General features: G+C 42.9%; 3 protein-coding genes and 1 pseudogene across 4 annotated transcripts in view; 1 reads left to right on the top strand and 3 right to left on the bottom strand.

Annotated features, from left to right (window-relative positions):
- Positions 1-13,901: 13,901 nt before the first annotated feature.
- LOC139380125 (rab3 GTPase-activating protein catalytic subunit-like) lies at positions 13,902-81,787 on the bottom strand (annotated as a pseudogene).
- A 17,017-nt stretch (positions 81,788-98,804) lies between these two features.
- On the bottom strand, positions 98,805-107,322 carry LOC139380904 (cyclin-T2-like). Its single transcript, XM_071124059.1, has 10 exons — positions 107,029-107,322; positions 106,304-106,385; positions 106,088-106,216; positions 105,696-105,756; positions 103,789-103,851; positions 103,087-103,132; positions 100,802-100,965; positions 100,551-100,621; positions 99,243-100,398; positions 98,805-99,136 (listed from the first exon to the last, which is right to left on the bottom strand). Exons 1-10 carry the CDS (start codon positions 107,184-107,186, stop codon positions 99,069-99,071), a joined length of 1,998 nt encoding a protein of 665 aa, XP_070980160.1. The 5' UTR covers positions 107,187-107,322; the 3' UTR covers positions 98,805-99,068.
- Positions 107,323-115,143: 7,821 nt separating this feature from the next.
- LOC139380903 (aminocarboxymuconate semialdehyde decarboxylase) lies at positions 115,144-127,891 on the bottom strand. Its single transcript, XM_071124058.1, has 10 exons — positions 127,740-127,891; positions 125,613-125,657; positions 118,963-119,059; positions 118,752-118,801; positions 116,708-116,944; positions 116,357-116,450; positions 116,142-116,237; positions 115,849-116,021; positions 115,576-115,674; positions 115,144-115,457 (listed from the first exon to the last, which is right to left on the bottom strand). Exons 1-10 carry the CDS (start codon positions 127,827-127,829, stop codon positions 115,395-115,397), a joined length of 1,044 nt encoding a protein of 347 aa, XP_070980159.1. The 5' UTR covers positions 127,830-127,891; the 3' UTR covers positions 115,144-115,394.
- A 1,932-nt stretch (positions 127,892-129,823) lies between these two features.
- LOC139380417 (transmembrane protein 163a) overlaps positions 129,824-133,903 on the top strand; it is a 94,114-nt gene continuing 90,034 nt past the window's right edge. Inside the window, exon 1 of one of the 2 annotated variants that reach the window (XM_071123077.1) lies at positions 129,824-130,112. In XM_071123077.1, coding sequence (XP_070979178.1) covers positions 129,929-130,112 — 184 coding nt within the window. In that variant the 5' untranslated portion in view covers positions 129,824-129,928. Of the gene's footprint in view, positions 130,116-133,903 lie in introns of both variants that reach the window. The other variant, XM_071123076.1, reaches the window with a different exon arrangement.

Genomic DNA, 133,903 nt, shown 5'->3' with positions numbered 1-133,903 from the left:
CCCACGGACCTCCCGGTCGCGGCCGGTTACGACAGAGCGAACCCAGAGTCTCTGGTGGCACTGCTGGCGCTGCAGTACAGCGCCCTTAACCACTACGCCACCATGGAGGCTTTGTTTAGGTTTTCTACTGCCAAGTTTACACCTTCACCAGGGTTTCTACACTACTTTCCTTCCATCTATAGCATTTCTTAATAATATGCAGTTTGTTTGGCTTTGATGCCTCATGATTGAGTATTGCTCTGTTCAAGTAGACTGTGATTTTGCTGTGATCTGATAGAGGTGTCAGTGGGCGGACTGGGAACGCTCTGAGAGACTCTGGGTTGAGGTCAGTGATAAAGTAATCCACAGTACCACTGCCAAGAGATGAGCTGTAGGCGTACCGTAAGAGTCCCCTCGAAGCCTACCATTGACTATGTACAGAACAAACCCCGCGTGTGACAGAGCTGCAGGAGTTGTGGACCTTGTTTGTTGGTTGTTTTGTCATAGTTGTGTCTAGAGGGGCACATTTGGGAGGGAATGCTGTCACCTCCAGGTAGGTGTTTGTCCCCCTGTGTGGTAAGAGTGTCAGGTGCTTGTCCAGTTCTGGCATTTAGATCGCCACAGACATGTTCCTGTTTTGACTAATTTAATAGAGTGGGTTAGGTCTGCTTGATACCAAATTAGCATACCCCCTGAGTCTCTTCCCTGTTTCACACCTTTGTTGGATGGGATTACCAGCTCTCTGTAACCTAGAGGCAACCAGTGGGTCCACTCCTATATACCATGTTTTTGAAGGATGACAATGTCTATATTTCCAATTTCTATGATGAAGTCTGGGTTCCTGCTCTTTAGGCCAAAGGCAGATGACCTCAGACCTTGTATATTCCAGGACAGAAACAGCTGAAGTAGAGCAGTCGAAGTTTACATACACCTTAGCCAAATACATTTAAACTCAGTTTTTCACAATTTACATTTAATCCTAGTAAAAAATTCCCTGTTTTAGGTCAGTTAGGATCACCACTTTATTTTAAGAATGTGAAATGTCAGAATAACAGTAGAGAGAATGATTTATTTCAGCTTTTATTTCTTTCATCACATTCCCAGTGGGTCAGAAGTTCACATACACTCAATTAGTATTTGGTAGCATTGCCTTTAAATTGTTTAACTTGGGTCAAAAGTTTCAGGTAGCCTTCCACAAGCTTCCCACAATAAATTGGGTGCATTTTTGGCCCATTCCTCCTGACAGAGCTGGTGTAATTGACTCAGGTTTGTAGGCCTCCTTGCTCACACACACTTTTTCAGTTCTGCCCACACATCTTCTATAGGATTGAGGTCAGAGCTTTGTGAAGGCCACTCAATACCTTGACTTTGATGTCCTTAAGCCATTTTGACACAACTTTGGAAGTATGCTTGGGGTCATTGTCCATTTGGAAGACCCATTTGCGACCAAGCTTTAACTTCCTGACTGATGTCTTGAGATGTTGCTTCAATATATCCACAGAATGTTCCTCCCTCATGATGCCATCTATTATGTGAAATAAACCAGACCCTTCTGCAGCAATGCACCCCCACAACATGATGCTGCCACCCACGTGCTTCACAGTTGGGATGGTGTTCTTCAGCTTGCAAGCCTCTCCTTTTTCTTCCAAACATAACGAGGGTCATTATGACCAAACAGGTCTATTTTTGTTTAATCAGACAAGAGGACATTCTCCAAAAAGTACAATATTTGTCCCCATGTGCAGTTGCAAACTGTAGTCTGGCTTTTTTATGGCGGTTTTGGAGCAGTGGCTTCTTCCTTGCTGAGCGGACTTTCAGGTTATGTCAATATAGGACTCGTTTTACTGTAGATATATATACTTTTGTACCTGTTTCCTCCAGCATCTTCACAAGGTCCTTTGCTGTTGTTCTGGGATTGATTTGCACATTTCGTACCAAAGTACGTTCATCTCTAGGAGACAGAACACGTCTCCTTCCGGAGCGGTATGACGGCTGCGTGGTCCCATGGTGTTTATACTTGCGTACTATTGTTTGTACAGATGAACGTGGTACCTTCAGGCGTTTGGAAATTGCTCCCAAGGATGAACCAGACTTGCAGATGTCAACAATTTTTTTTCTGAGGTCTTGGCAGATTTATTTCGTTTTTCCCATGATGTCAAGCAAAGAGGCACTGAGTTTGAAGGTAGGCCTTGAAATACATCCACAGGTACACCTCCAATTGACTCAAATGATGTCAATTAGCCTATCAGAAGCTTCTAAAGCCATGACATCATTTTTTGGAATTGTTTGTTTAAAGCTGTTTAAAGGCACAGTCAACTTAGTGTAAACTTCTGACCCACTGGAATTGTGATACAGTGAATTATAAGTGAAATAATCTGTCTGTAAACAATTGTTGGAAAAATGACTTGTGTCATGGACAAAGTAGATGTCATAACCGACTTGCCAAAACTATAGTTTGTTCTCAAGAAATTTGTGGAGTGGTTAAAAAATGAGTTTTAATGACTCCAACCTAAGGGTATGTAAACGTCCGACTTCAACTGTATATACACACACACAACAGACACCTCTGGGGAGGGCTGTAGGTAGGAAGGAACGGACCCTAGGGGATAATCGAGCTGCTACCCAGCTAAGTAAAGTCCACCTACTGTCCAATGTCCGCCCACTTGCTTCAAGATACACATCTCACAGGGTTTGACTCTGTAAACGGGTGGACGTATCAGTGTCTCTGCAGCATTCGGGAAGATTGTAATTATAAATCGGTGACGTACACTGACGTTAACTCATCATCAACAACAGGAAAGATGTGTTGCGCGTCTGTCTACTGTGGGCTTTCATGCCAACAAAATAACTTTTATGTATCTGCATTTCGCAAATCAAATCACAGATCTTAACATGCAATCACTGAGGTAGACTGCTTAAACAAGACTGACGGGAAACAACAATTGTGAGTGAAGGGTTCAGTAATTGTTTAACCAGGCTATCATTTAGGTGGAGCACAGAGAACATCTAACCAGCCGAGATATTAACTCACAATATATGCAAGCTGTGTTATCAACATAACATGAACTACGGAGGCCACCAAGGATCAACATTAATCAAATAACATATCTTTACAGAGACCAATCATCTAAGACAACAAACCACGTACCTACAATACCAGAGCCCAAGTTTATATCCTGTGGCGCTCAATCTACTCTCTAATGGAAGGTAAATGCTGGTGGTCATAGTGACCATGGTTACAGAGCACTAAGAATAGACCTGATAAATAGAGAGATGACCCCATCTGCAATCTGCAGATAGAGAGCGTCTCTGCTGTCAAATCAAAACAATATCACCACCAGAGAATAGATATATTGTAATAATAATGAAATGTGAAACCAATGCTCCCTTCTCCAATATCATAGTGTTTGCTGAAGCAATTCCCCCTCCTCTCTCCCTGGCTCCCTCTCTCTGGGGGTTGTTCAGCTGGGTCTCCATATGGGTTTAGGACTCAAAGCAGAGGATACGATATCGCCTACAGACTGTTTGCTCTCCTGAGCCTTGCGGCGTTTAAAAAAACAATGTCGGGCGGGCAGCTCAGCTCCTGGAAGAAGAGTGGGTGAATGTTTGGCTCTGTGGGGGATGAGGACTTAATCCACTGTCCGAGAGCTGAGGCAGGTGGAGCTGGAACCTCATTGGCTGGTTGGTGTGGACGTTGCCTTGGGAACAGCGGTGGGCTTTGCATTGAGCGAAGAAGGTCCCGGTGAAGAGCAGCTGGGGCTTCTGGGTAGAGCAGGATCCCTTGGCAGGCGAAGCACGGGTCAACAGGCTCTCACTGGTGCACCATGTGATATGTCCTCCCCTCCACATAGAAACAAGGCAGAGAGAGCCATGCAGATAGAGCTACTTGATGCCAGCTTAAGCGTCAACTTCTGTGAGTGTGTGCGGTGTGTTAGTCGGCATTCCAATTCATCCCAAAGGTGTTTGATGGGGTTGATGTCAGGTCTCTGTAAAGGCCATTCAAGTTCTTCCACACCGATCTCAACAAACCATTTCAGTATGAACCTTGCTTTGTGCCCTGGGGCATTGTCATGCTGAAACAGGAAAGGGCCTTCCCCAAACTGTTGTCAGGAAGTTGGAAGCACAGAATCTACTAGAATGTCATTGTATGCTGTAGCGTTAAGATTTCCCTTTACTGGAACTAAGGGAACTAGCCAGAACCATGAAAAACAGCCCCAGACCATAATTCCTGCTCTACCAAACTTTACAGTTAGCACTATGCATTGGGGCAGGTAATGTTCTCCTGGCATCTGCCAAAATCAGATTAGTCTGTCGGACTGCCAGATGGTGAAGCGCGATTCATCACTCCAGAGAACGCGTTTCCACTGCTCCAGAGTCCAATGATCGACGAGCTTTACAGCACTCCAGGCTTAGCATTGCGCATTTTAGGCTTGTGTGAGGCTGCTCGGCCATGGAAACCCATTTCATGAAGCTCCCGAAGAACAGTTTTTTTGCTGACATTGCTTCCAGAGGCAGTTTGGAACTCAATAGTGAGTGTTGCAACCGAGTACAGACACATTTTACGCACTACAACACTTGGCAGTCCTGTTCTGTGAGCTTGTGTGGCCTACCACTTTGCGGCTGAGCTGTTGTTGCTCCTAGATGTTTCTACTTCACAATAACAGCACTTTCATTTGACCGGGGCAGCACTAGCAGGGCAGAAATTTGACGAACTGACTTGCTGTGTGGTCGAGTTTATACACCAGTCAGCAACGGGTGTGGCTGAAATAGCCGGATCTAATCATTTGAAGAAGGGTGTTCACATATTTGGGATTTTGATACTGTTCACCTCCTTATCATATTGAACTCTGTCAATGTAATCTTCACGTTAACATAGAAATTACAATGATTATTTTTTAAAGCTGTGTAACAAAACTAAAAAAACTTTGGGTTGTACAACCGTTGAAACGCAGATTTACATAAGTATTACTCAAACCAACCAAGTAACTGAAAATAACAAGACTAAAACATGTCCATCACCACTCCAATGCTGTGGATGTTATGGAACAGCTAGTATGACTCATAGTTGAGACTAGGGTTAGCCTACATGTATTCTCTGCAATATCTGATGTCAAGAGTGAACTTCATAAAGCTACAGCTCTGTTCTACAGTTCTACTAAGCCTTTACAATACCCTACAAGCACCTGGGTGAAAAGGAAAGAACATATTCCAACCCCTCAGTTCCGCTGTAGCTTCTCTGTCCGCGGCAAGCGTTACCTCATAAAGCGCCAGGAGAAAGACAAGGGCCGTCTCTGAAGCTGTCAAACAGTGCCATGGGGAGGGAGGGGGATGCGACACCAACACAGCCTGTCTCTCTCTCTCTCTCTCTCTTCCCCTGCGATCTGTGGCTTTGTGCTGGGAGAAGATAAACGATTTGGAGCAGCGTGGGATACATTCACCCTGGAAGAGAGCAACAATGCCAAGATGCCGGCGGAGAGATGGCGGTGGTGGGGGTGCGATGGAGGGAGGGAGCGAAGGAGGGAGGTAGAGAGGGTGAGAGGAGGGTGGAGGAGGGGGGGTGGTGAGGGAGGGTTGGTGTCTAAGGGATGTGCAGATGCCTGTGGGCCTGTGAGATGCTTAGAGTATATAGAATCCAGTCGCCGGGCGGAACTGGCATTGATTTCCCCCCGCAGCTCAGTGCCTGCCATCAGCCACCACCCCAGCCCAATGGCCCTCTAATACTGTTTGCCATTTTCCCACAAGAGCCCCTAGAGACCGCTTCTCACAAATCAATGGCTGGCTTTTTGGCTGGCTAGACCTTCACCGTGACACAGAGGAAATAGCCAGGATAATAAATACTATCAGCAGCAAACATGATAAGTCCAATACAGTGGAGGTTCAGACCTCTTCTCCCTATAGAGTGGTGTACAGGGAGGGGACTGTCCAGATGTGGTAGTATTGGTCCCTGTTTAGGGGTAGGGTGTGTGTCTGTGTGTGTGTGTGTGTGTATGTGTTTTCAGGTTGTTTGTCACTCATTTAACCAGTTAAATGTAATTCAATGTAAACTAAAATGTAATCTACATAATCCCAAAAAGTAATTATTTATCATGAGAGGGCCATAAACAATAACTAGTAGTGCTGCATACTCCAACAAAGGTTATAATCTCATCTTCCTGGTAAAATAGTTATAAATGAATGATGTATTTTCTATTCAACAAAACTGTATGAATAAGGATTGAAATGACTTGTATGCTTTCTAAATATAGTTTAGCAAAAAATGACAAACTATAAGATTTCACCCTCCTTATAACTGTAAAATACTTATTTGTATGTTTAGTGAAAATGTGCATATTTTCTTAAGGTCTCTCTTGCCCCCATCACGGTGAACGTCTAATAGTTTCATGAACTCGTTAGAATCTCGCCTTTCATCTCATATTAATAATGTCCGTCTATGACAACCTGAAAGTGTTTTTTTGTTCAAAATCTATTAATTATTTTAGATTAATGGCTATAAATTGATCCCTGAATGTGCTACCGTGATGAAACCACTCTCTCCCACTGTGCTACGTTTTAATGATTGCAGGCATTGTGCTTTGTCAGGAGTTGGTGGACATTCAGAAGAGCAAAATAAATGGTAGGAGGGACATCCCAGCTTCAAGTGGTTTCAGATTTCACTACTTCACACAGGCTCAAAAAATATTCAACTGTGTACATCGTAACCAGGTCTATCGCTCAATGCAAGCCATCTCGATCTACGGTGTCCACAGATAGATTTCTAAGTGGAAATGTCGGTCGGAACCGGTACCTGAACCACGCAGGTCCCCTAAATGTATTTACTTTGCCACCATGGCCTTTTTTTGCCTTTACCTCCCTTATCTCACCTCCCTTATCTCACCTCATTTGCTCACATCGTATATAGACTTGTTTATACTGTATTATTGACTGTATGTTTGTTTTACTCCATGTGTAACTCTGTATCAATGTAAGTGTTGACCTGCTTTGCTTTATCTTGGCCAGGTCGCAATTGTAAATGAGAACTTGTTCTCAACTTGCCTACCTGGTTAAATACAGGTGTTCTCAACTAGCCTACCTGGTTAAATAAAGGTGAAATAAAAAATACAATAAAAAAATAGGGGACTTTACATTAAGAGTCCTCTGGTTGTTCTCCAGTGCTGCTCAGCCCAGATTATTACTGTAGATACACACTGAAATGGAGATGGATGTTCGTGGCCAGACTCCCCCATGGGTGTCTCCGCCTAAAGAGTCCAGAGGGCCCTCCAGGACTAGTCTGTGATTTTAAATACCAACATTTAACCTCATAAGCCACTTTGGGATTCTCTCTCTTTTTCTCTCCTGCTCAATCTCTCCCTAGAGTCCCTTGCTGTTTCTTTTTACTCAATATGCAACTGTTGTTTCATTTCGTGCCCTCCCTCTCTGAAATGTGGTATCTATTGAATCAATTATTACTATGCTGGGGGAACATTATTTGTTAAGCCAAGTCAATGCTGCCCTTCAGAAAGAAAGAGATTAGATCCTAACTTCAGACCAGACAGCATCTGCAATACATCATCAACAATCAAGGCAGTCATCACTAGCTAAAGGGTTAGCCCTCCGGAATAGAATGTCGGAATAGAATGTCGGAATAGAATATCGGAATAGAGCGCTGTCTCAAACAGAGAGGAGGAAGACAGCTTATCTGAGGCCACTAAAGTTCTATGTACGCAGAGACAGAGAGAGGAAAGCTCCTTGCATGGTTTTCTTCTGTGAAATAATAGAGATTACAAAGACAGACTGGCAATCCTCTGCACCAGACCTGAGACTTTATCCACATGACTCACTGAAATGGTCGCTCTGACTGGTGGACAGCATGTCAATAGAATGTTAGAAATAACTAACAAAGAGGAAGGGCAGCACTTGTCAAAAACGAGTGGCAACAAGAACCATGTGGGCTGAGTGAGTAAATAAAGAAGAAATAAATGCTATCCAAGTTCCCAATGACTTGACACAGAATTTATAGCAAGCTTCACAGTGAACTACAAGCAGATTCCATTAAAGTGGCCTTAAACGGAATAAACAAGAGAACGTATTTAAATCACACATTAGGATTTTCTACACATAGAAACTGTTTTGATGGATCGATCAGCAAACTTTGGCAAAACAAATCGCACCAGTATTTTAGGAGCACAGCACACAATCCTTTCATAGAAGGGTTGTATAATAGTTTCATTTTTACAGCGGTTGTATAACGGAGAGCATTTTGCTCCTCAGTTCAACACACTCCTATTTCACTGGAGGTGTTGTAACAAAATCCATAGCATTGCTTGCTTTCCCTGTTTAGAAGGAGCATCTATCCACCACCCACTCTGTCCTATCTCTCCCCATTCAGAAATCACTTTAATCCAGATCAGCCAGCCACACCGCACAGAGACACTAATCTGACTGTCTGCTTTTCACCACGACCGGCAGGAAAGCAAGCTCAAGCTGCAGAATCTCTTAAACACAGTCAATCTAAATATCTAAACAAGAGCGTCAGGTAGAGGTAGTTACAGGATACCAGCAAGGCCCTTTGCACCAAACACAACCTTCTCATCCTCATTCGTCAAGAGAGAAAAGTCTATTATTACCATTCTGTTGCCAAGCAAACATCGCCATCAGTGTAACTGTCAGAGTGCACCGTGTTGATTAGCCTGTCATCTCCCATTCACACAGAAGAATCTGGTGGAAAGGTGAGGAGAGCTACTTGAGACAGGAGAGCAGAAGAGCTACGACCCCAAAACGAACACCTCAACCTTGATTGATGCATTAATTAATATATCTTTCTGTTTTAAAGCTACTTTATACAGCTAATCTGAACCTTGGGGTGACAGCTATTTCAAGAGGTAGCTTGCTACATGCCCTCTGCCTTAGAGAGGTAATATGAAGAAAGAGAAGCAAGTTCCCCTAAAGTACTGAAACATGGATGTGGATAATCCACAGTTATCCGCCCTGTATTTAATTTCTACTCCCAGAACTGCAGCCTATGTAGCATAGTCGAGTCAGATTTGATTTATGACAAGATTATCTGGCTCAAGGAGGGAGAGAGGGGAGGGGTGGTGTTGGGGGGTAGGAGGGAAGGAGTGAGTGAAGGATGGGAGGGAGACAGGTGGGAGGGGGGAGGGGACGTTTAAAAGTGCCACAGCTATTTTAAGTGGTGCGAAACTTTGTGAAAAATGCCAGATGCGATGTCTTCTCGCTGCATATTCAAGTGTGCTCTCAAGTTTCACAAGAAAGTTCTCCTAACATCTCGTCTGTTTGGCTTTGTCACATTTGCGTGGAGGGAAAGGAAGCAGCCTTCACTATTAACACACCAAAAAGTCCCTCGTCTTCTCTTCTGGGCTCCAGCCGACTCTTTTATCTGTGCCATTTGAGCTTGTGAACTTCACAACATACAGTATTCATACCAAGGTATGTGCTCCATTGGGCTGCCATTGAAACAGAACAAAGGGGCATCAGAATTCTCAGGTGTGTGTGAAATATATTGTTCCCGTCTCAAAGATTAATACAGAAGTGTGTGTGAGTGTGTTTGCGTATCGCTGCTCACATAACAACCCATCCAACTGTACTATTGTGTTTGTGGCTGTATTACAGGCAGAGTCCGTCGAGGTTGGGGGCAGGGGCTGGAACCAAAGTGCTGCGCGTCGCCATGGAAACAGCGCCTGAGTGATAAGCTGCACTGCACTTGGAGTGTGAAAACGCTTCACAGCCATATTTCTGTTTATGGAAACGCTACGGAACCAGCTAGCAGCCACCGATCAAGCTGTGAACAGATCTCCCACTGAACAGATCTCATTGTGCCATATCTCAAGCTGTCTCGCACGCTCACACATTTAGCCGAGCAAGAATGAGACGAAGGAAAGAAATACCAGCAACTTGATAGAAAAACGTCTGAGAAAGAAAGTTGTGGCTTTCCTTTCAGTCAGTCAGCGATGAGGCGTTTGAACAAGTTACAAGCTAAAAACGCATAGAAAGGAGGCGTCATTATCCTGTTCGTGTTGGAGAAAACTCCCTAAAACACTGCGTATCATTATGTGGCTTAGTTATAATGTCCTTTGTGGTTGCTCATTGTAATATATTTTAGAACAGTGACTTGATCTAGTCAAGTTATCCCATTAATCTCTACTCCACAAGAAAGAATCCTACAGCTCTTTTTTTCTTTCATCAAAGAGATTCTTCATAGCCCAGAATTTCTTCAAAGTAAAAGCCTCTTTTCAGTGTAACAGATCAAATTAGAGCAAGGACTGTCATTAATGTAGAGGAAGTCATGTTGCCCGGAATAATAACATGTTAATGGGGAAACACTTCAGTTGGCTAAAGGACATTAGGCGTACTAAAGAGACAGAAAGGAAGCCATCACAGCGAGGCTAGAGTAGTTACATCCCTCTTCTGAATGAGGCACCAGCAGTGCATTGATGTGATAATGATTTTCACAGTCTGCTATTTACCTGCTGTTTACTTAGAAACATCATTGTAAAATTGTTACCTAATATCTTACTTAATAACTGCAGTTTAGTATCTTTGAGATTCAGTGGGAAAAAAGCACCTTTAGTACCAGAATCGTAAGGTGTGAGTTGATCACAACATATCAACACACCAATTAAATTATACATTTTTATTTTGTGTTGAATTAAAACTTTGTTTATATATATATATATATATATAAAAAAATTTTTTTACCAAAGTAACAGTACTAAACTTTGAGACATTTAGAACCGACACTGATTTGATTTGTACAGACTTTGGCTAGCTCCACATGTTGAATCATTCAAGTACTGACAAAGTAGAAAAATATGTCCGCATTACTGAACAAGTCAAAGTTACTCAGTAATTTAACAGCGAATAGCACCTGACATCATTCTTCATAGAAACAGCACTAACACCATCAGCTAAGACACTGGTCTTTCTGCTGCTATATGAAAGGCTGCGTCTTTACAATATACAATATACACGATCTGTCAAAAGTTTTAGAACGCCTACTCATTCAAGAGTTTTTCTTTTTCTACATTGTAGAATAATAGTGAAGACATCAAAACTATGAAACAACACATATGGAATCATGTAGTAACCAAAAAAGTGTTAAACAAATCAAAATATATTTTATATTTGAGATTCTTCAAAGTAGAATTGCCTTGATGACAGTTTTGCACACTCTTGTAATTCTCTCAACCAGCTTCACCTGGATTAATTTTCCAACAGTCTTGAAGGAGTCCCCACATATGCTGAGCACTTGTTGGCTGCTTTTCCTCTGGACTCTGCGGTCCGACTCATCCCAAACCATCTCAATTTGGTTGAGTTCAAGGGACTGTGGAGGCCAGGTCAACTGATGCAGCACTCCATCACTCTCCTTCTTGGTAAAATAGCCCTTACACAGCCTGGAGGTTAGTTGGGTTATTGTCCTGTTGAAAAACAGATGATAGTCCCACTAAGCTCAAACGAGATCAGATGGCGTATTGCTGCAGAATGTTGTGGTAGCCATGCTGGTTAAGTGTGCCTTGAATTCTAAATATATATCACAGACAGTGTCACCAGCAAAGCACCCCCACACCATTACACATTCTCCTCCATGCTTAAAGGTGGGAAATACACATGCAGAGATCATCCGTTTACCCAGACTTTGGCTAATGTTCACCTCCATCTCACAAACACATGCTGTTGGAACCAAAAATCTCCAATTTGGACTCCAGACCAAAGGACAGATATCCACTAGTCTCATGTGCATTGCTCATGTTTCTTGGCCCAAGCATTATTATTGGTGTCATTTAGTATTGGTTTCTTTGCAGCAAAATTGACCATGAAGGCCTTTCACACAGTCTCCTCTGAACAGTTGATGTTAAGATGTGTCTGTTACTTGAACTCTGTGAAGCATTTATTTGGGCTGCAACTTCTGAGGCTAGTAACTCTAATGAACTTATCCTCTGCATCAGGTAACTCTGGGTCTTCCTTTCCTGTGGTGGTCCTCATGAGAACCAGTTTCATCATAGCGCTTGACAGTTTTTGCGACTGCACTTTAAGAAACATTTAAAGTTCTTAAAATGTTCTGTATTGACTGACCTTCATGTCTTAAAGTAACAATGACTGTCTTTTCTCTTTGCTTATTTGAACTGTTCTTGCCATAATATGAACTTGGTTTTTTACCAAATAGGGCAATACTCTGTAAACCCACCCTACCTTGTCACAACACAACTGATTGGCTCAAATGCATTAAGAAGGAAAGAAATTCAACAAATTAACAGGTGTGCCTTGTTAAAAGTTAATTGAAGTGCATTCCAGGTGACTACCTCATGAAGCTGGTTGAGAGATTGCCTTGATGACAGCTTTGCACACTCTTGGCAAAGGGTGGCTAATCGAAGAATATATTTTGATTTGTTAACACTTTTTTGGTTACTACATGATTCCATGTGATATTTCATCGTTTTGATGTCTTCACTATTATTCTACAATGGCGAAAATAGTCACACACTTACAAAAAAAAAACTTTGAATGTGTAGGTGCTCTAAAACTTTTGCCCGGTAGTGTATAATTGCACTTTCCACCAGGATTCAATACATTTAAGTGACAAGGGAAAACCTACAGTAATTGCATGTATATCAATAAGCATTGATATGGTGAGAAATTCTTTAAAGGGGCAATCAGCAGTTGAAACAATGAAGGTGTTTTCCCCGCCACTGTTTTGGTAAAAAGCTGAGGGATGGTGCTGGAGAAATGGAACCACTCTCAAATTCATACACAGAGCTATGGATGCAAGGACTGACCATCCATGATATTAAAATGATAGTTTTAATCACGGTTTGTTCAAATGTACATGTTTACAAGCATTGGAGTAAAACAAGCTTATATTTTGGGTTCTGATGGGGTACGACAGTTGAACTAAGCTCACGAGGCAATTATGCATTATATTCTTCAAGAATCAATGGGTACATATCAAAAATGTAAAAGTCAAACAAATTGATGTAGGAATGGGAGATTGGCCCTTTAAGACGAGGTAAACAAATTAACTGCATATTGTAAAGTGCCGATGGGCAGTGTGAGTGTCTGGGCTTACAGAGCACCTCCTTCCAACTGCCCACTTACAGACAGAGAGCGTTGTGAGTACCTAAGAGATGACAGCTTTCAACCAATGACTGATTGGGCAACACTGGTAAGCCACAAATGACCCCAATCAAGTGGAAGGGAAAAAAAATGAATGATATGCTAATTAGCATAGTACGACTCAGAGAGATGGGTCAAGAGAAATATCCTGCCACATTATCACACCAAGAGGGTACAGTTATTTTCCCCTGGTATGTTTTTTTTTCAGAGCTATGCAACATAAAAGCATGAGATTTATTTTACTACACAACAGTTACAGTAAGTTCAAGTCCCAGGTGAGTGCTCTATTTTGCACTTAAACCCCAATCAACTGAAAAGTCAAATTAATAAAATTGGCAAAATCAACAATGATAATACAAAAAAGTAAACAGATACAATTCAAGGGATTCCAAATAAGTGAAAATGTTCACAACACAGATATCAGACCAAAACTTTCCTCTCGCTCACCAAACTGAACTACAATTAACTCAATTGGGGGAGAGACTTAAACCAGCATAGACAGTAGCCCTCTGGGAACCAACCAACAGTCTGATATGAGTCGTCGAACAGAGTGATAATGTCATGAGTATGGGCCACTCGCCGGCCTCCGTTCTGTTACTCTGATGTTCCCAGGAGACCACTGAGATGGTGCGAGAGCCCTGAGATGGGTGGAGCTTTCAGTTTTGAACCAATCAAACCACATATTATCCCATAGCTCCACCCATAATGCAATGCAGCACACACAGCCTTACTTCAGTCACTGACCACAGAGCCCAAATGCACATCCGACCTACCAACAAAACTCCCTGGTTCATCTTCCAGACCAGTCCCTATCCCTCTCAGAAAAAGGAGGTGTCGGATGAGAAGGCCCCAACCAGCCTGAATTCGTCTCTCATCAGGACACAGATGAGGCGTTGAAGGAGGGCCTTGGAGTAGGGCGCGGGCCGCGGGACACATGTACGCAGCAGGATCTCACGCCCTGCAGGGGGAGGGATATCTGGCACACTGGCACCTCCCAATGGCTTTCTGTGCCACCCCCACGTCCTGTGTCTTCTTCCAATGGAGCCAATAAAGCAGCCTGTGGGGATGGGGCAAACAGAAGTCAAGGTGGCTAACATTCAGGTCGACACAAAATGGAGAATGCAGAGACACAGTAGACTTTCCATAGAAAAAGCCAAATAAAAATGAAACTGGGCCACAATATATTTTTAGGCAGCCTAAGCATGACCTTAGTCACATACTACACTCCACCAATGAGAGTATGACACCTGAGACTAAGGAAAACATACAACTCATTCTATTGCTCCATATTCTAAGTCATGGGGGAATGAAACAACCTTGACAGCGATCAGAGCTGGCGCAAGAGAAAGCGACTGTACTGGAAAACGACAGCGGCAAATTAACACAATCTATTTTTACTGAGCAGCAACAAATTACATAAATTAACAAGCTGATTACAAATTAACAAATGCCTGCTCACATCTCCCAAAATCTCATCTAAGGCGAGGAAAGGTAAGGAGACATTTAGTGGGCTGGAGCGATGCAGTGCTTGCTTCCAGATCAATGTTTGCATTTTTTTCGGTGGGGCACAGCATAACTCTGGAGGGATGCAAACACAACAAAGCCACACTATGCTAATATCTAAAGCCAACTGGTATCAAACACAACAAAGCCCCACTATGCTAATATCTAAAGCCAACTGGTATCAAACACAACAAAGCCACACTATGCTAATATCTAAAGCCAACTGGTATCAAACACAACAAAGCCACACTATGCTAATATCTAAAGCCAACTGGTATAAAATACAACAAAGCCACACTATGCTAATATCTAAAGCCAACTGGTATCAAACACAACAAAGCCACACTATGCTAATATCTAAAGCCAACTGGTATCAAACACAACAAAGCCACACTATGCTAATATCTAAAGCCAACTGGTATCAAACACAACAAAGCCACACTATTCTAATATCTAAAACCAACTGGTATCAAACACAACAAAGCCACACTATGCTAATATCTAAAGCCAACTGGTATAAAATACAACAAAGCCACACTATGCTAATATCTAAAGCCAACTGGTATCAAACACAACAAAGCCACACTATGCTAATTGCTAAAGCCAACTGGTATAAAATACAACAAAGCCACACTATGCTAATTGCTAAAGCCAACTGGTATCAAACACAACAAAGCCACACTATGCTAATATCTAAAGCCAACTGGTATCAAACACAACAATCTACCAAAACACTTAACTATAAAACCAGCAGGCTAAAACTAGTATATACAGTGCATTTGGAAAGAATTCATACCCCTAGACTTTTTTCCACATTTTTGCACTTATTCTAAAATGGATTACATTATTATTTTCCCCCTCATCAATCTACACACAATACCCCATAATGACAAAGCAAAAACATTTTTATTAAATCAACCCCAAAAATAAATAAATAAAATGAAATATCACATTCACATAAGAATTCAGACCCTTTACTCAGTACTTTGTTGAAGCACCTTCAACAGTGATTACAGCCTTGATTCTTCCTGGGAATGACGATACAAGCTTGGCACACCTGTATTTGGGGAGCTTCTCCCATTCTTCTCTGCTTATCCTCTCAAGCTCTGTCAGGTTGGATGACAAGCGTCGATACACAGCTATTTTCAGGTCTCTCAGGAAATGTTAGACGCTTGGCATTCAGGCCAAAGAGTTCAATCTTGGTTTTATCAGACCGGAGAATCTTGTTTCTCATAGTCTGAGAGTCCTTTAGGTGGCTTTTGGCAAACTCCAAGTGGGCTGTCATGTGCCTTTTACTGAAGAGTGGCTTCCCTCTGGCCACTCTACCATAAAGGCCTGATTGGTGGAGTGCCGCAGAGATAGTTGTCCTTCTGGAAGGTTCTCCAATCTCCACAGAGGAACTCTAGAGCTCTGTCAGAGTTACTATCAGGTTCTTGGTCACCTTCCTGACCAATGCTATTCTCCCCCGATTGCTCAGTTTGGCCGGGCGGCCAGCTCTAGGAAGAGTCTTGGTGGTTCCAAACTTCTTCCATTTCAGAATGATGGATGCCACTGTGTTCTTGGGGACCTTCAATGCTGCAGAAATGTTTTGGTACCCTTCCCCAAACCTGTCTCAGAGCTCTACTGACAATTCCTTCGACCTCATGGCTTGGTTTTTGCTCTGAAATGTACTGTCAACTGTGGGACCTTATATAGACAGGTGTATGCATTTCCAGAATTGGCTTCCTATTTCGCAACAAAGCATCCTTCACTCATGCTGCCAAACATACGCTCGTAAAACTGACCATCCTACCGATCCTTGACTTCGGCGATGTAATTTACAAAATAGCTCCCAACACTCTACTCAACCAATTGTATGCAGTCTATCACAGTGCCATTAGTTTTGTCACCAAAGCCCCATATACTACCCACCACTGCAACCTGTACTCTCCCGTTGGCTGGCCCTCGCTTCATACTTGTCGCCAAACCCACTGGCTTCAGGTCATCTACAAGTCTCTGATAGGTAAGGCCCCGCCTTATCTCAGCTCACTGGTCACCATAGCAGAACCCACCCGTAGCACGCGCTCCAACAGGTATCTCTCTAGTCACCCCCAAAGCTAATTCTTCCTTTGGCCGCCTTTCCTTCCAGTTCTCTGCTGCCAATGACTGGAATAAATTGCAAAAATCACTGAAGCTGGAGACTCTTACCTCCCTCACTAGCTTTAAGCACCAGCTGTCTGAGCAGCTCACAGATCACTGCACCTGTACATAGCCCATCTGTAAATAGCCCATTCAACTACCTCATCCCCATACTGTATTTATTTATCTTGCTCCTTTGCACCCCTGTATCTCTACTTGCACATTCATCTTCTGCACATCAATCACTCTAGTGTCTAATTGGTATATTGTAATTACTTCGCCACCATGGCATATTTATTGCCTTACCTCCCTTTTCTTACCTCATTTGCACACACTGTATATAGATTTTCTTCAACTGTATTATTGACTGTATTGTTTTGTTTATTCCATGTGTAACTCTGTGTTGTTGTCTGTGTTGAACTGCTTTGCATTAATCTTGGCCAGGTCGCAGTTGTAAATGAGAACTTGTTCTCAACTTGCCTACCTGGCTAAATAAAAGGTGAAATATATATATATTTTTAAGTTGATCAATGGAAACAGGATGCACTTGAGCTCATAGAAAAGGGTCTGAATTCTTATGTAAATAGGTTACTTCTGATTTATATATTTTTATACATTTGCACAATTTTATATATTTTTTTACTGTCATTATGGAGTATTGTGTGTAGATTGAGGAGGTAAAATATATTGAATACATTTTGGAATAACGCTGTAACGTAACAAAATGTGTAAATACTGAAAACTTTCTAAATGCACTGTACCTGACCAGACAGAACACAACAACCTACCAATACTTAAATAGAAAACCAGCAGGCTAAAACTAGCATATACCTAACCAGCAACCTGCCACTACTTTAGTGTACATACTAAACAGCAGGATACACCTAGCCTACTGTATATACAGAAACATACAGTCATGGCCAAAAGTATTGAGAATGACACGAATATTAATTTTCACAAAGTCTGCTGCCTCAGTTTGTATGATGGCAATTTGCATATACTCCAGAATGTTATGAAGAGTGATCAGATGAATTGCAATTAATTGCAAAGTCCCTCTTTGCCATGCAAATGAACTGAATCCCCAAAAAACATTTCCACTGCATTTCAGCCCTGCCACAAAAGGACCAGCTGACATCATGTCAGTGATTCTCTCGTTAACACAGGTGTGAGTGTTGACGAGGACAAGGCTGGAGATCACTCTGTCATGCTGATTGAGTTCGAATAACAGACTGGAAGCTTCAAAAGGAGGGTGGTGCTTGGAATCATTGTTCTTCCTCTGTCAACCATGGTTACCTGCAAGGAAACACGTGCCATCATCATTGCTTTGCACAAAAAGGGATATTGCTGCCAGTAAGATTGCACCTAAATCAACCATTTATCAGATCATCAAAAACTTCAAGGAGAGCGGTTCAATTGTTGTGAAGGCGGCTTCAGGGCGCCCAAGAAAGTCCAGCAAGCGACAGGACCGTCTCCTAAAGTTGATTCAGCTGCGGGATCGGGGCACCACCAGTAGAGAGCTTGCTCAGGAATGGCATCAGGCAGGTGTGAGTGCATCTGCATGCACAGTGAGGCAAAGACCATGGAAGATGGCCTGGTGTAAAGAAGGGCAGCAAACAAGCCACTTCTCTCCAGGAAAAACATCAGGGACAGACTGATATTCTGCAAAAGGTTCAGGGATTGGACTGCTGAGGACTGGGGTAAAGTAATTTTCTCTGATGAATCCCCTTTCCGATTGTTTCGGGCATCCGGAAAAAACTAAAGGTGAGCACTACCATTAGTCCTGTGTCATGCCAATAGTAAAGCATCCTGAGACCATTCATGTGTTGGGTTGCTTCTCAGCCAAGAGAGTGGGCTGACTCACAATTTTGTCTAAGAACACAGCCATGAATAAAGAATGTTACCAACACATCCTCCGAGAGCAACTTCTCCCAACCATCCAGGAACAGTTTGGTGACGAACAATGCCCTTTCCAGCATGATGGAGCACCTTGACATAAGGCAAAAGTGGCTCGGGGAACAAAACATAGATATTTTGGGTCCATGGCCAGGAAACTCCCCAGACCTTAATCCCATAGAGAACTTGTGGTCAATCCTCAAGAGGCGGGTGGACAAACAAAAACTCACAAGTTCTGACAAACTCCAAGCATTGATTATGCAAGAATGGGCTGCCATCAGTCAGGATGTGGCCCAGAAGTTCATTGACAGCATGCCAGGGCGGATTACAGAGGTCTTGAAAAAGAAGGGTCAACACTACAAATATTGACTCTTTGCATCAACTTCATGTAATTGTCAATAAAAGCCTTTGACACTTATGAAATGCTTGTAATTATACTTCAGTATTCCATAGTGACATCTGACAAAAATATCTAAAGAAGCAGCAGACTTCTTGAAAATGTATATTTGTGTCATTCTGAAAACTTTTGGCCATGACTGTACTACTCCCTAGTATACAGCATGGGTCTTCAACCTTATCTTGCCCAAGGACCCCCTCCCAGGCAAACCGGAGACCCAGGGACCCCCATCAAAAGTGACCAAAAACATTTGTTTTCCTACTGTATATGTCTTGTCCTATCATCAGGTGAATGATTTTTATTTTTTATTTCACCTTTATTTAACCAGGTAGGCTAGTTGAGAACAAGTTCTCATTTGCAACTGCGACCTGGCCAAGGTTAAAGCAAAGCAGTTTGACACATACAACAACACAGAGTTACGCATAAATAAACGTACAGTCAATAACACAATATAAAAATCTATGTACAGTGTGTGCAAATGTAGGAGAGTATGGAGGTAAGGCAATAAATAGGCCATAGAGGCGAAATAATTACAATTTAGCATAAACACTGTAGTGATAGATGTGCAGATGATGATGTGCAAGTAGAGATACTGGGGTGCAAAAGAGCAAGAGGATAAGTTCAAATATGGGGATGAGGTAGTTGGGTGTGCTATCTACAGATTGGCTGTGTACAGGTACAGTGATTGGTAAGCTGCTCTGACAGCTGATGCTTAAAGTTAGAGAGGGAGATATAAGACTCCAGCTTCAGTGATTTTTGCCATTCGTTCCAGTCATTGGCAGCAGAGAACTGGAAGGAAACACAGCCAAAGGAAGTGTTGGCTTTAGGGATGACCAGTGAAATAAACCTGCTGGAGCGCATGCTACGGGTGTTGCTATGGTGAAGTAATCAACTTTTTTAAAATTAATAGATTTGGCAAACAGTTTTTAATTTTGTTGACCTCCCCACATTATAATTGAAAGAGGAAGTGTAAAAATTCTAACATAGCCTATTAGCTAGAACGGTAACTCCAAACACATTTTCGCTAAGAGCAGCAGTTTAAACAAAGGTTAGCCATGTCTTGGCAAAAATGAATGTCCAAGTCAAGAAAGCTTACCAGCAGCACTTGCCGCACTGGTAGCCTATTTACGCGAGCTTTTTCAAAGCCTATGTCAGATACTCCAGTGAGTGTAATTAGTTCCTATGAGTGTAATTTCATCAATATTGAGAGTAGAGAAATAACATTGACATCATTATAAATAAGACGTTCTCCTCTTTTCTACTGTAGGTTCAGTGCCTTCAGAAAGTATTCATACCCCTTGACATTTTCCACATTTCGTTGTGTTACGGCCTGAATTTAAAATGTTTTAAAATGAGATATTCTGTCACTGGCCTACGCAGAATACCTCATAAATTAAAAGTGGAATTATGTTTTTAGAAATTTGTACAAATTAATTTAAACGAAAAGCTAAAATGTATTGAGTCTATAAGTATTCAACCCCTTTGTTATGGCAAGCCTAAATAAGTAAAAACAAGTCACATAATAAGTTGCATGGACTCACTCTGTGTGCAATAACTAACATGACTACCTCATCTCTGTACCCCACACATACAATTATCTGTAAGGTCCCTCAGTCGAGCAGTGAATTTCAAACACAGATTCAACCACAAAGACCAGGGAGGTTTTCCAATGCCTCGCAAAGAAGGGCACCTATTGGTAGACGGGTAAAAAGCAGTGTGAAGTTACTAATTACACTTTGGATTGGGTATCAATACACCCAGTCACTTCAAAGATACAGGAGTCCCTCCTAACTCAGATGCCGGAGAGGAAGGAAACCGCTCAGGGATTGAGGCCAATTATGAGTTGAAAACAATTACAGAGTTTAATGGTTGTGATAGGAGAAAACTGAGGATGAATCAACAACATTGTAGTTAAAACAATACTAACCTAAATGACAGAGTGAAAAGAAGGAAGCCTGTACAGAATACAAATATTTCAAAACATGCATCCTGTTTGAAATAAGGCACTAAATTAAAACTGGAAAATGTTGGCAAAGAAATGAACTTTTTGTCCTGAATACACAGCACTCATATTTTCAAGCATGGTGGGTGCATCATGTTATAGGTATGCTTGTCATCGGCAAGGACTAGGGAGTTTTTTTTTTCTTCAGATAAAAAGAAACCGAATAGAGCTAAGCACAGGCAAAATCCTAGAGGAAAACCTGGTTCAGTCTGCTTTCCAACAGACACTGGGAGATGAGTTCACCTTTTAGCAGGACAATAACCTAAAACACAAGGCCAAATCTAAACTGGAGTTGCTTACCAAGAAGACATTGAATGTTCCCAAGGCCTCGTTACAGTTTTGACTTAAATCGGCTTGAAAAATGTCTGTCTTGCAATTGATCAACAACCAACTTGACAAAGTTTGAAGAATTTTTTAAAAGAATAACGCTCAAATATTGTACAATCCAGGTGTGCAAAGCTCTTAGAGACTTAGTCAGAAAGTTGCACAGCTGTAATTGCTGCCAAATGTGATTCTAACATGTTTTGACTCAGGGGTGTGAATACTTGTGTGAATCAGATATTTCTTTATTTCATTTTCAATACATTAGCTAAAATTTCTAAAAACATGTTTTCACTTTGCCATTATGGGTTATTGTGTGTAGATGAGTGAGATAATAAAAAAAGATATATATTTATTCTGTTGTTGCTAGTGATATTAATAAATATATTTTTAAATGCACTTTAAAAATATATATATTTCTGAGGACCCCTGCTTGAATACCCCCGGTGTGCATACTAAACCAACATGCTAAAACTAGTATCTAATATACCAATCTCCACATCCACCTAGAATATCCATGTTTATCAATACAGACCCACCAACAGAGAATGAGAGCAAATAGAGATCCAACAAAAAATACTGATTGGCGCTAAAATAACAGGCAGGTGGTTAGAAGAATAGATGGATGGGAGGAGGAGAGAGGGGAGGTAGTTAGGTAAAAGGTCAGGGGGAGGTTAAAAACATGGTAAGTGGCATTGTTTTAAGAACCCTGTGTTTCTCCTTTGTATTATGGAGGTCTGGAAATTGCAGCGGTTCACTGTTACAGACCATAACCGTCCGTATCCCTCCCTGGCTGCCTCAGGTAGCCTGAACCTCAGGGTCAGAGCTGCTTGACAGGGAGATGGAGGGAGAAGACAAGGAGGTGGGTATGGAGGGGGTGGATGGAAGGATGAATGGACTGGGGGGTTGGAGGGATGAACTAGGGGCATGGGGGGGGGGGGGATACTACTAGTGGTTACTTCCTCACTGGTGTAATCAGCCAGCTTGACATGAGTGGTAAAAGAGACCAAAATATATATAATAACATAATAGAGAACGAACAAACAGGAAAACAACCAAATAAACAGAAGAAGACAAAATGACAAAGTCAGGGAATTAGAAATAGGATTAGGTTCTGCTTGAGAATACATGCCATTCCTCCCAGCGAATGCATCAAATTCTATACATACAGTGGCAAGAAAAAGTATGTGAACTCTTTGGAATTACCTGGATTTCTGCATAAATTGGTCATAACATTTGATCTGATCTTCATCTACAGTTGAATTCGGAACTTAACATACACTAAGGTTGGAGTTATTAAAACTAGTTTTTCAACCACTCCACAAATTTCTTGTTAACAAACCATAGTTTTGGCAAGTCAGTTAGGACATCTACTTTCTGCATGACACAAGTAATTTTTCCAATAATTGTTTACAGACAGATTATTTCACTTATAATTCACTGTATCACAATTCCAGTGGGTCAGAAGTTTACATACACTAATTTGACTGTGCCTTTAAACAGCTTGGAAAATTCCCAAAAATGTCATGGCTCAAGAAGCTTCTGATAGGCTATAGACCTCCGAAAAAAAATGTAGACCTCCACAACTCTGGTTCATCGTTGGGAGCAATTTCCAAATGCCTGAAGGTACCATCTTCATCTGTACAAACAATACAATACAAGTATAAACACCATGGGACCATGCAGCCATCATACCGCTCAGGAAGGAGACGCGTTCTCTCCTAGAGATGAATGTACTTTGGTGTGAAAAGTGCAAATCAATCCCAGAACAACAGCAAAGGACCTTGTGAAGATGCTGGAGGAAACAGGTACAAAAGTGTCTATATCCACAGTAAAACGAGTCCTATATCAACATAACCTGAAAGGCCGCTCAGCAAGGAAGAAGCCACTGCTCCAAAACCGCCATAAAAAAGCCAGACTACGGTTTGCAACTGCACATGGGGATAAAGATCATCATTTTTGGAGAAATGTCCTCTGGTCTGATGAAACAAAAATAGAACTGTTTGGCCATAATGACCATCGTCATGTTTGGAGGAAAAAGGGGGAGGCTTGCAAGCCGAAGAACAACATCTCAACTGTGAAGCACGGGGGTGGCAGCATCATGTTGTGGGGGTGCTTTGCTGCTGGAGGGACTGGTGCACTTCACAAAATAGATGGCATCATCAGGTAGGGAACTTATCTGGATATATTGAAGCAACGTCTCAAGACATCAATTAGGGAGTTACAGCTTTGTCACAAATTGGTCTTCCAAATGGACAATGACCCCAAGCATATTTCCAAAGTTGTGGCAAAATTGCTTAAGGACATCAAAGTCAAGGTATTGGAGTGGCCATCACAAAGCCCTGACCTCAATCCTATAGAAAATGTGTGGGCAGAACTGAAAAAGCGTGTGTGAGCAAGGAGGTCTACAAACCTGACTCAGTTACACCAGCTCTGTCAGGAGGAATGGGCCAACATTCACCCAACTTATTGTGGGAAGCTTGTGGAAGGCTACCCGAAATATTTGACCCAAGTTAAACAATTTAAAGGCAATGCTACCAAATACTAATTGAGTGTATGTAAACTTCTGACTCACTGGGAATGTGATGAAAGAAATAAAAGCTCATATAAATCATTATCTCTGCTATTATTCTGACATTTCACATTCTTAAAATGAAGTGGTGATCCTAACTGACCTGAGACAGGGAATTTTTACTAGGATTAAATGTCAGGAATTGTGAAAAACTGACTTCAACTGTATGTCACAACAATAGACAAACACAGTCTGCTTATGCTAATAACACACAAACGATTATACGTTTTCTGGCAGCAATAAACTCGTTTTCTGTAGTTGCGGATCAGACCTGCACGGCCAGGAGGAATTTTGGACCATTCATCTTTACAAAACTGTTTCAGTTCAGTAATATTCTTAGGATGTCTGGGGTGAACCACACTCGAGGTCATGCCACAGCACTTTAAATCAGGTTGAGGTCAGGACTCTAACTGGGCCACTCCAGAAGGCGTATTTTCTTCTGTTGAACCCATTCTTTGTTGATTTACTTCTGTGTTTTGGGTTGTAGTCCAGTTGCATTACCCAACTTCTTTTGAGCTTCAATTGGCAGCCAGATAGCCTTACATTCTCCTGCAAAATGTCTTGATAAAGTTGGGAATTCATTTTCTGTCGATGATAGCAAGCTCTCCAGGCCCTGAGGCAGCAAAGCAGCCCCAAACCATGACGCTCCCTCCACCATACTTTACAGTTGGATGAGGTTTTGATGTTGGTGTGCTGTGCCTTTTTTTCTCTCCACACATAGTGTTGTCTGTTCCTTCTGTCATGACGTTGTCCTCTTTGGGTACAGCGACCACCCCTCCCTCTGTACCGGCCTTTTCTATGCACCACCCCCCTACCCCCCTGTCTCCTACACCCAGGCTGCTGTGTTCAGAGAGAGTCTCCTAATGGCCACAGAATATAGAGGGAGTGAAGTTTCATAGAGAACAAAGGAATTTCTTCTACCTCACAGAACTTGAGGTCCGAACAACATTTTTGTTCTGGAGAAGGTATAAAAGATCGATGAAGAATCCAGCTACGAACTGGTCTGTTTGGTACAATTTTGTGAAACTCATGGGAGACAATACCATAACGCTGTTTATATAATAGCCTCAGATATGAGGTTTACATCTAATTGTTGTATAAGATGAACTCCAATTCCCTTTTGAGTTGAACTAAATCAGAGGACCGCCCATGAGCACAGTTAGGGTCGGGCATCCTGGGACAGGCCCTTTTCTGCAATTCCGAATAAAACCCCCACCTTGAGAATTTTTCAACAGACCATGTTGCTCTCAATTACGAGAGGACAAAAGGTTGCAGACCAGACTGCTGAATCTTTTAACCATCCCATGTGGTTAAACTCTTAAGACTATCGATACCGACAGAATAAGAACAAGTCTTTGATATTAATTACTAGTCTGCAGCTAGGAATTCGGTATCATTGAATGCGAAGACCGACAACCGCCGAAACATCTATCCATAACGACATTAATGAATGTCACTCTGAACTATCCATTCTAACCACGACAGAGAGGGCGGACAAATTCACCAACAGAAACAAACTTTCAACAGAGACCCCAAAAACACACTGAGCGTAAATATATATATTGATTGCAATTGTTCCCGAATGATTGAGCGTTCATGTGCAAAGGATTAGCATTTCAATTGTTATAATTATCAACTGTGTGTTGTCTTATCTCAGTCGACCCCCACTTCCCTTTAGTACAACAAGCCACCATGTTGGTTTAGCCCACTAGGGCACATTCCCCTATCATTTCTTGTAACCATATTTACTTTGTTTGTTTGTGTGTGCACTTCTGTGATTGTTTAGTTAGTTAATAAATCAATTATTTAAGAAAATTTATGCATGGATGACTCATAGTGAAGACTGGGTTTGTGCAGATAACCAACAATTTACGACTAATGTGAGGTAAAGAAGAATTCATAAATCAGAAGACTATTGATCAGATATGAAAATATCAGAAAAGTTATATTAGGAAAATTATAATTTTGTAATTTGAATATTTTCCTTGGTGCCCTGACTTCCTAGTTAATTACAGTTACATGATTAATTAGTTAATCACGAAATGCTAATTACAGAGAATCTTTGATAAAAAATAAAAGTCTTAATTTAATGATAGTAAAGACACGACACTTCCAAACAACTCAACTTCAGTTTAATCTGTCCACAGAATATTTTGCTAGATGTGCTGTGGAACATCCAGGTGCTCTTTTGTGAACTTCAGACATGCAGCAATGTTTTTTTTAGAATGCAGTGGCTTCTTCAGTGATGTCTTCCCATGAACACCATTCTTGTTTAGTGTTTGACATATCGTAGACTCGTCAACAGAGATGTTACCATGTTTCATAGATTTCTGTACGTTTTTAGCTGACACTCTGGGATTCTTCTTAACCTCATTGAGTATTCTGCACTGAGCTCTTACAGTCATCTTTGCAGGACGGACACTCCTAGGGAGAGGAGCAACAGTGCTGAACTTTCTCCATTTATAGACAATTTGTCTTACCGTGGACTGACGAACATCAAGGTAGAGATACTTTTGTAACCCTTTCTAGCTTTTTGCAAGTCAACAATTCTTAATCTTAGGTCTTCTAAGATCTCTTTTGTTTGAGGCATGGTTCACATTAGGCAATGCTTCTTGTGAATTGTAAACTCAAATTTTGTGAGCGTTTTTGTTTGGCAGGGCTTCTCTAACCAACACCTCCAATCTCTCCTCCAGGTTAGCTGACTCCTGATTAGCTTTTGGAAATGTCATTAGCCTCGGGGTTCACATACTTTTGCCAACCTACACTGTGAATGTTTAAATTATGTATTCAATATAGACAAGAAAAATACAATAATTTGTGTGTTATTAGTTTAAAACCTCTTAAGTCTACCCCCTCCTTTTTCGAACATTCTGTTAAAAATCGCGCAACTTTTCAGCGTCCTGCTACTCATGCCAGGAATATAGTATATGCATATGATTAGTATGTGTGGATAGAAAACACTCTGAAGTTTCTAAAACTGGTTAAATCACGGCTGTGACTATAACAGATCGTGTGTTTCATCGAAAAGCGCAAGAAAAACTGCTCTCTGAAAGCTAAAAATAATTTCCATGCGTCACTTTCATGGGTTGTTAAAAGGGCACAAAATTAATTATGGACCTGCATGCAATTCCTACAGATTCCACACGATGTCGCCATTGTCGTCATTTTCCAGGGACTTTTTTGTTGGTAAATCCAACTAACTGGATTCAATTTCTTCCGGTCTCCGCCAGGATGTTGTGAGGTGCACATTTTCAGCCATTGATTTGAAGACGAGGAGCTATTGAATACACATCGCCCTGTAATCATTTTGATAGATTATAAATGTTTACTAATACCTAAAGTTGGATTACAAAAGTATTTCGAAGTGTTTTGTGAAAGTTTATCGTCGACTTTTTTAATTTTAAAAAATGACGCTGCGTTTTAAAACAATGTTTTTTTCTGAATTACACAGCTTCCATAGAAAGCTATTTTGGGTATATATGGACCGATTTAAACGAAAAAAAGACCCAATAGTGATGTTTATGGGGCATATAGGAGTGCCAAGAAAGAAGCTCGTCAAAGGTAATGAATGTTTTATATTTTATTTCTGCGTTTTGTGTAGCGCCGGCTACGCTAAATCTTTGTTTACGTCGCATTCAGGCATTTTGGGATGTTGCATGCTATCAGATAATAGCTTCTCATGCTTTCGCCGAAAAGCATTTTAAAAATCTGACTTGTTGGCTAGGTTCACAACGAGTGTAGCTTTAATTCAATACCCTGCATGTGCATTTTGATGAACGTTTGAGTTTTAACGAGTACATTTAGCATTTAGCGTAGCGCATTTGCATTTCCAGGTGTCTACTTGAGACATCTGCGTCTCAAGTAGGAGCAAGAAGTTAATTAAGCACACTATGTTTGTCTATTGTTGTAAGATGAAGATCAGATCAAATTTTATGACACATTTTTGCAGAAATCCAGGTAATTCCAAAGGGTTCACATACTTTTTCTTGCCACTGTACATAGCAAATCAGACAACAATCAAACCAGCAGTCTAGTGTTGTACTGTCAACATGGGTCAGATCATTCAAGGGGATGTGGGGAAGGACATTTCTCCTCCCTTCTGTCTCCCTCTCCCTCTTTTCCTATAAACTCACCTCATTTGATTGGCTGATGATTTTAACTGATTTACATATGCTGGGGATAATTACTAGCTTTCTATTTAGAGCTTGGCAACACACAGGCTATAATTTAACACTCAGACATCTTGACGGAATAAAAAAAAGTGATGTGGGGGGTTGGGAGAGTTTCCTGAAATCCAACTCTTTTTCACACAGTTTTTTCTTCCAACACACGGCACAGGGAAAGGAGCCAAGACAAACATTCATTCCCTGTTTGAGTTTCAATTATTCTAAGAATCAGATCTGGGTCTGGGGCCAAGGACTGAATCTGTTGATGAACTCTCAGCTCTCATCTCCGGAAGAAAACACATTTATTGGCTTTAAACGAACTTGAATGTTGAACAAAAAAAGAAATGTGTGGTTGGATGTGCCAAGGCCAAAGCAGGCAGTATATTTCAATGTGTTACAGCCAAGCATACACTTACTTTCAGAACCAAGACAGGTGCAATTATACAGCATAATGCATGCAAGGGGTAATCTATCATCGCAAGTGCCTTTTAACTGATCATCTCAGACTATTCAGAACGGCATGAAGCACAGAATAGACAGACAGTAATTTAGTCCAGGTGTCCCTTTCCTTCCGTCATATCAAATCAGACTGAATAAAACAAAGACAACTGTTTTATTGTCTTTCTGCTTCTCATAACAGAGAGGACAGAAAACAGATTTCCATGTCTCCGTCTGGTGAATCCAGTTTTTTTTTATCTTTAAAACTACAGTGACTGGACCTTTGTCTGTCAAAGCCATTCTTTGACAGAAGTTTTTCTTATACTCGGTATGAGTTCCATTATGTGATGGGCAAAAATATGGACTTAAACCCTTTAACTCTGTGAGGAAGAAGCAAGAAGAAAGTAGTGATAAGTAAACACACTAGAAGACAGACTAGCAGCAGCATGTTTCTTCTTACTCAGCCAGGCAGGATGTCCAGGAGCCTCTCAGGGCCTGGAACAAGGGTGGAGGAGGGGATCAGTAGGGGGGAACATAACATCTCCTGCCTGGGCTGTTAGGCTCTCCTTAGTGAGGATCAAAAGGACCCATCAGCTGCCAAAAGACCCATCAGCTAGCCAAATGTTTGAGGATGACCAGACTCTCTCTCCCACAGGAGAGGAGAGGGGGAGTTTAGCCTGTTTTATAAATAAATACCTTGGAGAAACTCTCCCCCACTCTGCAGAAATGGAAGGCCGAAAATCCTATAGAGAGACTTTGCCGTAGAGAGACTTTGCCGTCAAAACTCCAACATCCAAAAGTGGATAATGAAACAATATTTCTAACATAAAGAATGTCTGAAATGGTCGGTGGGGATTTAAGGAGAAGTCTATCTTTAATTCTGTGAATAACACTACGGCCTGCTCCTCAGTATAACAGAACTGATATTGCAGGCGAAACCCTGAGGAAAAGTGGCTTCTATTTTGAAAACTCCATGTTCCATAGCCTCCCTTTGCTCCATTTTTAAAGGGATATCAACCAGATTCCTTTTCCTAGCGCTTCCTCGAGGTGTCAACAGTCTTTAGACATAGTTTCAGGCTTTTATTTAAAAAAATTAGCGAGAAAGATAACATTGCGTCATTGTATGGCTGGGTGCCAGCAGCGTTTTGTATGGGCAACAGAGTTTGGGCAGCCATTGCCTTTCCCTCTCTTACTTAAAAAGACAGTTGTGGTTGGTGTATTATCTATTATATATTTTAAAAACAACCTGAGGATTGATTATAAAAAACGTTTGACATGTTTCTGTGGACATTACGGATACTATTTGGAATTTGTCTGCGTTGTCGTGACCGCTCTTTCCTGTGGATTTCTGAACCTAACGCGCTAAACAAACTGAGGTATTTAAAAATAATCTGAGGTAAACTATATGTATATAAAAATAATCTTTATGGAACAAAAGGAACATTTATTGTGTAACTAGGAGTCCCGTGAGTGAAAACATCCGAAGATCATCAAAGGTAAACGATTTATTTGATTGCTTTTCTGATTTTCGTGACCAAGCTACTTTGATGCTAAGTGTTCATAATATTTTGTTGAGCGATCGATAAACTTCAACAAACGCTTGGATTGCTTTCGCTGTAAAGTATATTTTCAAAATCTGAAACGACAGGTGGATTAACAAAAGGCTAAGCTGTGTTTTGCTATATTGCACTTGTGATTTCATGAATATAAATATTTGTAGTAATATTATTTGAATGTGGCGCTATGCAATTCAGCGGTTGTTGATGAAAATTATCCCGTTAACGGGATTGCAGCCATAAGAAGTTAATGTGTGAAAGTTACATATTTCTAAAGAATATTTTTGAAATTCACGCGTTGCTCTTTCAGCGGAATGTTGTCAAGGGGTTCCGCCAGCGGAACGCCTGCCCTAGAAAGGTTAAAGAACAATCCTGTCAGAAGTGTTTTATTTTGTGATATCATTAAGGATGGTATAACTAAATAACTGTATCTCTGAGGGTGTACACATTCTGGTTGTCAGGTTTGCATCTAAATGTTGAATAAAATATATGATGAAGTATGACAATATTTTTTTTTTTAAATAGAAATTTGATTTTAGCCTTCTAAATGAGATAATGGCTGTTCATATAAACCTGGGCCCAGTCAGTAACCACGCCCACGTGTCGGCGTGTTGGAATGCCCCTAAGACCAGAGTGCTTAAATGGACTTGCTAACGAAATTTACATCAGACCAAAACATGCCGGGTTGCTGTCGCAATGTAAAGTGGTCTTAGCTGTACTCTGAATAATCAACCATTGAGACCAGAGAATGTGAGGATGTGGTCCACATGTTGAAATGGTTAAAACTACAAGCCCAGAAAATGGTAAGACCCTCTGAAACTCTCAACGAGTAAAGAAGGTGAAGACTAGACCAAATATTCACAGTCTGCAGCTGGGTATGTGAAGTAGTCTAGGACAATTGACCAAAGACGTGAGGGAAGAACAGATCCCTCTCACCACTGTGGGGTACACCTGGAGGTATCCATTCTAAGAACACTCCAAGACAAAGAAGCCTGCAACTAAGAAGGACATTGTGACCTCTGGTGGATAACTAGAGACTTACATCGAACTACTCCCCATAGACGGATCGAGTGGTTTCAACAGAGAGACGACAGAGAAAGATATCTACGCGTAAATATATGTTGCATTTCTAATTCGAATGAGCGGTTGTTAGGGTGCTAAATATTAATATTTAGGGTGAGCGTAGTTTCCAAATATATGTACAATAAGTCCACTCTATTTGCCTCTCCCAAGCTTTATCTTTCCCCACCCCCCCATCCAATGTGTAACAAGCCGTCATATCGTGTCAGTCCACTAGGGACCTGTTTTCATCGCATTTCGTTAGTAATCAATAACCTATACCGTGTGTGTTTTTATGTATTTCTGTGTGATTATTTAGTTAGTTAGTAAATAAATAATTTTGCCAATTTGTGTATCGCTGATTCATCACAGATTTATGAAGTCAACGACATTCAGAATGAGACTGATATGAGGATATAATTAATAGTTGACTGTTATTGATGTAAGAGATATTCAGATACACTCTAAATATTAAGTCGGGAGATAGTATGTCGCTTAACAACTTTTCCCATTGTGCCCCAAATTCCTAATGAGTTAATTGTTACATGATTAATTTAATTGAGTAATACTTAAACGTAGCAGGTAATTAATCGAGAAATAGCAGTCATCAGATTAATGATAGTCATGACACAGGTGAGCTGATAGTGGCATGACAGCGTTTAGGACAGGCCCTTGTGGGAGACGGTGTGAGTTTGTCTGTTTCCCTGGGTGGTGGTGACAGTGTGTTTTACCCTCTGAGCGCTGACAAACAGCTTGTGAATGATGCTGCTGGCTGGACCGCACCCTGCTCTGATCACAGACACCTCAGGTTCCTCCAGCAAAGATCTCACGAACCTGAGAGAGAGAAAAGAGAGAGAAAGAGAGGGACAGAGAGAGAAATGCACAGAGATGAGGGAAGTGAGGGTCATTTCAGGGGAACATTGTCAGAAAACATGCACGCAGGTCAAACACATTCTATTGAAAACATTATACATTTACCTTGGGAACAACAAGATGTTGGAAAACTAACTGCACAGTAAAGGTCTTCACAGGTTCAACAGACCCGGAATTCTGAGATGCGACCTGGGACCCGAACGGGTCTCAGGTACTGTATGTGCAATTAAAATGAATTTACCTACTGGATCTGTCCTCTGTTAATTTACTGTTTGTGTGATGAGAACTGTGCAAACGTGTTATGTGTGTCAGCCAAATGCAACAAAATAAAACACATAGCTTATGTCCAGCTGAAACTGGATCCAGCTGCTCACCTCACGTGCCCCTGCTGCTGAGGAGGAGCCTTGGCCTAGGCTACTGTTGATTGCGAAGGATGAAGTTATTTTTAATTGAAGTAAAGCAAAGGTTAGAGGAGAAAGGGTATAGTGAAAAGAAGTCAACAAATGGGATGTCCTAGGGGACAAGTTTTAATATTGTAGTGGACAAAGAGGAGAAGAACGTTGGCGCATCAGGTTTGATGCAATTTTCTACCTTTCATTTATTTTTGATTTTTATTTGTTATCAATTGTTTAGCCATTAATAATAATATTTATTATTATTATAGGCATGCTGTAAAATAAATAGCATTAGCCTATTGCTGTCACAATACGGTAGGCAATCACACTTGTTGGTAATAGCTGCATAGGCTCAGCCTTCTGTTGAGCCATTTTCATTGGCCAAATTAAGTTCCAGCTGCCGCAATATAATAGAATTACCGTAGGCCTACTATGCTCAAACAATGAAAAGGAAACCCCAAAGAGGGCAAGATGCAAATATGTACTTATTTTTTTTATTTCGTTTTGTACAGTTACATCCTTTTTCATGATATCCAATTGGTACTTACATTGTCCCATTGCTGCAGCTCCTGTATGGCTCGGGAGAATCTTAGGTCGGGAGCCAGTCGTCCTCTGAAACACGACCCTGCCAAGCCACACTGTTCGCTTAACCTCGGAAGCCAGCCGCACCGATGTGTCGTACAGCTGGCGACCAAAGTCAGCGGCCCGACACAAGAATTCGCTAGAGAGTGATGGGACAAGGAAATCCCGGCCGGCCAAACTCTCCCCTAACCCGGACGATGCTGGGCCAATTGTGCGCCGCATCATGGGTCTCCCAGTCACAGCCGGCTGTGACACAGCCTGGGATTGAACCCGGGGCTGTTTATTTATTTTTTATTTTACCTTTATTTAACTAGGCAAGTCAGTTAAGAACAAATTCTTATTTTCAATGACGGCCTAGGAACAGTGGGTTAACTGCCTGTTCAGGGGCAGAACGACAGATTTGTACCTTGTCAGTTCAGGGATTTGAACTTGCAACCTTCCGGTTCCTAGTCCAACACTCTAACCACTAGGCTACCCTGCCGTAGTGACACCTCAAGCAGTGCAAAGCAGTGCCTTTGCCACTCGGGAGGTCCCACAAACATTAATTTCATGCCAAAATAACCTGTTCGTATTATCCCTATAAACAAGGACTTGACTTACTTTTGATGTTACCCTAATAAAGTTAAGGAACTTTTGTGAAGGTTTGGTGTGGTATGGCTATTATTAGGATTAGCCAAGCCTACCGCAGGCCTATGAAGGCAGCGCACACTGACTCCAACAGTTGAACTTGAGGTGAGGAAGAATGTTTAAGGCCTACCGGAGTTACTCCTTTAATATAACGCTTATCTTTGAAGACCTCTACTGCACAGTACAGTACACAAAATGTGAAGAGTGAAGACAACAGCCCTCTCCCCTGACTCAGCATCTCCGATACAAGACAGGACAAGCCGTTGGTTGTTAGACAGAGAAAGGACAGTTAGTGGCTGGTGGCTGCATGGTGCTTCAGGCCAGCCCTGGGTGTCCTCTTAATGAGGCTTGCTCTCCTGCCTGACTGGCTCTCTAGCCTGGCTGCCCAGAACCTCAGAGGCCCCTAGAACTAATGAAGACTGGGGTCCTCCCTGACATAACCCCCGTCTGTCTGTATCGCTGTTTCTCTCTTCATGCACCTGAGCCTATAACACTGTATGCCAAAACCTTTACACATCTACACACACTGACTCCCTCAAATCACTCACAAACACACGTGGTCCATTCAAAACATGTCCCTTCCCAATGTTCGCACACGCGTGTGTGTTTGCCTTACCTTTATTACCTTACAAAAAAGTATATGTTGTGGCAAATTTGCTGCAAACTAAATAGTGTGCCACAAAAAAATGTTTGCCATTAGTTATGAATCTGCGGCAACCATTGGCAACAATAATATTTATTGCCACTGGTGGCAAACAGTTCGTAAGTTATTTTTAAATAAATGGATCAGTTGTATTTTAATTTAAATACTGTTACTACTATTTACTACTATTTATTTTAATAAATGGATCAGTAGTCACCTTAATAATGCCACTTTAATCATGTTTACATATCTTAAATACTAATCTCATGTGTATATACTGTATTTTATACTATCTATTGCATCTTGCCTATGCCACGCTCAGTTATCGCTCATCCATATATTTATTTATATGTACATATTAATTTTCCATCCCTTTAGATTTGTGTGTATTAGGTAGTTGTTGTGGAATTGTAAGATTACTTGTTAGATATTACTGCACTGTCGGAACTAGAAGCACAAGCATTTCGCTACACTCACAATAACATCTGCTAACCATGTGTATGTGACCAATACAATTTGATTTGATTTGATTAGGCAAAAGGAATGGCAAATAAGTCTGGCTGCACAACCAATTGGCAAACGTACTGCAAATTTAGAAATCATGTGACTAAATGAAATAAAAAGAAAAGGAAACGACACTATTAAACAAAAGGTAAATGACAATGGACGAGAGTAAAAAGCTTTGGAGCACCTTCAATGACATTTTGGGAAAAAAGGCAAACTCAGCTCCATCATTCATTGAATCAGATGGCTCATTCATAACAAAAGTGACTGATATTGCCAACTACTTTAATGATTTTTTCATTGGCAAGATTAGCAAATTTAGGGATGACATGCCAGCAACAAATGCTGACACTACACATCCAAGTATATCTGACCAAATCATGAAAGACAATCATTTTAATTTGGAACTCCGTAAAGTGAGTGTGGAAGAGATGAAAAAAATGTTGTTGTCTACCAATAATGACAAGTCACCAAAGTCTGACAACTTGGATGGAAAATTACTGAGGATAGTAGCGGACGATATTGCCACTCCTATTTTCTATATCTTCAATTTAAGCCTACTAGAAAGTGTGTGCCCTCAGGCCTGGAGGGAAGAAAAAGTAATTCTGCTACCTAAGAATAGTAAAGCCCCCTTTACTGGCTCAAATAATCAACGAATCAGCTTGTTACCAACCCTTAGTAAAGTTTTAGAAAAAATTGTATTTGACCAGATACGAAAGTATTCACGCCCTTGGCATTTTTCCTATTTTGTTGCCTTACAACCTCTTTTTTTTAATCATTTGATTTACACAACATGCCTACCACTTTGAAGATGCAAAATATTTTTGGGTGTGAAACAGACAAGAAATAAGACAAAAAAAACAGAAAACTTGAGCGTGCATAACAGCTATTCACTCCCCCAAAGTCAATACTTTGTAGAATAACCTTTTACAGCAATTACAGCTGCAAGTCTCTTGGGGTATGTCTCTATAAGCTTAGCACATCTAGCCACTGGGATTTTTGCCCATTCTTCAAGGCAAAACTGCTCCAGCTCCTTCAAGTTGGATGGGTTCCGCTGGTGTACAGCAAATCTTTAAGTCATACCACAGATTCTCAATTGGATTGAGGTCTGGGCTTTGACTAGGCCATTCCAAGACATTTAAAATGTTTCACCTTAAACCACTCGAGTGTTGTTGTAGCAGTATGTTTAGGGTCATTGTCCTGCTGGAAGGTGAACTTCCGTCCCAGTCTCAAATCTCTGGAAGACAAACAGGTTTCCCTCACACAATTGGCCTAGCGTCGTCCGGGTTAGGGAGAGTTTGGCCGGTAGGGATATCCTTGTCTCATCATGCACTAGCGACTCCTGTGGCGGACCAGGCGCAGTGCACGCTAACTAGGTCGCCAGGTGCACAGTGTTTCCTCCGACATATTGGTGCAGCTGGCTTCCGGGTTGGATGCGCGCTGTGTTAAGAAGCAGTGCGGCTTGGTTGGGTTGTGTTTTCGGAGGACACATGGCTTTCAACCTTCGTCTCTCCCGAACCCGTACGGGAGTTGTAGCGATGGGACAAGATAGTAACTACTAACAATTGGATACCACGAAAAGGGGGAGAAAAAGGGGGGTAAAAAAGAAAGAACAGGGCAGCACAGCTGACCCTTGGATGTACAATAACATTAATAATATGCATGTTAATCTCTCCTGGCTCAAAGTAGAAATGGACTTGTTGAAAGCACAGAGCTGTCTGTTTAAATGACTAGCACACATCTCAGACACCCATGCATACCCCACAAGACATGCCACCTGGGGTCTCTCCACAGAACAGACTATGGGAGGCGCACAGTACTACATAGAGCCATGACTACATGGAACTCTATTCCACATCAGGTAACTGATGCAAGCAGTGGAATCAGATAAAAAAAACAGATAAAAATACACCTTATGGAACAGCGGGGTCTGTGAAGCAACACAAACATAGGTGCAATTTTAACATTTAATCCTAGTAAAAATGATGTCTTAGGTCAGTTAGGATCACCACTTTATTTAAGAATGTGAAATGTCAGAATAATAGAAGAGAGAATGATTTATTTAGCTTTTATTTCTTTCATCACATTCCCAGTGGGCCAGAAGTTTACATACACTTAATTAGTATTTGGTAGCATTGCCTTTAAATTGTTTCATTTGGTCAAACATTTTGGGTAGCCTTCCAAAAGCTCCCACAATAAGTTGGATGAATTTTGGCTCATTCCTCCTGACAGAGCTGGTGTAACTGAGTCAGGTTTGTAGACCTCCTTGCTCACACACGCTTTTTCAGTTCTGCCAACACATTTTCTATGGGATTGAGGTCAGGGCTTTGTGATGGCCACTCCAATACCTTGACTTTGATGTCCTTAAGCAATTTTGCCACAACTTTGGCAGTATGCTTAGGGCCATTGTTCATTTGGAAGACCCATTTGCGACCAAGCTTTAACTTCCTGACTGATGTCTTGAGATGTTGCATCAATATATCCACATCATTTTCCTACCTCATGATGCCATCTATTTTGTGATGTGCATCAGTCCTTCCTGCAGCAAAGCACCCCCACAACATGATGCTGCCACCCCCGTGCTTCACGGTTGCGATGGGGTTCTTTGGCTTGCAAGCCTCCCCCTTTTTCTTCCAAACATAACGATGGTCATTATGACCAAACAGTCATATTTTTGTTTCATCAGAGCAGAGGACATTTCTCCAAAAAGTACGATCTTTGTCCCCATGTGCAGTTGTAAACCGTAGTCTGGATTTTTTTATGGCGGTTTTGCAGCAGTGGCTTCTTCCTTGTCAATATAGGACTCATTTTACTGTGGATATAGATACTTTTGTACCCGTTTCCTCCATTATCTTCACAGGGTCCTTTGCTATTGTTCTGGGATTGATTTGCACTTTTCGCACTAAAGTACGTTCATCTCCATGAGACAGAACGTGTCTCCTTCATGAGTGGTATGACGCTGTGTGGTCCCATGGTGTTCGTACTTGCATACTATTGTTTGTACAGATGAACATGGTACCTTCCAAGCATTTGGAAATTTCTCCCAAGGATGAAGCAGAGTTGTAGAGGTCTACAATTTTTTTCGGAGGTCTTGCCTGATTTCTTTTTGATTTTCCCATGATGTCAAGCAAAGGCGAACTGAGTTTGAAGTTAGGCCTTGAAATACATCCACAGGTACACCTCCAATTGACTCAAATTATATCAATTAGCCTATCAGAAGCTTCTAAAGCCATGACATCATTATCTGGAATTTTCCAAGCTGTTTAAAAGGCACAGTAAACTTAGTGTATGTAAACTTCTGAACCACTGGAATTGTGATACAGTGAATTATAAGTGAAATAATCTGTCTGTAAATAATTTTTGGAAAAATTACTTGTGTCATGCACAATTTGCCAAAACTATAGTTTGTTAACAAGAAATTTGTGGAGTGGTTGAAAAACTAGTTTTGATGACTCCAACCTAAGTGTAGGTAAACCTCCGACTTCAACTGTACATCAAAATGTTGTTAATACACAAAGTAAGCAAAAAACATATCTAATTTTCATATTCATAATGAGTTTGCGGCAAAATTGGCACAACAAAACAAAATTTTATGTGAAAATATGAGATTGTTCAGCAAATTGGCCAAAGAATTGCCACAACTGTCTGACAGAAGCCTGTTTTTTTTTCGGTAAGGGTTAGCATTCCTACACATGCCCCTCCGAGCAGGGTGTATGATGAAATGAGAGCAGGCGTGTGATAGTTTGTGATAATTTTATTCCATTTAAATGTTTATTCTTAATTTTTGTAACTTATTTGTATTCTTATTGTTGTCACATAGTTGAGAGGTGTACCTGCAAGTAAGCATTTCATTGCACCGGGTACACCATGTGTATATGAAAAAAAAAATTGATTCTATTTTGGATCCTATTTTCATATTAATGAAGAGAGAATGACGGAAGGTACACATGGGAGGACACAACCGAGGATTGGTGCCATGGAGGGATGGTTAAAATATGTTGGCTGGTTCTATGGGCTGTAGAGAAACTACAGGGGAGTTCTCTTACCAATACCTTAAGAGCACTGTCTGCATACCTGTCAATAACACTTAAGCAATTCATGTTTTTGATAGGTCTAACTTGCTAAAAAGATATCTCAAATGGGCTAACCTGAATAGAAATTGATAGGTTTGAAGCAGTTGGATAGATTTACTTAAAATCTACAGGTATTTTTGTATCTCTGCAGAGGTCTCTGGCCATACTGGTTAACATTACATTATTTCTCTCAGGGCATGCTGTTGTATCCTACTGTACCTCTCCAGATCCTCTGCGTCTTTGCCCTGTTCTGCCTTCCCGATACCAAACTTAGACTTCAGAGAGCGGGAGCGGGCAATGACCATCTCCACCGCAATCAGCTGGCTGATCACATCCTGTTGGAGACAAATACAGTCACTTAGCACTGGGGTGGGTGGTAGGGGTTTGGGGTGCAGGATTGGAAAGGCATATCAACTTGCCACTCACCTCCAGTTTCTTGTAGTCTGGGCTGGGGTGGCGCAGCAGCTTACCGGCATGAGAGGTGGCCTGTTGGATGGCCTTTCTTGCAGATAGGATGTCCTCTTCGGACTCTGGACAGGATGGAGAGAATGAGTGAATGAGAGAGAGCGAGAGAGTGACCGAAAAAGAGAGAGGAAGATGGACATGGGGAAAGAGGGAGAGAGATATTCAGCAGCTGTCACCCACCCTCCTCCTTTTCCTTGAGGATTGCAGCGTGGAGGATGCAAGGCAGGGGATGGCAGGTCAGGTCTGCTGGCTTCTGTACTGCCAAGTAGTGCAGCACCTAGGGGAGAGGAGGAATATAGAAAACAAACACTCACTCGCTTACAGCCATTATGATGGCAGAGGTTGTCAGGGCAAGGTACTTGACATTTCAAAAGGCATTGCTCTTTAATGTAACTGGTTCATCCGCTTCTTTTGACTTATAGAGGCTGCCTGCCATATAAATGCAACTGACCCATCGCTAAGCCCCGCTCCATAATTACGGACAACTAATCGCAGCTCTTGAATGGATAGCAACTGTCATCGAGTCCAACACCTCGGACAAGCTCACGTTTGAAACACATCAAAGGCATTACAAAAATTAAGAGTTTTCATCCAAAAACAAATGGCTAAATAATTGAACAGTGCCACAGGGGTACTTCCTGCTGTGGTTGTTTAAAATGCAGAGCCTATACTTTTGTTATATTGTTTGCTAGCTCTTGACCACCCAACGTTGCTAATGCTAGCTAGCCAGTTAATATAACTAGCTTTTTCAAAATGTTAGCTAGCTAGCAATTTTGTCATGTTATGAATACAACTCTAGTCTGCTGTCGACATCAGAATGCGATTTCAGAGCACTAGTTAGATCCAAAAGTGGTTAGTAACTTTGGCTGAATGCTGACAGTGCATTCAGAGCCATCCAGTGGCTAGCCACACTTTAACCTTCATTTTACCAGGTTCCCGTGAAGCAATTGTAATGACAATGTCGTGTCTTTGGCTATGCCGGATTAAGTGATATGACATGCTATTCTATAAAATAATTTCTCTGTAATTAATATTACCTGATTGAGCTAATCATGTAAATGTAATTAAATAGAAAGTCGGGGCACCACAAAATAATATTTATAGAGCAGTTATCTTCCGAATAAACTCTTAAAGACCTAGTAATATTTTACATAAATAGCAGTCCATATTAATCGTCACCTTATTATTTTAGTCTCATCTGAAAGTTGTAAATTCTTGGATATCTTCACAAACCCTGGCTAACAAGTTGAATCAGCAATACAAAATTGGGTTTAATTATTTATTTACTAAATACCTAACTAATCACACAGAATTACATATACACAGAATGAATCATACCTTGATTACAAATGAAGTCATAAAGGAAAACATCCCTAGCGGGCGGAACAGATATGACAAAGAAAAAGGGGCTGGGTTTGAGTGAAAGAGCGGGAAGACTTGAGGAACAAAGGGAGAAGCGATGTCTCCATCGTAAATACAGTATCTTATGCATTCTAAATTACTGCCCATTTGGAAAAGGAAAATGCAATAAATATTTACTCTGAGCTGCGTTTCAGTAGGTTGGTGGTAGATGGAAGGCCTTTGAAGAATGTATCTGCTGGTAAATTGGATACGTTGTAGTAACGTCGTTGTTTGGTAGACGGGATACTCTGTCTGTTCTTTCCTAGCCCACGTTTTATAACCCATGTCTCTACACAGGGGCGGGCCATTGATTGAGCAGAGCCCTATCCTTATGAAAACCCAAATCTCTCATTTGGAAGCTAAAATTACATTTACTCTTTTCACCAATAATTTTATATTCAAACATTTAAATTGAACAACAATTCCATGTGAATCCGATAACTACAATGTGCAGATTTTCCACTGTAGAGTTTATGGGGGGGAGAGGTATTTATGACTGTCATAAACCTACCCCCAGGCCAACATCATGACAACAGTCCATTATAACATACCAGAGCATCTCCTGATAAGCAATCCCTTTTTTTACCTAAATCTCATTTAAATTATACAATTTAACTACGACGTTGTCTTGTCCCCAGTCTGAAGTTTAGCCGTATCTGATGTCGTACATTTATAATTAGGAGGTTTTATTATCTGTTTTAACAAACCTTATTTATTTTTGTATACTTAAGAATTGTATATCGTTTTTTCTTGGTGTGGTTTTCATATGAGCCCTTGTGCTTCCAGCATGCATACCGTTTACATATTTATTTGTTTTGCGGTTTATCAATTGTTTTTCTTTCGCGCAAATAAATTAAACAACAATTTTTATTAAAACAAAAAGTAGTCTGTATTTAATTTCATTATGTATTAAAACCACAGGATTTCGTCAGTGGTTAGAAGGGAGAATTGGGCTTCCCGGGAAAATGTTGTCTGAGGTTGCAACAGTAAAAAAGGGAGGCGGGGCTTGACCAAGGGTCAAATGTGTTGGTTAGAGGCAACTCTGCATTTTAAGGATACTGCTCTTAATCCAACGCAGGGTCATTCGTTATTTTTTGTGTGAGTCGGTAATGAGATTCCAGAAATGCAATCTGATTTGGTATACCCTAATGACACACAACCATTCAGGCTCTGTTGCACTGGGATAGAACAAACGGCACAGTGTCGCACTCTTAAGATGTCGCAGAGTGACTTCCTTGTGGTGATGAACTTGACTGCAATCAGAGGAGTGTGGAATACAGAAGCCCTCCTGTCGTCTACCTGCCTAAGAGGACAACTTAGTGGAGCAGCAAAAAAGTGTCAATCAGAAAATGAATTCCAAACTAAATCGGTGCACCTGGACCCAAAAGAGCCGGCTGGCTGGCGGCAGGCGGATGAAGGACGCAGTGCTATAGGCTAGATGATGACCGACCTTCCAAGGCCCAGCAAGGTTCCCCTGAACTCAGTTTAAACTCTCAGCGAGGGTACCCGTGGCAGGGAGGGGAGGGACACCTGTGTGTGTGTGTGTGTGTGTGTCTCATAGCAGGGACACCTTGTGTTCTGACCTACTTCTACCAGCGCTGCGTGGTGATTGGCTGAAACAGGGACAAACAGGCAGAGTGTGTAGTGAACCTGGGAGGGGTCAGTTCTCTGAGCTGGCAGCCCTGAGCTTCAGGACAGGCGAGGCTGACATTCACTGAGTCTCAGTCGAGCAGCTCAAAATGGAAAAGTATTACCTGTCACAGTCAGAAGCCTTTTTCACCTAGTGACATAAAAAGATGATTGCCCCTAAAAAACAACAAATCCCTTTGAAAAAACGGCCTGTGGCATCAATATGAGTCAGAAACATTTATTCTAATGTAAAAATGTACTACAAAGTCAGTCAGTTTTGTCTAAAATGGAATTTGTAACCTGAGTGCATCACAATGAGTACATGAAAAAGGTTGTGTTTGGATTACAGTTATGTCAGCAATTCATGCCCCTTTTTGCCTATTAACACGTGGTGGCACCGAGCTTTCTGGGAAAAGACTGGGTGAGTTCGCTTTGCATGGCCCAGTGATAGTTTAGTATCATAGCAGCATAGCCAATGATACTGTGACGTAACTAGTTAAATACATAGCCTCTACGTAACACGTTATGTGAGAAGAAGATTTGCATAGCTAACGTTGCACCTGAAGACAAGTTTGATTCCTGATGTTAGCTAACTAGCTTATAATCAATCAAACCCGATGACATGCTTGATGCACGCTACCAGCTTTCATTCAATAATGTTTCAACACGAACTGGCTGACTATGGTCCTTGTTTGTTGTGATTGAATGGCAAAGACACACCCAAGAAACACCCACATCAAACCACACCCCCAAGACAAACCTTGTTTGCCTTCTGTCATGGCCGCTAGCATTTCTTAATGAGCTTTGATGGAAAAACAAGGCCAAATCAGGAAGTGCAGTTGACGTTTAAATGATAGTCAGTGATTGACAATGCACAATGGCTTTGGATAGAAGCTGCCCTTAGGCACAGCTCATCCTACCCAAACCCTAACCTTGGGGGGGAAAAATCCAAACTGAACTTATCCTACCCAAACCCTAACCTTGGGGGGGAAAAATCCAAACTGAACTTATCCTACCCAAATTCTACTGCCTGACAACTCAAAGTGAATTCATCTGCTGCTCTAAGTTCACTACATACTTCCGTCTGAGACTGCAATCGTTGAAGTCATTTGTGGTGATGTCAAAATTAGGGGTGTGGTACAAAACAAATTCATCAGCGATTGGATCATCTCTAACCAATCAAAGTATCAAAACCAATGACAAATGTCAAAACGCCGCTTTACCCACGTGTGTTCTGGCTCTGGTCCAACCCATCGGTTTCTGGGACCAATCAAAACGGTTAGAATGTGTTTGTATTCTAGAAATCGTCAGGGAGGTACTCAAATCCAGACTCATTGCAGAGAAAACTAACATCAGTGGGCATGGCATAGCGTTTGGCTGGAGCAAGGAGTTTGGAGCTTTTCCTCCCCAAACACAGCTTATCTTCCCCAAATCCTAAACTTTGTTGGAAAAATCGCAAACTCAGTTTATCCTCCCCAAATCCTTGGTGGGAAAAACACCAAACTGAACTCAAGTCAATATTGAGGGGCAACTTCATCCAAATCAAATCAAATTAATTTATATAGCCCTTCGTACATCAGCTGATATCTCAAAGTGCTGTACAGAAACTCAGCCTAAAACCCCAAACAGTAAGCAATGCAGGTGTAGAAGCACGGTGGCTAGGAAAAACTCCCTAGAAAGGCCAAAACCTAGGAAGAAACATAGAGAGGAACCAGGCTATGAGGGGTGGCCAGTCCTCTTCTGGCTGTGCCGGGTGGAGATTATAACAGAACATGGCCAAGATGTTCAAATGTTCATAAATGACCAGCATGGTCAAATAATAATAATCACAGTAGTTGTTGAGGGTGCAGCAAGTCAGCACCTCAGGAGTAAATGTCAGTTGGCTTTTCATAGCCGATCATTAAGAGTATCTCTACCACTCCTGCTGTCTCTAGAGAGTTGAAAACAGCAGGTCTGGGACAGGTATCACATCCGGTGAACATTCCATAGCCGCAGGCAGAACAGTTGAAACTGGAGCAGCAGCACGGCCAGGTGGACTGGGGACAGCAAGGAGTCATCATGCCAGGTAGTCCTGAGGCATGGTACTAGGGCTCAGGTCCTCCGAGAGAGAGAGAAAGAAAGAAAGAGAGAGCATACTTAAATTCACACAGGACACCGGATAAGACAGGAGAAGTACTCCAGATATAACAAACTGACCCTAGCCCCTCGACACATAAACTACTGCAGCATAAATACTGGAGGCTGAGACAAGAGGGGTCAGGAGACACTGTGGCCCATCCGATGATACCCCCGGACAGGGCCAAACAGGAAGGATATAACCCCACCCACTTTTCCAAAGCACAGCCCCCACACCACTAGAGGGATATCTTCAACCACCAACTTACCATCCTGAGACAAGGCCGAGTATAGCCCACAAAGATCTCCGCCACGGCACAACCCAAGGGGGGGCGTCAACCCAGACAGGAAGAACACATCAGTGACTCAACCCACTCAAGTGACCCCTCCTAGGGACGGCATGAAAGAGCACCAGTAAGCCAGTGACTCAGCCCCTGTAATAGGGTTAGCGGCAGAGAATCCCAGTGGAAAGAGTGGAAGCGGCCAGGCAGAGACAGGAAGGGAGGTTCGTTGCTCCAGAGCCTTTACGTTCACCTTCACACTCCTGGGCCAGACTATACTCAATCAATCATACTGTATGACCCACTGAAGAGATGAGTCAGACTTAAAGGTTGAGACCGAGTCTTTATTTATTTATTTATATTTATTTTACCTTTATTTAACTAGGCAAGTCAGTTAAGAACAAATTCTTATTTTCAATGACGGCCTAGGAACAGTGGGTTAACTGCCTGTTCATTATGTTTTCGAATGACATCCCCAAGAGGTAAAATATATAGTGAATCCTACTTCTGATCGGTGCTCATCGATGCCTACCTTCTCAGCCTACTAGACAATGCTTTCTCTGTTCATTAAGTTACAATGGACAGTACTATTCTAAATGCTCCTATGTCCATACCTTCTCAGCTTCCTTGGTGTCGTCAAACAGGCGTCCCTGTCTGCGAGCAGGGGTGGTCTTGGCTGTGGCCCACGCCTCCATCCACATGTTTCCCGGGATCTTCATCCTGGCACTCAGATCGCCCCTGACCACCGTGTCCCCGCTCTCGTCCACCACCTCCTCCTCAAAGTAGTCCCTGGGGGAGTACCACCGCACAAAGTCCTCCAGGGTACAGCCCGGATTCGCTGCCTGACACAGAATCAGACACAGGCAGGCATGTCAATGTTTCATTATGTTTCTGAGCTCTACACAGTCAATACAGTGCCTTCAGAAAGTATTCATACCCCTAGATGTATTCCATATTTTTGTTGGGTTACAGCCTGAATTCAAAATTGATTAAATATTTGTTTTCTTCTTACCCATCGACACACAATAACCATAATGACAAAGTGAAAAGATGTTTTTTGAAATGTAATGCACATTTACTGAAAATGAAATCCAGAAACATCTCATTTATATAAGTTTTCACACCCCAGAGTCAATACTTTGTAGAAGAACCTTTGGCAGCGATTACAGCTGTCAGTCTTACTGGGTAAGTCTCTAAGAGCTTTGGATTGTGCAACATTTGCCCATTATATTCTTCACAATTCTTCAAGCTCTGTCAAATTGGTGGTTGATCATTGCTAGACAATCAATTCTTAGGTCTTGCCTTAGATTTTTAAGTAGATTTAAGTCAAAACTGTAACTTGGCCACTCAGTAACATTCACTGTGTTCTTGGTAAGCAACTACAGTGTAGATTTGGACTTGTGTTTTAGGTTATTGTCCTGCTGAAAGGTTCATTAATCTCTGTGTCTGATGAAAAAGCAGACAACCAGGTTTTTATCCTGAAAAACGATCTAGTCCTTAATGATTACAAGCATACCCATAACATGATGCAGCCACCACTATGCTTGAAAATATGGAAAGTGGTACTCCGTAATGTGTTTTAATGCCCATGCAACTTATTTGACTTTTTAGGATACTTATTGAGTCAAGACATTTCAGGTTTTTATTTTGTATTAGTTTGTAAAAAATTCTAAAAACATAATTCCACTTTGGCATTATGGGGAATGAATTGTGTGTAGGCCAGTGACACAAAATCTCAACTTAATACATTTTAAAATAAGGCTGTAACACAACAAAATGTGGAACAAGTCAAGCGGTGTGAATACTTTCTGAAGTCACTATAAGTTTGGTACAGAGGAGACCACTCAATTTAAGTGAAGCAACAGTAGATGGATTGATGACAATGAGGTTAAAACATGAATAACTGAGACAGGAGCTCTCCTCAGTAGCCTGGGGGGCCAGGACAGGACAAACAGAGACACAGACAGACAGGAGGCTTCTCCTCTGCTGCTGTCCCCCTGCGGAAGAAGTATGTGTCTGTGTTTGTGTGGGCATGTGACGCGTGTGTGTTTGTATACATACACATTGAGTTGAGGAGGGGGCTGGTATGTGCTGCATGGCTGTCATATTACCCACCATTCATCAGCGGTCCATCCTCCCTGCTCTGCCCCGGCAGGGACTGGGATAATTAAAGCTAAAATGCCAGATTATGCTTGGCTAAGCACAATTGCACACAGAGCCGGTTGGCCCCGGCCCCGAGACAGCTCACACTAAATTTAGAGGCCATTCTAACTCAACTAATCGCCATACCTGAGTACACAACATTCTTCTTCCTCTAGTTTATAACCTCCCTCCCTTCCTCCCTCTCTTGTCAGCTGTTGTTGGAGCTCAGAGAGGACAGAAGAAGAAGAGGTTGAGCAGAACATACTCCAAAGTAGAGCATTTAGTGGGCCAGTTAAAAACAGACCGGGGTAATGCGACAAAAAGTTGACTGTGCCCCTCCAACGGAATAACTATTTGTCAGCGTTTGTTACCGTTGGGAACAAAGGGGGTGGAGCCGGAAGTCCCATCAGAGACGTTTAAAGATGGTGACCTGATGTTTCGAACCTCTTGGGTCCAACAGCAAGTTAGCAGGTGAGGCTGAATGCTACTCAGCAGAAAAATGTGGTATGGTGACAACAGAGATTAATTCAGCTTTTGTTGGCCTGTTTCTATAACTTTAAGGGAGCTATTAAATGTAACTTGGCTAAATTCATTCAAGATGCATACATAGTGGGATTGTAAAGAGCTGTTTTGTAGATTTGTCCTCATGACAAAGGAAGGACATTGACTTTAATCTTCAAAAGCATTTTCAGTACCAGTCAAAAGTTTGGACACACCTACTCATTCAAGGGTTTTGTAGGATAATAGTGAAGACATCAAAACTATGAAATAACACATATGGAATCATGTAGTAACCAAAAAAAGTGTTAAACAAATCAAAAATTATTTTATGAGTAGGCACCCTTTGCCTTGATGATAGATTTGCACACTCTTGGCATTCTCTCAACAAGCTTCATGAGGAATGCTTTCCCAACCATCTTGAAGGAGTTCCCACATATACTGAGAACTTGTTGGCTGCTTTTCCTTCACTATGCGGTCCAACTAATCCCAAACAATCTCAATTGGGTTGAGGTTTGCTGATTATGGAGGCCAGGTTATCTGATGCAGCACTCCATCACTTTTCTTCTTGATCAAATAGCCTTTACATAGCCTAGAGGTGTGTTTTGGGTGATTGTCCTGTTGAAAAACAAATTATAGTCTCACTAAGCATTTATAGTCTCACTAATCACAAACCAGATGGGATGGTGTATCGCTGCAGAATGCTGTGGTAGCCATGCTGGTTAAGTGTCACCAGCAAAGCACCCCCACACCATCACACCTCCTCCTCCATGCTTTACGTGGGAACCACACATGCGTAGATAATTTGTTCACCTACTCTGCGTCTCACAAAGACACAGCGGTTGGAACCAAAAATCTAAAATTCGGGCTCATCAGACCAAAGGACAGATTTCCAACAGTCTAATGTCCATAGCTTGTATTTCTTGGCCCAAGCAAGTCTCTTCTTCTTATTGGTGTCCTTTAGTAGTGGTTTCTTTGCAGCAATTTGACCATGAATGCCTGATTCACACAGTCTCCTCTGAACAGTTGATGTTGAGATGTGTCTGTTACTTGAATACTGTGAAGCATTTATTTTGGCTGCAATTTCTGAGGCTGGTAACTCTAATGAACTAATCCTCTGCAGCAGAGGTAACTCTGGGTCTTCCTTTCCTGTGGCGGTCCTCATGAGAGCCAGTTTCATCATAGCGCTTGATGGTTTTTGAGACTGCACATGAAGAAACGTTCAACGTTCTTAATTTTACGCATCGACTGACCTTCATGTCTTAAAGTAATGATGGACTGTCATTTCTCTTTGCTTATTTGATATGTTCTTGACATAATATATGGACTTGGTCTTTTACCAAATAGGGCAATACTCTGTATAACACCTCTACCTTGTCACAACATAACTGATTGGCTCAAATGCATGAAGGAAAGAAATTCCACAAATTCACTTTTAACAAGGCACACCTGAAATGCATTCCAAGTGACTACCTCATGAAACTGGTTGAGAAAATGCCAAGAATGTGCAAACCTGTCATCAACGCAAAGCGTGGCTACTTTGAAGAATCTCAAATATATTTGGATTTGTTTTACACTTTTTTGGTTACTACATGATTCCATATGTGTCATTTTATAGTTTTGATGTCTTCACTATTATGCTACAATGTAGAAAATAGTAAAAATAAAGAAAAACCCTTGAATGAGTAGGTGTTTACATTTTTTACTGGTACGGTATGTGTTGAGTTTTCTAGGTCCCGTGTGGCTCAGTTGATAGAGCATGGTGCTTGCAATGCCTTCGATTCCCACGGGGTACCAGTATGAAAAAGTACCTAAATGCATACACTCACTAATGCAAGTCGCTCTGGATAAGAGTGTCTAGTAAATTGTAAGATATATTAATCCTAATACTGTTACTGACATAACATCAACCACTATTATTCAACACTATGGAGGCTTCACATAGAGATACTTCCAAAATGAAATTATTTTAAGTGCATTTAGTACTAAAACAGACATCGCTACAGTACATCAGCTAAATAAGACCTCAATTAAATTTTCAATTGCACACCCAACATAATATCTAATACGAAGCATTTCATTGATATTGATAACACAATTAGCATGCCCTCCACTGTGCCACTGTGAGAGATGAGGGAGATTGTGAGAATCTAATCAAACGCCCCCCCAGTCTGACACACTGACTGACCGAGAGGCCTGAGACCACTAATAGGCTCCTGTGCCACTCACCCAGTCTGGGTGGCAGTGAGTGTGTGTGTTTGTGTGCCTCTGTGTGTGTGTGTGTGTGTGTGTGTGTGTGTGTGTGTGTGTGTGTGTGTGTGTGTGTGTGTGTGTGTGTGTGTGTGTGTGTGTGTGTGTGTGCCAGCGTTAATGTCAGGGTGTGTGTACTGTATTGTCGGTCTAGTTGTCAGTGTGGGTGTGTGAGGAGTTGTCTAGTTGTCAGGGTGTGGGTGTGTGAGTGTCCTCACCTTAAAGGACTCCATGTCTGAGAGCAGACAGGCACTCTGCATGCGAGCGCGGAGGTGGGCACCCTCGGCTGACGTGCCCAGTTTGGCCAACACCTCCGACTGCTCCTCCAGCAGGTCCTCTGTCATGGGCGCCACTATGGAGTGGGAAAGAGAACATTCAGAGTTTCAGTGTGTTTTAGGGGATAAGTGTATGTATGAAGTAGCATGGGTGTGTGTGTGTGTTGCTTTTCAAGACACGGAAGCCGGAAACCAACCCTAAACATTTAACTATATGTGCCAGGAGATACAACACAGTACTTATTAGTGTGTGAGTGTGACACTAGGTTTGGCCCTGTCAGTTACTCTGAGCAGGACCGAGGACAGACTGACAGCTTGTCAGATTCATTAGGGCCCTGTGGAACACTGGAACACCTGAGGCACCTACAACCCCCTACCAAACCCCCATCAGCCCTGGCTAATGAACACTGCTTCTGTCTGGTAGAGCCATGTCCACAGTCCACAGTCCTGTCTAGTCTCCATGTTCCTAAAGGGCAACTGAACACTGCACAATGTTCGCTAAAGTCTGTCGCGGTTCCACAACTGGTAAGGCAAGTCATGATCACAGCCACTCAGGTTCATAAATCAAATGGTTGTTTGAATTAACACAAAATACTGAATGTAGAGGGGGGTCGGCCGAACTTGCTTGATGAATTCCCTTGCTTGATGAGTTCCCTTGCTCTTGTGAGTCACACAGAAAACACAGGTTCAATCCCCAGAGAGTTATGTACAAGAGTCACTAGTTCAGATAAAGCTGCTAAAATAAAAGTCCCTCATTTCATAGAGAATAAAAAGGTATTCTGATTCTGCACCCTGGCCAGGTCCTACTAATCACCCCAGACAGGCACCCAAAACAATGATTCTGCACCCTGGCCAGGTCCTACTAATCACCCCAGACAGGCACCCAAAACAATGATTCTGCACCCTGGCCAGGTCCTACTAATCACCCCAAACAGGCACCCAAAACAATGATTCTGCACCCTGGCCAGGTCCTACTAATCACCCCAGACAAGCACCCAAAACAATGATTCTGCACCCTGGCCAGGTCCTACTAATCACCCCAGACAGGCACCCAAAACAATGATTCTGCACCCTGGCCAGGTCCTACTAATCACCCCAGACAGGCACCCAAAACAATGATTCTGCACCCTGGCCAGGTCCTACTAATCACCCCAGACAGGCACCCAAAATAATGATTCTGCACCCTGGCCAGGTCCTACTAATCACCCCAAACAGGCACCCAAAACAATGACAAACAAAAAAAATCAAAGTACCCAAAACAACCACAAACAGGTACCCCAAACAACAAAGCATCTAAAACAGTGGCCAAAAACAACCAGACCGCAGATTTTTCACACAGTCGACCCGGGGATTTGAACCAGCAACCTTTAATTTACTGGCCCAACCGCTAGGCTACTGGGCACCCCACTATTATCACATTGTGATTCTTTGTGGTTGTTTTGGGTACTTTTGGGTATCCGTTTATGGTTGGTTATGGTTGTTTTGGGGTACTTTGGGGTTGTTTCGGGTACCTGTTCGTGGTTGTTTCAGGTACCTGTTTGTGGTTGTTTTGGGTACCTGTTCGTGGTTGTTTTGGGGTACTTTTGGGTTGTTTTGGGTACCTGTTTGTGGTTGTTTTGGGTACTTTTGGGTTGTTTTGCATACCTGTTCGTTGTTGTTTTGGGTACCTGTTCATGGTTGTTTTGGGTACCTGTTCGTGGTTGTTTTGGGTACCTGTTCATGGTTGTTTTGGGTACCTGTTCGTGGTTGTTTTGGGTACCTGTTCGTGGTTGTTTTGGGTACCTATTTGTGGTTGTTTTGGGGACCTGTTTGTGGTTGTTTTGCGTACCTGTTCGTTGTTGTTTTGGGTACCTGTTCGTGGTTGTTTTGAAAATTACAGGCCTCTCATCTTTTTAAGTGGGAGAACTTGAACAATTGGTGGCTGACTAAATACTTTTTTGCCCCACTGTACATACAGTGCCTTGCGAAAGTATTCGGCCCCCTTGAACTTTGCGACCTTTTGCCACATTTCAGGCTTCAAACATAAAGATATAAAACTGTATTTTTTGTGAAGAATCAACAACAAGTGGGACACAATCATGAAGTGGAACGACATTTATTGGATATTTCAAACTTTTTTAACAAATCAAAAACTTAAAAATTGGGCGTGCAAAATTATTCAGCCCCCTTAAGTTAATACTGTGTAGCGCCACCTTTTGCTGTGATTACAGCTGTAAGTCGCTTGGGGTATGTCTCTATCAGTTTTGCACATCGAGAGACTGACATTTTTTCCCATTCCTCCTTGCAAAACAGCTCGAGCTCAGTGAGGTTGGATGGAGTGCATTTGTGAACAGCAGTTTTCAGTTCTTTCCACAGATTCTCGATTGGATTCAGGTCTGGACTTTGACTTGGCCATTCTAACACCTGGAAATGTTTATTTTTGAACCATTCCATTGTAGATTTTGCTTTATGTTTTGGATCATTGTCTTGTTGGAAGACAAATCTCCGTCCCAGTCTCAGGTCTTTTGCAGACTCCATCAGGTTTTCTTCCAGAATGGTCCTGTATTTGGCTCCATCCATCTTCCCATCAATTTTAACCATCTTCCCTGTCCCTGCTGAAGAAAAGCAGGCCCAAACCATGATGCTGCCACCACCATGTTTGACAGTGGGGATGGTGTGTTCAGCTGTGTTGCTTTTATGCCAAACATAACGTTTTGCATTGTTGCCAAAAAGTTCAATTTTGGTTTCATCTGACCAGAGCACCTTCTTCCACATGTTTGGTGTGTCTCCCAGGTGGCTTGTGGCAAACTTTAAACGACACTTTTTATGGATATCTTTAAGAAATGGCTTTCTTCTTGCCACTCTTCCATAAAGGCCAGATTTGTGCAATATAAGACTGATTGTTGTCCTATGGACAGAGTCTCCCACCTCAGCTGTAGATCTCTGCAGTTCATCCAGAGTGATCATGGGCCTCTTGGCTGCATCTCTGATCAGTCTTCTCCTTGTATGAGCTGAAAGTTTAGAGGGACGGCCAGGTCTTGGTAGATTTGCAGTGGTCTGATACTCCTTCCATTTCAATATTATCGCTTGCACAGTGCTCCTTGGGATGTTTAAAGCTTGGGAAATCTTTTTGTATCCAAATCCGGCTTTAAACTTCTTCACAACAGTATCTCGGACCTGCCTGGTGTGTACCTTGTTCTTCATGATGCTCTCTGCGCTTTTAACGGACCTCTGAGACTATCACAGTGCAGGTGCATTTATACGGAGACTTGATTACACACAGGTGGATTGTATTTATCATCATTAGTCATTTAGGTCAACATTGGATCATTCAGAGATCCTCACTGAACTTCTGGAGAGAGTTTGCTGCACTGAAAGTAAAGGGGCTGAATAATTTTGCACGCCCAATTTTTCAGTTTTTGATTTGTTAAAAAAGTTTGAAATATCGTTCCACTTCATGATTGTGTCCCACTTGTTGCTGATTCTTCACAAAAAAATACAGTTTTATATCTTTATGTTTGAAGCCTGAAATGTGGCAAAAGGTCGCAAAGTTCAAGGGGGCCGAATACTTTCGCAAGGCACTGTACATACAGTACCAGTCAAACATTTGGACACACCTACTCATTACAAGGTTTATTTATTTGTACTACTTTCTACATTGTAGAATAACAGTGAAGACACAAAAACTATTAAATAACACACATGGAATCATGTGGTAAAGCTTTTTCATTATTTTGTCTTCTCTTGCTCTCATATACACTAGACTGTTTTTCAGGACTTCGAGCTTGGCTTAGTTTGATGAAATCATTCATATTATACCTGTGTTTTGAAGGGATAGTTCACCCAACAACCGTATTCCCTATTTAGTGCACTACTTTTGACCAGAGCCCTATGGGCCGTGGTCAAATGTTTGCACTGTATAAGGTATAGGGTGCTATTTAGTACGCAGAAGAGTTTGGAGGTATAAATAGTGGAGAGGCGGCCAAACACTTTACCCACTGAAGACTAATTCAACCCAGGGAAGGAAGGTGAGACTGCCGAGCAGAGCAAGTGTGTGTGAGCAGTGTGGAGCAGAGCCAATCCGCCTCATTACAAATGAAGTGGCATCGCCATGAATCTAAAACACCTATCTCTGCCTGCCCCCTCTCTTCCCCTACCCTATCCCTGCTGTTTAAAAGACAGAGAGAGGGAGGAGGAGTGTGAGAGGAGAGAGGAAGATGGATAGGGAGAAAGAGAAAAGGTGTTAGAGAAGGAGAGAGAGCGAGGAAATGTCTGAAAGGGACTAGAAGAAAAAGCAGAGATGGAGACAGATTCAGACAGAGACATACAGACATAGCACAGACATACAGACATAGCACAGACATACAGACATAGCACAGACATACAGACATAGCACAGACATACAGACATAGCACAGACATACAGACATAGCACAGACATACAGACATAGCACAGACATACAGACATAGCACAGACATACAGACATAGCACAGACATACAGACATAGCACAGACATACAGACATAGCACAGACATACAGACATAGCACAGACATACAGACATAGCACAGACATACAGACATAGCACAGACATACAGACATAGCACAGACATACAGACATAGCACAGACATACAGACATAGCACAGACATACAGACATAGCACAGACATACAGACATAGCACAGACATACAGACATAGCACAGACATACAGATAATCGATAGATGGATGTAGGAAGAGAGAGAGAGACAGAAGAGGAGAGAAAGTGTCATGGAGAGGACAGACAGCAAGAGAAAGACAAAAGAGAGGAAACAGACGTATTAAGGGATAGTGGGTGTGATATATGACTGATAGAGACACGTTTGGAGAAAGGTGTATGGAGGAGAAGGAGAGAGACAGATGAAGAAAAGACAAGTACAAAAATCTCCACATGATACACCAGCGTGTGTGTCTGTCTGTGTGTGTGTGTGTTTGTGTCTGGAGACGCCCATGCCCAGCCCACCAGAGGATCAGTCTTCTTGCCCTCTACTTCCCTGTGTTTGAGGGGTGCAAAATCCACTTAAACATCACTGGATTGATTGCTTTCATTTTACTCCTGCTTGTGCCCGTCTTGCTCGTGCCTGTAGTTTTTCCCCCGATAACATTACTACCGCGGAAGTGACCTGCCAAACACACCCCGGTAACGGCTGAAATGGGCTCAATGGAATACATTGTCTTTCCGTTGCATCTATAAGAACGCTAAAGCTTCGTCAGTGAATAAACGCATCGTCCCGACACTTACATCACAAGGAGAAGAAAAATGACAATTTTATTTGTATTTTTTTGTGGAATAGAACAAATTGAATTTAATACAGTTAAAATACTTAATAAATTAGATGAGCTGAACTGAAAGTAACTTCCGAAAATGAACACTCAGATTATAGTGATATATCTGACCTTCCAAACATTGTAAAGTATAGGTGTAATCTAGAGCCAATCGCGTTGATTTTTAACCCGAAGGTAATCTGCCATTGACACATTTGTCGAATTACGCAACAGAACGTGACAACAGTAATTAATGCGGCAGTCTAGACAGATCAGGTTAGCGCAGGTAGGCATGGACAGAGCACATTTTTGGTGGTTAACAGCCCTTTTCCACCCCTTTATGTTAATCTATCCCTATATATAGTCTACTATTATATTTATGCAAATGAGGCACATCTAACTTTCATTATTTTAATACAAAATATTTTTTACGAATACCTCATATCATTACAAAATGTATATATAATCTAAGAATTTTTTTAAAAATCTGATAATAAATTGAATACCCAAACTGTTATTATTTGTCTGTGCCATTAAAATGTTTTATGTGTCATAATTCAGTCAATATCTGATTCATTTTAGTTTGGAGTATCTTCATCCATTGTCCAACTGTGTGTGTGTGTGTGTGTGTGTGTGTGTGATGGAGATTGTGCACGGTCCAGACAGCCACCGCAGCAGCAGCCTCAGAGCCTGTGTGAAGCCGTCGGGCCGTTCTAGAAGAAGTGCTGACACTCGTTTATTTTACACTCACACTTTTCATCCATCTCTAACTCACCGCTCCACACAGCACATGATCGTTCCGCTCTCTTAACTAGGCAAGGCATCCATCCTCGCCTCGCCTTTTTCCAACATCTGCTATGTGTGTCTGTGTGTGTCCGGGGTCGTCTTTGTGTGTGTGGATAGAAACTGACTTCAGACAGCCTGGGCCACACTCTCCCCTCCTCAGTGACCGCCTATCGCCTCGTGTTAATCATTGACGAGGGTCAGCCTCAACCCATTGCATTAATTAGCTCTACTTTTCAGCCCCATCTATAATTGATGAGGAGGAGAGGAGCTACAAATCACTCCAGGAGCTGGGCTCTGGGTTCACTCAAACAGCAGGGAGAGAGGGAGGGACGGAGGGGGGGGGGGGGCACGGAGGGAGGGAGGGAGACACGGAGGGAGGGAGGAGGGACAAAGGGAGGGAGTACACAGAAGGGAAGGACGCAGGTTGGGAGGGAGGAGACACACTCACAGCATAGAGGCTAAATCAGTGGTGGTCACCACATTTGAGAAGACATTGCCTTTATAATAAGATGTATTATAGTAGCTATCTGCCCCCAAAAGCCTTTGACAATTAGAGGCTGAGCACTAATGCTTTTTGTGGAGTTGATTCTGTCAGTCTCGGTGTCACGTCATGCTTCTCATTACCATACTTATTAAGATCAACCCTTTATCTGTGACTTTTAAAGATAATTAGGGGTTTTATATTACAACTGTGATTTATTACAAGTCTGTGAAAAATGAAATATGCACTGTGTGCATGTACTGAATTCGTCAGGTACTGCGTTAAAGTGATTTATGGTACCACAGTAACAATGAGTTACTGGATCGTTACAATATAGTAATGAATAGATCAATGTGTTAGACTGGTGCAGATTGTACAGTAATCTACAATGGCTGGCTGTGTGTCTAAACAGTGCCATTGATAACGATATGGTAGGTATTTGAACATACACTATATATACAAAAGTATGTGGACACCCCTTCAAATTAGTGGATTCAGCTATTTCAGACGCACCCGTTGCTGACAGGTGTATAAAAATCGAGCACACAGCCATGCATTCTCCATAGACAAACATTGGAAGTAGAATGGCCTTACTGAAGAGCTCAGTGCCTTTCAACGTGGCACCGTCATAGGATTCCTTTCCAACAAGTCAGTTTGTCAAATTTCTGCCCTGCTAGAGCTGTCCAGTCAATTGTAAGTGTTGTTATTGTGAAGTGGAAACGTCTAGGAGTAACAACGGCTCAGCCACAAAGTGGTAGGCCACACAAGCTCACAGAACGGGACCGCTAAGTGCTGAAGCGCATGGCACATAACATTGTCTGTCCTCAGTTACAACACTCACTACCGAGTTCCAAACTACCTCGGGAACCAACGTCAGCACAATAACTGTTCGTTGGGAGCTTCATGAAATGGGTTTCCATGACTGAGCAGCTGCACACAAGATCGCCATGTACAATGCCAAGAGTCGGCTGGAGTGCTGTAAAGCTCACCACCATTGGACTCTGGAGCAGTGGAAACGCGTTCTCTGGAGTGATGAATTACACTTCACCATCTGGCAGTCCCACGGACAAATCTGGGTTTGGCGGATGCCAGGAGAACGCTACCTGCCCCAATGCGTAGTGCCAACTGTAAAGTTTGATGGAGGAGGAATAATGGTCTTGGGCTGTTTTTCATGGTTCGGGCCACGCCCCTTAGTTCCAGTGAAGGGGAATATTAACCCTACAGCATACCAGACATTCTAGATGTTTCTGTGTTTCCAACTTTCTGGCAACAGGTTTTTCATGACAACAGTTTTTTTTTATTTAACCTTTAATTAACTAGGCAAGTCAGCTAAGAACAAATTCTTACTTACAATGACGGCCTAGGAACAGTGGATTAACTGCCTTGTTCAGAGGCAGACGACGGAGTTTTACCTTGCCAGCTCGGGGATTCGATCTAGCAACCTTTCGGGTTACTGGCCCAACGCTCTAACCACTAGGCTACCTGTGCACATGTCCCCGTGCACAAATATCGAGGTCCATATAAAAATGGTTTGTTGCGATCGGTGTGGAAGAACTTGACTGGCCTGCACAGAGCCCTGACCTCAACCCCATCGAACACCTTTGGGATGAATTGGAACACGCCCAACATCAGTGCCCAACCTCCCTAATGCTCTTGTGGCTGAATGGAAGCAAGTCCCCGCAGCAATGTTCCAACATCTAGTAGAAAGCCTTCCCAGAAGAGTGGAAGCTGTTATAGCAGCAAAGGGGGGACCAACTCCAATTTGCTTACCGCCCCAATAGGTCCATAGACAACGCAATCGCAACCACACTGCCCTAACCCATCTGGACAAGAGGAATACCTATGTGAGAATGCTGTTCATCGACTACAGCTCAGTATTTAACACCATAGTACCCTCCAAACTCGCCATCAAGCTCGAAACCCTGGGTCTCAACCCCGCCCTGTGCAACTGGGTACTGGACTTCCTGAAGGGCCGCCCCCAGGTGGTGAGGGTAGGTAACAACATCTCCACCCCGCTGGTCCTCAACACTGGGGCCCCACAAGGGTGCGTTCTGAGCCCTCTCCTGTACTCCCTGTTCACCCACGACTGAATGGCCATGCACGCCTCCAACTCAATCATCAAGTTGCAGAAGACACTACAGTGGTAGGCTTGATTACCAACAACGACGAGACGGCCTACAGGGAGGAGGTGAGGGCCCTCGGAGTGTGGTGTCAGGAAAATAACCTCACACTCAACGTCAACAAAACTAAGGAGATGATTGTGGACTTCAGGAAACAGCAGAGGGTGCACCCCCCTATCCACATCGAGGGGACAGTAGTGGAGAGGGTAGTAAGTTTTAAGTTCCTCTGCGTACACATCACGGACAAACTGAATTGGTCCACCCACACAGACAGTGTGGTGAAGAAGGCGCAGCAGCGCCTCTTCAACCTCAGGAGACTGAAGAAATTTGGCTTGTCACCAAAAGCACTCAAACTTTTACAGATGCACAATCGAGAGCATCCTGTCGGGCTGTATCACCGCATGGTACGGCACCTGCTCCACCCACAACCGTAAGGCTCTCCAGAGGGTAGTGAGGTCTAAACAACGCATCACTGGGGGCAAACTACCTGCCCTCCAGGACACCTACACCACCCGATGTCACAGGAATGCCAAAAAGATCATCAAGGACATCCAGAAGGCGAGGTCAGTACAGGTGCATCAAAGCAGGGGCCGAGAGACTGAAAAACAGCTTCTATCTCAAGGTCATCAGACTGTTAAACAGCCATCACCAACATTGAGTGGCTGCTGCCAACATACTGACTCAACTCCAGCCACTTTAATATTGGAAAAATTGATGTAAAAAATGTATCACTAGTCACTTTAAACAATGCCACTTAATATAATGTTTACATACCCTACATTATTAATCTCATATGTATATACTGGACTCCATACCATCTACTGCATCTTGCCTATGCCGTTCTGTACCATCACAAATTCATATATCTTTTTGTACATATTCTTCATCCCTTTACACTGTAGAAAGAACTTTTGACTGGTACTGTACGCAATATACCCAAGTGACATGGGTGTACAGGGGTGTGGTGCTTGTATTACAGTATATACGGTAATATACCTGAACGAAAGAGATATATAGGGGTGTGCACTACATTATATAGAGTATTATAAACTGGGTGGTTCAAGCCCTGAATGCTGATTGGCTGATAAGCTGTGGAATATCAGACCGTATACCACGGGTATGACAAAACATATATTTTTACTGCTTTAACTACGTTGGTTTATAATAGCAATAAGGCACCTCAGGGGGTGTGGTATATGGCCAATATACCACGGCTATGGGCTGTATCCAGGCACTCTGCGTTGCGTCGTGGTATATTGGCCATATACCACACCCCCCTCTGGCCTTATTGCTTAAATATACCTGAGTGACAGGGATGTACAGGGGTTCCGTGGAGTTGAGCAGGGTCAACTTCCCGTGTGGGTGGAGCCGACCCTCCGGCTTGCCCACCTTGGCCCCGTCCTCTTTAGCCCCGCCCTTCTTGTCGTCTGTAGAGGGACCGTCCTTCACCACCTCTGTGTCCCTCAGACACTCAAAGAACTCGTCTTCGCTCTCGCTGTAGCTCCACGTGTCCCGTGACTTCCCAGGAGACACCTCTATCGCGCCCACCACCGTTGCCGCACTCTCCGTTCCCAGGCACCCATTCTCGACCCTGACACTTTTCTCTCCCTCTTTCTCCCTCCTTTTGCCATTTTCCTCCCGTCATCCCTCGCTCTTTTCCTCTCGGTGCAGCAGTTGAGCATTTTGGAGAAAGACACAAGCAGCAGAGGGCAAGCTTTTGGGAGGTATGTGTGTTTTGCGCGCGTGTGTGTAATTCTACCCGGTACAACCTTATCCCTTTGGCCCTTATCGAGCCATTTCTCCTCAACATGTCCCTGTGTCCCCATAATTCTCCTTATGGGCACACGGGGACAGAGAGAGAAAGGCGAGAGAGAGGGAGGGAGCAGCGACGAGAGAGGGAGAGAGAGGGACTCAACAGCGACGAAAGCGAATGAGCGAGAGAGAGAGAGAGAGAGAGAGAGAGAGAGAGAGAGAGAAGGAGGGCAGCGACGAGAGAGAGAGAGAGAGAGAGAGGGAGCAGCGAGAGAGAGAGCAGCGAGAGAGAGATAGCAGTGAGAGAGAGAGAGAGAGAGAGAGAGAGAGAGAGAGAGAGAGAGAGAGAGCAGCGAGAGAGAGGTAGAGAGGGAGCAGAGAGAGTGAGAGAAGAGAGAGAGCAGAGAGGGAGCAGAGAGAGAGCAGAGAGAGAAAAGAGGAAGAAGCGGAGAGAGAGAGCAGAGAGAGAGAGGTCGGGAGAGAGAGAGAGCAGCGAGAGAGAGAGCAGCGAGAGCAGCGAGAGAGAGAGCAGCGAGAGCAGCGAGAGCAGCAAGAGAGAGGTCGGGAGAGAGAGAGAGCAGCGAGAGAGAGAGCAGCGAGAGAAAAGTGGAAGAAGCGGAGAGTGGGAAAGCAGAGAGAGAGAGAGAGCAGAGAGAGCAGAGAGAGAGAGAGAGAGAGAGATAGAGATTGGCTGATAAGCCGTGGTATATCAGACCGTATACCACGGGTATGACAAGAGCAGCGAGAGAGAGAAGGAGCAGCGAGAGAGAGAGAGAGAGAGAGAGGGGGAGCAGCGAGAGAGAGAAAGAGAGGGAGCAGCGAGAGAGAGAGAGAGAGAGGGAGCAGCGAGAGAGAGAGAGAGAGAGAGAGAGAGAGGGTGAGGGAGCAGCGAGAGAGAGAGAGGGAGCAGTGAGAGAGAGAGAGAGAGAAAGAGAGAGAAAGAGAGAGAGAGAGAGAGAGAGGGAGCAGAGAGAGAGAGAAGCGAGAGAGAAATAGAGAGAGGGAGAGCGGAGCAAGAGAGAGAGAGCAGCAAGACAAAGAGGGAGCAGCCAGAGAGAGAGAGAGCAGCAAGAGAGAGAGGGAGCAGCCAGAGAGAGAGAGAGAGAGCAGCAAGAGAGAGAGAGGGAGAGGGAGCAGTGAGAGAGAGAGAGAGAGAGAGAGAGAGGGAGCTGTGAGAGAGAGCCCATAAGGAGAACTAGAGGAAGAGAGCGAGGGATGACGGGAGGAAAATGGCAAAAGGAGGGAGAAAGAGGGAGAGAAAAAAGTCAGGGTTGACCGAGAATGCCTGGTGCCTGGGACAGGAGAGTGCGGCAACGGTGGTGGGCGCAATAGAGGTGTCTCCTGGGAAGTCACGGGACACGTGGAGCTACAGCGAGAGCGAAGACGAGTTCTTTGAGTGTCTGAGCGGCACAGAGGTGGTGAAGGACGGTCCCTCTACAGACGTCAAGAAGGGCGGGGCTAAAGAGGACAGGGCCAAGGCGGGCAAGCCGGAGGGTCGGCTCCACCTACACGGGAAGTTGACCCTGCTCAACTCCACGGAACCCCTGTACATCCCTGTCCCTCAGGTATATTTAAGTAATAAGGCCAGAGGGGGGTGTGGTATATGGCCAATATACCACGACGCAACGCAGAGTGCCTGGATACAGCCCTTAGCCGTGGTATATTGGCCATATACCACACCCCCTGAGGTGACTTATTGCTATTATAAACCAACGTAGTTAAAGCAGTAAAAATATATGTTTTGTCATACCCGTGGTATACGGTCTGATATTCCACGGCTTATCAGCCAATCAGCATTCAGGGCTTGAACCACCCAGTTTATAATACTCTATATAATGTAGTGCACACCCCTATATATCTCTTTCGTTCAGGTATATTACCGTATATACTGTAATACAAGCACCACACCCTTGTACACCCATGTCACTTGGGTATATTGCGTACAGTACCAGTCAAAAGTTTGGGGACACCTACTCATTCAAGGGTTTTTCTTTATTTTTACTATTTTCTACATTGTAAAATAATAGTGAAGACATCACATGGTTAGCAGATGTTAATGCGAGTGTAGCGAAAGGCTTGTGCTTCTAGTTCCGACAATGCAGATATTAACCAACGAGTAATCTAACCTAACAATTTCACAACAACTACCTTATACACACAAGTGTAAAGGGATGAAGAATATGTACATAAAAATATATGAATGAGTGATGGTACAGAACGGCATAGGCAAGATGCAGTAGATGGTATAGAGTACAGTATATACATATGAGATGAATAATGTAGGGTATGTAAACATATAAAAGTGGCATTGTTTAAAGTGGCTAGTGATACATTTTTTACATCAATTTTTCCAATATTAAAGTGGCTGGAGTTGAGTCAGTATGTTGGCAGCAATCACTCAATATTAGTGGTGGCTGTTTAACAGTCTGATGGCCTTTTTTAGTCTCTCGGTCCCTGCTTTGATGCACCTGTACTGGTCTTCCTGTGACATTGGGTGGTGTAGGTGTCCTGGAGGGCAGGTAGTTTGCCCCCGGTGATGCGTTGAGAGAGAGAAAGGGAGCAGCGAGAGAGAGAGAGAGAGAGAAGCGAGAGAGAGAGAAGCGAGAGAGAGAGAGAGCAGCGAGAGAGAGAGAGAGAGAGAGAGAGCAGCGAGAGAGAGAGCAGAGAGAGAGAGAGAGAGAGAGAGAGAGAGAGCGAATCGAGAGAGAGAGAGAGAGAGAGAGAGAGAGAGAGAGAGAGAGAAGCGAGAGAGAGAGAGAGAGAGAGAGAGAGAAAGAGAGAGAGAGAGCAGCCAGAGAGAAAGAGAGAGAGAGAGAGAGCGAGAGAGAGAGAGAGAGAGGGAGCAGCGAGAGAAAGAGAGAGAGAGCAGCGAGAGAGAGAGAGAAAGAGAGAGAGAGAGAGAGAGAGAGAGAGAGAGAGAGAGGGTGAGGGAGCAGCGAGAGAGAGAGAGAGGGAGCAGCAATAAGAGAGAGAAGAGAGAGAGAGCAGAGAGAGCAGAGAGAGAGAGCAGGGAGAGAGAGAGCAGAGAAAGAGAGCAGCAAGAGAGAGAGCAGCGAGAGAGAGAGAGGGAGCAGCAATAAGAGAGAGCACAGTGAGAGAGAGAGAGAGAGCAGCGAGAGAGAGAGAAAAGAGAGAGAGAGCAGCGAGAGAGAGAGCAGAGAGAGAGAGCAGGGAGAGAGAGAGCAGAGAGAGAGAGCAGCGAGAGAGAGAGAGCAGAGAGAAAGAGAGAGGGTGAGGGAGCAGCGAGAGAGAGAGATAGAGAGAGAGAGAGAGAGAGGGAGCAGCAATGAGAGAGAAGAGAGGGACACAGTGCTGCCTGGAAGCCTCTTCCTCTTATTAAAGTGATTGCAGTTAAAGAGGCTCTCACTGCTCTCCGCCTCGACTTTCCAGAAAGATATTACCTCTCTTTCCCTCTCACCCTCCCACTCTCCCTGTCTCTCTGGGCATCTTTATTACCACCTCTCTCCCTCCTTCCCTCTTTCTATTCTTCTCTCTTTCTCTCTCCATCCTTTCCTCCCCCAGGTGAGGAGTGGGTGGCTGAATAAGAAAAGTGTTTATGGGTCTATCTGGGCTATCTGCAGACGTCTGGCAGGGCTGTGGGGCTAGGCAGTGCTCACTCTCTCCATCCTTCCATCTCTCCCTCTCAACTCACTCCATCTCTCCCTCTGCTCCCTGTCGACTCACTCTCTCGTCCCTCTCCATCTCTCCCTCCGCACCCTGTCGACTCACTCACTCCCTCATCATCATCATCATAAGACATTAGTATCCGTTGGCTGAAGCTCACCATTCTGTTCTGACGTTCTTAAATCATCCCCTCCAGGATCAATTTACACTAAATTCAGCAAACTCTCTGAGGAGAAATGTACCAATTCTGCACTACAAGTATCTCTGCCAGACTAATATGCAAAACAAAAAAAAGAAAGATCCTGGTGTACAGTCGTGGCCAAAATTTTTCAGAATGACACAAATATTAATTTTCACAAAGTTTTCTGCTCCAGTGTCTTTAGATATTTTTGTCAGATGTTACTATGGAATACTGAAGTATAATTACAAGCATTTCATAAATTTCAAAGACTTTTATTGACAATTACATGAAGTTGATGCAAAGAGTCAATATTTACAGTGTTGACCCTTCTTTTTCAAGACCTCTGTAATCCGCCCTGGCATGCTGTCAATGAACTTCTGGGCCACATCCTGACTGATGGCAGCCCATTCTAGCATAATCAATGCTTGGAGTTTGTCAGAATTTGTGGGTTTTTGTTTGTCCACTCGCCTCTTGAGGATTGACCACAAGTTCTCAATGGGATTAAGGTCTGGGGAGTTTCCTGGCCATGGACCCAAAATATCGATGTTTTGTTCCTAGAGCCACTTAGTTATCACTTTTGCCTTATGGCAAGGTGCTCCATCATGCTAGAAAATGCATTGTTCGTCACCGAACTGTTCCTGGATGGTTGGGAGAAGTTGCTCTCGGAGGATGTGTTGGTAACATTCTTTATTCATGGATGTGTTCTTAGGCAAAATTGTGAGTGAGCCCACTCCCTTGGCTGAGAAGCAACCCCACACATGAATGGTCTCAGGATGCTTTACTGTTGGCATGACACAGGACTGATGGTAGTACTCACCTTGTCTTCTCCGGACAAGCTTTTTTCCGGAATCCCCAAACAATCTGAAAGGGGATTCATCAGAGAAAATGACTTTACCCCAGTCATCAGCAGTCCGATCCCTGTACCTTTTGCAGAATATCAGTCTGTCCCTGATGTTTCTCCTGGAGAGAAGTGGCTTCTTTGCTGCCCTTCTTGACACCAGGCCATCCTCTCAAAGTCTTCGCCTCACTGTGCATGCAGATGCACTCACATCTGCCTGCTGCCATTCCTGAGCAAACTCTGTACTGGTGGTGCCCTCATCCCGCAGCAGAATCAACTTTAGGAGACGGTCCTGGAGCTTGCTGGACTTTCTTGGGCGACCTGAAGCCTCCTTTTGTGGCAGGGCTGAAATGCAGTGGAAATGTTTTTGGGGGATTCAGTTAATTTGCATGGCAAAGAGGGCTTTGCAATTAATTGCAATTCATCTGATCACTCTTCATAACATTCTGGAGTATATGCAAATTGCCATCATACAAACTGAGGCAGCAGACTTTGTGAAAATTAATATTTGTGTCATTCTCAAAACTTTTGGCCACGACTGTACAGGTAGCTTCTGCTATCATCATATTAATACATATTAATCCATTTTAATCCATTCTTCCTAAACAATTAATTTCGGCATTCAGATTGCTTTTGTGCTGGATTAATGCTTTCATGTAGCTATTGTTCATGTTGGTGTGTTGGGCTTTATCAAAGACTTTGCAGAGTACTTTGCTGTTGTTGCAGGCCTTCAAGGGGGAAGAGGACATCTCTGACAAAGCCTATTTGGACTAAGTGAACAGACTTAGTAATAATTATAGCGAGGTCTGTATCTATACAGTTGATAGACTGGACCCAACTGTGCACATATGGACCTCACTGCATTGATTACTGAGGTTGTTCACACAGTAAACTACAGACTATTAAAAATGTATGATCGGTTAGTTACCTGGAGTTTCTGGTGGAGGAGACAGCAGAGGAGGTCTGGGGAACCACCGGCCAGTCTGAATCAGAGGAGACAGCAGAGGAGGTGTGGGGGACCACCGACCAGTCTGAATCAGAGGAGACAGCAGAGGAGGTGTGGGGGACCACCGGCCAGTCTGAATCAGAGGAGACAGCAGAGGAGGTGTGGGGGACCACCGACCAGTCTGAATCAGAGGAGACAGCAGAGGAGGTCTGGGGAACCACCGGCCAGTCTGAATCAGAGGAGACAGCAGCGGAGGTCTGAGGGACCACCGACCAGTCTGAATCAGAGGAGACAGCAGAGGAGGTCTGGGGAACCACCGGCCAGTCTGAATCAGAGGAGACAGCAGCGGAGGTCTGGGGGACCACCGACCAGTCTGAATCAGAGGAGACAGCAGAGGAGGTGTGGGGGACCACCGACCAGTCTGAATCAGAGGAGACAGCAGAGGAGGTGTGGGGGACCACCGGCCAGTCTGAATCAGAGGAGACAGCAGAGGAGGTGTGGGGGACCACCGGCCAGTCTGAATCAGAGGAGACAGCAGAGGAGGTGTGGGGGACCACCGGCCAGTCTGAATCAGATGAGACAGCAGAGGAGGTCTGGGGGACCACCGACCAGTCTGAATCAGAGGAGACAGCAGAGGAGGTCTGGGGAACCACCGGCCAGTCTGAATCAGAGGAGACAGAAGCAGAGGAAGTGTGGGGGACCACCGACCAGTCTGAATCAGAGGAGACCTCAGAGGAGGTGTGGGGACCACCGGCCAGTCTGAATCAGAGGAGACAGCAGAGGAGGTCTGGGGGACCACTGTCCAGTCTGAATCAGAGGAAACAGGCATGATGATGATGATGATTCAGTGTACTGTCACAGTGTATATCCTCAACCTCATTATTGATGGGATTCCAGTTCAGGTTCAATCCAATGTTTTTCTATTACAGAACCCTTCAGGAATTGACTGGGTGGATGTCTGAGTAGATGTCTATTAAAATGGACAAATACCATATGAACTTAAATTGACAGGAATATAAATGGATTTGATCCCAATCGATGCTGTGCTTGTTACTGTGTCCCATTAGGTAGCAATCGAAGGTGTTATAATCTGGGGTCTTATTCATCGGGGCACACCGAAGCAAAAGGGAAAACAGAAAATATATAGTTTTTTACTGGACTAGTTCAGTCCATTTTCTTCTGTTTGTTGCGTAATGAATTGGACCATGTTCTCACCAGAAGACTAGGTAGTTTAGAATTGGTCCTAATGATAAATCTGTTGTTGTTTCCCCTATTGGGGAGTAATAGAAAGTGTAACAATCAATCAATCCAGCTAAAATCTGGTTCTTCTCACCCATAGACGAGGTCGTTGTTCTCCCAACAGTATCTCATCCCCAGGACAAACTTCTGCCAGAGGTGAGCCACGGGCCGGACCCCTCCACGGTAGAAGTTAACCAGACACAGAGCCAGGAGGTACGCTACACTGTTACTAGGAGCAGACTTCAGCTGGTTGTACAGGCTCTGAGGGGGGTGGGGGAGTACAATCATCACACAGTATTGCAGAAAATGACACTAATCAAATATTTTTTTCTGACATTTTCTTGACAATTGGAAATTGTATTTCTGAGTTTAATCAGACAAGTTCAAGTATTTCAAAATGTTTCTCCAATGGCATAACTACTGAACACAGCCCTGGAGTGCAGTGTGACACAGTGACTACTGAACACAGCCCTGGAGTGCAGTGTGACACAGTGACTACTGAACACAGCCCTGGAGTGCAGTGTGTCTGACACAGTGACTACTGAACACAGCCCTGGAGTGCAGTGTGTCTGACACAGTGACTACTGAATACAGCCCTGGAGTGCAGTGTGTCTGACACAGTGACTACTGAACATAGCCCTGGAGTGCAGTGTGTCTGACACAGTGACTACTGAATACAGCTCTGGAGTGCAGTGTGTCTGACACAGTGACTACTGAACACAGCCCTGGAGTGCAGTGTGTCTGACACAGTGACTACTGAACACAGCCCTGGAGTGCAGTGTGACACAGTGACTACTGAACACAGCCCTGGAGCGCAGTGTGACACAGTGACTGCTGAACACAGCCCTGGAGCGCAGTGTGACACAGTGACTACTGAACACAGCCCTGGAGCGCAGTGTGACACAGTGACTACTGAACACAGCCCTGGAGTGCAGTGTGACACAGTGACTACTGAACACAGCCCTGGAGCGCAGTGTAACACAGTGACTACTGAACACAGCCCTGGAGTGCAGTGTGACACAGTGACTACTGAACACAGCCCTGGAGCGCAGTGTGACACAGTGACTACTGAACACAGCCCTGGAGCGCAGTGTGACACAGTGACTACTGAACACAGCCCTGGAGCGCAGTGTGAAACAGTGACTACTGAACACAGCCCTGGAGCGCAGTGTGACACAGTGACTACTGAACACAGCCCTGGAGTGCAGTGTGTCTGACACAGTGACTACTGAACACAGCCCTGGAGTGCAGTGTGACACAGTGATCGTGTGGTAAAGCACAGACAGCAGACCTACATAGTCGTCAGAATCCTTCTCTTCTGGTTCCCCGTCGGTGTGTGATGGAGCAGCCTTTCTCTCGCTGTTCTCTGATGATGGTTTACCTTTGGCTGCGTCTGGGAAGAGATACTGACACCATACACACACAAATATAAGCTTACATACTCTCTCGTACATGGGAACATCCATTTCCTTACCTTGACACAAAACATCTCTGAAGGAACAATCCTGCTACGAACCGAGCGTCTGATTTGAATGTTTTATCTAACAACTGTCTGACTTACCACTGAGCCTCTAACACAGGGTTTCCTGAACTCGGTCCTACCCCAGCACTACACAAAACTTGATGATGTTGAGATTTCAATCAGCTGTGTAGTGCTGGGGGGGGGGGGGGGGGGGGGGGCTAGACCAATGGTTTGGGAAAACCTGGTCTAGGCCAATGGCAGTGTGAGCAAGTAGGGAATAAGGTACTGCTTGAGCAATAGCTTCACGGCTGATCAAGAAGCTGTTCACACAGCAGGGCCAGTAACTGAGGAGTCTGGCTGAAGACTCTCCTGCTCTCCTCTTGTGTAGTACGATGTCAGCCAGCCTAAATCACCATATGCCTTTAGAAGGTAAGAGTGTGTGTGTGTGTGTGTGTGTGTGTCTGTGTGTCCGTTGTCATGCCTGCTCTCTCTCACCAGCAGTATAGAGTTGAGCACGTCATTTCTGAGCGGTGATTCGTCAATGCGGCGGTGGCGCCGTTAGCGGGCGCTGTACCATGTTGGAGACAGACAGCTTGGGGATGGGCACGGCTGTGGGCTCCGTCAGTTTAGACAGGGCTGATGTCGTCTAATGAGGAGAGAGTGGAGGGGGAGGGACAGAGAAGCCATTCACAGAGAGGGTGTGAGGGTGGGCTCTGACTGAGAAGAGAGCGTAATTCTCCCTTCACAAGCAAACAACAAGCCAAGAGTCCAGAGTGGCTTCTACTTCCCATCCTCTGCACTGACGTCTACACAAATCCCCCTAGGGAATACACCATATTGGTGTCCACATCACCAACAAACTAACATGGTCCGTGCACACCAAGACAGTCGTGAAGAGGGCACAACAAAACCTATTCCCCCTCAGGAGACTGAAAATATTTGGCATGGGTCCTCAGATCCTCAAAAGGTTCTACATCTGCACCATCGAGAGCATCACTGCCTGGTGTGGCAACTGCTCGGCCTCCGACCACAAGGCACTACAGAGGGTAGTGCGCACAGCCCAGTACATCACTGGGGCCAAGCTTCCTGCCATCCAGGGCCTCTATACCAGGCGGTGTCAGAGGAAGGCTCTAAACATTGTCAAAGTCTCCAGCCACCCTAGTCATAGACTGTTCTCTCTGCTACCGCAAGGCAAGCAGTACCGGAGCGCAAAGTCTTGGTCCAAGAGGCTTCTTAACAGCTCTTACCCCCAAGCCATAAGACTCCTGAACATCTAATCAAATGGCTACCCAGACTATTTGCATTGCCCCTCCCACCCTTTTACACCACTGCTACTCTCTGTTGTTATCATCTATGCATAGTCAATTTAATAACTCTACCTACATGTACATATTACCTCAATTACCTCGACTAATCAGTGCCCCTGCACATTGACTCTGTATATAGCCTCGCTATTGTTATTTTACTGCTGCTCTTTAATTACTTGTTACCTTTATTTCTTATTCATCTTTTTTTAAACTGCATTGTTGGTTAGGGGCTCGTAAGTAAGCATTTCACTGTAAGGTCTACCTACACCTGTTGTATTCAGCGCATGTTACTAATAAAATTTGATGTTGGAAAATTAAAGAAAGAGATGTTAAGACTATAGAGATACACCCCAGTAGCCATAGAACACATTACCTTCCTCCTCAAATAGACCTCTTCCCAGAATCTCCTCTGACTCCTTCTTGGAGCACAGCCTAAAGAACTCTGTCAGGAAGTCACCTGGGATGGAGAAGATGAGATCATTACTAGTTACCATAGCCACAAAGTCATAAAACCCACTTATTTCTACAATTGATCTTCTTAAAATGTGATTTTAAACCTACTCCTAACCTAAACCCCTAACCTTAACCAAACGGCTAACCGTTTGCCTAACCCTAACCTTAACCAAACTGCTAACCGTTTGCCTAACCCTAACCTTAACCAAACGGCTAACCGTTTGCCTAACCCTAACCTTAACCAAACTGCTAACCGTTTGCCTAACCCTAACCTTAACCAAACTGCTAACCGTTTGCCTAACCCTAACCTTAACCAAACGGCTAACCGTTTGCCTAACCCTAACCTTAACCAAACGGCTAACCATTTGCCTAACCCTAACCTTAACCAAACTGCTAACCGTTTGCCTAACCCTAACCTTAACCAAACTGCTAACCGTTTGCCTAACCCTAACCTTAACCAAACTGCTAACCGTTTGCCTAACCCTAACCTTAACCAAACGGCTAACCGTTTGCCTAACCCTAACCTTAACCAAACTGCTAACCGTTTGCCTAACCCTAACCTTAACCAAACGGCTAACCGTTTGCCTAACCCTAACCTTAACCAAACGGCTAACCGTTTGCCTAACCCTAACCTTAACCAAACGGCTAACCGTTTGCCTAACCCTAACCTTAACCAAACTGCTAACCGTTTGCCTAACCCTAACCTTAACCAAACGGCTAACCGTTTGCCTAACCCTAACCTTAACCAAACGGCTAACCGTTTGCCTAACCCTAACCTTAACCAAACGGCTAACCGTTTGCCTAACCCTAACCTTAACCAAACGGCTAACCGTTTGCCTAACCCTAACCTTAACCAAACTGCTAACCGTTTGCCTAACCCTAACCTTAACCAAACTGCTAACCGTTTGCCTAACCCTAACCTTAACCAAACGGCTAACCGTTTGCCTAACCCTAACCTTAACCAAACGGCTAACCGTTTGCCTAACCCTAACCTTAACCAAACGGCTAACCGTTTGCCTAACCCTAACCTTAACCAAACTGCTAACCGTTTGCCTAACCCTAACCTTAACCAAACTGCTAACCGTTTGCCTAACCCTAACCTTAACCAAACTGCTAACTGTTTGCCTAACCCTAACCTTAACCAAACGGCTAACCGTTTGCCTAACCCTAACCTTAACCAAACTGCTAACCGTTTGCCTAACCCTAACCTTAACCAAACGGCTAACCGTTTGCCTAACCCTAACCTTAACCAAACGGCTAACCGTTTGCCTAACCCTAACCTTAACCAAACGGCTAACCGTTTGCCTAACCCTAACCTTAACCAAACGGCTAACCGTTTGCCTAACCCTAACCTTAACCAAACTGCTAACCGTTTGCCTAACCCTAACCTTAACCAAACGGCTAACCGTTTGCCTAACCCTAACCTTAACCAAACGGCTAACCGTTTGCCTAACCCTAACCTTAACCAAACTGCTAACCGTTTGCCTAACCCTAACCTTAACCAAACGGCTAACCGTTTGCCTAACCCTAACCTTAACCAAACTGCTAACCGTTTGCCTAACCCTAACCTTAACCAAACGGCTAACCGTTTGCCTAACCCTAACCTTAACCAAACTGCTAACCGTTTGCCTAACCCTAACCTTAACCAAACGGCTAACTGTTTGCCTAACCCTAACCTTAACCAAACTGCTAACCGTTTGCCTAACCCTAACCTTAACCAAACGGCTAACCGTTTGCCTAACCCTAACCTTAACCAAACGGCTAACCGTTTGCCTAACCCTAACCTTAACCAAACGGCTAACCGTTTGCCTAACCCTAACCTTAACCAAACGGCTAACCGTTTGCCTAACCTTAACCAAACGGCTAACTGTTTGCCTAACCCTAACCTTAACCAAACTGCTAACCGTTTGCCTAACCCTAACCTTAACCAAACTGCTAACCGTTTGCCTAACCCTAACCTTAACCAAACGGCTAACCGTTTGCCTAACCCTAACCTTAACCAAACTGCTAACCGTTTGCCTAACCCTAACCTTAACCAAACGGCTAACCGTTTGCCTAACCCTAACCTTAACCAAACGGCTAACCGTTTGCCTAACCCTAACCTTAACCAAACGGCTAACCGTTTGCCTAACCCTAACCTTAACCAAACGGCTAACCGTTTGCCTAACCCTAACCTTAACCAAACTGCTAACCGTTTGCCTAACCCTAACCTTAACCAAACGGCTAACCGTTTGCCTAACCCTAACCTTAACCAAACGGCTAACCGTTTGCCTAACCCTAACCTTAACCAAACTGCTAACCGTTTGCTAACCCTAACCTTAACCAAACGGCTAACCGTTTGCCTAACCCTAACCTTAACCAAACTGCTAACCATTTGCCTAACCCTAACCTTAACCAAACGGCTAACCGTTTGCCTAACCCTAACCTTAACCAAACTGCTAACCGTTTGCCTAACCCTAACCTTAACCAAACGGCTAACCGTTTGCCTAACCCTAACCTTAACCAAACTGCTAACCGTTTGCCTAACCCTAACCTTAACCAAACTGCTAACCGTTTGCCTAACCCTAACCTTAACCAAACGGCTAACCGTTTGCCTAACCCTAACCTTAACCAAACGGCTAACCGTTTGCCTAACCCTAACCAAACGGCTAACCGTTTGCCTAACCCTAACCTTAAAGATGCACTATGCAGACATTTTAACTTTCATACATTTTTAAGATATAGCCAATTTTGACTTTGTGACTTTGTGGACGTTTATTTCAAATTCTAAAAGCTTTTTTTTTTGTCCATCAAATTTGACACTGAGTAAGTCAACATCTGAGTGAGCCTTTGGAACTCCTTTTGTATACATCTGATGGATGAGGGAGCATTTTAAACCAGGTTACATGGACATTCATAATATTCTATAGGATTTCTATAATATAGGATCAGTCATTTCTGTAAGGGGGGGGTCTAACTAACCGAGCAAGCGCGTGGGGTTGTCTGTGCTCCTGACTCGGACTGACAAATGAGGGGCCTGGAGTGGGTCCAGGTCACAGTGAGGTCGCACAGAGAGCACATAAGGTCAGACCACACAGGGGAGGGAGGTAAACTGGCCCTGGATCAGATCAGTGGTTCACATTTACCATTATAGTAAAGATTAGGCCTGAATATAGGCTATTAAACATGGGGCTCTGACAGGAAGAGAAGAGTCATTGTTATTGTGGTTTACTTTACAACCAGATATTGACCTGGTGTTCATTTAGAGACTATGTAGTGGAAAGTAATTACCTGATAATTATCTATTGACTTTTTGCTTTATTTTGGATCCTTGAAATAAGAACCACTGAGTATCAGTTGCCATATAATATCTATTACCCAGTCAGCCAGTCAGGGTACCATTTCAGTTGACAAGTTGACCCGAGGCAAGTCACATCTTCTCTAAAACCCCAAAATATTATATTCTACCCCAGAACGCCCTAAGGGGATTCACCACTAAATACAACCTACAAAATAAACCCAAAAACAGTCTTTGAAAGAGGACCATCTTGTTTTTGACAGGCTAATCTAAATGTTTCTGCATCCAGGTGCAGAAATCTCTGATTCCCTTCAAAGAAACTCTTTATACAATGGAGCTCAAGCACATTTAGGATGGAGGGACTTGAAGAAAAACACCATTAATATGAAGCGATGGCTCACTGAGCACCATTTCATCACTAAACTGAAAAGCGTAAAATCATTCGGCATGAATTAATTTCAGCTTTAATGCAGTTGAACGAGCGAGCGGTGTTGCTGGGGCTGAGGTACTTGTTATATCCTCTCCCACACACCTCCTCCACAATCGCCCTCTCAAACACCTACACTGTCTGGCACACAAGATATTAATGTGGGGAACAACCTTTCAGTGTTCCAAAGGTATGAAGAACTTGTTATACTAACCTGGATGTTCTTTCTTTCTCTCCATCTACCTCAATGCTCACTTGCTTTATAAGCTCAACCAGGATAGTGATTCTATTTATTGAAAATGACACCTCTATATTTGCTGTCATTTGGTAAGAGGACAAACAATGTTTTTGATAGATCGTATCTCAGGCTGTTAAGATGTTCCATCAATGTGTGTCAACCAGCAGGTCAGAGGGGAGGGAGGGAGTGTGGTGGTTGACACTCACGAGTACACGTCGTTATCCACCATGATACCTTCTGTCGGGTGGGGCCAGGTGGTCAATAGGTGAAGCTCACTGAGACAACAATGAAAGAAAATACAAATTTGTTTGTTTTGCTTTATAAACGTCTCACTATAAGCTACAGTTTGGTCAATAATGAATTAAAGGTTCATGCCAAAGACGTCAAGAATACACGTGAACAATGAGATAAATCTCTCTAAATCAAGCAAGCTTTGACATGTCGTCATGGCTACATCAGTCCTACCTGATTGGATCCTCACACGCTCCGAACGGCAGCTTCCCAAACTCCACCCCTCCCACCTCCCCTCTGAGGAGACCGTCGAAGTCTGGAGGCAACGGAAAAAAACACACTTGCACCTTTTACAGTTCAATCATGACTTTGATTCAACTCCCAATACTTTCCCTTAGAGGTAGCAAGAAGAACCAAAACTGTGAACACTTCCTATGCTTTTTCATCCTCAATGCCTTGAAGGCAGGCAAATTCATAACAGTACAAACTAAAGGACCAAATATACTCTTGTGTCAAATATAAAAACCTCAAATTGACCCTCCACCCACTGCCATTCCTCTCAGGTCCCATTCAAGAGGAGCAGAAATATTGTCAGTTTGTGTGAGCCGTTTAAAAAGCTCTCTGACCTCCGACCTTGTACCGCCTTCCCTGCACTACTCAAAGACTCAAGCATCTATTTGCAACACTAAAATGTACCCCGGAGAGCAGCACTTAATATAACTGTGGGAAGAACCATCCACTATTGAATTTGGAGCAAAGAGAGAGTGAGTGGATTATATCAGTTTGCTAAAATGTTGGTCACGAGCACGTAGGCGGTGAACGACCAAAGCTTCCAAAACGCCCTGTGGGCTAGCCTAGTGGGGTACGAAATTATTGACACCCTTGATAATGATGACTGTATAAACTGAATAATTAAAATACTGAGCTATAATGTATGCTATTTTGCTTCCACCGGTCCTGGGGCCCTTGTCAACAGCGTCATTGAAATTTACAGAGTACCAGGATATTTTAGCCAAAAACCTGGTTGCCTCTGCCAGGAGGCTAAAATTGGACGCAAGTGGATCTTCCAGCAAGACAATAACCCCAAGCACACATCAAAATCCACAAAGAAATGGTTAATTGACCACAAAATAACACATTTTGCAATGCCCATCTCAGTCTCTGGACTTGAAACCCATTGAAAACCTGTGGTTTGAATTGAGGAGGGCCGTCCATAAAAGCAGACAAAGGATATCAAGCATCTGGTAGGATTATGTAAGGAGGAATGGTCTAAGATCCCTCCCAATGTGTTCTCCAACTCATTAAACATTTGAGAAAAAGGCTCAGTGCCATTTTCCTCACAAGGTGAGCTATTGAAAGGTATTGAAAACAGGGGTGTCAATCATTTTGACCCCTCCCTTTTTGAGAGAGAAAAAGTATTATTTGTTAAACAAAATATTTTTCTCTGAGCAATTGTATTAATATGCAATTATATAATTTCCACTTTTTTTTTTGCATACAATATAGGTCAGTATTTTTATGATTTATTATATTCAGTTATTTTTTCTCATCTTTATGAAGAGTGTCAATAACTTGTGTCAATAACTTCAGGCCCCACTGTTTGTCTAGCACCGTTTAGATTTCTGACTAGCACCGTTTAGTTGCCCTCCAAACTCCTTCCTGTCTCATATTTTGTGGTTTTACTGAACATATAGGATGAGGTTTTACTGAACAGATAGGGATGTGGTTTTACTGAACATATAGGATGAGGTTTTACTGAACAGATAGGGATGTGGTTTTACTGAACATATAGGATGAGGTTTTACTGAATAGATAGGGATGTGGTTTTACTGAACAGATAGGGATGTGGTTTTACTGAACATATAGGATGAGGTTTTACTGAACAGATAGGGATGTGGTTTTACTGAACATATAGGATGAGGTTTTACTGAACAGATAGGATGTAGTTTTACTGAACAGATAGGATGTGGTTTTACTGAACAGATAGGATGTGGTTTTACTGAACATATAGGATGAGGTTTTACTGAACAGATAGGATGTAGTTTTACTGAACAGATAGGATGTGGTTTTACTGAACATATAGGATGAGGTTTTACTGAACAGATAGGATGTAGTTTTACTGAACAGATAGGATGTGGTTTTACTGAACAGATAGGATGTGGTTTTACTGAACAGATAGGATGTGGTTTTACTGAACATATAGGATGAGGTTTTACTGAACAGATAGGATGTGGTTTTACTGAACAGATAGGATGTGGTTTTACTGAACAGATAGGATGTGGTTTTACTGAACAGATAGGATGTGGTTTTACTGAACAGATAGGATGTGGTTTTATAAAAGCAGACAGGAAAGGTAGGAGGAGTGCGACTGGGCTGGATTCAAACCCACATCAACTCTGGTATATAAGTGTGCCGGAGTTAGCGGCACGAATAACTAGACACATTCCTTCCTGTTTCGTGGGCTGAGTGGTTGTTGTGTGTACCTGGGGGCAGCTGAGGCCAGGAGTACTGCTGCCAGTCCTGCAGGACGTACGTGAAGCGGATAGCGATGTTGATGGGAGGACGAGGAGACAGGGGACAGACCTGAAGAACAACAGAGGAAATAGAAACATAAATAGAGACAAGGTTATGTAATATCTTGTGCTATCCATCATATCTAGCAGGGGGCTGGGTACCCAGACAAAGGGTCAGCCTAGTGCTGGACAACAACAAAAAACATACTTAATGAAGACTCGCCATTGAAAGTGAATCTTAGTCAAACACTAGGCTTACTCTCATTCAGGGAAACTGGACCTACCGTTAGTCTGGGGAAACCCATGTGAAAGAGCTAAAAGGTTCATGTTAGGCATGAAGTCAATTAGACCAGGTCCTTCCATACTCACCGTCTTGGACTTAAAGATGTCCAGCAGGCCTGAGAGGTGGTTGTATTGTCTGGGCACCTTGCGCAGGTGGACCATCTCAGGGTCTGTACGCGCCCCCGGTCCCTGGCACTCCCCATGGTACATCCTCCTCCACTTCTGCTGGACCTGAACAAACATCGGCACCTGGCTGTACGGCATCCACAGGGGAAATAGAGGACTTTAAAAAAAGGGAAGGTCACTTCAAACGTTGATGTTTTGTGGGAGAGCAGCCACACGTTGAAATCCTGTGGCTACTGTAACTACTCTCTGTTCTTGTGTCAAGATGAGTTAGTCACATGCCATCGGCAGTTAAGATCCAGCTATAGAAAGATTCCCGATTTGACTAATCTTTCAATTGGTTTGGGATTGAGGCATACATTTGGACCTGCACCACAGATGACGTTTGGTTTTGAAGTGACTTTAGAGACATGCCAGGAATCTCTGGTATCCATGTGGAAGAGCAGCCACAGGACTGAAATCCTGTAACTCCCTCCACAACCCTATTCTACCACCACAGCTACACAGCAGCACCTGGTGCACAGTAGAGGAACTACAGACAAAACATACGCCACCTAGTGGATTGAACAAGTAAATCATTTAATAATAAGCTTTGTTCCATTTTTTACATTTACGTTAGTCATTTAGCAGACGCTCTTATGCAGAGCGACTTTCAGTAATGAGCACATACATTTTCATACTTTTTTCCACCCACTTACTGACCTTGAATATTATTCTATTCAAAAGTATGTCATACTTTCTCTAATTTGAAGTCACAAAACAACATTATTTGTAATAAATGATACATGCATCAGTGACAGAACACGTGCTCATGAAGCTATGTGCTCATGAAGCTACGTGCTGATGATCTGATACATGCTTCCTCTTACTCTAACCATGTGTTGTTAATGTCTCTCTGCCACACAGTAAACTCCCAGAGAGACAGTGAAACCAGATGACCTTGCTACAGAGCCACAGAGCTACAGATCTACTGCTACCATCTTCCATTCAGCCCAGTGTTGCCATGGATACCAGCTGACCTACCGCAATACGTGATGCCACGGAGGGCTGTACTCACTTCCCACAGTGTTGCTATTTTAAAACATGGCTTGTGACATTATACAGAAACACACACAAAGAGAATGTTGCAACTCGCTGTGTGAATGTGTAGGAACCTCAGCATAGATTCATGATTAGCTATCATTGGCAGTATCAGCTCTTCTTAAATTTGTCAAAGCAAATTCTGTAACAAATTTGAACTTGATTTTCCAAAAGAACATAAACAGTTGCTGTATAACTGTGACTTATAGCAGTTACCGTTCCCAAAGAGACAGGAATATAATATTAGCTGAACACAGTATTCACTGTTGCTACGGTCACCTACCAGTCTGTTTTGGTAGGCGAGATGGAGCTACGGTCACCTACCAGTCTGTTTTGGTAGGCGAGATGGAGCTACGGTCACCTACCAGTCTGTTTTGGTAGGCGAGATGGAGCTACGGTCACCTACCAGTCTGTTTTGGCCAGAGAGATGGAGCTACTGTCACCTACCAGTCTGTTTTGGTAGGCGAGATGGCGCTACGGTCACCTACCAGTCTGTTTTGGTAGGCGAGATGGAGCTACGGTCACCTACCAGTCTGTTTTGGTAGGCGAGATGGAGCTATGGTCACCTACCAGTCTGTTTTGGTAGGCGAGATGGAGCTACGGTCACCTACCAGTCTGTTTTGGTAGGCGAGATGGAGCTACGGTCACCTACCAGCCTGTGTTGGCCAGAGAGATGGAGCTACGGTCACCTACCAGTCTGTGTTGGCCAGAGAGATGGAGCTATGGTCACCTACCAGTCTGTGTTGGCCAGAGAGATGAAGCTAAGGTCACCTACCAGTCTGTTTTGGCCAGAGAGATGGAGCTACTGTCACCTACCAGTCTGTTTTGGTAGGCGAGATGGAGCTACGGTCACCTACCAGTCTGTTTTGGTAGGCGAGATGGAGCTACGGTCACCTACCAGTCTGTTTTGGTAGGCGAGATGGAGCTACTGTCACCTACCAGTCTGTGTTGGCCAGAGAGATGGAGCTACTGTCACCTACCAGCCTGTGTTGGCCAGAGAGATGGAGCTACTGTCACCTACCAGCCTGTGTTGGCCAGAGAGATGGAGCTACGGTCACCTACCAGTCTGTGTTGGCCAGAGAGATGGAGCTATGGTCACCTACCAGTCTGTGTAGGCCAGAGAGATGGAGCTATGGTCACCTACCAGTCTGTGTTGGCCAGAGAGATGAAGCTAAGGTCACCTACCAGTCTGTGTTGGCCAGAGAGATGAAGCTAAGGTCACCTACCAGTCTGTGTAGGCCAGAGAGATGGAGCTACGGTCATCTACCAGTCTGTGTTGGCCAGAGAGATGAAGCTACTGTCACCTACCAGTCTGTGTTGGCCAGAGAGATGGAGCTACTGTCACCTACCAGCCTGTGTTGGCCAGAGAGATGGAGCTACTGTCACCTACCAGCCTGTGTTGGCCAGAGAGATGGAGCTATGGTCACCTACCAGTCTGTGTAGGCCAGAGAGATGGAGCTACGGTCACCTACCAGTCTGTGTTGGCCAGAGAGATGAAGCTAAGGTCACCTACCAGTCTGTGTTGGCCAGAGAGATGGAGCTATGGTCACCTACCAGTCTGTGTTGGCCAGAGAGATGAAGCTAAGGTCACCTACCAGTCTGTGTTGGCCAGAGAGATGGAGCTATGGTCACCTACCAGTCTGTGTAGGCCAGAGAGATGGAGCTACGGTCACCTACGAGTCTGCATTGGCCAGAGAGATGAAGCTAAGGTCACCTACCAGTCTGTGTTGGCCAGAGAGATGAAGCTACTGTCACCTACCAGTCTGTGTTGGCCAGAGAGATGGAGCTACTGTCACCTACCAGCCTGTGTTGTCCAGAGAGATGGAGCTACTGTCACCTACCAGTCTGTGTTGGCCAGAGAGATGGAGCTACGGTCACCTACCAGTCTGTGTTGGCCAGAGAGATGGAGCTACGGTCACCTACCAGTCTGCATTGGCCAGAGAGATGGAGCTATGGTCACCTACCAGTCTGTGTTGGCCAGAGAGATGAAGCTACTGTCACCTACCAGCCTGTGTTGGCCAGAGAGATGGATCTACTGTCACCTACCAGCCTGTGTTGGCCAGAGAGATGGAGCTACTGTCACCTACCAGCCTGTGTTGGCCAGAGAGATGGAGCTACTGTCACCTACCAGTCTGTGTAGGCCAGAGAGATGGAGCTACTGTCACCTACCAGCCTGTGTTGGCCAGAGAGATGGAGCTATGGTCACCTACCAGTCTGTGTTGGCCAGAGAGATGGAGCAACAGTCACCTACCAGCCTGTGTTGGCCAGAGAGATGGAGCTACGGTCACCTACCAGTCTGTGTTGGCCAGAGAGATGAAGCTACTGTCACCTGCCAGTTGTGTTGGCCAGAGAGATGGAGCAACAGTCACCTACCAGCCTGTGTTGGCCAGAGAGATGGAGCTACTGTCACCTACCAGCCTGTGTTGGCCAGAGAGATGGAGCTACTGTCACCTACCAGCCTGTGTTGGCCAGAGAGATGGAGCTACTGTCACCTACCAGCCTGTGTTGGCCAGAGAGATGGAGCTACTGTCACCTACCAGCCTGTTTTGGACAGAGAGATGAAGCTAAGGTCACCTACCAGTCTGTGTTGGCCAGAGAGATGGAGCTACGGTCACCTACCAGTCTGTGTTGGCCAGAGAAATGGAGCTACTGTCGCCTATCAGTCTGTTTTGGTAGGCGAGATGGAGCTACTGTCACCTGCCAGCCTGTTTTGGTAGGCGAGATGGAGCTACTGTCACCTACCAGCCTGTTTTGGTAGGCGAGATGGAGCTACTGTCACCTGCCAGCCTGTTTTGGTAGGTGAGATGGAGCTACTGTCACCTGCCAGCCTGTTTTGGTAGGCGAGATGGAGCTACTGTCACCTGCCAGCCTGTTTTGGTAGGCGAGATGGAGCTACTGTCACCTACCAGCCTGTGTTGGCCAGAGAGATAGAGCAACAGTCACCTACCAGCCTGTGCTGGCCAGAGAGATGGAGCAACAGTCACCTACCAGCCTGTGTTGGCCAGAGAGATGGAGCAACAGTCACCTACCAGCCTGTGTTGGCCAGAGAGATGGAGCTACTGTCACCTACCAGCCTGTGTTGGCCAGAGAGATGGAGCTACTGTCACCTACCAGCCTGTGTTGGCCAGAGAGATGGAGACAGAGCTGAGGAGCAGGTTGCACTTGGACTCACTGATGACTGCCTCCCAGTTGGCCCCAGGGAGATGACCACAAACTCACACATGCCATACCTGCAAACACAGACTGGATACTTAAAATGTGCAATATGCAGAAATCGCTCTGCCATTTCCAAGTTTCAAAAATGTGAATAGTTTGCCTCATGTCAGTTTATATGACAAAACAAGCAGTCATAGTGTAGAGAATCATTGTACCATCTAAACCGCTGTGAAATATATTTCCATAACCAACAATGTTGTATTTTCAGCTGTTTGAAGCTGGTGTCCCAAATGAAAGTAAAAGGTACAAAAACTAAACTGAAAATTGGGAAGCATAAAAGCAGCACACATACAGTGAGCTCCTAAAGTAATGGGACAGTGATACATGTGTTGTTGTTTTGGCTCTGTACTCCAGCACTTTGGATTTCAAATGATACAATGACTATGAGGTTAAAGTGCAACCTGTCAGCTTTCATTGTAGGGTATTTTCATTCATATCGGGTGAACCGTTTACAAATTACAGCACATTGTACGGCACATTGTACATAGTCTGTCCGCTTTTGAGGACCAAAGGTATTGGAACAAATTCCCTTATATGTGAATTAAAGTAGTAAAAAGTTTAGTATTTGGTCCCATATTTATAGCACGCAATGATTACATCAAGCTTGTGACTAAAAATGTGTTGGATGCATTTGCTGTTTGTTTGTATTGTGTTTCAGATTATTTTGTGACCAATAGAAATGAATAGTAAAGAACATATTGTGTCATTTTGGAGACACTTTTATTGTAAATAACAATAGAATACATTTCTACATTAACGTGGTGCTAACATGATTACAGATAATCCTGAATGAATCGTGAATAATGAGTGGGGAAAGTTAGACGCACAAATATCATACCTCCCAAAAATGCCAACCTCCCATGGTATTGTAATGGTGAGAGGTAGCATGTCTTGGGAGTATGATATTTGTACGTTTGTAACTTTCTCACTCATCATCATTATTCACGATTCATTCAGGATGATCCGTAATCATGGTAGCATTCGCATTAATGTAGAAGTGTTTAGAAAACATATTATATTCTTATTTACAATAAAAGTGACTCATAAATGACACAATACATTATTTACCATTGAACAGCAAATGAATCCAACAAATGTGTAGAGCTTGATGTAATCATTACGTGCTATCAATATGGGACCAAATACCTCACTTTTTACTACACATGTGAATTTGTCAGAATAGTTTTGATCCCCATTTCTAAACGGTTATGGATGAAAATACCCTCAAATTAAAGCTGACGGTCTGCACCTTAACCTCAGTCATTGTATCATTACAAATGCAGTGTTGGAGTACAGGCACAAAACAACAACATAAAATATCACTGTCCCAATACTTTTGGAGCTCACTGAAGAACAGATCTAATGCTTCCTAGATTTGCTTTCAATTAGAATGACACGTACATAACTCACATTTCTATGTGAATATGGTCAGGTAGCCCAAAAATGACATATTACTGCTTTAAAATGAGAGCAGACAGCTACTACACCATCTATCAAGTCAGGTCAAACTACAACCTCTATAATATATATTGTAAAACATAGCAGACAGATTTGGTGTTAACAAATATCAATAGCAGTAGTGAATGTCTGTCTTGAGACATTTTAATTCCCATCTTAACATAAAGATTTGTGGTAAAGGTTAGAGGTTAGGGAGAGGAGACCTGGATTACTGTACTCATCAGGGATGCACGATATATCGGTAAGCATATCGAAATAGGATGATATTAGCAAAAATGCCAACATCGACCCAATGTCTAACTGTCTAACCCAATGTCTAACGCCGAACTGCAAAACCGATGTCAAAGCTGACGTGCATAAGTTTATAAAGGAAGGTAGATGAAGTAATGACGCCACGGAAAATTACAGCACTACACAGAACACAAGCTAAACAAGTTCAAGTCGAGCAGTCATTTGAAAGAGCAAGACAACGCAAAGGCGAAATCCATTAACCCCAAGATAATGGAATTCATTGCCCTTGACAATCAACCATTCTCTGTCGTGGATGATGTTGACTTTCGCCGACTGGTTGAGCACCAGGGCACACTACCAAGTAGGCGCTACTTGTCAGATGTTACCCTACCAGAGTTACACAGTATTGTTGAAACACACATCCATGAGCTACTTGCTATGGGCGTCACTGCTATCAGCTTCACGGCTGACATTTGGACCAGCGATGTCAGTCCCGTGAGCATGGTGAGTCTGACAGCACAGTGGGTCGACGAGGATTTGTACTGAGGAAAGCAGTATTGCTCAAGAATGTGCTGGTTCTCATACCGCTGCTGCCATTTCAAATGGCATATGAGAACATGTTTGAAACATGAACACACCCATTCGAAGAACTGACACGAGAAATAAGCTCATCAACTGTGTCTGCAGCAGACGTGATACCCTCTGTCATGGCATTGAAACACCTGCTCCGTAAAACTGCCCACACAGACAGTGGGGTTAAAACTTGGAAAAATACTCCACAAGAGGCTGTGAACAAGCGATTCGGTGGCATTCTCTCTGAGCCTCTTTACTGTGTCGCCACCATACTCGATACTACGCTACAGGACTGTTTTGCTAGCACTGACTGGAATATGTTCTGGGATTCATCCAATGGCATTGAGGAGTATACCACCTGTCATTGGCTTCATCAATATGTGCATCAACAACATCCCCACAACGACCGTACGTACATATCCCAACCAGAAGCCATGGATTACAGGCAACATCCGCATCGAGCTAAAGGCCAATCCTGCCGCTTTCAAGGAGCGGGACACTAATCCGGACACGTATAAGAAATCCCGCTATGCCCTCAGACAAACCATCAAACAAGCAAAGTGTCAATACAGGTTTAAGATTGAATCCTACTACATCGGCTCCGACCTTCGTCGGATGTGGCAGGGCTTGAAAACTATTACAGACTACAAAGGGACACCCAGACGCGAGCTGCCCAGTGACACGAGCCTACCAGACGAGCTGAATGCCTTTTATGCTCACTTCGAGGTAAGCAACACTGAAGCATGCACGATAGCACCAGCTGTTCTGGATGACTGTATGATCACGCTCTCGGTAGCCGATGTGAGCAAGACCTTTAACATTCACAAAGACCTTCAACATTCACAAAGCCACGGGGACAGATGGATTACCAGGACGTGTACTCAAAGCATGCTCGGACCAACTGGCAAGTGTCTTCACTGACATTTTGAACATCTCCCTGACTGAGTCTGTAATACCAACATGTTTCAAGCAGACCCCCATAGTCCCTGTGCCCAAGGAAGCAAAGGTAACCTGCCTAAATGATTACCGCCCCGTAGCACTCACGTCAGTAGCCATGAATCTTTGAAAGGCTGGTAATGGCTCACATCAACAGCATCCTCCCCGATCCCCAAGACACACTCCAATTCGCATACTGCCCCAACAGATCCAAAGCGAGACCACACAGACCTCGAGAGTTCGGTTCGCTTGATTTCCGTGGACCAGTTCTCTTATTTAAGACTATGTGAACGCAAAGCTCCCCAGGTTCACTTGTCATTATTCCAGCATCACACACTAAACTACTGCAGCACTGTTTCCCCTGCTATAACCCCTCACATTGGTGCCACAAAAGGGAGATGATGATGTGCAGGTTCTCTGAATTAAATGTGTGCTGTTTTTGGATATTGATTAGCGATTGTCAAGGGCACACAGACATTCCAAAATGTGTGGAGTTTTTAGTTCCAGTGGGGTGATGAGAGTATTGAACTATGGTAATTTCACAAGAGTAGTAGGATGGTTTAAAGAGGTCTAGATATTTGAGTCAGGACAGCTAATCAGCTGTACCAGTGATTGTCTGAGACGGGAGTTTGTTTTACCTCTCGTGCTGTTCAGGATTTGGACCACGGTGGTCATGAGCTGCAGCTCGCCATCTCGCTGGTCTAAAGGAAGATGAGTTTATTTCATCCCCTCGTGTTGAGGTTAAAATTTCCAACCATTTCAAACATGTTGCTCTCGCCTCACGTTTCCTGGTCTGATGTTCATTTGCGCGTTCTGGTCTGAGTTTCCTTCTCCTGTAATCTACAACATGGGCGAGAGAGTGCTCTTTGCCAAGCTGATCTGACCCATTCTGATCCTCACAGGACAGTCATGACATATTATTATTATATATTTTTTTATACGGCTAGCCAGGGGCACACTCCAACACTCAGACATCATTTACATGTTTAGTGAGTCCGCCTGATTCGAGGCAGTAGATGACCAGGGATGTTCTCTTGATAAGTGTGTGAATTGGACCATTTTCCTGTCAAGTACTTTTGGGTGTCAGGTACAATGTTTTCTGCCGGAATGTAGTAAATTAAAATTTTAGTTGAGTAACGATAGATACCCAAAGAAAATACTTAAGTAGTACTTTAAAGTATTTTTCTTAAGTACTTTGTACCACTGATCTTTAATCAGGTCAACATTCGCAAAGGCCACAGGGTCGGACGGTATTCCTTTGCGCTTTCTCAGAGCTTACGCAGAAAAGCTGGCAGGCATATTCAGGTCAACCTCTCTTTGTCCCCGTCTGTAATCCCCACATTTCAAGCTGACCATCATCATTGCTGTTCCCATGAACTCTAAGGTTATCTTCCACAATGACTACCGCCCTGTAGCACTCTGTCGTGTCTTTGGCTATGCCGGATTAAGTGATATGACATGCTATTCTATAAAATCATTTCTCCGTAATGAATATTACCTGATTGAGCTAATCATGTAAATGTAATTAACTAGAGAGTCGGGCACCACAAAATAATATTTATAGAGCTGTTATCTTCCGGATAAACTCTTAAAGACCTAGTAATATTTTACATCAATAGCAGTCAATATTAATCGTCATCTTAATTCAGTCTCATCTGAAAGTTGTAAATTCTTGGTTATCTGCACGAACCCTGGCTAACAAGTTGAATCAGCAATACAAAATTGGGTTTAATTATTTATTTACTAAATACCTAACTAATCACACAGAATTACACATACACATAATTAAATCATAACTTGATTACAAATTACGTCATAAAGGAAAAGGGGAAAGTAAAGGGGCTGAATAATTTTGCACGCCCAATTTTTCAGTTTTTGATTTGTTAAAAAAGTTTGAAATATCCAACAAATGTCGTTCCACTTCATGATTGTGTCCCACTTGTTGTTGATTCTTCACAAAAAAATACAGTTTTATATCTTTATGTTTGAAGCCTGAAATGTGGCAAAAGGTCGCAAAGTTCAAGGGGGACGAATACTTTCGCAAGGCACTGTATGTTCAGTTGGTCGGATTACCAGAATATAGTTCATTTCCCCCCACCTTCTGATGTTCCCAGAATCTCTATGTTAACCAAGGGCTTTTGCAAATGTAGCATCAGTAGGGTAGAGAGAGGAAAAAGGGGGGAAGAGGTATTTATTCATAAACCTACCCCCAGGCCAACGTCATGACAACTCACATCTGTAATCATGAAGAGCTTTAAAAGGCTGGTTATGGTACACATCAACTCCATCATCCCAGACACTCTAGACCCACTCCAATTTGCATACCGCCCCAATAGAGCCATAGAAGAAGAAATCTCTATTGCACTCCACACTGACCTAGATTAGAGGAATACCTCTGTGAGAATGCTGTTCATTGACTACAGCTCAGTGTTCAACACCATAGTCCCTTCCAAGCTCATCACCAAGCTTTGGAACCTGGGAATGAACACTTCACTCTGCAACTGGATCATGGACATCACCTCTGCCACACTGACCCTCAACATGGGGGCCCCACAGGGGTATGTGCTTAGTCTGCTCCTGCTACCCCCCCTTGGTGTGGCTTCATGACAATGATAGCAAGAGCAGCTGCTCAACGATTTCATGGCTCCAATGTAGTTCCACCTCAGATACCACCAAAACATCAGCTTTGCGGGTTGATCTGAGTGAATCTAGGCCTAAGTGTATTCAGGTGTGTTGGGGCGTGCCCACTAATTGGCCACAACTGATCTTAATGAATGTTTCTGTCCTTTGAAATGGGGTCGGTTTGAATAGACAAAAATGAACAGCTTTGCGTAATAAAAAAAAACATAGCATGCCAGCTCCATCCTGGTGGCTCAGTGCACTAATTACATTAATAGAGAAGATAACAGTTTTAATCTCACTGATGCTTTGTCACAATAAAACATAGGACATATGGGAGTTATTTTCCTATCTGTGCTTGGTGATTGGACAAAGTTTACTCAAAATAAGTTAGCAGTCTTATTAAAAGTCTTGAAACAATTCAGTGAAATTTAAGGAAGTTATTCCAAAACCTCCAAACACCTTTCATTTCTGTTCTCAAAACTTTAATAAAACCTCCCAGGAAAACGGAACCAGAGTAAAACATTCTCAGAACCTCCCTGCAACCTAAAAATACATGTTTTTAGAACATTACCAAAAATGTCATTAAAGGTAACTATGTTTGGACTTTTAGGAAACGTTCTGTTAAAGTAATGAAATACATACATACAGTGCCTTGCGAAAGTATTCGGCCCCCTTGAACTTTGCGACCTTTTGCCACATTTCAGGCTTCAAACATTAAGATATAAAACTGTATTTTTTTGTGAAGAATCAACAACAAGTGGGACACAATCATGAAGTGGAACGACGATTTATTGGATATTTCAAACTTTTTTAACAAATCAAAAACTGAAAAATTGGGCGTGCAAAATTATTCGGCCCCCTTAAGTTAATACTTTGTAGCGCCACCTTTTGCTGCGATTACAGCTGTAAGTCGCTTGGGGTATGTCTCTATCAGTTTTGCACATCGAGAGACTGAATTTTTTTCCCATTCCTCCTTGCAAAACAGCTCGAGCTCAGTGAGGTTGGATGGAGAGCATTTGTGAACAGCAGTTTTCAGTTCTTTCCACAGATTCTCGATTGGATTCAGGTCTGGACTTTGACTTGGCCATTCTAACACCTGGATATGTTTATTTTTGAACCATTCCATTGTAGATTTTGCTTTATGTTTTGGATCATTGTCTTGTTGGAAGACAAATCTCCGTCCCAGTCTCAGGTCTTTTGCAGACTCCATCAGGTTTTCTTCCAGAAGGGTCCTGTATTTGGCTCCATCCATCTTTCCATCAATTTTAACCATCTTCCCTCTCCCTGCTGAAGAAAAGCAGGCCCAAACCATGATGCTGCCACCACCATGTTTGACAGTGGGGATGGTGTGTTCAGGGTGATGAGCTGTGTTGCTTTTACGTCAAACATAACGTTTTGCATTGTTGCCAAAAAGTTCAATTTTGGTTTCATCTGACCAGAGCACCTCCTTCCACATGTTTGGTGTGTCTCCCAGGTGGCTTGTGGCAAACTTTAAACAACACTTTTTATGGATATCTTTAAGAAATTGCTTTCTTCTTGCCACTCTTCCATAAAGGCCAGATTTGTGCAATATACGACTGATTGTTGTCCTATGGACAGAGTCTCCCACCTCAGCTGTAGATCTCTGCAGTTCATCCAGAGTGATCATGGGCCTCTTGGCTGCATCTCTGATCAGTCTTCTCCTTGTATGAGCTGAAAGTTTAGAGGGACGGCCAGGTCTTGGTAGATTTGCAGTGGTCTGATACTCCTTCCATTTCAATATTATCGCTTGCACAGTGCTCCTTGGGATGTTTAAAGCTTGGGAAATCTTTTTGTATCCAAATCCGGCTTTAAACTTCTTCACAACAGTATCTCGGACCTGCCTGGTGTGTTCCTTGTTCTTCATGATGCTCTCTGCGCTTTTAACGGACCTCTGAGACTATCACAGTGCAGGTGCATTTATACGGAGACTTGATTACACACAGGTGGATTGTATTTATCATCATTAGTCATTTAGGTCAACATTGGATCATTCAGAGATCCTCACTGAACTTCTGGAGAGAGTTTGCTGCACTGAAAGTAAAGGGGCTGAATAATTTTGCACGCCCAATTTTTCAGTTTTTGATTTGTTAAAAAAGTTTGAAATATCCAATAAATGTCGTTCCACTTCATGATTGTGTCCCACTTGTTGTTGATTCTTCACACAAAAATACAGTTTTATATCTTTATGTTTGAAGCCTGAAATGTGGCAAAAGGTCGCAAAGTTCAAGGGGGCCGAATACTTTCGCAAGGCACTGTACATATAGTTGAAGTCGGAAGTTTACATACACCTTAGCCAAATACATTTAAACTCAGTTTTTCACAATTCCTGACATTTAATCCGAGTAAAAATGCCCTGCCTTAGGTCAGTTAGGATCATCACTTTATTTTAAGAAGGTGAAATGTCAGAATAATAGTAGCGAGAATGATTTATTTCAGTTTTTATTTCTTTCATCACATTCTCAGTGGGTCAGAATTTTATATACACTCAATTAGTATTTGGTAGCATTGCCTTTAAATTGTTTAACTTGTGTCAAACGTTTCGGGTAGCCTTCCACAAGCTTCCCACAATAAGTTGGATGAATTGTGGGTCATTCCTCCTGATAGAGCTGGTGTTAATGAGTCAGGTTTGTAGGCCTCCTTGCTCGCACACGCTTTTTCAGTTCTGCCCACAAATGTTCTATAGGATTGAGGTCAGGGCTTTGTGATGGCCATTCCAATACCTTGACGTTGTTGTTCTTAAGCCATTTTGCCACAACTTTGGAAGTATGCTTGGGGTCATTGTCCATTTGGAAGACCCATTTGCAACCATTTGCAAGCTTTAATTTCCTGACTGATGTCTTGAGATGGTGCTTCAATATATCCAAATATCCAAATTTTTGTGGTCCCGTGGTGTTTATACTTGCGTACTATTGTTTGTACAGATGAATGTGGTATCTTCAGGCATTTGGAAATTGCTCCCAAGGATGAGCCAGACTTGTGGAGGTCTACAATTTTTTTCTGAGGTCTTGGCTGATTTTTTAAAATTTTCCCATGATGTCAAGCAAAGAGGCACTGAATTTGAAAATAGGCCTTGAAATACATCCACAAGTAAACCTCAAATTGACTCAAATGATGTCAATTAGCCTATCAGAAGTTTCTAAAGCCATGACATCATATTCTGAAATGTTCCAAGCTGTTTAAAGGCACAGTCAACTTAGTGTATTTAAACTTCTGAACAACTGGAATTGTGATACAGTGAATTATATGTAAAATATTCTGTCTGTAAACAATTGTTGGAAAAATGACTTGTGTCATGCACAAAGTAGATGTCCTAACCGACTTGCCAAAACTGTGCCCACTGCCCATCACATTAGATGGAAAATGAGCTGCTCTTCCTAACCTCCTGCCAAATGTATGACCACCTTAGATATACATATTTCCCACGGATCACAGGGACTCACAAGGAATTAGGCTGTTAGGGGCGGTTGGTTAGTGGTTAGAGCGTTGGGCCAGTAACCGAAAGGTTGCTGGATCGAATTCCCGAGCTGACGAGGTAAAAATATGTAATTCTGCCCCTGAACAAGGCAGTTAACCCACCGTTCCCCGGTAGGCTGTCATTGTAAATACGAATTTGTTCTTAACTGACTTGCCTAGTTAAACAAAGGTAAAACAATATATAAATATATTAGGTGAAATACAGCAGTGTGCAATCACAGCAGCAAGATTTGTGGCCTGTTGCCATGAGAAACAGGAAACCAGTGTGTAGAGAGTGAGGGAGACACTTAACAGCTAAGACCATTTTTATTTTGCCTTTATTTAACTAGGCAAGTCAGTTAAGAACATATTCTTATTTTCAATGACTGCCTAGGAACAGTGGGTTAACTGTTCAGGGGCAGAACAACAGATTTGTACCTTGTCAGCTTGGGGATATGTTCTTGCAACACTTTAAGTTACTAGTCCAACGCTCTAACCACTAGGCTACGCTGCTGCCCCATTTACAAACCACAATTTTGCCTTCAGTGGTCAGGGCTCGAGTGTGACATCTCACACTTCTCAAAACTATTTCCTACAGATCACACGGACCCACAAAGAATTTGAAAACAAATAAAAAAATACTGCAGTGTGCCATCACAGTAGCAAGATATGTCTTGAGTGGTCAGGGGTCAAGTGTGACATCTCATACTTCTCTAAAAAGTGCTAATCATTATTACTCCCTTACCTAATCCATGCACTGGGTTGTGGGGTATTAAAGACAATGCAATGCTAACTGGAGAAAATAGCACAACACATGATGTTGCTTACGATGCCAGGGCGTGAGTTTGGTTCCAGCTGGGCCCCCCATGTTTAAATATATGCACACACTACTGTAAGTAATATAAAATAATTTGCTTAATGGAATTCACACGTGTATCAAAGCTGGGACCGAGAGACTGAAAAATAGCTGAAATCTCAAGGCCATCAGACTGTTACACAGCCATCATTAACACAAGAGTGGCTGCTGCCTACACAGACTTTAGATCATTGGCCACTCTAACACATGGACCAATAGTCACTTTAATAATGATGTTTACATATCTTGCATTACTCATCCCATATGTATATACTGTATTTTATACCATCTACTGCATCTTGCCTATGCCGCTCGGTCATTGCTCATCCATATATTTATATGTACATATTCTTATTCCATCCCTTTACTTAGATTTGTGTGTATTAGGTAGTTGTTGAGGAATTGTTAGATTACATGTTAGATATTACTGCACTGTCGGAACTAGAAGCACAAGCATTTCGCTACACTCACAATAACATCTCGTACCATGTGTATGTGACCAATAACATCTCGTACCATGTGTATGTGACCAATAACATCTCGTACCACGTGCATGTTACCAATACAATTTGATATGATTAAAAGTCTGAAAAAAGTGTGTTTTTCCTAAAACGTTAAACCGGAGGCTCAAAGGTGTTTTTCTCTAAGGGGGAAGAGTTATCTAGAGAATATTGTGTATATTATAGGAAGAGGCGGATAGGTGATAGGGGAGAAAAAAGGCCACATTCTCAATGTGTGACGTCAGTCTCAGATAGAGGCAGTGAAGAGAGAGCATGTGTGTGCATGCCCTGTGTCTGTGTAATAATCATCATAGACGGGTGACTATATTTGTCCTATTTCAAACAATCATGAAAATCTTATATGGCAGAAGATTATTTGTACAAGCTAAGATTTTGTATGTCAGTGGTGTATTTGTATGTGTTCATTTAATTACATTGTTGTTTATGTTGACTAACAAAAATAAAAACAATGAAGGAAATAAGGTCATATTCTCAGCACATACTTTTCTTATATTCATAGATGAATCTTATACTTTGTCTCAAATATATCATACCATATCTTTGTAGGAAATTCACCACAATCATGTATGTCGTAAGGCATAGAAGTTAAAACATACTGTACACTACATGACCAAAGGTATGTGGACACCTGCTCATCGAACATCTCATTCCAAAATCATGGGCATTAATATGGAGTTGGTCCCCCCTTTTCTGCTATAACAGCCTCCACTCTTCTGTGGAAGGCTTTCCACTAGATGTTGGAACATTGCGACAGGGACTTGCTTCCATTCAGCCACAAGCGCATTAGTGAGGTCCTGCACTGATGTTGGGCGATTAGGCCTGGCTCCCTGTCGCCGTTCCAATTCATCCCAATGGTGTTCGATGGGGCTGAGTTCAGGGCTCTGTGCAGGCCAGTCAAGTTCTTCTCCACTGATCAACAAACCATTTCTGTATGTATTTCTCATTGTCATGCTGAAACAGGAAAGGCACAAAGTTGGAAGCACAGAAACGTCTAGAATGTCATTGTATGCTGTAATATTAAGATTTTCCTACACTGGAACGAAGTGGCCTAGCACGAACCATTAAAAACAGCCTCTTCCACCAAACTTTAAGTTGGCACTATGCATTGGGGCAGGTAGCGTGCTCCTGGCATCCGCCCAAACCCAGATTTGTCCTTAGGACTGCCAGATGAAGTGCGATTCATCACTCCAGAGAACGTGTTTTCACTGCCCCAGAATCCAATGGCTGCGAGCTTTACACCACTCCAGCCAACGCTTGGCCTTGCGCATTGTGACCTTAGGCTTGTGTAAGGCTGCTCGGCCATGGAAACCCATTTCATGAAGCTCACAACGAACAGTTATTCTGATGTTGCTTCCAGAGGCAGATTGGAACACGGTAGTTGAGTCACAACCGAAGAGACGATTTTTACGCACGCGCTACAGCACTCAGCGGTCCCGTTATGTGAGATTGTGTTCTACCACTTCGCAGCGGAGTCATCATTGTTCCTTTCCACTTCACAATAACAGCACTTACAGTTGACCAGGGCAGCTCTAGCGTAACCGATGTGAAACGGCTAGCTAATTAGCAGGGTGTGCGCTATTAGCGTTTCAATTGGTGACGTCACTTGCTGAGACCTTGAAGTAGTTGTTCACCTTGCCATGCAAGGGCCGCGGCTTGTTCCCCTTGCTCTGTTGCGCGATGGGTAACGAAACTTTGAGGGTGACTTGTCCATGTGCAGAGGGTCCCTGGTTTGAGGCGAGGTGAGGAGAGGGACGGAAAGCTAAACTGTTACATTGATGCTGTTGACCAGGATGACTGGTTGCTGCGGAAAAGGAGGTCAAAAGGGGGGTGAGTGTAACCGATTTGAAATGGCTAGCTAGTTAGCGGGGTGCGCGCTAGTAGCGTTTCAATTGGTGACGTCACTTGCTGAGACCTTGAAGTAGTTGTTCCCCTTGCCCTGCAAGGGCCGCGGCTTTTGTGGCGCGATGGGTAACGATGCTTCGAGGGTGACTGTTGTCGATGTGCGCCCCAACCTGGTTCGAGTCCAGGTTGGGGCGAGGAGAGGGACGGAAGCTAAACTGTTACACTAGCAAGACAGAAATTCGACAAACTGAGTGTCAGTGTTCTCCTTGCATTGTTCTAAATCTGTGTGAGGAGAGGCCCAATGCCTGACGGGGTCTCAGAGGACACCAAGGACTTTGTCTGTCTGACCAGATGAGTTGATTTATGGTTCTGTACTTACAAGCAAAATACAATAATTTTAAAGGAATAGTTCAACCAAAGAACTGTTTCCTTACCTTGAATGTAGTCTCTGGGTAAACAGACATTGGAATCTACAGACTAAAGTAAAACAAACCAAGTGTGGATCCAAATTTCAGTAACTGTTAATGTCAACCTCTAGCGTAACCGATGTAAGTCAAACAAAGGTAAATGTGACATCTCACCCAGTCAGTAAATCTTGAACTTGCAGCCAGGTTGAATAACATTCGGTCCTCTTTGCAGTGACCAGAAACAGCGCCCATCTGCTGAACACCTACAGTGCCTTGCTTAAGTATTCGGCCCCCTTGAACTTTGCGACCTTTTGCCACATTTCAGGCTTCAAACATAAAGATATAAAACTGCATTTTTTTGTGAAGAATCAACAACAAGTGGGACACAATCATGAAGTGGAACGAGATTTATTGGATATTTCAAACTTTTTTAACAAATCAAAAACTGAAAAATTGGGCGTGCAAAATTATTCAGCCCCTTTACTTTCAGTGCAGCAAACTCTCTCCAGAAGTTCAGTGAGGATCTCTGAATGATCCAATGTTGACCTAAATGACTAATGATGATAAATACAATCCACCTGTGTGTAATCAAGTCTCCGTATAAATGCACCTGCACTGTGATAGTCTCAGAGGTCCGTTAAAAGCGCAGAGAGCATCATGAAGAACAAGGAACACACCAGGCAGGTCCGAGATACTGTTGTGAAGAAGTTTAAAGCCGGATTTGGATACAAAAAGATTTCCCAAGCTTTAAACATCCCAAGGAGCACTGTGCAAGCGATAATATTGAAATGGAAGGAGTATCAGACCACTGCAAATCTACCAAGACCTGGCCGTCCCTCTAAACTTTCAGCTCATACAAGGAGAAGACTGATCAGAAGAATGGCCAAGTCAAAGTCCAGACCTGAATCCAATCGAGAATCTGTGGAAAGAACTGGAAACTGCTGTTCACAAATGCTCTCCATCCAACCTCACTGAGCTCGAGCTGTTTTGCAAGGAGGAATGGGAAAAAATTTCAGTCTCTCGATGTGCAAAACTGATAGAGACATATCCCAAGCGACTTACAGCTGTAATCGCAGCAAAAGGTGGCGCTACAAAGTATTAACTTAAGGGGGCTGAATAATTTTGCACGCCCAATTTTTCAGTTTTTGATTTGTTAAAAAAGTTTGAAATATCTAATAAATGTCGTTCCACTTCATGATTGTGTCCCACTTGTTGTTGATTCTTCACAAAAAAATACAGTTTTATATCTTTATGTTTGAAGCCTGAAATGTGGCAAAAGGTCGCAAAGTTCAAGGGGGCCAAATACTTTCGCAAGGCACTGTATTGGGCCAGCCTTTCTTTCCCAAGGATGTCATCTTTGTTTAGAACAAACACAACGCTGTTTGGCGCTATTTCCTGAGTTCATTAAGAAGTGAAAAGCCGTAACACCTATGAAGAATGTATACACACACCACCTTTCAGAAGTTGTTTAGGGTCCCTTTGAAATGTCCTCGTTTGTCCATTAAAATATCAAATTGATCAGAAATAACGTGTAGACATTTAATGTTGTTAATTACTATTGTAGCTGGAAATGGCTGATTTTTAATTGAATATCTGTCTACATAGGTGTAGAGGCACATTATCAGCAACCATCACTCCTGTGTTCCAATGGCCACGTTGTGTTAGCCTTTTAGCTAATTGATCATTAGAAAACCATTCAGCAATTATGTTAGCACATATGAAAACTTGCTGATTAAAGAAGTCAAACTGGCCTTCTTTAGAAAAGTGGAGCATCAGCATGTGGGTTTTGATCACAGGCTCAAAATGGCCAGTCTATTCTTGTTCTGAGAAATGAAGGTTATTCCATGCAAGAAATTGCAAAGGAACTGAAGATCTCGTACAACTCTGTGTACTACTCCCTTCACAGAACAGCACAAACTGGCTCTAACCAGAATAGAAAGAGTGGGAGGCCCCGGTGCACAATTGAGCAAGAGGACAAGTACATTAGTGACTAGTTTGAGAAACACATGCCTCACAAGTCCTCAACTGGCAGCTTCATTAAATAGTATCCCGCAAAACACCAGTCTCAACATCAACAGTGAAGCGGCGACTCCGGGACGCTGGCCTTCTAGGCATCCCAGAGGCGTTTGTTTCTCAAATTAGACTAACGTACTTGTTCTCTTGCTCAGTTGTGCACCGGGGCCTCCCATTCTTTCTATCCTGGTTTAAGCCAGTTTGCGCTGTTCCTTGAAGGGGGCAGTACACAGTGTTGTACGAGATCTTCAATTTATTGCATGGAATAGCCTTCATTTCTCAGAACAAGAACAGACGGACTTGTTTCAGAAGAAAGGTCTTTGTTTCTGGCCAGTTTGAGCCCGTGATCAAAACCACAAATGCAGATACTCAACTAGTCTAAAGAAAGACGGTTTTTAAAGCTGTGGTAATATAATTGCAAAAGGCTTTAAAAATGATAAACTTGGATTAGCTAACAATTTTTTATATTTTATTTCACCTTTATTTAACCAGGTAGGCAAGTTGAGAACAAGTTCTCATTTACAATTGCGACCTGGCAACAATGTGCAATTGGAACACAGGAGTGGTGGTTTCTTATAATGGGCCTATGTAGATATTCCATTTTAAAAAATCTGCCATTTCCAGCATTAAATGTCTACACTGAGTTTCTGATCAATTTGATGTTATTACAAAACCAAAGACATTAAGTGACCCCCGACTTTTGAACGGTAGTGTAAATCTGTCAAATTCGCATAATACACCGTATTTAAATTCCTTTTCAAATGTATTGCTTGAAACCTTCATCACCCTTGGAACAAGATCTTGCAGAGGATACAAATAGGGCATTTGTATAACATGTTGCTTCCATTCTCTTCATATAACATACAGTACACACCAATCAATCATTCAACATAGGTCAAGTTTTAAGGTAGTGTCAACCTTAGGATTTATTTGTAGAACTTAAATAAAATAATAAAACTAGTTGTCCAGATTTGCACTTGCCTTCTTGTTATCCAAACCACCGTCTGTGCCCAAGAGTATAAGTACTGGTGGAACATAGCATCTTGGCCTCAATACCAACTGTCTGCACACTGAAATAAGAACTAACCAGTCAAAGAACAGTTCTTAGTTTGTGTCCACAATTGAGAACGATATCTGCCATATCCAGTAGGAAACTGACCCGTTGAGAAGCAGACGGCACACGAGCCGCCGTACTGTATCAGCAACACTGACGGACCGTTGAGCCCAATAACCAGGCTACTCTTCTGCCACGTCACTGAACAATAACAATCCTACATTATTTACCATTACCGATTTACAGCTTTGCATCTATTGGCTACAGGGTCAAGCAACCATTTTATGTAAATGCACTTCACAGCAAAGGTTAGGCATGTAAACTATAGCACTAGTATTTACTGTCCTCGTGTCCTTAGTTTGTTTTTGTTGCGAGGCACAGCCTTTGGCATCCAGCTTTAGGTCATCTTGGAGGTCCCCCCCCTCCCCCAAAAAATAGTTGTACAAATTGCATGGCCTCTGACAACATGCCAGGTGGTTGGTACTGTTTGTAGGGTCTGCACTGGAGGAAATCCAGACCCTACAAAGGGATGGAAAGGTCGACGGTCGAGTGCACTCTACCGGCAGCCATGCGTAGTACAGGCTCTAAGCACAACATTGGAACGCTGCAGTCAGAATCACCAATGATAGGACTCCTACATCAAGTTACAATAGTCTTTTTCTCCATCATATATAATATATATATATATATATATATCTTATACTTACAAGCAGCTCCAAACCTGAGTATTTATGGTATAGCTTTTTAAACATACAAAAATGTATGTACATTTATCTCCACTTTCTGTAAACAGCAGTCTGCATTCTGCTTTATCCCTTTGATGATAGAAACATGCGGATCATCGATACAGTATTGAGTATTAAAAAAACGAGTTCAAAAAAATAATAAAAAAACTCCCATTGGCATGTTTGGCGTGCCTGGCCTTCCTTCTCTACTACCGACTGACAAGCCCTCCAGTCATAAGAGGACCGCTTGCCTTGTTTTCTCACTGGATTAGTTGTGGAAATGTAACTATTTCAAAGAAAATAAATTGCATCTTTCATGCCTTTTCAGTATACCTTTTTTCAACATTTAAACTAGGATGACCCCCTAACTCAAGACCCATCCAGAGAATATGGAGAGGACTAAGCAGCAGTTACAGATACAGAAACAGGCAGGACTATACCAGCACTGCCAAGAGATCAGATGATCGGGAAGCATAATAATTATATTTTTGTCCTACACTTTGCTTTATATTTTTTTGCTTTTACCTTCCATTGCCTTGCTATAGAGGGTTCATGAGTTTATTCCTTTGGGCACTTAACAGGAAATGGGAGCATGTCAAAAGTGTCTGTTTGGTGCTGGCAGTACCCCAGCCGGCGACCTCAGGGCCGCGGCTCTCCACTGGCTTCTTGTCCAGTTTCACTAGGGTGCTGAGATGTCCGTAGCCCACCTGGTATGTGACAGGGGGAGGAGGGGGAAGGGAAGGTTAAAACCAGAACTGTGAGACGACACACACTGTGACTGCAGCTGAACAGAGGAACAATGAGAGGAACTACCTGCGCCGCCCTTGGAGCTTTTGCTCGTTTTGGAGGAGTGGTGGTTGTGGCCGGCAACGTTGGGGTGTGCCCTCTTGCGGGAGGAACTGGAAACAGAAGCAAGGGCCGGGCCCGCCAACCCCTCAACGTTCCCTAGCCCCAGGGGGCTCCGGAGGAGGGCCGGCCCGACACCTGCAGGCCCCTCAAGGCCCCCTCGGCCATTGCCGCTGTGCTGTGCTGCGTGGAGCTGAGAGTGTCCGTGCTGCTTGTGGTGGCGGTGGGCAGACTGGTCCCGATGCTTCTCCTTGCTCACCAGCGGGCTGGAATGTTTGCTTTTGGGCCCACCCTCATCAGAAGAGCTGTGGCGCTCAGAGGACACCTTGATTTTCATCTTCAGCTCCTCTTTGCTGGCCATGCCCCCCTGAGAAGGAACTGGGAGGCGGAGTTTGAGTGAGCCCCCCTTGTCCCGTTTGTCAGAGGGGAGCCTGTCTTGGCCTAAAACGGCCAGCTTCATTTTAAGAGGAGATGAAGTGGTGCCGCTGCTGCTGCTCCCTGGGTTAGAGGGGGGCTGCATGTGTTTCCTGTGGTCTGACTGGACAGAGGGTATATAGGCATCCCTGCCCTCAGGCTCCATAGCCTGCTGCTCTGTCTGTTTGCGTTTCTGCTGCACCGCCAGCTCGGCAGCGTGCTTCTCTCTGTATTTGTCCAGGGACATTTTCTGGGCAGGCGGGGGCTGCTGTTGCTGCTGCTTTCCCCCCCCCGCTACAGCCTTGTGTTCATGTTTAATAGGGTTGAACTCCATGGTCTTATCTGGTCTGTGTGGGTTCAGAGAGCCGTGCTGCAGAGACAGTGAAGCCCCCTGCTGGAGGCCTAGTGTATCTGTTTTGAGGGAATATCCTCCTCCCTCCGAGCGACCCCCCATGTCCTGGGGCCAGTCGCTGGGGGCGGTGAAGGTGTAGGAGCTGCCCTGCATGGAGGCGATGGAGTCCAGGGAGAGGGGTCCACTGGCGTGACCCGGCAGTGGGACAGGGAACGAGGCGGCGGCTTTGGAGAAGGCTGAGTTGGAGACCCCAGGGATGCCGTCTCCCAGGGAATGTTCGTGGACCAGGGAGGGTCCTGGGTAGGGGTCGTTCGCCTGAGAGCCATCTCCCTTGGGCTTCTTGGCAGCTTGTGTGGCCTGGCATGGGGGAGAAGAGAGAATGATGACGTGGTAGTAAAGAGCATGAAACTACACTGAAATAAAAATCAGCAGACATCAAGGACAATCTACAAATGTCTAGTCAGTGAGAGGTCTTAATGATGATTCGACGGAGAATAACTTCTGCTTACCCTCCAGTTCCGTATCCTCTTCAACCTGCTCGGCGTCTTCTCCAGAATCTGAAGGAAGTCGTGTGTCAGTTCTGAAGGACAGGACACTTGGTTTTAACACCTAATATAAAATGGCAATAATAACATACACCCACACATTTCTCATTGACGAAAAACAAAACGATTCTCCCAAACTGAAACATTGTAACTAAGCATTCTGCATGTCTTTCCGACTACGAGCGTGAACTAATGAACTATAATCTAAGAGTCACCATCGAGAAGCTCCAGCGTGACAGAGTTGTCCACGTACTCCCACCAGTGTTTCCCATCAGTGGAGACGGGGATCTCCCAGTTGGACCATTTACAGGCCAGGTGGATGCAGACGCAGGCGATGACTGTGGGCTTGTGCTGCAGGCAGAACGTGGTGAGGTGGAGGCTGCGCAAGGAGAGGCCGGAGCGTAACGACAGGTCACATGGAGAAGAGGGAAGAGAAGAGGGGGCAAACACGATAAGTCACAGGCGCTTTAGGGCGAGGTAAACCATAGTACACACAGTATTGAGAACAGAAGAAGCATTGCAAAATAAATGTTATCATTGACACAGTTGCACACTTAACAAAAGAACAAACAATTACTGCCATGCAGATTAGATCAGGAGTCAGTTTCACGTTGTGGCTACCATCCTAGTGTTTACCAAAAGCAGCTGCAGATATAGCAATAACTTCAAATTCAAATAGACTAGTTGTTTTTTTCTTGGGAATGTGACCCAATTTCACCATTCATTAAAGAAATACACCACCAATAAATAACACGGGGTCAACATTTTATGGTCCCGTAGAAAATCAGCTTGCAGTAAATTCAAAAGAGCCACTCATTTACACTAACTGGTTGTGGTGAGAAACACACGGAAATGTCTTCTAGTCAACCGTAATCCAAGTTGACTCAAGTTCTTTACAACTCAAGTTATGTAGAAATAGATTACGCTACAATATTGAACCTTGAACGATAAAAAAAAGAAAAGGGCCAGAGAGCTAGATAGTCTTCCATTTGAAATACCACGGTAAAAGCTGGATGGTAACCTTGTGCCACAATAAGTTAAATGCCTGGACATAATGCATATTAAAAAGTAGAATATTTTAATTTATCTCCCGTATCACTGCGCTGCCCGAGACTAGTCCACACAAACCTGAAAAACATCAAATCTAAGAAGTATTCACCACGGTGACTGTAACCCTAATAGAATCCAAACCATAGAACACTAAAACATATATTCCCATTCAAGTCAATTATATTTCTAAAGACTTGGGTACCGTTTCCACTTTTTCCCCCCTCACTGTTTAGTCTACAGGGTACGGTCAAGTAACCATGGCGAAATCTATTTTTATGACCCAAACAAGGCCCTTCTGAGGCTGGTCACAGAGTTCAGGCATTAAGCAATTCATCCTCTAATTACCATGATGTCTACGGCACAGCGTCAAGCTCTTTAATTCTGTTTACTGTTTCGCCATAAGCCTCTCCAGTTCTAATGGGCCAAATGCAGAATGCCTTCTTTAGAACAGGCAGTTTTTGGAACACAATGTTGTCTTTAGCTCGATCATATTTGTATTTTTTTTTTAAACAAAAAAATTATAATTTTCATACGATTGCTGGATTGCGTTAGCAGCAGCTTAATTATGACCAGGCCTAACTTAAAAGCATTTATCAAGATCTGTGTCCAGACATTGTAGTTAGTTTTGAGGGTTTTTTTTGGCTATGGGAAACAAAAAAGCTATATTAAATCCCAACCCAACATGACATCATGGCAAAACTAACCCGTCAGGTCAGGAATATAAACTGTATGGTTGTTTGTAAGTAAAAATTCAAAAAACAAAACCAATACTTATGATGGACAGATATTTTGCAATACAATGAAATGGTGTATTAAAACATGCATTCTTCTCTTCAAATTCAAACACATGACATTTGAGTAGCTCCTTAATGGGTTAACATCAAATTGTAATTAGCGCTTTTTGTCTCATTCATATATATATATATATATATATATATATATATATATATATATATATATATATATATATATATATATATATATATATATATATATATATCTCATTACATGAAACATTTGCTTAACTGACTGAAAACGTTAACTGCGATTTTTTTAAAAACAAATAAAAAAGGAGGGTTCGCAGTACTTACCAGGACGACGTCTAGTTATGTTTACATCTGTGTAAACTTTAGCTGCTATTCAGGCTACCAAAGTCTCTTTTTTTAGACATATGCGCTTTTGCAACCGTGAGGTTCAAGCCCACGACTACACTTCACATTGGGCATTCAACCCCACTGTGCCAACTCTGGCCCCTTGTACAATACACCGCACTGCGACCAGGGCCGGTACCGCCAACCACCCCACCCCGTGGGGGGGGGCTAGCGTCCCAGAAGCCATCGGCGCATAAGAGGGCCGTTGGACACAGAAAGGGCACCCCGCTTACAGGAAGCTATAGTGTGCAGTAGTCACAGTGCAACAAAAAGGCAGGGAGGGGTGTCAGGATAACAACCTGTTGGTAGCCATGAAATAGGAAGTCTGTGCCAGATCCTTGCTTGCTGTAAGTGAAAGAGACAAGAGGGTTAAGGTTTTTGCCGACCAGTGTGCTCTGTTAGTAATTATAAGTTGACAAATGTTACCTTTAAAGGTAGACTCATCGATATGATGCAGATGCTAGGGGTGTGACTGTTCAAACGTTAACGAAATGAGGATCCTTAAGGCAACAAAAAAAGAATCCCTAACCTCTTTCCGCAACAACAAATTTGTTGAAGCACGAGGCTCAACTTCGCCACTGTTTTGATCCCGTGGCTACCACGTTCTAACAACGTGAAGGCAACCCGTGAGCATACGCAGATACTGTGTCACGCTGTGAGAGCCAAGTCTTGCATCTCACTCATCTCACTATCTGCAGTGCTGCTCATTTCGTTGTGTCTACATTTAATGTACTGTACGTCATGTTTAGTGAAAACGCAAAGGTCAACAACAATTTGTTACACAATCATGTCAGCATTTATCCTTCCACACGACAAGAGGGTCATGGCTAGAAGCGATCCAGCTTTTACCTAACATGCTACGTTCATTTTCCTAACCTGCTGCTTAAGTTCTCATAAGCTGCTACGAAAAGTCAAATCCGATATTAATTTGACAAAACCTGGATCCCTTCTAGTAATGACCTGACTAGAGGGCATGAAAGAGCAAAGAAGGAAGCCTCTACCTCTCACTAGCTGGGAACATTTCACCACATCAGTGTGTGGATGTTCTATAGTTATTTCAAATCCTGGAACAAAATACATGACAGGTGAGTTTCAACAGTAACAGTTTGTCAACGATGCATCAAAGTAATGTTCCATCAATGGCTCTTCCCCTCTATTCTTCAACACAAGAGCACAGTCAGGATTACATGTGGATTATGAAAGGCAGTTCCTCTTTCTTTACATCTAATTAAGGGTGAGTATATTGACGTTGTATAACAAAAATGGCCGCAGATGGTGGCAACATAATTGGAGTATTCCGTAGTTGTGGAGAGCACAAATTGGAACATGGATGGGACTGCTTTTTGCCAACATCTGAGATTCATCAAAAGAGACCATTTTGACCTGCAGTAATAGAATATTGGCATTGATGATTGTTTGACGTTACCGTGACATACAGTGCATTCGGAAAGTATTTACACCCCTCGACCTTTCCCACATTTTGTTACGTTAAAACCTTATTCTAAAATGTATTAAATATAAACAGTCATTATAGAGTATTGTGTGTAGACTAAGCAAAACAGGTTTTAGATTTTTTTTAGCAAATGTATTACTAATAAAAAACAGAAATACCTATATTACATAAGTTGAGACTCTTTCCTATGAAACTCTAAATTGAGCTCAGGTGCATCATGTTTCCATTGATCATCCTTGAGATTTTTCCACAACTTGATTGGAGTCCCCCTGTGGTAAATTCAATTGATTGGACATGATTTGGAAAGGCACACCCCTGTCTATATAAGGTCCCACAGTTGACAGTGGATGTCAGAGCAAAAACCAAGCCATAAGGTTGAAGGAATTGTGCGTAGAGGTCCTGAGACAGGATTGTGTCTAGACACAGATCTGGGGAAGGGCACCAAAACATTTCTGCAGCATTGAAGGTCCAAGAACACAGTGGCCTCCATCATTCTTAAATGGAAGAAGTTTGGAACCACCAAGACTCTTCCTCGAACTGGCCGCCTAGCCAAATAGAAGCAATCGGGAGAGAAAGGCATTGGTGAGGTGACCAAGAACCCGATGGTCACTCTGATAGAGCCCCAGAGTTCCTCGGTAGTGGCCAGACAGAAGCCACTCAGTAAAGGGCACATGACAGCCCACATGGAGTTTGCCAAAAGGCACCTAAAGACTCAGACCATGAGAAACAAGGTTCTCTGGTCTGATGAAACCAAGATTGAACTAATTCGCCTGAATGCCAAGCATCATGTCTGGAGGAAACCTGGCACCATCCCTACGGTGAAGCATGATGATGGCAGCATCATGCTGTGGGGATGTTTTTCAGCAGTAGGGATTGGCAGACAAGTCAGGATTGAGGGAAAGATGAACGGTGCAAAGCACAGAGATCCTTTATGAAAACTTGCTCCAGAGCGCTCAGGACCTCACCGGTGTGAAGGTTCACCTTCCAAGAGGACAACAACCCTAAGCACACAGCCAAGACAACACAGGAGTGGCTTCGGGACAAGTTTCTGAATGTCCTTGAGTGTCTTTCGTGCTTCAACAAAGTACTGAGTAAAGGGTCTGAAAACTTATGCAAAAGTTTTTATATATATATACACATATATATACACACACACACATTTGCTAAAATTTCTAGAAAAATATGTTTTGGTTTTGTCATTATGGGGTATTGTGTGTAGATTGAGGGGAAAAAAGCTATTTAAATCAAAATCAAATGCTGTAAAGTAACGAAATGTGGAGAAAGTCAAGGGGTCTGATACTTTCCGAATGCACTGTACCTGATTTAAATAACTGAAAAATGGAACACGAGGCAATTCATCAATGCCTGACAGCAACGGTCCAACAGAATATTCAAACATAACACTTTGTATACTGGATCAAGTTGTCGCTATACTCTCACTCAGTCATTACTTACCTAAAGTCTGCAGCACTATGGTTTCAAGTATCACCAGCTCTTGAGCTTGCTGGAGGTATGCCTGAAGTTCAATAGACAATCATTACATGACATGTGTAATGTGTCTATCGATACCCCTATTCCAAAGTAACAGTATGGGTTATTTCTTAGTGCCAGTTGTTTTAAATGTAGTCTTGCTACTAGGAATAATATCACTAAGAACATGTCGAGACAGGACAGACATCCTGCAAATTGCAGTCTGACAAAGACTGCAAATTGCTTCTGTCATACTACTATCAGACTCAGCTTACATCTGGTGACACACCTCAAACTACACAAAAGCAGGCGTTGATGCTATTAACAAAAACAGGGAGAATAGCAAAACCTACAATACCCATAGTACCCAGACTTACATTACTCTTCGTATCAAGCGGGGCCTCTTGAGGGTTTAGACAAGCATGTGAAACCTTAATAACATGCTCCAGTTTCCGAGGTTGCTCTTCAACTTTTGCAGCTAGGAATAATGTGGTTGGAGAAATTATCTGTAACAGAAGATAATTAATTGCAATACATTATGTAAACAGGTTGCATATTTAAGGAAAATACAGTCAGGCTGACTAAATACTTACATTTCTGTGGAATTTGGTGAAAGAGTGGTACATATAAAATCTATGCATGTAAACAATTGCTGTATTTATAGTAAGTTGTGAGCTGGAGAAAACGGGTTAAGGAATTCAAGTATGTTCAAATGTAATTTCAGTAAATACATGATTTGTTGTTGGGTAGATAACGCAACAGGGGAACCGTGCAAAAGAAAACGACAAGCCCAGCAATAATGCAGGTTCTTGCATTGCCATTGTTTGGCCCGTGGAACTAGCTCGCGCTAACTAGACAGACAAACGCAATGCTGGTTTGCTAACGTTGGCAAAGGCATGCTGGGCAGCCGTCAATTGGCTATGTGGATATTCATAATAAAACGAAAAAACACACATCAACGTTAGCTAGTTAACACTTCAAGTAGGGGAACTAGCAGGGAAGATTAGTAAACTAAATGTTAGCTAGCTAACTTACTGCCAGGCTAACAGCATGCTAGTTGGCGCCAGATAGATGGCCTTCATGTTGTTGACGGATTATGTTTACTAACTAGTCAATTTGGCTGTACCATTACTACACAACGCCGAATACATTAAAGCGACCACTGGCACATTTGTAATGTTCTGATATTATAAACTATGGCTACTAACTGTGTCCCCAGCTCCCACACACGACACAGCACCCTTGGAAACGGGCCTACAAAGCACCATGTCTATACTCCTTCCTTCGACATGTCTGATGATGGTTTATAAAAGGATACACGTTGAGTCTCTGGCCCATATCTTGAATGAGGTTTGCCGCCTGCTGTCGGTAAGAAAGCTCTCTATCCGGCTCCACTCCCGTACGGCGGGACGGCGTGGCTTCAAGCTGCTCCCGGGTGAAAAACCATTTCGACGAGGATCCCCGGCACGCCGCCATAGCTCTCCAGCATTCGCACAGGACACCGATAACCGGATGGACGCAAGTACGCTGAAACCATGATCGTCACGTCCCGGAAACCACAATATTGTTTTTTTTTCTTCTTTGATATATTTTTTTAGGCACGGCCAAACCAACTAGTCAGGCTTTATCGCCACCATTCGCCATTGTGAACTTCACAGAATGCACAGACATCGCTACGCTATTTCCTGGTTGCTAGCTAAAATTATAATAAGATGTGTTCGAATACCCATACTAACATACTGTATACTACATACGTAATGAGTATATACTACATACTATTTGTTAATTTTAGTATAATGTAAACAAACGGTATCGTTTCAGTTGAGAGTACTAGCGCATCGCCTGTCTACCGGAAGCGGATAAGGTTGCTATGCAACCTATTGCTAGCTGGTTAGCATAACAACTTACTAGCTAAACATTTTACGATTTCGGGTGGGTTTGTAAATTCAATCTGGGGTGCCAGAGTGTGCTCTGGGCATTCATAAATCCATTCATAAATCATAGATCGTTCAACGGCAGTCAAGCACCCAAGCTAACTGGCTAACGTTGGCTAGCTACGTGTTCTCGCGCTGACCATTTTACTCCCCCTTGCTGAGCTGATTAGACTGTTTTCATGTTATCCAGAGCGTAGATGACTGTAACTGTGCTGCTGTCAACAATTTCATTACTCTTTGACCCCACCGGCCATATTCAACCTGTGTTGAGTGTTTGTAAATTCATCAGTTATTCTGCTGAGAGCGCTCTGAAATCGGAGTAGAAGGCCAGAATTAACAGTCTATTGAAACGCACAACGACTATACCACTTAGCTAAGAATGATGTGAATAATCAAGCCAATAAACGTTGGGTAGTTAGACAGCAGATAGTTAATATACTGCCTGGCAAGTTCGATGTATTAGGTCACCATACACAAATTGTCAGCCAACGTAACTTAACTTATTTGAAAAGTCATTACTTTATTACAGTTATCAACATTTTGTTAACATTTGTAATAATTAGTTAAAGCAATGAATTTGTATCCGCTCTCATTGGACTTCGCCTGCATATTTTCCGCCATTTTCTTCAAATCTGAAAACGTTGTGAAGCCACTCCCATTTTCTGAAGAATTGCAAAATGGGCCATAAAAGCACGGAAATAGTGTCCACTGAATGAATACTTCGTATTTTCACGAATTTAGTACGACATCCGGGAACCTTTGGCATACTAACTTGGCATACTAACTAATATCCATACTATGACCAAAAAGTATACAATATACTTAATTCACGTCACTAATAGTGCGGTTAGTATGAGTATTCGAACACAGCTATAGTTTGCCTTTTTTTCAGTTTATGTGACAAAACAAGCTAGTGTAGAGAATCATTGTACCATCTAAACCGCTGAGAAAAAATATTTTCCAGAACCACAGATATTGCATTATCAGCTGTTTGAAGCTGGTGTGCAAAACAAAAGTAAAAGATGCAACAACAAAAAAAATGTAAGAACTGGAAGCAAAAAAATAGCGCACATAGAACAGATTTACAGCTTCTTAGACTTGCTTTCAATGAGACTGATAGATCTATAACTCATAGTTCTATGTGAATTTGGTCGGGTCGCCCAAAAAGTTACATATTGCAGCTTTAAAGCTAGAATCCTTAGATGCTACATCCGTTTTTGGACTTATAAATGAATGATATACCCATTGTTTATTGAAGAATTTAACTTGTAAATGCCTCTTACCACACGATAACCCAAAATATAAACTTGTTTTCCTCTAATGTTTGTAAACAATGCAAATGTAAAGACACTGTATAGCCTTAAAACATGGTTAAAACTATAATTTTGATATTATGGATGGTCAGTCCTTACATCGATAGCTATGTCTATGAAGAGTGGTTATGTTTCTCCAGCCCCACCCCTCAGCTTTTTACCTAAAAAGGGTTGAGGAACCTTTGGATATTGTTTCTTCTACTGATTGCCTCATTAAGAACACCCCTTTTCAAAAAAAAAATGTCAAAGACTCCATCCACTCGAGTCACAGACTGTTCTCTCTCCTATTGCACGGCAAGCAGTAACGATGCACCAAGTCTGGAACCAACAGCACTCTGAACTAGAGGTCGACCGATTAATCGGAATGGCCGATTAATTAGGGCTGATTTCAAGTTTTCATAACAATCGGAAATCGGTATTTTTGGACACCGATTTGGCCAATTTTTTATTTTATTTTTTAAACTCCTTTATTTAGCTTCGCAAGTCAGTTAATAAGAACACATTCTTATTTTCAATGACGCCTAGGAACGGTGGGTTAACTGCCTTGTTCAGGGGAAGAACAACAGATTTTTACCTTGTCAGCTCGAGGATTCAATCTTGCAACCTTACGGTTAACTAGTCCAACGCTCTAACCACCTGCCTTACATTGCACTCCACGAGAAGCCTGCCTGTTACGCGAACGCAGTAAAAGCCAATGTAAGTTGCTAGCTAGCATTAAACTTATCTTATAAAAAACAATCAATCAATCAATCATTATCACTAGTTAACTACACATGGTTGATGATATTTCTAGTTTATCTAGCGTGTCCTGCGTTGCATATAATCGATGCGGTGCACATTCGCGAAAAAGGACTGTTGTTGCTCCAACGTGTACCTAACAATAAACATCAGTGCCTTTCTTAAAATCAATACACAAGTATATATTTTTAAACCTACATATTTAGTTAATATTGCCTGCTAACATGAATTTCTTTTAACTAGGGATAATGTGTCACTTCTCTTGCAACAGAGTCGGGGTATATGCAGCGGTTTGGGCCTCCTGGCTCGTTGCGAACTGTGTGAAGCCTATTTCTTCCTAACAAAGACAGCCAACCTCGTCAAACGGGGGATGATTTAACAAAAGCACATTTGCGGAAAAAAAGCACAATCGTTGCACCACCACTGTAGCTAACCATAAACATCAATGACTTTCTTAAAATCAATACACAGAAGTATATTTTTTAAACCTGCATATTTAGCTAAAATAAATCCAGGTTAGCAGGCAATATTAACCAGGTGAAATTGTGTCACTTCTCTTGTGTTCATTGCACACAGAGTCAGGGTATATGCAACAGTTTGGGCCGCCTGGCTCATTGCAAACTAATTTGCCAGAATTTTACCTAATTATGACATAACATTGAAGGTTGTGCAATGTAACAGGAATATTTAGACTTATGGATGCCACCCGTTAGACAAAATACGGAACGGTTCCGTATTTCACTGAAAGAATAAACGTTTTGTTTTCGAGATGATAGTTTCCGGATTCGACCATATTAATGACCTAAGGCTCGTATTTCTGTGTGTTATTATGTTATAATTAAGTCTATGATTTGATAGAGCAGTCTGACTGAGCGATGGTAGGCAGCAGCAGGCTCGTAAGCATTCATTCAAACAGCACTTTTGTGTGTTTGCCAGCAGCTCTTCGCTGTGCTTCAAGCATTGTGTTGTTTATGACTTCAAGCCTATCAACTCCCGAGATTAGGCTGGTGTAACCGATGTGAAATGGCTAGCTAGTTAGCGGGGTGCACGCTAATAGCTTTTCAAATGTCACTCGCTCTGAGACTTGGAGTAGTTGTTCCCCTTGCTCTGCAAGGGCCGTGGCTTTTGTGGAGCGATGGGTAACGATGCTTCGAGAGTGGCTGTTGTCAATGTGTTCCTGGTTCGAGCCCAGGTAGGAGTGAGAAGAGGGACGGAAGCTATAATGTTGCACTGGCAATACTAAAGTGCCTATAAGAACATCCAATAGTCAAAGGTATATGAAATACAAATGGTAGAGAGAGAAATAGTCCTATAATTCCTATAATAACTACAACCTAAAACTTCTTACCTGGTAATATTGAAGACTCATGTTAAAAGGAACCACCAGCTTTCATATGTTCTCATGTTCTGAGCAAGGAACTTAAACGTTAGCTTTTTTAAATGGCACATATTGCACTTTTACTCCTCCAACACTTTGTTTTTGCATTATTTAAACCAAATTGAACATGTTTCATTATTTATTTGAGGCTAAATTCATTTTATTGATATATTATACTAAGTTAAAATAAGTGTTCATTCAGTATTGTTGTAATTGTCATTATTAAAAATACATTTAAAAAATTGTCTGATTAATCGGTATCAGCTTTTTTTGGTCCTCCAATAATCGGTATCTGCGTTGAAAAATCATAATCGGTTGACCTCTACTCTGAACAGCTTCTATGCCCAGGCCATAAGACTGGTTAATAGTTAGCTAAGTAGGTAACCAAGTACTTGCATTGACTCCTTTTTGCGCAAACTTATTTTGACTTATCACATACGCTGCTACTGTTAACTATTTGTCAGTTTATTCCTAGTTACAGTGCCTTGCGAAAGTATTCGGCCCCCTTGAACTTTGCGACCTTTTGCCACATTTCAGGCTTCAAACATAAAGATATAAAACTGTATTTTTTTGTGAAGAATCAACAACAAGTGGGACACAATCATGAAGTGGAACAAGATTTATTGGATATTTCAAACTTTTTTAACAAATCAAAAACTGAAAAATTGGACGTGCAAAATTATTCAGCCCCTTTACTTTCAGTGCAGCAAACTCTCTCCAGAAGTTCAGTGAGGATCTCTGAATGATCCAATGTTGACCTAAATGACTAATGATGATAAATACAATCCACCTGTGTGTAATCAAGTCTCCGTATAAATGCACCTGCACTGTGATAGTCTCAGAGGTCCGTTAAAAGCGCAGAGAGCATCATGAAGAACAAGGAACACACCAGGCAGGTCCGAGATACTGTTGTGAAGAAGTTTAAAGCCGGATTTGGATACAAAAAGATTTCCCAAGCTTTAAACATCCCAAGGAGCACTGTGCAAGCGATAATATTGAAATGGAAGGAGTATCAGACCACTGCAAATCTACCAAGACCTGGCCGTCCCTCTAAACTTTCAGCTCATACAAGGAGAAGACTGATCAGAGATGCAGCCAAGAGGCCCATGATCACTCTGGATGAACTGCAGAGATCTACAGCTGAGGTGGGAGACTCTGTCCAAAGGACAACAATCAGTCGTGTATTGCACAAATCTGGCCTTTATGGAAGAGTGGCAAGAAGAAAGCTATTTCTTAAAGATATCCATTTAAAGTTTGCCACAAGCCACCTGGGAGACACACCAAACATGTGGAAGAAGGTGCTCTGGTCAGATGAAACCAAAATTGAACTTTTTGGCAACAATGCAAAACGTTATGTTTGGCCTAAAAGCAACACCCTGAACACACCATCCCCACTGTCAAACATGGTGGTGGCAGCATCATGGTTTGGGCCTGCTTTTCTTCAGCAGGGACAGGGAAGATGGTTAAATTTGATGGGAAGATGGATGGAGCTAAATACAGGACCATTCTGGAAGAAAACCTGATGGAGTCTGCAAAAGACCTGAGACTGGGACGGAGATTTGTCTTCCAACAAGACAATGATCCAAAACATAAAGCAAAATCTACAATGGAATGGTTCAAAAATAAACATATCCAGGTGTTAGAATGGCCAAGTCAAAGTCCAGACCTGAATCCAATCGAGAATCTGTGGAAAGAACTGAAAACTGCTGTTCACAAATGCTCTCCATCCAACCTTACTGAGCTCGAGCTGTTTTGCAAGGAGGAATGGGAAAAATTTTCAGTCTCTCGATGTGCAAAACTGATATAGACATACCCCAAGCGACTTACAGCTGTAATCGCAGCAAAAGGTGGCGCTACAAAGTATTAACTTAAGGGGGCTGAATAATTTTGCACGGACAATTTTTCAGTTTTTGATTTGTTAAAAAAGTTTTAAATATCCAATAAATGTCGTTCCACTTCATGATTGTGTCCCACTTGTTGTTGATTCTTCACAAAAAATACAGTTTTATATCTTTATGTTTGAAGCCTGAAATGTGGCAAAAGGTCGCAAAGTTCAAGGGGGCCGAATACTTTCGCAAGGCACTGTATATGTACATATCTACCTCAATTGGGGCGGCAGGTAGCCTAGTGGTTAGAACGTTGAGCCAGTAACCGAAAGGTTGCTAGAGCGAATCCCTGAGCTGACAAGGTAAAAATCTGTTGTTTAAAAATAAAATAAAAATTATTTCACCTTTATTTAACCAGGTAGGCTAGTTGAGAACAAGTTCTCATTTGCAACTGCGACCTGGCCAAGATAAAGCATAGCAATTCGACACATACAACAACACAGAGTTACACATGGGATAAACAAAACATAGTCAATAATACAGTAGAACAGAAGAAAACAAAAGCCTATATACAGTGTGTGCAAATGAGGTAAGATAAGGGAGTTAAGGCAATAAATAGGCCATGGTGGCGAAGTAATTACAATATAGCAATTTAACACTGGAATGGTAGATGTGCAGAAGATGAATGTGCAAGTGGAGATGCTGGGGTGCAAAGGAGCAAGATAAATAAATAAATACTGTATGGGGATGAGGTAGGTAGATAGATGGGCTGTTTACAGATGGGCTGTGTACAGGTGCAGTGATCTGTGAGCTGCTCTGACAGCTGGCACTTAAAGCTAGTGAGGGAGATATGAGTCTCCAGCTTCAGAGATTTTTGCAGTTCGTTCCTGTCATTGGCAGCAGAGAACTGGAAGGAAAGATGACCAAAGGGGGAATTGGCTTTGGGGGTGCCCAGTGAGATATACCTGCTGGAGCGCGTGCTACGAGTGGGTGCTGCTATGGTGACCAGTGAACTGAGATAAGGCGGGGCTTTACGAAGCAGAGACTTGTAGATAACCTGTAGCCAGTGGGTTTGGCGATGAGTATGAAGTGAGGGCCAACCAACGAGAGAGTACAGGTCGCAATGGTGGGTAGTGTATGGGGCTTTGGTGACAAAATGGATGGCACTGTGATAGACTGCATCCAGTTTGTTGAGTAGAGTGTTGGAGGCTATTTTATAGATGACATCACCGAAGTCGAAGGATGCTTTGTTGCGATATAGGAAGCCAATTCTAGATTTAACTTTGGATTGGAGATGCTTAATGTGAGTCTGGAAGGAGAGTTTACAGTCTAACCAGACACCTAGGTATTTGTAGTTGTCCACGTATTCTAAGTCAGAGCCGTCCAGAGTAGTGATGCTGGACTGGTTAGCAGGTGCTAGCAGGGATCGGTTGAATAACATACATTTAGTTTTACTTGCGTTTAAGAGCTGTCGTTCTGCCCCTGAACAAGGCAGTTAACCCACTGTTCCTAGGCTGTCATTGTAAATAAGACTTGTTAACTGACTTGCCTTTTTAAATAAAAAATGACCTTGTACCCCTGCACATTGACTCGGTACTGGTACCACAGGAGGTTGGTGGCACCTTAATTTGGGAGGTCAGGCTCGTTGTAATCGCTAGAGCCAAATAAGTGGAATGGTTTCCACGGTTTCCATGTGTTTGATGCCATTCCATTGACTCCATGCAAGGCATGTAGGATGCATACAGGGATGATTTCTGTATTTTGAAAACTTGATTGCTGACAAGCAAAATATTTTTCGACTATGTCAACAATGGACTAATGAAACAAATACCCAAATATTGTTTTGGGGTGGAATTTTCCTGTAAATTAAGACCAAAAAGACAATTTTGACTTTGTGGCTGTGGAATCTGTACAGATTGGAGGCCCAGCAATCTACGGTTCATTCATTCATTCAGTTTCTCACCACTCTCTAATGGTCATGGCTAGAAGGGATACAGTTTTTGTCAAATTAACCTCAAACGTTTTTAGCTAACCCTAACCCTTTTCCTAACCTTAGCCCAATTCTCCTAACCTACTATTTTAATTTACCTAACCTGCTGCGTAAATTCTCCTAACCTGCTATGAAAAGACTGATCTGACAAAAGCTGTATCCCATCTAGTTAAAATCCTCTCTCACCTGCTGGCTTGTACAGCCGTTTGTTTGAATTTTGAATTAACTTAATTGACTGAATATTTGAAGCTGTCTGAAATGAACATTCCATTTTATTTAGTCATAAACAGCAAAAAGAGGGTTGACCACAGATGACTTCCAACACTGTAAACAGAAATCACGATAAATTAGCTAAATAGATGAAAAATATCTCCCTAATTAAACATTTACATTTCGGTCACACAATAGGTTGTATTTGTTTTATGGACCTGCCAATACTCAAGAGTAATTTGAAAGTCAAACATTGTTTTCCATTTTTGTTTTGACAATATCTTCATGCTGTAAATCACTGAAATCGTTCTCTTTCAATCCCCAAAAAGTCCAGTGCATTGCCTGCAAGCAGTTTGTCCTGAAAAGGAAAAGCAAACACATGAAAATTCATAAACCATCATGTTCCCGCTCTTATTCTTTTATCACAGACACTTTTTTTGCAAGAGAAAGGATGCACATTCAGTGTGTTACCTTACCTTTAAACCACCATCAAACTCCTTTATGGACTCTATTAATGTTCCTGGCTGCAGCTCACCCAGTGGGAATGGATAGTCTGTTCCTAACATCACCTTATCCTATGGAAGAAAATAATAAGAACTGAGACCGTAATAAACTCTTTTGTAAACTCTACCAATACAAACTTCAAACCTTCAAGCCTTTTAAACTACTTAGTAATGAGAAATATCATTTGTCTAGATCAGTGACGATAACTACATTGCCATTTAGAAATTAGACACATCACTGCATACCTTTCCAATCACATCAATAAGTAGCTTGAGGGCGATGGGGTCATGCACTAAGGAGTCAGTGTAGAAGGAGCCCAGGTATTTCCGTGGGTTGACTTTGTTATCCACAGCACAGAGGTCAGGTCGGACCTGGAACCCATGTTCAATTCGGCCAATAGTGAACGGGAAAGAACCCCCTAGGGAAAAAACTTTGCTTCACACGTCAATCTTTCAAGGGTGATTCTTGGATTCTCCTAGCTCACACTTTCACTGTTTACTGAATGTCATTATTTGTTCCTCTATATATTGTAAATTACCTCCATGAGCAAAGCAGACCTTCAACTTGGGAAATCTCTCAAAGACACCTCCGAAGATCATTGAGCAAATGGCCATGGTAGTCTCAGAAGGCATACCTGTACAAAAAAAATAAAACAAATAAAAGTTTACTCATTTGTGACAACGTCATCCAGGTAGGCTGTGACACGGCATTTGATTGATCAGAACAGAGCTGAGTCTTTACCCTATCACTCACCCACTAACCAGGGGAGCCAGTACTTGGCCATCCTCCCATCGATCTGCATGTCCCATGGGTGTACAAACAAGGAACAGTTCAGTTCCTCAGCAGCCTATAGAAAAGCGGGAATATCACTCATGATTTTCATAATCGACATCATTACACAGTCATGATGAATTGATACTCGAACATCAAATGTGTCTAGTTCCACTAATATCTGGTCCACAAACTATCTTAGGTGTAGTCTAGAAAGAGCAAGAGTATGATTTTCAATGGTGTTTCTATCTGGCTTTGTAACACTATAGCTGGAATATCATTAGGAATATAGCTGCCCATTTAAATAAATCAATTCACTTATATGGCTCTTACAGCATAGATTGGGTAGAGTTCGGGGGCGTTAAGATCCCAGGTGTTAATGTGTGAGCCGATCTGTACACCAGGGAAGCCCAGCTGCCTAACACAACGCTTCATCTCCAGCACAGCCAGGTCAGGAGCCTGCATGGGCAGGGTACCCAGCCCCACGAAGCGTCGGGGGTGGAGCGCCACTGTCTTAGCCAGGTCGTCATTCAGGATCCCACACAGGTCCAGGGTGTCATGAGGTTTGGCCTGTCACAACAGGGAAGTGAACCCAACACAACCAAAGCCTTAGTAATGCATTGGCAGCTATGTTTACAGAGAAGTAAGCACATCAAAGTCTTAGAAAAGGGAGAAGTGATGTAAAAAAAAAAAAACATGTCAGAGAGTAAAAGTAAGGATATATTTTTTTATTTTTGCATTGTAACTTAAAAAATACCATAATATATCTGGCACTAATAGTGGAATGATAGAGTTTCACAGTATTACTTACCCAACAGTGTTTATGATTGGCTGTAATATTCACCTGTTGATTTCTCCCACCAGAGCAGCATCTGTTGTCAAACTGGGAAAGCTGTTCTGACTTTTTGGCTGTGTGGTCTTGTGGAAATCGCTCTGTCATTTCCTGGTTGCTAAAATTCTACACTGTTCACTCAATTTCAGTGTGTGGTTGCAACCTGGTCTCAGAGCATTTCTGCTTATTTTGTATGTTAATCAGATGATGCTCCAATTAGTATGATATGTTACATATCATATGGTATGTATTAGTTTGTGAATGTCCATCACCTATTTTGTATGATAAATTGTGAATTATAATGTGTATGATATTTTATATGTTACATGTTACGAATTTGCAAAATGTACAATATATTACAAATTTGAAAAACTTTCAATATGTTACAAATGTGCAAAACCTATGGTATGTTCCAAATTCTAGCTAGGTGGCTAGGTGGCTAGGTGGCCAACATCATTAGCTAGGCTAGGGGTTAAGGTTAGGACTAAGTTTAGGAGTTAGGTTAAATTGTTAAGTTTAGCGTTAGAGGAAGGCTTAGCTAAAAGAGTTAAGGTTAGCGTTAGGTGAAGGGTTAAGGTTAGGGTTAGCTAACATGAAAAAGTTGCTAATAAGGTCAAATGCTAAAGTTGTCCATGATGATATTTGACCTCACAACATTCCCGTTATCTGCCCACCCATCCACCCCAACCTAAGTAACCCTCTGTCTTATATAACCATACCAAACGTAACATATCGTACCAATGGAATGTCTTGGATTCAGGTACAGAATAAAAACAAAATGCTCGGAGACCAGATTGGTGAGAAAACAAGCACTGAATAGTGTAGGGAATCAGTGTACCATCTAAATCCTTGTGAAATATCTTTCAATAACAAAAAATATTGTTTTTACAGCTGTTTGAATGAAGCTGGTGGACCAAAACCAAACGCTTCAAAAAGCCTTTTTGGTCCCACAGCTTCAAACAGCGGTGAAAACTATATTTTTTGGTACAATGATTCCCTACAATATTCAGTGCTTGTTTTCTCACATAAACTGAAATTGAGCGAACAGTGTAGAATTGTAGCAACCAGGGAATGAGTGATTTCCACTAGATATCACAGCCACAAAGCCAGAACAGATTTCACAGTTTGACAACAGATTCTGCTCTGGCGGAAGAAATCAATAGGCGATTATCACAGCCAATCACAACACTGGCGGGTAAGTAATGCCGCGTTCAAAACAACCTGGAACTCTGAGAAACAGGAGGTCAAATCATGATGTCAGTGATCTTCAGGTCGGAAAGTTGGAGCTCTAGAAAGAGGCCTCGAGTTGGAATTCTGAGTAGAAGCTAGTTTTTTCCCCGAGTTCCCAGTTGTTTTGAACGCGCTGAGGTCAGAAGTCGGGGATTTCCGAGTTCCCATTTCCGAGATCCCAGTTGTTTTGAATGTGGCATAATAGTGTGAAACTATTAGCGCCAGATATATTATGTACATTCTCTGAAATATCCTATGTGAAGCACCTTTAACAAAAATCTGCTGTTTATTTTTTCCCCTTGCAGACAGACTTACCCAGTAGTTAAACATGACAGGCACTGTGGACAAGGCTTGGACCGTCACCCCTAAAGTAGATCATCATCATCATCATCATCATCATCATCAAAACCCACAACATTACAATACAGACTTACTTTACAGGCAACGTGAATGACTCTGCTGGCTTCAAAATATGCTGCCAAGAGGATTTTGACATGAGGATGATATTGAATATGTGTGTATATACCGTGTGCATCCATGTCCCGAATCCTTGCGGCTGCATCCCAACAGTTCTCCTGGATCACGCGGAACAACTTCCCGTCTTTCATCATTTTTGCTTCCCCCTAAAATATGGATTGGCACAAGACTCCAGAGAATGAAGGACACTTGATTTGTTCTTTTTTTGGTTTCTATGCCCTCCATTGTCTTCATTGCTTCATGCCTACAATTTCTGTTTGATGAGCAAGATGATGTGCCACTAGAGATTCTGAGTTCGAGTCCAGGCTCTGTGGCAGCCGGCTGTGACCGGGAGACCCATGGGGCGGTGCACAATTGGCTCAGCATCGTCTGGGTTAGGGGAAGGTTTGGCCGGGATCGATGTCCTTGACTCATTGTGCACTAGTGACTCCTGTGGCGGGCTGGGTGCAGTGCATGCTGACACAGTCGCCAGGTGTACTGTGTTTTCTCCGACACATTGGTGCGGCTGGCTTCCGGGTTTAGTGGGCTGAGGATGCACGGCTCTCTACCTTTGCCTCTCCCGATTCCGTATGGGAGTTGCAGCGATGAGACAATACTGTAACTACCAATTGTGGAGCAAAAGGGGTAATAAACAATAGAAAAGAAAAAAACAAGAACACTTCTATGTCATATAAGAAGCAAATCACTCAAGTGGAATTGAAATGTGTATGTGTAATCAGCCACCTGATGGCAGCAAAGAGAAACATTTGGAAACTAGAAAGGGAGTTGAAAATGTCTCATTGGCTATTACTTTACATTCAGGTGTCAACACACACAACAGCAAGTACTCACACACACACATAAGCTGTGTTTACAAGCAGCCCAAGGCTGATCACTAATTGATAATTTAATCAATCAGATCAGTTCTGAAAAAGATCTGATGTGAAAAGATCTGATGTGATTGGTCAATTGGACCAATTAGGGTAACAAATACTTCAACACAGTCATAGTGACACACAGGTGTTGCTGGATCCAGTGGGTCTCAGTGTCTGTATGAAATCTTACTGTGCTGCCCACTCACTACCCACAGGTGGCGCCAAGAGGGAGGGTTGGCTTTGTGTTAGCCTCGCCGAGAAACAGTTTTCGAGACGTGACAACGATGTGATTTTTGAGGTATGGCAACACTAGACTAGCTTTGTGTGAATGAGATCTTGTAGAGAGCCCAGGAGAGCCTGAGTAGAGGGCTGGCCTGCTCATTAGGCAGGATTAGGTGGTCGCCTACAGCCACAGATTGACAAGGGCGGAATTTTCTGAGCTAAACTGACCAAGATGCACCTCCAACAATACATAAAACCTCACATAATTCTGGCCAAAATCAACAACAATTTCTCTCAACCAATGGTATTTGGGTTTTTAGGGGAGTATTGATGCCACGCTGTGATAAGCAGTGCCCACTTTGTCAAAGGCAGTGAGGCAAAATATTTATCTTGTCCATTCTCAACGTGCCTCTCCAGGGTCCTCTTGGAGAGACACATCGCTGCAGCGCCCTACCAACATTCCGTCAAGAAAAAGAATGTACCATAAATAATGTAGCAGATATAGCACATGGTAGAAAAGAGTATGTGGAGGTACAATGTAATGAGACGGACACTTTTTACATCATGCAGGTTTCTCCTACCTAATAGCCTAACCTAAATGATGCCCGATCAAATAAACAATGTGCTGACATGTTAACAAACAACATATCCTAAAAACAGGACACGTCAAAGTAAAATGGACAATATGGGATGGACAATCAGGCTACTCAACTGCTGTCCAGGAGTTTCATCCCGTGAGCTAAAATATGATGCGGTTTCAAGTTTGTATCCTTACATTTTTTACAAGCTGATCATAGCGAAAAATAAAATAATTTTGCATTTCTCGCTGGGTAAACACATTGCAAATAGGCTCAGGATAACTCCTCCTGATAAAGTTTGGGAGCTGATATTCAGAGCTTAAATTAGCCAAACCGATTAGTTGGAATCAGGACCAATCAAACCAATTCACATTTTATTTTTCACTTGCGCACGAACACAACAGGTGTAGACATTACAGTGAAATGCTTACTGACAAGCCCTTTAATCAACAATGCAGTTTTAAGACAAATAAGTGTTAAGAAAGTTTTTACAAAAAAAACAAAAGAAAAAAATACATACATTTAAAAAATTTAAATAAAGAAGAAAAATAGAAAAATAACAATAACTAAGGATCATTAACAAAATAACAGTAGCAAGGCTATATACAGGGGGTACCGGGTCAGAGTCAATGTGCAGGGCACAAGTTAGTCGAAGTAATTGAAGTAATATGTACATGTAGGTAGAGGTAAAGTGACTGCATGGATAATAAACAGAGAGTAACAGCAGCGTAAAAATGGGGGTGGAGTGGGGGTGACAATCCAAATAGTCCGGGTGGCCATTTGATGACCTGTTCAGGAGTCTTATGAAGCCATTTAGACCTAGACTTGGTGCTCTGGTATCGTTTGCCGTGCGGTTGCAGAGAGAACAGTCTATGACTAGGGTGGCTGGAGACTTTGGCAATTTTAAGGGATTTCCTCTGACACCGCCAGGTATAGAGGCCCTGGATGGCAGGAAGCTTGGCCCCAGTGATTTTTCTGGGCCGTACGCACTACCCTCTGTAGTGCCTTGCGGTCGGAGGCCGAGCAGTTGCCATACCAGGCAGTGATGCAACCAGTCATAAAGCTCTCGATGGTGCAGCTGTAGAACTTTTTGAGGATCAGAGGACCCATGCCAAATCTTTTTTCCGTCTCCTGAGGGGGGATAGGGGTTCTTGTGCCCTCTTCACGACTGTCTTGGTGTGTTTGGACCATGATAGTGTGTTGGTGATGTGGACACCTCAACCTGCTCCACTACAGCCCTATCAATGAGAATTGGGGCACGCTCGGTCCTCCTTTTCCTGTAGTCCACAATTATCTCCTTGTCTTGATCACGTTGAGGGAGCGGTGGTTATCCTGGCACCACACTACTAGGTCTCTGACCTCCTCCTTATAGGCTGTCTCATCGTTGTCGGTGATCAGGCCTACCACTGTTGTGTCATCGGCAAACTTAATGCTGGTGTTGGAGATGTGCTTGGCCATGCAGTCATGAGTGAACAGGGAGTGCATGAGGGGGCTGAGCACGCACCCCTGAGGGGCCCCCGTGTTGAGGATCAGCGTGACAGATGTGTCGTTACCTACCCTTACCACCTGGGTCGGTCCGGCAGGAAGTCCAGGATCCAGTTGCAGAGTGAGGTGTTTAGTCTCAGGGTTCTAAGCTTAGTGATGAGCTTTGAGGGCACTATGGTGTTGAACGCTGAGCTGTAGTCAAAAAATAGCATTCTCACATAGGTGTCCCTTTTGTCCAGGTGGGAAAGGGCAGTGTGGAGTGCAATGGAGATTGCAACATCTGTGGATCTGTTGGGGCGGTATGCAAATTGGAGTGGGTCTAGGGTTTCTGGGATAATGGTGTTGATATGAGCCATGACCAGCCTTTCAAAGCACTTCATGGCTACAGATAAGAGTGGTACAGGTCGGTAGTCATTTAGGCAGGTTACCTTGGTGTTCTTGGTTACAGGGACTATGGGGGTCTGCTTGAAACATGTAGGTATTACAGACTCGGTGGGGGACAGGTTGAAAATGTCAGTGAATACACTTGCCAGTAGGTCAGCGCATGCTCAGAGTACACATCCTGGTAATCCGTCTGGCCCTGCAGCCTTGTGTATGTTGACTTGTTTAAAGGTCTTACTCACATCGGCTGTGGAGAGCGTGATCACACAGTTGATGAACAGCTGATGTTCTCATGCATGCCTCAGTGTTGCTTGCCTCGAAGCGAGCATGGAAATGATTTAGCTCTTCTGGTAGGCTTGTGTCACTGGGCAGCTTGCGGCTGTGCTTCCCTTTGGAGTCTGTAATAGTTTGCAAGCCTGAGTTTGCAAGCCTGACGAATCAGGAGGATAGAGTTATGGTTAGATTTGCCAAATGGAGGGCGAGGGAGAGCTTTGTATGCATCTCTGTATGTGGAGTAAAGGTGGTCTAAAGTTTTTTTTCGCTGGTTGCACATGTGACATGCTGGTAGAAATGAGGTAAAACGGATTGAAGTTTCCCTGCATTAAAGTCCCCGGCTACTAGGAGCTCCACCTCTGGGCGAGAATGGTCTTGTTTGTTTATGGACTTATACAGCTCATTGAGTGTCGTTTTAGTGCCAGCATCAGTTTGTGGTGGTAAATAGACAGCTATGAAAAATATAGATGACAATTATTTTGGTAAATTGTGTGGTCTACAGCTTATCATGAGATACTCTACCTCAGGTGAGCAAAACCTTGAGATTTCCTTAATATTAGATTTTGTGCAACCGCTGTTATTTATAAATAGACACAGACTGCCACCCCTTGTCTTACTGGAGGCAGCTGATTTATCTTGGACCAAAAACCCAGAGAGCAGTACGAGTCGTTCAGCCACGACTCGGTGAAACATAAGATATTACCATTTTTAATGTCCAGTTTGTAGGATAGTCTTGATTGGATCTGATTCATTGTATTATCCAATGATTGCACGTTGGCTAATAGGACTGATGGTAAAGTCGGATTACTCACTTGCCGTCAGATCCTTACAAGGCACCCAGACCTACGTCCCTGATATATTTGTCTCTTCTTCATGCCAGAATGACAGGGATTTGAGCCTCATCGGTGTCTGAAGTAAATCCTTTGCGTCCGACTCGTTAAAGAAAAAGACTTTGTCCAGTACGAGGTGAATAATCACTGTCCTGATATCCAGAAGCTCTTTTTGGTCATAAGAGACGGTGGCAGAAACATAAGTTACAAATGACATGAAAAAACACACACAATACCACAATTGGTTAGGAGCCTGTAAAACGGCAGCCGTCACCTCCGGCGCCATCTTCTCTATCCAGTCTGGACCAGCCTTGATCCATAATAAAGCCAATGCAAAAGTATTTTTAACAAACGGAGGGCCTATGAAACGGAGGGCCTATGAATGCCTGGATGGGCATTCATAAAATTCCATTGAGGGCCAACGTGGTAGGCCACACCCCAGTAAGCACGGGCCGACGTGGTAGGCCACACCCCAGTAAGCACGGGCCGAAGTGGTACGCCACACCCCAGTAAGCACGGGCCGACGTGGTAGGCCACACCCCAGTAAGCACGGGCCGACGTGGTAGGCCACACCCCAGTAAGCACGGGCCGACGTGGTAAGCTACACCCCAGTAAGCACGGGCCGACGTGGTAGGCCACACCCCAGTAAGCACGGGCCGACGTGGTAGGCCACACCCCAGTAAGCACGGGTCGACGTGGTAGGCCACACCCCAGTAAGCACGGGCCGACGTGGTAGGCCACACCCCAGTAAGCACGGGCCGACGTGGTAGGCCACACCCCAGTAAGCACGGGCCGACGTGGTAAGCTACACCCCAGTAAGCACAGGCTGACGCATTCTGGACATAATTTTTTGGTCCTGTCCGGACGGCTTTGATTTCCATGTCCACGGACGTTGGTTTTTGGTACGATCCGACCCAAATCTGAACATATCATACACGTCTTTGTTTGGTTCAGATTGTGTCCGGTCTGGACCAGCCTTGTTTTGTCCCAAACATAGACGTCTATAAATGACGGCTATTTAATTTTCATTCAGAACTGAAAATGTATCTAATTTCAACATCTGGAAAAGTACGTATTTTAGAAGTCTTTTCAACATAATTTTGCTTACTGGTACTATTCTAGTAGGGGAGCCAATGTTTTTGTCTCGTCTAGGGAGGCAGAATGGCCAGGACCAGCCCTGCCTATGTAGTAGCATTGCAGGCCAAGGTAACTGCTGTGTGTGGCATTATCACATCTCATGGAACATGGGCAGGCAAGCTCTCATAACAAGGAGTTAGATCACATCTCAATTCAGTGAGAACAATGTACACCACATATACAAATGACAAGTACACTACAGCTCCATTCAACTTTGAAAGCTTGCTGATACATGGACTAAATAGGCTGCATGCTTGATACACGGACTAAATAGGCTGTATGCTTGATACACGGACTAAATAGGCTGTATGCTTGATACACGGACTAAATAGGCTGTATGCTTGATACACGGACTAAATAGGCTGTATGCTTGATACAAGGACTGAATAGGCTGCATGCTTGATACACGGACTAAATAGGCTGCATGCTTGATACACGGGCTGTATGCTTGATACACGGACTAAATAGGCTGCATGCTTGATACACGGACTAAATAGGCTGCATGCTTGATACACGGACTAAATAGGCTGTATGCTTGATACACGGACTAAATAGGCTGTATGCTGTATAACGTGAAATCTGTTGCTAAAGTCTGTAATTAATGATGCATCAAGTAAAGCATTTAATTTCCATTATGCTGTAGAATGTGCACATTTGATCAGTATATGGAAAGGTAACCGAAAACATATTCTTTAACATTCAATGTTTTTTTCCCCCATTTTTTTTCTATTGTGTTATTGACTGTACGTTTGTTTATCCCATGTGTAACTCTGTGTTGTTGTTTGTGTCGCACTGCTTTGCTTTATCTGGGCCAGGTCGCAGCTGTAAATGAGAAGTTGTTCTCAACTGGCCTACCTGGTTAAATAAAGGTGAAATTAAAAAAAAAAAATATATATATATATATATTGTACTGTACTGTTGAGTAACCTTGAGACTCACCTTGCAGTGATGGTGAAGCTGGATAAATCCATCATATCCATATCTCTAAAGAACAAATAAAACTGTCATTAGAGTGGGTTTATGCCATCATGATAATGAATAGTTAAGTGTTTTGCTAAGCATAGGACATTTTGAATTTCCTGATGTTATTTTAAAACATTCACAAAGTCATATCTAATGGCTTGCATGTATCGAAAGCTATAACTTTCATTGCTTGTCATTATGCACCTCGGGGTTCTGCTTGTTACGCAAAGTAGGCCTGCAGGGATCAAAAACAGACCAGCCAATGTCATAAGCCATTTTAATTGGAGAAAATTACCTATGAACCACTTTCACAACAAATGGGAACAGAGACAGAAAGGGAGGAATCGGGACGCAATCAACACCATCCCATTTCAGTTCAGTGATATGCATACGGATGAACCCTGAAACAGCCCAAAATGATTAATAATATCCATCCCATAGGATCAACATCCTCCTCAATTTAGACTGAAGATAGCTTCCCTGTATGAATACTAAGTGGGTTACATGTCCTTGAACTTGCCACGAACCCCAATGCAATTCCTTTATGTTTGAATACAGTTACATTTCCTCCATCCATCTCAACAGTGTTAGAATGCTTGTGGGATCAGGTAGCCTAGCGGTTATGAGTGTTGGGCCAGTAACTGACAGGTTGCTGGTTCAAATCCCTGAGTCGACTTGGTGAAAAATCTGCCTTGAGCAAGGCACTTAAACCTAATTGCTCTGGATAAGAGTATATGACAAAAATGTTGCTGTTGTTTTATGTAGGAGTGGCATGGGTCTTGAACAGGTTGCAGCCGTTTATCTGGTCCTAAGAGTAATAGGTCTAACTTCAATATGGAATGGAATGGGATTTGTTCATTCATTTTATTCATTGAGTCCACAGGTTGGCGCAAAATGCACAGGGCAGAACACACGATATCTCTAATGCAGCCATGTTGTTTAACAACACTGTTGTAATCATGTCTGTATAATAAACTAGGAGTGGCATGGGTCAATATTTTATTATTTTTTAAAAATGTTATTTTACCTTTATTTAATAACAAATTCTTATTTTCAATAACGGCCTAGGAACTGCCTTGTTCAGGGGCAGAACGACAGATTTTTACTTTGTCAGCTCGGAGATTCAATCTTGCAACCTTTCGGTTACTAGTCCAACGCTCTAACCACGAGGCTACCTGCCGGCAATATGATGCAATTGGAGTCATGTTGACTATCAGGGTGGCCGGGCCTCTGTCCTGACTGACTCCTGTTGCTCTCTGTGGCTTTCTCACCCCCACAAAGGAACATTTGTTCCCAGGATAAAACATGGTGTTTGTTCCAAGTGGCTCACTATATAGGGCACTACTTTTGATTTGGACCATGATTCCCACAAGTCGTAGTGAATGTTGGGAACCTGGTGTCATTTGGGACGCACTCATGAACAATCATTAGCTAAGGTCAGGCCTATTGACAAAAAGACCGCCTTTAAAGGAATGGGTCACTGCCAAGCATTGATTAATGTTTAACAAGTCAGTGCAGAGGGGTGGTAAAACTTCTCACAGGATTTCCTTACTGGCTGCATAGAAAATATAAAACCATTTCTTCAGAGTTCTCGATGATATTCTTGTTAGTTTCAAATTAACAATCTTCATCAAGGACTTTGGCATTCTGACAAACACAGTTATAACATGTTACTTAAGTCATTCCATGTTATTGTGCTAAAATAAACGTATTCTGTTTATTGTTTAGCAATGTGTGGTGGGTGTCATAGGCCTTCATGATTTTGCTCTAAAACTAATGGTACGTTTTTTTGCCAGATTGGAGGACTCAGAAAAAAAACAAAAAAAAAAACACAATTAGATAACCAGATGTATTGATTGAGACAAGATATAACTTCTAGATCCACTACAGCCTGTGCAGTGCCAAGCAGTGTGCGCATTCGGCAATGTGCGCGACTGTGCATAATGGCATTCTGTAAATCAAACGTCAGGTAGACTATTAATAATGCATCATGTACCGGGTACGAGAAGTAGCCTGATAGATCACATCCTTTCTATTTCATTTAAAAAATATATAAAAGTTGTCAATGCATCTTGTAAAGTAGTATGGTATCACAAAGCCTACCTCTTTCAGATTGGGCCATTCCTTGGGTAAAATGTGATTATGAATATCAATCTTCATCCTGATCAATCTACTACGACAAGTGTTTTTCATACATTTCGCCTAATGTGAGACAGGTAGTAAACGGTGTCTATCATGATCATTGAGCAAGGTTATTCTCCGCCCTACTGCCCTGCCCCCTAACACCCCAGTGAAAAGCAGGTGAATGACTGACAGGGCATAGTCTCTTCTCACAGACACCGTGCCAGAGACATGGGCGGACTGGGACAAGAAATCGGCATTTCTAACACACCGGACCATTTTTTCCTCGAGACCTCCATTATTAGCCGGATATTGTTGATTTTGAGGGGAAAAAAACAACAAGTCAGACCAGCCCATCTGGCATTTGGGCAAATAGTTCTAGGGCCAGACCGCTTCTAGACTCACAGACAGGGCACATCTCATTTATGGATGGACAGGGTTTTTACACACAGCACCCAAAGAAATAACTGGGGCTGATCAAAAATATCCAATACATCGAGAAGAGAGGAATGTATGTTCACTTTCCTCTTCATGTAGGTTATCCTTCAATCAGGTGTTATTATCAGGGGGTCATAAATATTTGTGTAGCAGACTTATTGACTAATAGTTAATCTGTGCACCGGGGACACAAAGGGTTTTGATGACACCCCCCCCCCTCTCTCCCAAATGCAGCATCTGTTGTGCTATAGGCTATCTACATGAGGTCCTGCATTACAAGAACATGCCGAATCAGCAGGTTATACTATGAGCCTCATTTTCGATCCAATGTATTACAGACACATGCAGTAGTATAGAACATGGTCAAATGACTTAGGCTATTGGATAGCCTATAAGTTGCAAAAACAAAACCTATTTTTGTGTTGATTGGTTGAACCAGAGAGAGTATTCTAGTTTATTATACAGTCATGTTTACAACAGTGTTGTTAAACAACATGGCTGCATTAGAGGCATCATGTGTTCTGCCCTGTGCATTTTGCACCAACCTGTGGACTCATTGAATAAAATGAGTGAACAAATCCCATTCCATTCCTTTCCTTATTGAAGTTAGACCTATTATTCTTAGGACCAGATAGAACAGAACAGCTGCAACATGGACTCATGGCTCCACGTAACATAGTAAAGGTAAATCTGCCTCCCTCCATTTCCATTTAGTATGACATGTTACGTTTTGTATGGTATGTATTCATTCTTGGATGTTCATCGTTCATTTCATATATGTTACAAATGACAATTCGTATATGTTATGAAACGCAGTTCATACATCATGTTATGAATATGCTATATTTATGATACTGTACGAATTCCAATTTGTTTTGGGTCACGTTAGCTAGGTGGCTAACATTAGCTAGCTAGGGTTATGTTATGGTTAAGGTTAGGACTTTGGGTTAGGGTTTATGATTAGGGGAAGGGTTTTAGCTAACAGGCTAAGTAGTTGCAAAGTAGCTAAAAAGTATTAAATAGTTGCAAAGTAGATGATTAGTTAAAATGCTAAAGGTGTCCATGGTGTGGTTAAAAAATGTAACCTTTGGGTTGCTAGACATTCATGTTATATGCAGACCCATACTCCCTGACCTTGGCATAAGTAACCTTCTGTCTTATGTAACCATATCAAACATAACATATCATACCGTTGTTTTACAGAAAGAAATTAAATAAATTGTTTATGGTATCGAAATCCAGTAATTGATTGACAGTTGGGTGTTTTCGAGCTATGTTCTTGCATTCTGCGCATGGTTGCGTGTGATGGAAGGATTTCGGGGGAGGGGTAGAAAAGTTGTCGCGTCAAAAGTCGACAATTGAGCATCAAATGGCAGCCTTGTGTCTTTATAGCAACTGCATGTCGATAATAATCAGATCTATATTACAAGACTCAAGCAAATGAACCCATTTATGAATCGGAGCAAATTAACCTTGATTTATAAATCTTCTCACTGCAGTTCCCTCTATCGTGCGAAATCTCGTCGTCAGAGAGAGTGGAGAGAGAGGGGTGTGGCCGTAAGGGGTCTGTTGCTGCTGATGCTGTGGAGATTGCGTTTATCTCTCATCTAGTCATCGCTGTCTGCACTTCGTCCTGTCAACACCGGCGTCATTCCCGCCCTGGATGGCTGCATTTGTAACTCCGGTGTGAGTTATTTTTTTCCCGAGGACTTTTGACTTATAAGTAAACAACCATGACTGACCCAATGACACAAGATTCATTCCCTGTCCCGGATCCCACAATCGTGGACCCTTCGGCCGTACGGAACGGCGGGTGCGCGTCTAATGCGAATCTATCCAAAATACCGAGTCAAGACGATCCTTTTAATATGGACCGGGACCAAGAGATGAGAATCACCGACAGCGTTGATGGTCAAGGTAGTAAGTAATTCAGGGATTACAAACTTTATTGTTGTAAAAGTAAATCCTCACCTTGACGTGATTGATGGGCGCTTCTGGAGTTTATTTATAGCATCTGGAAAGTGGTTTTGATCAATTATTAATTTGATAAATTATTAATGTGTTGCTATAATAACTTACCTGCTTAACATCAGAGACATGTCAATTTGGCAAAGCAATTGGAGATAAATAATAGGCAAGCATCGCTGACTCTTATTGTCAAGATGTTGTGTCTGACATTATCTAGGTTATTTCTTCCGGATGATTCCCAAAACCCTTATGTGAATTTGTAGAGGTTATCAAACAATACAAAAATGGATGTACATTTTGAGCCTGAATTCAATGTGTGAAATCTTTTTTTAGAGAGAGATAAGATGCAGTGGTTATGAAAATGCCCTCAATATTCAGAAGTTTTGTCTGTCTCACACACACACACACACTCACACACACACACACACACACACACACACACACACACACACACACACACACACACACACACACACACACACACACACACACACACACACACACACACACGCACACACACACACACACACACACACACAGGTCATGCTAAATGGAAATGGAGGGAGACAGATTTACTTTTACTAAGGTCTGACATAAGGTCTGTACATAACCTATGTTATACAGTATAACAGTATAACATTCCAACATAGATATAACCAAGACCCCTATCATAACATCCCAACATGGATATGACCAAGACCCCTATCATAACATCCCAACATGGATATAACCAAGACCCCTATCATAACATCCCAACATGGATATGACCAAGACCCCTATCATAACATCCCAACATGGATATGACCAAGACCCCTATCATAACATCCCAACATGGATATAACCAAGACCCCTATCATAACATCCCAACATGGATATAACCAAGACCCCAATCATAACATCCCAACATGGATATAACCAAGACCCCAGTCATAACATCCCAACACATGGAATAAACAAACGTACAATCAATAATACAGTAGAAAAATCTATATACAGAATGTGCAAATGAGGTAGGATACCAGAGGTAAGGCAATAAATAGGCCATGATGGCGAAGTAATTACAATATAGCAATTAAACACTGGAATGGTAGGGTGTGCAGAAGATGAATGTGCAAGTAGAGATACTGGGGTGCAAAGGAGCAAGATAAATAAATAAATACTGTATGGGGATGAGGTAGATTGGATGGGCTATTTACAGATGAGCTACAGTGCCTTGCGAAAGTATTCAGCCCCCTTGAACTTTGCGACCTTTTGCCACATTTCAGGCTTCAAACATAAAGATATAAAACTGTATTTTTTTGTGAAGAATCAACAACAAGTGGGACACAATCATGAAGTGGAACGACATTTATTGGATATTTCAAACTTTTTTAACAAATCAAAAACTGAAAAATTGGGCGTGCAAAATTATTCAGCCCCCTTAAGTTAATACTTTGTAGCGCCACCTTTTGCTGCGATTACAGATGTAAGTCGCTTGGGGTATGTCTCTATCAGTTTTGCACATCGAGAGACTGAATTTTTTTCCCATTCCTCCTTGCAAAACAGCTCGAGCTCAGTGAGGTTGGATGGAGAGTATTTGTGAACAGCAGTTTTCAGTTATTTCCACAGATTCTCGATTGGATTCAGGTCTGGACTTTGACTTGGCCATTCTAACACCTGGATATGTTTATTTTTGAACCATTCCATTGTAGATTTTGCTTTATGTTTTGGATCATTGTCTTGTTGGAAGACAAATCTCCGTCCCAGTCTCAGGTCTTTTGCAGACTCCATCAGGTTTTCTTCCAGAATGGTCCTGTATTTGGCTCCATCCATCTTCCCATCAATTTTAACCATCTTCCCTGTCCCTGCTGAAGAAAAGCAGGCCCAAACCATGATGCTGCCACCACCATGTTTGACAGTGGGGATGGTGTGTTCAGCTGTGTTGCTTTTACGCCAAACATAACGTTTTGCAAAGCCGCCAAAAAGTTCAATTTTGTTTTCATCTGACCAGAGCACCTTCTTCCACATGTTTGGTGTGTCTCCCAGGTGGCTTGTGGCAAACTTTAAACAACACTTTTTATGGATATCTTTAAGAAATGGCTTTCTTCTTGCCACTCTTCCATAAAGGCCAGATTTGTGCAATATACGACTGATTGTTGTCCTATGGACAGAGTCTCCCACCTCAGCTGTAGATCTCTGCAGTTCATCCAGAGTGATGATGGGCCTCTTGGCTGCATCTCTGATCAGTCTTCTCCTTGTATGAGCTGAAAGTTTAGAGGGACGGCCAGGTCTTGGTAGATTTGCAGTGGTCTGATACTCCTTCAATTTCAATATTATCGCTTGCACAGTGCTCCTTGGGATGTTTAAAGCTTGGGAAATCTTTTTGTATCCAAATCCGGCTTTAAACTTCTTCACAACAGTATCTCGGACCTGCCTGGTGTGTTCCTTGTTCTTCATGATGCTCTCTGCGCTTTTAACGGACCTCTGAGACTATCACAGTGCAGGTGCATTTATACGGAGACTTTATTACACACAGGTGGATTGTATTTATCATCATTAGTCATTTAGGTCAACATTGGATCATTCAGAGATCCTCACTGAACTTCTGGAGAGAGTTTGCTGCACTGAAAGTAAAGGGGCTGAATAATTTTGCACGCCCAATTTTTCAGTTTTTGATTTGTTAAAAAAGTTTGAAATATCCAATAAATGTCGTTCCACTTCATGATTGTGTCCCACTTGTTGTTGATTCTTCACAAAAAAATTCAGTTTTATATCTTTATGTTTGAAGCCTGAAATGTGGCAAAAGGTCGCAAAGTTCAAGGGGGCCGAATACTTTCGCAAGGCACTGTATGTACAGTTGCAGTGATCTGTGAGCTGCTCTGACAGCTGGTGAGGGAGGTCTCCAGCTTCAGAGATTTTTGCAGTTCGTTCCAGTCATTGGCAGCAGAGAACTGGAAGGAGAGGCTGCCAAAGGAAGAATTAGCTTTGGGGGTGACCAGTGAGATATACCTGCTGGAGCGCGTGCTATTGGTGGGTGCTGCTATGGTGATCAGTGTACTGAGATAAGGCAGGGCTTTACCTAGCAGAGACTTGTAGATGACCTGGAGCCAGTGGGTTTGGCGACGAGTATGAAGCGAGGGCCAGCCAACGAGAGCATACAAGTCATGGGGTGGGTGGTATATGGGGCATTGGAGACAAAACAAATGGCACTGTTATAGACTGTGTCCAATTTGTTGAGTAGAGTGTTGGAGGCTATTTTGTAAACGACATCGCCGAAGTCGAGGATCGGTAGGATGGTCAGTTTTACGAGGGTATGTTTGGCAGCATGAGTGAAGGATGCTTTGTTGCGATATAGGAAGCCAATTCTAGATTTAATTTTGGATTGGAGATGTTTCATGTGAGTCTGGAAGGAGAGAGTATACAGTCTAATCAGACACCTAGGTATTTGTAGTTGTCCACGTATTCTAAATCATAACCGTCCAGAGTAGTGATGCTGGACGGGCGGGCAGGTGTGGGCAGCGATCGGTTGAAGAGCATGCTTTTAGTTTAACTTGCATTTAAGAGCAGTTGGAGGCCACGTAAGGAGAGTTGTATGGCATTGAAGCTCATCTGGAGGTTAGTTAACACAGTGTCCAAAGAAGGGCCAGAGGAATACAGAATGGTGTTGTCTGCGTAGAGGTGGATCAGAGAATCACCAGCAGCGAGAGCGACATCGTTGCATTTTAATCGGCATTGGAATGATTTTAGTCTTCCTATATGTA

The sequence above is a fragment of the Oncorhynchus clarkii genome, chromosome 22, assembly GCF_045791955.1.
Source record: "Oncorhynchus clarkii lewisi isolate Uvic-CL-2024 chromosome 22, UVic_Ocla_1.0, whole genome shotgun sequence".
Classification (NCBI taxonomy): Eukaryota; Metazoa; Chordata; class Actinopteri; order Salmoniformes; family Salmonidae; genus Oncorhynchus; species Oncorhynchus clarkii.
The sequence above is the reverse complement of the archived record's forward strand: the minus strand, read 5'-3'. Positions and strand labels throughout refer to the sequence as shown.

What these genes read in the sequence shown, in the direction of transcription:
- LOC139380903 (XM_071124058.1), bottom strand. Translation starts at nt 127,829, where the DNA reads ATGAAAAACACTTGTCGTAGTAGATTGATCAGGATGAAGATTGATATT. An exon ending in CTGTCATGTTTAACTACTGG is followed by an intron (nt 116,945 to 118,751) that starts GTAAGTCTGTCT and finishes CTGTTGTGACAG; the next exon opens with GCCAAACCTCATGACACCCT. An exon ending in AACTCTACCCAATCTATGCT is followed by an intron (nt 116,451 to 116,707) that starts GTAAGAGCCATA and finishes GCTTTTCTATAG; the next exon opens with GCTGCTGAGGAACTGAACTG.
- LOC139380904 (XM_071124059.1), bottom strand. Translation starts at nt 107,186, where the DNA reads ATGGCGGCGTGCCGGGGATCCTCGTCGAAATGGTTTTTCACCCGGGAG. An exon ending in ATGGGCCAGAGACTCAACGT is followed by an intron (nt 106,386 to 107,028) that starts GTATCCTTTTAT and finishes CGTTTTCTCCAG; the next exon opens with CTCACAACTTACTATAAATA. An exon ending in AGAGGATACGGAACTGGAGG is followed by an intron (nt 100,399 to 100,550) that starts GTAAGCAGAAGT and finishes CCCCCATGCCAG; the next exon opens with GCCACACAAGCTGCCAAGAA.